Source organism: Coregonus lavaretus, assembly GCF_964263955.1.
Source record: "Coregonus lavaretus genome assembly, chromosome: 13".
NCBI lineage: Eukaryota > Metazoa > Chordata > Actinopteri > Salmoniformes > Salmonidae > Coregonus > Coregonus lavaretus.
Genome location: NC_140000.1, coordinates 39,123,526 through 39,267,704, shown reverse-complemented (window position 1 = coordinate 39,267,704; position 144,179 = coordinate 39,123,526). Strand labels below are relative to the sequence as shown.

The 144,179-nt window shown below is 44.3% G+C and overlaps 1 protein-coding gene across 1 annotated transcript; it reads right to left on the bottom strand.

Moving 5' to 3' along the window:
• Positions 1 to 36,394: 36,394 nt before the first annotated feature.
• LOC311140033 (metabotropic glutamate receptor 8-like) lies at positions 36,395 to 115,935 on the bottom strand (the record flags this gene model as incomplete). The annotated part of the gene is made up of 10 exons (XM_084175003.1): positions 36,395 to 37,161; positions 39,076 to 39,319; positions 69,117 to 70,052; positions 74,132 to 74,271; positions 89,228 to 89,278; positions 89,609 to 89,809; positions 114,041 to 114,178; positions 114,550 to 114,704; positions 114,914 to 115,049; positions 115,905 to 115,935. 10 exons carry the CDS (start codon positions 115,933 to 115,935, stop codon positions 37,112 to 37,114), a joined length of 2,082 nt encoding a protein of 693 aa, XP_084031129.1. The 3' UTR covers positions 36,395 to 37,111.
• Between the last annotated feature and the right edge of the window lie 28,244 nt (positions 115,936 to 144,179).

The following is a 144,179-nucleotide window of genomic DNA, read 5'->3' as shown; positions in this document are numbered from 1 at the left end:
AGGTAGATAAAGAACAAGATATCACAGTCATACTGTAGAAAGTAAGCCGTTTCTGTAACCGTTACTGAGAATGCTGTTCGGCAGGCTACTTGCAAACTTATTTTTTGTATTTAAAATACAATACTTTACAAAAGTATCATATTTTATTTTGATACATTGGTGTTTGGGATAATTTGTATTTGTAATTAATGCACATCCCTGGCTATGATCCACCGGGTCAGATCAGAAGGAGGTGTGGCTTAGTAGAGGTGTGGCTTTCAGATAGTTATTTTTGGCCACCGGTGAGAGTAAATGTCTTTCAGGCTCATCTGCTCTGTTGTATTGTCAACACATATTACAAATGAGCACTGACACTTCTATAGCCTTAATGTTGGAATAGGTACCACAGTGTAATAATAGTTGAATAATAATGCTATAATTGTTTTATCCAAGTATGTAATGTGAAAAAATATTGAAGGCACATTTAAATTTACAGTGTACACACTTAACATGATGAACAGGAATTACATTTACTCTCACGGGTGGCCAAAAATAACTAAAGCATTCCAGGTGAAGCTGGTTGAGAGAATGCCAAGCGTGTGCAAAGCTGTCATCAATGGAAAGGGTTGCTATTTGAAGAATCTCAAATATAAAATATATTTTTATTTGTTTAACACTTTTTTGGTTACTACATGATTCCGTATGTGTTATTTCATTGTTTTGATGTCTTCACTATTATTCTACAATGTAGAAAATAGTAAAAATAAAGAAAAACCCTTGAATGAGTAGGTGTCCTAAAACTTTTGACCGGTAGTGTATATCAATGTATTTAAAAATACATTTGTAAGTAGCCAGCTTAACAGCAACAATATTCTCAGTAATCATTAAATAAATATTTTACTTGCTATGACTGTGATATGTTGTTGTTTATCTACCTTAGTTGAATGCACTGTCACTCTGGATAAGAGCGTCTGCTAAATGACCAAATGTAAATGTAAATGTGAAAATGAACAACTGCAAAGCACATTGGGTATTGTCATTGGCCATATTTTGGGGTGGAGATCATTAGCGTAATACTCAGCATTGTTAATTTTTACAAATACTTTTATATTTAGTTAATTTAGTAGACACTCTTTTCACACCATACTGCCATCAGACTTTTGATACAAAGTAGGGTGAAAGGGAGCCACAAAATTGTGAACCGCTATAAAGAAATGGTATAGAAAAGTATTTCGTATTTTTTAAATACAAATTACACTTTTTAAAATAATTTTGTAACAACATACATTTGAGTGTGGTTCAGCCCAGTGTAATACAACATACAAAATACTCAGACGTAATTAAAATATGTATACCCATCTCTGACCGTAGCGCAATAACCCAGCATCAACAACCCAACCTGGCTCTGGAAATGGGTTGTTATGTGACCTAACCTCTGGGTCAAAATAACCCAACGTGTTCTGTCCAATATTTACCCAAATTGAGTTGGGTTTTTAACCCAGCATTTATTTTTGGGTGTACACATCAAAACTACACTGAACATTGAGTAAAAACATCAACTTTATGACATGGTTGTTACTCACAGATCATTGGCTAGATTTTTTATTTTACCTTTATTTAACTAGGCAAGCCAGTTAAGAACAAATTCTTATTTACAATGACGACCTACACCGGCCAAACCCAGACGACACTGGGCCAACTGTGCAGCGCCCTATGGAACTCCCAATCACGGCCGGTTGTGATACAGCCTGGACTCAAACCAGGGGGTCTGTAGTGACGCCTAAAGCACTGAGATGCAGTGCCTTAGACCGCTGCGCCACTCAGGAGATGGAATCATTTGATCCGGTCTGCTTTATTGCACATTGTTCAACATTAAATCCTGATCTAGTTATTAACAACTAAATGAGTTCAACGTTGTGATTACTTTGATCTTTTGGGTGTGGGTGTGCTGATGGGCATGTGTGTGTTTGAGTGTTCCACCTGTCAGTGCTCACTGACTGTTCTCTTTCGACCTCTATTTAATTGGACCTGTCCCTCAGCCTCCTCTCAATGTCCCCTCTAGGGTGGTCACTCACCTCTCAGCCACATGGCACTCTGCCCCCCGAACCCCCTCCCTGTCATAGGCCTCTGGCCCAGACCCAGACCTCCCACTGCCCCCCAGAGCTCTATAGAGCTCTCCCATCTTCAGTCGCTGCCATGACAGAACAGAGCCAGAAGGGACGTTTAAAAACAACTGCCAGAGTCCACAGAAAGGACAGCCATGCACCCTGTCACAGACTCAGAAATACACATACATATTCACACAAACATGCACATACACAGTGATTGAGAGTTAGAATGAGTGTGTGTGTGAGAGAGAGAGAACTGCCATCAGAGCCAAGCTTGCTTCTGCCTAGCATGCTTCTGAAGCGCTACAGATTGCGCACTGGAACATGTAAAGATAATTTCTGATTGAGCCAACATATGCAGTGTAGGGCTGTGCGGTATACCGTATTTTATGGTATACTGATATTGATGCACGGACCGGTTTGGGTTTTTACTTTACCTTCTATAACGGTATTTGAATGTTTGGTTTGTTAAATGTGATACGCAGTGTGTAACGTCCATTTTTATAGTTTACTTTGCTACTTGAGTCATCTCTCTCCGCTCTCTCTCTCCATGCCGCTTTCCACACAGAACTAGCCCTGCCCCCTGTCACTCGAAGAGCGCATTTGTTGTTCCTCGACCAAGAGACACTTCAGTCTGCATGGTCAATGTAGCACATGCAACAATGGTGATGCCAACAATGCTGTTTTCACTTTGCTTCTTAATATAAATCCACTAGCATTCTATTATTACACTATTAGTTTGTGTTTCTTACATCTGCAAACAGCTAGTTTGTATTTTCTTAGCAAGTTGGGCCTCAATCTTGTTAGCCGCTAATGCTTATCGCTAGTTAGCTGGCTAGCTAGTTAATAAATGTACTGAGTCAGAGCAAATGTAATTAGCTATATTGCCTGCTAATACCAGTGATGGTGTAGACCTAAATCAGCATGTTGTTTGAGCAACAGTATCTTCTCAATCAAAGAGGAATAGGCAAAACATGAATATGTTAGCTACACGAGGTAGCTAAGAGAAAACATTAAATGTAGCCAAAGATTATAGGGTCCCCTAGGAAATAGTTAACTACACTTTGGTTAATACGCTGTCACAATAACTCCTCTCTGGCATTTTCATTCATTGTAATGTCAAACCCCACTGTATTCAAAGTGCCCACTATTATATTCTAACTATAGAATTAGAATAATCGTTCCATTTCCATGATTCTAACAGTTCACCCAAGTGTTTTGCTCTAAATCACAAGTCAAATCGCAATTGCAACATTTGGTTAAAAATAAGACTTAGATTGCTTGCCCATATCATGAAGCAGTACATGGCAGTGTGGAAATAATCTCAAATGAGTGCAGGAAATTGATGAAATTGATGAAAATGCTGAAAATTAGTTGAATTGAACAGTATTAAAACAATCCGAATGGCAAAAGACCCATTGAAATCACTTAGAATGTATGTGTTGCCACCCTAGTGTCACGCTCTACTCATAAAGCAATTCAAAAACGTCAAATACCATCATACCGTCCAATTTTTTAAAACTACCATGATACAATATTTTGGCCATATCGCCCAGCCCTAATGCAGCGTTTATTGTGAATGCAGTCTCCTCTAACGCAGGAACATTGCCTTTACATTTCAATCACACTGTAATGCTGAACTTCTATGTTACGGATTTAAAAGAGCCCCTAGCTTCTGTCAAAATGTCAACAAGTTTGGAGGAAAATAATAACAGGTAAGTTGTTTACATCATATCTCCAAGTATATTGACACCACTGACAGCACTTGGTCAGTCAACATCCCTACACACTGGCTACATGCATTTCTATTCAATCACATAGTCTTTCCACTGTATTCACATGTCGTTGAGGGGAAAATACCTTATGCTATCAACCTAATCTGCCAAGTAACTCACCAAGGTGGAAAGAGAGAGGTTGTTCTGTGCAGAGAAGGCAGAGATAACTAAAAGCAGGATGTTCAATAATAATGGTCTCAGCAGAGAGTAATCCCTGGGATGGGATGGTGTTTTGTGAGTCTACAGCAGTAGTGGAGAGGAAACAGGTAGGTAGAGGCCCTCCCACTGGCTGGTGTGTCTCTATTTAGTCAGAAAGAGGGCAAATACTAGCCTGGTCCCAGATCTGTTTGTGCTGACTTGCTAATTCCTTTGGAACATAGCAATTGCTAGCCTCACAAGCCACACTGATCTCACGAGCCTACATAAATATACGCTTTTCCGTGTAACGCATATTTATGTAAGCTCGCGAGATCAGCAGGCTCGCGAGGCTAAGGAATTGCTATAAAGGAATATTTCCTTTGAAGTTTACAGATCTTCACAGTTCTTGGATCAGCTTTTCTAAAATGTCTTTCACCTTTATTTAACCAGGTAAGCAAGTTGAGAACAAGTTCTCATTTACAACTGCGACCTGGCAGCTTAACATCTCCAAATCCTAACCAATAGGGTGGAAAACACAAACAATTCTTAGATCAACCTCATCATTCTACTGAGTTGGTGGTTTAAACACAGGATGAAAGTGAGACTGACCTGGGTTGACCTGTCTCCATGAGCACCATACTGTAGCTCTCTGCCATGGCTCTGCTTTCTCTCTCTCTACTCTCTCACCTCCCAGCTGGATCATAATGAGAAGCCATTACCAGACTGATTACATTCAGACACAATGTGGTACTGTAGTTCACCAGAGGACAAAGGTCAGGTCTGATACCATTACACACACACACAAGCACAAGCGCACGCACACACACACACACACATAAACACGTGCACATACACACATGCACACACACACACACACACACACACACACACACACACACAGCTTCCTCTGGCACCCAGGGGAACGTTCTCAATCTAACCATTCTTGATGGACAGCAGCATTTCATTCTAAGAGGGTATTCAACTGGATAATAAAATGTACAGTAGGTCGTAAAAATAGATTCAAATAGATTCAGATAGATTCAGATAAATTCAGATGCATGATAACATTGTGTGGGTAATTAACTGAGTGCGGGACGTACAGTATGGTATGGCTATGTTCTAAGCCCTCAAGAGTTTTCCCTGGTTTATTTAATTATAGCCCTGACTGGAAATGGGTAAGGAGGGGATATGGTGAGCTGGAGGAGAGGAGAAAGAGATGGGAGGAGAGTTGGAGAAGTCGTGGCTACAAGCAGCTGGATAGGACGAGGTGACAGCAAAGAGCAACTTTAAACAGCTTCTTCCTCCATACAAGAAGATATTCAGCGTATGTGGAACCATGCAGGAATCAAACCCACAACTGTGGTGTTGCAAGTAGTAAAGTACCATGCTCCAACCTACTAATCCAATCAAATCACCCCTATAGAGTGTACAGTAGCAAGGATGTTTGATAAAAGATAGGGCCACACAAAGGCAGGATGTGGAGTCAGAAGTTAAGGGATTGTGTACATTAGGTTCTATATGATCCCTTAAAAGCCAGTATGAATACTTCTATACCATACTGTACCATGACAACATCCATGGGGTAAAACAGAGTTCAGACTGGTGTTGGTTAACCCTGTGTCACCATCCAGTTTCATGTGAGGTACATCTCCAACACACCAGAAAGAGATGGATGAAGAAGAAGGAGAAGTAGGAACAGAGAAAAGAGAGAGAGAGAGAGAGAGAGAGAGAGAGAGAGAGAGAGAGAGAGAGAGAGAGAGAGAGAGAGAGGGCGTGAGGGATGGAGTGACAGAGGCAGAGAAACAGAAAGAGAGGGATCATCACAAACTGAAGAAGACTACAGTGACAGAGTGACAGAGATAGCGAGATGAGCAGTCAGTCAGGCCTGTCAAACAATTAACGTCATGAGGAGAGAGAAAGTAGTGTACTAGTTGATATAGGGTGCCATTTGGGACAACCTAAGGTTCTACTATAATTGCTTATCTGTCACTACTGACCATCATCTCCCCTGAGGAACCAGATAGTTAGCAAATCTAATTAGTATTCTCATCCAGACCCTCTCAACCTTTTTACTATGTGTTTTTGGTTAATTGCTGATTTCACTATATCTGCCTGAGTAATGGCATTTCTAGACAAGTCCTAGGGAAGCTGGGTAATTTACATTGTAAATGGTCTGCCGGGGGTCGGGGAGGTGGGAAGGGTCACAGTGGCAGAGTTGACACAGAGGGTGTGGTGTATGTGTGTGTGTATGTGAGTCTGTGTGTGTGCATGTGTATTCAAGCATACATGCTTCTGTGCGTGCATACGTGCATGTGTATGTCATAAAAGGTGACATCACCGTAACCCTCCAACCCCCCACTCCCCTACCTCTCTAGTCTCAGACCTCCCTACCAGCTCAGCAGAGTCCCCAGCGGAGTTAGGGTCTCTTCATTACCACTCCACAGGCTAGCATCACCACTGGGACCTTCCACCAGGCCCTTAGTGTGACCTTAATTACACTGGAACTCCACACACACACACAAACATGCCGACACAACAGACAACCGAGCAGGAAGTGACCAAACCCTTGAAAAGGGTTGAATACAGTTTGACACTTCTCATCAACATCCCTGTTGTTTGTTAATAATATAGACAATTATTTACACTTACATTTTATTATGTTATTGCCGTCTAACGCCTACTGTAGCACATGCAGTTTGTCAGCTGAGTTTGTCATCGTCCCCATAGCCAAACTGAATTCTAGACATATTTAGAGGGTATTCAGCGTGTTAGAGTGTTTTCTGTTATGCTGCTACTCCTCAGCCTCACCATGCCTTACACGCCCACACACACACATACTACATTGATATTGAATACTGCATTGTTGGGGTTAGAGCTTGCAAGGCATTTCACTGTACTTGAGCATGTGACATTAAAACTTGAAACTTGAAACACAGACACGCACATGCGCACACACACACAGAGAAAAGTAATTTTCACGGCTCCCCCAGCTATGATGAGTAAGCCAGAGAAATCTTCCCCACGACCATCTACCATAGTCCCTAGAGGCAATGGGATCTTTCAAAAGGTAGCTAGCTCATCATGTGAATAGCCTACTGAGATTAGTTTAACTGGGGGGTAAATATGGCGGGTTCATATAATGGCAAATTGTATCACTGTCTCTATACCATGACGGCTATACTAAATTTATCTATTTACTGTATATCTATATATTATATATGTCTATTACATATTCTATCTATCTACCATATATTTATACTTTATCTGGAGTAGACGGTGGAAATGTCCATACAGTGCTGTAGATGGGGATATTATAATACTCTATATGTACATGTGTGCTGATAAGATAGGGTGAATAGTAGCCAAACAGATTGGACATACATGTTCCGTTTACTGTATATGGACACAAGCAATGCAGTGAGAGCCATTATTGGTGATAAGCTGGATGAAAAATACTTTTAGTCACTTTAGAATGGAGGTACTGCTGACCGAGATGACCGAAGGCAACGAAGAGGAAGGAAAACGGGACTCCAATCTAAATCTAGAAAGACAAGCTACACGATCTCCTCTTCCTAGTATCCAATCTAGACTGGAAAGACAAGCTACACGATCTCCTCCTAGTATCCAATCTAGACTGGAAAGACAAGCTACACGGTCTCCTCTTCCTAGTATCCAATCTAGACTGGAAAGACAAGCTACACGGTCTCCTCTTCCTAGTATCCAATCTAGACTGGAAAGACAAGCTACATGGTCTCCTCTTCCTAGTATCCAGATGGCTAATGTCCAATCTCTGGAAAATAAACTTTGTGAACTCAGATCAAGGCTTCAGTCACAGAAGGACATCAGGGAATACTGTGTCTTTGTTTTTACAGAAACATGGCTGAAGGACAGTACACTAGACTGCTATTCAACCAGACAGCTTTTCCAAATTTTCATATGGATCGAATGGTGGCTTCTGGTAAGAGTAAGGCGAAGTGTATGCTTCCTCATCAGCAATTCCTGGTGTACCGAAGTTCAAAACATCTCGAGCTCCTGTTCACCCAACCTGGAGTTTCTGATGCTAAAATGCAGACCCAACTATATGCCGAGGGAATTTCCCAGTCTTATTATCACAACTGTGTACATACCGCCACAAGAAAACATCAAGGCAGGACTCAGCAAACTGTACAAGAACATTCACCAACAAATATCCTCAGTCTTTATTGTCCTGGGAGATTTTAAGTTTAAAATAAATTCTTCCAAAATATCACCAACATGTTTCCTGCCCCACGAGAGGAAACAACGTGCTGGACCATGTGTATACAAACAGTCGTGACATGTAAAAAGCCTTCCCCCGCCCCCACTTCAGCCAATCAGATAATGTCTCTCTGGTCCTACACTGTAACAAATTGCTATACATTTACAGCAAAAAATGTAGCTATTTACAGTTATTTCTCCTCCCTTGGCCTTATGTTTCTGTTCTGTTCTCCTCAGGTTGAACCACATCCCACCCCATCACCCAGACAGATGTAAAGAACTTGGGAACCTCCCGTACACCAGGAAAATCACCCTATCCCAGGGATTTAGTCAGGAGTTTATTCAGCAGTGTGCAACATCACTATGTTTGAAGTAGATCCACACTTTATTCTCTATCATGCAGAATTGTCAGCTCATTGTAACATATGAAGCTTATTCTAAAATACAGACCTACTGCACTGTGTGAACGTTTTTGTTCCGGCCCAGCAAACACCATGATGAACTATTCATTGTCTACAATTTAGACCACAATTGGTTGAATGAGGTGTTAGTGAAAAGCTGGAACAAAAACATGTAAAAATGTGCCCTCATGTACTGAACAAGCTTTTGAATGTTAATCTCCTTGATGTGCCTCACTTGGGGATGCTAAAATGTTTATTCTAATCTACTAAACCATTTACTTTATGTTCGTATTCTTATCTTTTATTGTTTCTTATTGTTGCATTGTCGAGAATGAACCTGCAAGAAAGCATTTAATTGGACCATGTGCATCCTGTACATAAAACGTGACTTTTGTACAATGGACTGTGTTCTAAGGATTCATGCACAGATACAGGAAAACCAATAAAAGGGTTAATATTTATAAAAAATGACATGTTGTCTCCCCATGGTTCTGAGGCTTGGGCATCTGGGGGCTGCAGTTCAACTGTCTAATCCACCACAAGGACAGAAAGGCATTAATAATATTACAATGGTGTATTTTAATTTAATATGTTCCAGTTTGATATGCAAGCATATAATTAAAGGATGGATGAAGTCAGGATGAAGTAGTCTAGGCCTTCTAATCTAGTATTGCATCAAATCACCTATCAATTAGTTATCAATGCATAATGTGAATATAAATCCAAGCTATCTTGAACATCAGTGTCATTTAATAATATGCATGGGTATTAAATGAATTTATCACAATGCAAACCTGCTCATTGGAAATAAAACACCATCAGTCCTAATCAGTGGAGGGAAAAGTACTCAATTGTCATACTTGAGTAAAAGTAAAGATACCTTAATAGAAAATGACTCAAGTAAAAGTGAAAGTCACCCAGTAAAATACTACTTGAGTAAAAGACTTAAAGTATTTGGTTTTAAATATACTTAAGTATCAAAAGTAAATGTAATTGCTAAAATATACTTAAGTATCAAAAGTAAAAGTATAATCATTTGACATTTTTATGGATAGCCAGTGGAACACTTCAAAAATCTCTGAAGCTGGAGACTCTTATCTCCCTCACTAACTTTAAGCATCAGTTGTCAGAGCAGCTTACCGATGACTGCATCTGTACACAGCCCATCTGTAATTAGCCCACCCAACTACCTCATCCCCATATTGTTATTTATTTTGCTCATTTGCACCCCAGTATCTCTATTTGCACATCATCTTCTGCACATCTATCATTCCAGTGTTAATACTAAATTGTAATTATTTTGCACTATGGCCTATTTATTGCCTTACCTCAATAACTTACTACATTTGCACACACTGTATATAGATTTTCTATTGTGTTATTGACTGTACGTTGTGTTTATCCCATATGTAACTCTGTGTTGTTGATGTTTTTATCGCACTTCTTTGCTTTATCTTGGCCAGGTCGCAGTTGTAAATGAGAACTTGTTCTCAACTGGCTTACCTGGTTAAATAAAGGTGAAAAAAATTAAAAAATAAACACTCAGATATCATAAAAAATTAAGCATGTGTTTAGTGAGTCTGCCATATCAGAGGCAGTAGGGATGACCACTGATGTTCTCTTGATAAGTGAGTGAATTAGACCATTTTCCTGTCCTGCTAAGCATTCAAAATGTACCGAGTACTTTTGGGTTTCAGGGGAAATATAAGGAGTAAAAGTACATCATTTTCTTTAGGAATGTAGTGAAGTAAAAGTAAAAGTTGTCAAAAATATAAATAGTGAGGTAAAGTACAGATACCCAAAAAAACGACTTAAGTAGTACTTTAAAGTATTTTTACTTATGTACTTTACACCACTGGTCCTAATGCATTGCAATATTAGTTTTACAGTGAAAAAACACTATTCTGGCTATTTATCATTCTTAAGCAGTAAGCAAAATGCCTTATTTCGCTATTTCATTTTATTTTGCTTCAGTCTCTGTACAATGCATGAAAGCTTACCTGTAATATGTCCACAACAACATAGTAGCACACCAAGCAATATTCTGGTCGGTGTCAGCTTAATTCACTAACAGGTACTGAGAAAATCTATTCTGTTACTGTTATTCATATTCAATATTTCCATTCTGGGATGATTGTTCACTGAATTGCTAGCACTACATTGACGTTGCTAGCTAGCATAAAAACTAGCTTTGTTGACGCAGGCTGCGTGATGATGCAGTTTCCTGTTTAGGTTAGAGGTCACGTCGAAGTACGTTTCAAATTTAGCAGATTTTAAGTTCTCTGCATTCTCCCATACTAGAAGGTATGCTCTCTCAGGTGTTCTTGGAAGATCACCCTTGAAAGAACGTGAGAACGCAGAACGCAAATGCGCATTTCGGAACACAGCCAAAGTTCACAGACTGTGTATCACATCTTTAATATTGAAATATGTTGAGGTCTCTTTCTTGTCTTTAATTCTATTTCCTACCTTTTCATGATCACTCTCATTATGTTTGTACACATTTTGATTAGCGTTATTAAATGTTGATTGTATAAAGAACTTGTGTTTGTCTTGTTATTCTGGGAAAGAACTCCAACTGATTCTCAAAGAATTCATACCTTCAGATTAATAATATTGTAAATCATTTATAATCCAGGCCTTCTTAGAAGATCATTTTGTCAAAGAAAGGACTGGTGCCCCCTTAATAATTTCATAGTAGTAAGTGTACACACTCCCTTACATATACAATGAACTCTACACTTCCCTCTCTCTCTACCAGGCATATTAATGGATTACTATGGTTGTCTCCATTCTCTAACTTTAGTAACTGGAGCTTAACTAGAACCTCAAAAGTTAACTAACATATTAACATTTTCTTCTGTATAAAATACTCTGGGTTATTATCTCAATGACTTCAACTTGACTAGCTTATTAACATGTGCATAGAAAGCCCATGTCATTACTTCAATGGTAAGAGTGTGTGTTAAATGGTTGTTTAGACACTTAAAATGAGGCTGAGAATAGCAGTGTTAAAAAATCCTCCAGGCTTGACTCTATGTCAATTAGAAACATTTGACCTCTGACCTCTGAGTGGAACAGAGCAGAGATGTGACTGATATCATCCCTCCCACGCCACATCAGCCTCATCACACATTAATAGCATATCATGTATTACGTAAAATAAGACTTTTCAACATTTTCCTTTGTGTTTTCTTTTCCTGTATCTACGGATACGGTATGCACGCGGTGAATTTTGTTTTCACTCGGCTTACTGGCAATATGAAAGTGTGTTGCAACTACAAACTAATCTAGTTGTACACACACAGATCAGAACTGAGGCATCAGAGGGTATACCTACACCTCAAATCTTACATCCTCTCCTCTTCATCAGCTCTTCATATTGTGCCACATCTGTTTGATTCTGCACCAGTGAACAGAATAGTGATCTGTCTCCCTGGTAGCAGCAACAAACCAATTCAAATGGCATCCTATTCCCTATTTCATGCACTACTTTTGACCAGTTTTACTTTTGAGGGACACCGCTCTACGTTTGGGATGCAGCCCACATGTCAAATATTCAGCACTGCTCAGTGGTTTAATTTAGTGGCTGGAGGAGAATAATAATAATATGCCATTTAGCAGACGCTTTTATCCAAAGCGACTTACAGTCATGCGTGCATAAATGTTTGTGTATGGGTGGTCCCGGGGATCGAACCCACTACCTTGGCGTTACAAGCGCCGTGCTCTACCAGCTGAGCTACAGAGAAGAGGTAATAATGAGTGATTGCAGATTCATAAGATATACAGGGCCTGCTTATAAGGGGCTTGTATCAAAGGGTGCCTTCAAAATGCTCCCTTATAAAAGGTTGCAGCCTGCCTTCCTGTTTATGAGTAACCTCATCCCCAGGCTGTTGAGCACACAGGAGGAAGTGTCTAGTGTGCAATACTAGTTTGGGAGCTTGCCTGCCTCTATCCTTGCCTCCTTCCGTGTCTGCCTCATCCTGCCTCTCTACACTCTTAGAAGAAAAGGTGCTATCTAGAACCTAAAAGGGTTCTTTGGCTGTTCCCATAGGAGAACCCTATTAAGAACACTTTTTGGTTCCAGGCAGAAACGTTTTGCTTCCAGATAGAACCTTTTTGGGTTCAAAGTAGAACCCTTTCCAGAGAGGGTTCTACATGGAACCCAAAAGGGTTCTAACTGGAACCAAAAAGGGTTCTTCAAAGGGTTCTCCAATGGGGACAGCCGAATAACTATTTTATATAATATAATAATAATATGCCATTTAGCAGACGCTTTTATCCAAAGCGACTTACAGTCATGTGTGCATACATTTTTGTGTATGGGTGGTCCCGGGGATCGAACCCACTATCTTGGCGTTACAAGCGCCGTGCTCTACCAGCTGAGCTACAGAGGACCTGTATTGTAGAACCCTTTGTTTCTAAGAGTGTATCTCTCTCCCTCCTTCCCTGACTTATTGCCTCTTTCCCTCCTTCCCTCTCTCCCCAGATGTAGGTTAATAATGTCCCGGGGTGGGTAAGGCTGTGAATAACTGTGGTGAGACTGTGTGACTCATACATCACAGAGCAGGTCAGAGACACTGAGGATCTCTGAGGAACTACTTTGTTTACCTGCCAGCCATGACCCTGCACAGCAGGCACAGGACTGGCTGCTTCATAGGTCCCGAGCTTCCTACCTCCCTCAGTGGCACACAGCTGTCTGCCCAGTAGACCCATTTTACTAGAGTCCCAGAACGGTCTGTTTGCGACACAGGCCCGGAACTGTCTGACTCACAGGACCAGAGCCCAGAACTGTATAAACCTCATAGGCTCAGACCTGTCTGCCTGCCACTATAGGCTTATAACTCTGCCTCGGTCAAAGGCCCAGGACCTCCAGCTGCCTCAAAAGCCCAGAGGTTACTGCTGCCAAAACTGACCCAAACTTACCCAAAAGTGTATGCTTTATAGGCCCAGAACTATCTACCTCACTGGCCTAAAGCTGAGTTCCTGTCTAAGCAGAAGTGAGGAGGAGGACTCTATACAGAGAAGAAAGAGTGTGTGACTATATTATCTGACCTGTTTTTCTGGGGCAGAGCAAAAGATGGCCAAGTTAAAGTTCTATTCATTCATTTATTCATTTTCATTCAGTTTCAATCACTGAATGTGATGGAGAAAATTCCTCAACCCCTATCACACACCCACACACCCACACCCACACCCAGATACGGACACATTATGCCACAGCATGTGTCTATTCATCTGCCCCTGCAGTGATCGCCAAATATCATTTGGCCAGGCCTGGGGATATTGTGAAAAAGGAGAGCTTCGCCCAGGGCAGCACATCACAGCATTACTCACAGCTATGACAGGGAGGTGGCATGGGGCTGAACAAAAACACTATTCATCTACTGCTTACTGACCTGTGTGCTAAGGGGAGGAGGAAGAACACACACACATGTAGTCACACACACGCAAGCACACACACACACACACACACACACACACAAACACACACACCCCTCAGGTCCTTCAGTCAAGGGCATGTGACCCCAGCAGTCAGAATGAATGAGTGTTTGAGTCAGGCTGCTATGGGCACAAAATATACCCTCTCTGTGAAAATATCACATCTGCGGTGTTTGCATTACATTGGAGAAATTTAGCAAAAGCTCCTATCCAGAGGGAGTTGCAACAAGTGCACTCAACTAAAGTTTTCCTACAACAGGTTGGTGAGACAAAAGTGAAGACAGATGTTTCATGTGAGCTATCTGTATCTGTCAGCCACCATCATCATGAGTCACCCTAAACTTTGGCTGTGTCCCAAATGGCAAACTATTCCCTACAAACAGTAGTGCACTACTTTTGACCAGAGCACAATGGGCCCTCGTTAAAAGTAGCACACTATATGGAATAGGGTGCCATTTGGGACACAGACTTACTAATGGGGAGCTGTGCTGTACTATACTGATCTGTATAGCTCTACCACTATAATTGTCCAGATTCCCTCTACATGACAATCAAGGCTGAACTGCTGATACTGAACCACTGTCTGACACTGGAACGTCTCACAAGTTTACATGCCTTTGATTCTGCGTGCAAAGTGAACTCAGACAAGACTGTCCCAACGGAGCTAGAAAATGAGAGGTAGATGAAGAGAAGGCTTTGTGGGAACTGCAAAGTGCCTTCACAAGCACATGGACATGGACGCAAACATATGCACAACAAAAAAACACAGACACACACACACACACACACACACACACACAGCAGGGGATGTCAGACTTGGCAAATGTGTTTTCTCTGATGTCATCAAAGCCATAAGAACACTCTGAGGGAGATACAGGTAACTGCCAAAATAATGGAAATATTTTTGAGTAAATGAGGGATACAAAGTATATTGAAAGCTGGTGCTTCCACCAAGGTGTGGTTCCTGAGTTAATTAAACAATTAACATCCCATCATGCTTAGGGTCATGTAAAAATGCTGGGCAGGCCATTATTTTGACTGCCATGGCAATGCCTCCATACCAAGACAGTCGTGAGGAGGGTACGACAACACCTTTTCCCCCTCAGGAGACAGAAAAGATCTGGCATGGGTCCCCTGATCCTCAAAAAGTTGCATCACCGCCTGGTATGGCAACTGCTCTGTATCCGACCGTAAGGCGCTACAGAGGGTAGTGTGTACAGCCCAGTACATCACTGGGGCCAAGCTTCCTGCCATCCAGGACCTATAAACTAGGCGGTGTCAGAGGAAGGCTCAAAGAATTGTCAAAGACTCCAGTCACCCAAGTCTGTTCTCTCTGCTTCTGCACGGCAAGCGGTACCGGAGCGCCAAGTCTAGGTCCAAAAGGCACCTTAACAGCTTCTAACCCCAAGCCATGAGACTGCTGAACCAGTGATGCCAACTTAGCAATTTTGTTGCTAGATTTAGCAACATTTTATTCAAACAGCACCTTGCAACAATTTTAGCTAATTTTACAAATTAATTTGGAACTTTTAGCAACTTTTGAAAAGTGACTCAAACGCAAAAATGCACGCATTTTCCCTCTAAATGACACAAAAACGATTTTCTCTGTCACACACTCAGTCACAACACACGTGCCTGGCTGCAAAAGTGCATTGTGAGTGACGTCAGCAGCAGGCGCTCAGCTTGTGCACAGGCAGCAGCAGGACAGAAGCAATTTCAGCAAATTGCAAATCATTGTTGGCTGATTGCAGCAGCAGTAGTATGCGTTCGACGAGACAAACCCAATGAATATAGTTGGTCACGAATGTTTTGATCTTGAACAGAACTTATAACATCAATCAACATGTCTCAATCAAAATTGTACAGTCAGAAGTACAGAAAAGTGTGGGAGTCTATACCTAAATTGAAAGGGTGGCTAAAACCAGTAATTGGGGATGATTGTCGGGCATACAAAGCATATAAATCAATCAAAACCGTACAACCCCGCAACGCAGTCTACATTACCACAGTTGGTTAAGAAAGTGGATAACTGCAATAGCACAGAAGCTACTATGGCAATGACTATTGCGGAGCATTGTTCACTGCTAGCATGCTACCATTTAGGTATGGCTTGCAAAGCTGCCTTTTCAGATTCTGTGGCAGCAGCAAACTTCCAAATGCACCGCACCAAGTGCACAGAAATGATTAGGGGAGTACTGGCTCCTTATTTTCTCAAAAGGGTAACATCAGATGTGGGGGATGAGAAGTTCAGTCTCCTTTTGGATGAGTCCACTGATGTCAGTGTCTCGAAATACCTGGGTGTGGTGATTCGGTATTTCAGTGCTAAAAAAATAACTGTTGTGTCCACATTTCTCGGGCTGGTTGAATTGGAGGGGGGGCGATGCCAGATCAATAGCAAAGGCTGTAATTGAGTTTCTTGAGAAGTGTAACTTTAAAAAAGAGAATCTTCCGGGTATTGGCACTGATAATGTGTCCGTGATGACTGGGGTGCACAACGGGGTGCACAGGATTTTAAAGGACAGAAATTATTAAATATTAAAGCATTAGACCTATCACTAAAAGCTTCAGTCTTCGTAAATGATATCATCGGTAGGACTGGTGGAGTTACGTCGCACATGCAGCTAACTCTACCCAAAATTACAACCAAATAACTGCAGCATTACTGCAAAAATGGAAGAGGAAAGTGGAAGGGGGAAAAAGTAAGGAACTTGTCTGTCGACCTTGCATTAAAGAACATAATTGGTTAAAGAAAACTGTGATAAATAAAAAAGTATACCAGTTTCATTTAAGGACCAAAGGATTGACAGCCTTCCCATATGTACCGATCCCATGGCATAGTGTTTATGAACTGATACGAAAAACGACGCCGGATTCAAAACTTAGAATTCTTCAATTAAAATTATTATATAAAATTCTTGCTACCAATAGAATGTTATTTATATGGGGGATACAATCTTCCCAGCTCTGCAGATTTTGCTGCGAAGAGACAGAATCATTAGATCATTTGTTTTGGTACTGTCCATTTGTAGCTTGTTTTTGGACATAGGTCCAGGAATGGCTAAAGGATTGCAATATTTACCTGGAGCTAAACCTGCAGATAGCATTACTGGGTGATCTGAAAAGTCATAGTCAATCGATCAATAATATAATAATACTTTTAGCAAAAATGTTTATTTTCAATTTACAAACTGTAGAAACAATGAGAATAGAAAGGTTCAGAACTTTTGTAAAACATCACAGTACAGTTGAAAAATATATGGCGAATAGAAATCCAATATGGATGGTGTTAAAAGATAGATGGGTGGTGTTGAATGGAGTTGAAGGATGGGACTAATAACAACTAACAACAACTAATAACAAAAAGATAACTAATAATGTAAGCATACTGTGTCCATAATAAGTATATAGGTTATAGGTTGAGAGCTTTTGTGAAAGAGCACAGTTAGAAAGATATGGCATAAAGAAGCAAACCGGTAAGTAAAAAAAAATGTTTTTTAATGTGCATTGCCCAATTTGGTACTCATCTGCTGTGTGTGCCATTCTTTACAATTGGCTGTCAGTACAGCATCCAAAGAAACCATCCCTAGGAGTGTTGAGTACTTAATCAGGGAAACCTACAACTGGTTTTCAATTTCCCCAAAACGGCACGAGGCCTACAAAACAGTGTTTGCCACCATTAATTGTGGCCAGAAACCCCTGCAGATCAACAAAGTGTGTGCCACACGTTGGCTATTGATTGAGCCTGCGGTAACTCGTATATTGAGCCAGTGGGAAGAACTGAAACGCCACTTTGAGTTGACCAAGGCGAGTGAGCATTGCTACATGGCGGATGTGCTCCATGCCATGGACAGTTGAAGTCGGAGGTTTACATACACTTAGGTTGGAGTCATTAAAACTCCTTTTTCAACCACTCCACAAATTTCTTCTTAACAAACTATAGTTTTGGCAAGTCGGTTAGGACATCTACTTTGTGCCTGACACAAGTAATTTTACCTACAATTGTTTACAGACAGATTATTTCACTTATAATTTACTGTATCACAATTCCAGTGTGTCAGAAGTTTACATACACTAAGTTGACTGACCTGTTCTGTCTCCTTGAGATGAACGTACTTTGGTGCGAAAAGTGCAAATCAATCCCAGAACAACAGCAAAGGACCTTGTGAAGATGCTGGAGGAAACAGGTACAAAGTATCTATATCCACAGTAAAACGAGTCCTATATTGACATAACCTGAAAGGCCGCTCAGCAAGGAAGAAGTCACTGCTCCAAAACCTCCATAAAAAAGCCAGACTACAGTTTGCAAATGCACATGGGGACATATATTGTACTTTTTGGAGAAATGTCCTCTGGTCTGATGAAACAAAAATAGGACTGTTTGGCCATAATGACCATCGTTATGTTTGGAGGAAAATGGGGAACGCTTGCAAGCCGAAGAACACCATCCCAACCGTGAAGCACGGGGGTGGCAGCATCATGCTGTGGAGGTGCTTTGCTGCAGGAGGGTCTGGTGCACTTCACAAAATAGATGGCATCATGAGGAAGGAAAATTATGTGGATATATTGAAGCAACATCTCAAGACATCAGTCAGGAAGTTAAAGCTTGGTCGCAAATGGCTCTTCCAAATGGACAATGACCCCAAGCATACTTCCAAAGTTGTGGCAAAATGGCTTAAGGACAACAAAGTCAAGGTATTGGAGTGGCCATCACAAAGCCCTGACCGCAATCCTATAGAACATTTGTGGGCAGAACTGAAAAAGCGTGTGCGTGCAAGGAGGCCTACAAACCTGACTCAGTTTTACCAGCTCTGTCCGGAATGGGCCAAAATTCACCCAACTTATTGTGGGAAGCTTGTGGAAGGCTACCCGAAACGTTTGACCCAAGTTAAACAATCTAAAGGCAATGCTACCAAATACTAATTGAGTGTATGACCCACTGGAAATGTGAAAAGAAATAAAAGCTGAAATAAATCACTCTCAACTATGCACATTCTTAAAATAAAGTGGTGATCCTAACTGACCTATGACAGGGAATTATTACTATGATTAAATGTCAGGAATTGTGAAAAACTGAGTTTAAATGTGTTTGGCTAAGGTGTATGTAAACTTCCGACTTCAACTGTACATGGACAAGACCAACTCTGTCTACCTGACATTCTTGAAATCAATCCTGTCCGACGTACAAGTTGCAGTGAAGTAATTTGAGGGAGAGCAAACAGATCTTGTCAAGCTTTTGGACAATATGGTACACCTCTTAACATCAATTTGCTGCAGAGTAGTCAACCCTATGGCAAAAGTTGATGTCCTGAAGGATGCCATTGATGGACATCTCAGTCCATCACCATACCTTGGGTACCTTTTCGAGAGCACAGTGTACCAACTCAGTCTTGTGCCAGAGGACGAAAAGGTCATTCGGAGACAGTGCATCAACTACATTGTTGCTTTAAGCAAGCAAGGCAAGCAAGGCAAGCAAGGCTCCCAGACAACCTAGAAGCCTTGCGAAACATGGCCTTGTTCAGTGTTAAGGAAACACTAAAGCACAATAAAGGCACCACTGAAATTATTAAAGTAGCTGAGCTACTGGGGTACCAGTCCCAAACAATTGATAAAATTGTTTCCCAAAGTGGGCCTCAACTGAAAATACAGTCGAGTTTTGGAGTGAAGTGAATAACTACACAGATTTTAAGAACTGTGCAAAGCTGAACTCGCTGCCCTCTCCTCCCACACTCAAATGCGGAGGTTGAACAGCTGTTCAGCCAAATGGTGTGGTCAAGTCAAAGTTACGAAATAGAATGTCACTGCACACGCTCAACTCCATACTCCTGGTGCGGTATGGACTGAAGCTGGCTGGTGATACCTGTTACCAGCATAAGCTACCAAGTGAAGTTCTGCAGCAGTTTGGCACCACAGCGACATACAGCTTTAAGGCCACTCCATCCTCTTCTGCTGGTTCCAGCTCCGTGACAATGCAGTGGACAGTGAAGATGAAGAGGATTTCCTTGCCAATCTATAATTCATCATATTTACAGTACGTATGCAAGGAGTGGACTTTCTGGAACTGGCGGCGACACACAGCTGATGGTGGCAGTGTGCACCGCAGTGTGAGCGAGAACAGTGGCAATATCTGGAAGAAACCATTGAGCAGCTAGCCAGCCAAGCAGCACAACAACCTGGAGAGAGCAGGAGAGAGACGCCTAGCGCACACACCATTATTTGAATTAAGTTGGTTTTTCAATAAGATAGCATATATACCTTGTTATTAGCTTGTACCTATAATTGTTGATCAGTTGGGTAGCATGTTAACTAACTACCAATATACTGCTTAAAACTATAATTATTCAGAATGTGTAGGTTTACTAGTTAAAAAGAAAATAAATAAAATGTAATTGTTCAGTAATGTGTAATGTGTAATTGTTCAATAATGTAAGGTGTTGTGTTTAAAATTAAAATATCTGATCATATAAAATGTGTTGTGTTTATATTACTTTTACAAATAAAAATATGTGAAAGATATTTTGTCATATAGAAGCAAACCAGATGGACATCATGAAAATGATCGGAGAGGTTGCGTGTAGAGGAAGTTCAGGAGTAAAAACAAACAAAATATAATTATTGTAAAATTGACCGTGTACATAACATTTATATATTATGTATAAGCTGGAAGTAGAGCAATAAGCATTGTTGTTCACTAGTTTACTCCAATTAGGGAAGGGGTGGTGGGGTTGGAAAGTAATAAAGGGAAATATATTTTTGATATTTATATATGTATGTATTCATATGTATGTATATATACAGTGGGGAAAAAAAGTATTTAGTCAGCCACCAATTGTGCAAGTTCTCCCACTTAAAAAGATGAGAGAGGCCTGTAATGTTCATCATAGGTACACGTCAACTATGACAGACAAAATGAGAAAAAAAAATCCAGAATATCACATTGTAGGATTTTAAATGAATTTATTTGCAAATTATGGTGGTAAATAAGTATTTGGTCACCTACAAACAAGCAAGATTTCTGGCTCTCACAGACCTGTAACTTCTTCTTTAAGAGGCTCCTCTGTCCTCCACTCGTTACCTGTATTAATGGCACCTGTTTGAACTTGTTATCAGTATAAAAGACACCTGTCCACAACCTCAAACAGTCACATTCCAAACTCCACTATGGCCAAGACCAAAGAGCTGTCAAAGGACACCAGAAACAAAATTGTAGACCTGCACCAGGCTGGGAAGACTGAATCTGCAATAGGTAAGCAGCTTGGTTTGAAGAAATCAACTGTGGGAGCAATTATTAGGAAATGGAAGACATACAAGACCACTGATAATCTCCCTCGATCTGGGGCTCCACGCAAGATCTCACCCCGTGGGGTCAAAATGATCACAAGTACGGTGAGCAAAAATCCCAGAACCACACGGGGGGACCTAGTGAATGACCTGCAGAGAGCTGGGACCAAAGTAACAAAGCCTACCATCAGTAACACACTACGCCGCCAGGGACTCAAATCCTGCAGTGCAAGACGTGTCCCCCTGCTTAAGCCAGTACATGTCCAGGCCCGTCTGAAGTTTGCTAGAGTGCATTTGGATGATCCAGAAGAGGATTGGGTGAATGTCATATGGTCAGATGAAACCAAAATAGAACTTTTTGGTAAAAACTCAACTCGTCGTGTTTGGAGGACAAAGAATGCTGAGTTGCATCCAAAGAACACCATACCTACTGTGAAGCATGGGGGTGGAAACATCATACTTTGGGGCTGTTTTTCTGCAAAATACCAGCAACAGTGTGTGAAAACCTTGTGAAGACTTACAGAAAACGTTTGACCTGTGTCATTGCCAACAAAGTGTATATAACAAAGTATTGAGAAACTTTTGTTATTGACCAAATACTTATTTTCCACCATAACTTGCAAATAAATTCATTTAAAATCCTACAATGTGATATTCTGGATTTTTTTTTCTCATTTTGTCTGTCATAGTTGACGTGTACCTATGATGAACATTACAGGCCTCTCTCATTTTTTTAAGTGGGAGAACTTGCACAATTGGTGGCTGACTAAATACTTTTTTCCCCACTGTATATATATATATATATATATATATATATATATATATATATATATGTATGTATGTATGTGTGTATATACAGCTTTGGAAAAAATTAAGAGACCACTGCAAAAATATAAGTTTCTCTGGTTTTACTATTTATAGGTATGTGTTTGGGTGAAATTAACATTTCTGTTTTATTCTATAAACTACTGACAACATTTCTCCCAAATTCCAAATAAAAATATTGTCATTTAGAGCATTTATTTGCAGAAAATGAAAACTGGTCAAAATAACAAAAAAGATGCAGTGTTGTTAGACCTTGAATAATGCAATGAAAATAAGTTCATGTTCATTCTTAAACAACACAAAACAAATGTTTTAACTTAGGAAGAGTTCAGAAATCAATATTTGGTTGAATAACCCTGATTTTCAATCACAGCTTTCATGCGTCTTGGCATGCGGAAGCAAGTTTTCTTTCAGGACAACCTTGTACGTGGCTTGATTCATGCGTGCTTCACGAAGACAAATCTGCCCGATTCCAGCCTTGCTGAAGCACCCCCAGATCATCACCGATCCTCCACCAAATTTCACAGTGGGTGCGAGACACTGTGGCTTGTAGGCCTCTCCAGGTCTCCGTCTAACCATTAGACGACCAGGTGTCGGGCAAAGCTGAAAATTGGACTCATCAGAGAAGATGACCTTACTCCAGTCCTCTCCAATCCTTTTGGTCTATTGCAAACCTCAGCCTGGCTCTTCTTTGCTTCTCATTGATGAAGGGCTTTAATCTAGCTTTGCACAACTTTAGTTTCGAACCGTCCTCGCCGTGCACTTCACCCTTTGCCATTATTTTTGTAGGTCACTTGATGTCATCCTATGGTTGTTGAGTGACATTCAAATGAGTTGGCGGTCATCCCGGTCAGTAGAGAGTCGTTTTCGCCCTCTGCCGGTCGGTAGCTTTGTTGTCCCCAATGTCTGCTGCTTGACCTTGTTCTTATGAACCGCCGTCTTTGAAATTTTAAGGATGGAAGCATCCTGATGCTCACTGTATCCCTCTGCCAGTAAAGCCAGAATTGAACCCTTCTTTTCCTCACTCAAAACTTTCCTTTTCAACTCTTTTGGCATGGTCAATAGTTATTTTTTGATTAATATTACTTTTGAGGTACTACTAGCACTGTTTTTGCCATCCAGCTGGTCCTATTGCAAGAGGATAGTGATGAACATAGCAGTGGTTTTTATACTTTTCCTCGTTAAATAAGATTTGTTTCAGGTGATCACCAAATCAGTATCTAATTCAGTAGAATGAGGTGTGCCTGTGTTGGAATTCAACAGACACTGGAATGGAATGGCTGTCATTCATGTAGAGATGCTGATTTAAGAAAAATGTGCAGTGGTCTCTTAATTTTTTCCAGAGCTGAATATATATATATATATATATATATATATATATATATATATATGCCATTTAAATTACAGGTTGTAATGCAACAAAATAGGAAAAACGCCAAGGGGGATGAATACTTTTGCAAGGCACTGTATGTCGGCCTTCCACATCTGAATGGTTTGGCATACAATTAAATCAAATAGCTAACAACCCCCCCCCCCCCCCCCCACCCCACCCCCCCCCCCCCCCCCCCCCCACACCCAAAACAATCTCCCCCCAAAGGGTTACACTTTTAAGAATTAAGTAACTTGTCACTTCAAGGCAAAACTGTTCCTGTGCCATTAGACTGAATTGCCTTGAATTTTGGAAAGTGCATTTAAGCATTTCAAAGGGAATTTATTCTGAAATGCCAAAAGTTCAGCATGGAGGTTTTTTAGTGTCTGTCTTCAGAAATTATCTCATGTGACATTTTGGATCACTTAGGGACAACAGAAGGATCAAAAGAGAAATTAAGCTTCAGTACCTCTTCTCTGAAATATGATTAACTTAAAGAGATTCTCTGGTACTTTTGTATACTTTTTACCCAGTAGTTCTGAAAGTAGCACTCACGATCCAAAAGTGGTTGTTGTCCAAATATGTGCAGATATGTGCGCCACGTCATTGCTCTTTCTCTCTCTGCTGTGTCCACTGAGCCATTGGGCCCACCCTGCAACCTCATTGGATAACGCTGGGCAGGCTTCTTGATAGCTGTCACTCATATGCGAGGGTGTAAAGGTCATTGGCTAGAACTTGAATTGCTAGGGGGCTGGCCCACGTGGTGGGAAATGTAGGGAAAATGACGCTTCACAGCTTCAAGAAAACAGACGCTTTCAAACTAGGGATTTCATCGCTAATTGAGGTAAGAAATAAATTCTGCTCATAGATCATGCATGTATGAACAACACATTGACACATCCAGCCTAAAGCGGGAGGTTTATAAAATGCTTTCTTAGTTGCCAAAGTACCGGAGCATGTCTTTAATGCCCAGGCAACAGCTAGTCTTCCTGGGGTCAGACACATAACAAAAAATAAAGACACACTGTGGACAGCCACTTTATCTGCTGCAATCATTTCACAATAACAGGCTTCAGTATTGATTACACTTGAAGTCGGAAGTTTACATACACTTAGGTTGGAGTCATTAAAACTTGTTTTTCAACCACTCCACAAATTTCTTGTAACAAACTGTAGTTTTGGCAAGTCGGTTAGGACATCTACTTTGTGCATGACACAAGTCATTTTTCCAACAATTGTTTACAGACAGATTATTTCACTTGTAATTCACTGTATCACAATTACAGTGGGTCAGAAGTTGACTGTGCCTTTAAACAGCTAGGAAAATTCCAGAAAATGATTTCATGGCTTTAGAAGCTTCTGATAGGCTAATTTACATAATTTGAGTCAATTGGAGGTGTACCTGTGGATGTATTTCAAGGCCTACCCTCAAACTCAGTGTCTCTTTGCTTGACATCATGGGAAAATCTAAAGAAATCAGCCAAGACCTCAGAAAAACAATTGTAGACCTCCACAAGTCTGATTAATCCTTGGGAGCAATTTCCAAACGCCTGAAGGTACCACGTTCGTCTGTACAAACAATAGTATGCAAGTATAAACACCATGGGACCACGCAGCCGTCATACAGCTCAGGAAGGAGACGCGTTCTGTCTCCTAGAGATGAACATACTTTGGTGCGAAAAGTGCAAAACAATCCCAGAACAACAGCAAAGGACCTTGTGAAGATGCTGGAGGAAACAGGTACAAATGTATTTATATCCACAGTAAAACGAGTCCTATATCGACATAACCTGAAAGGCCGCTCAGCAAGGAAGAAGCCACTGCTCCAAAACCACCATAAAAAAGCCAGACTACGGTTTGCAACTGCACATGGGGACAAAGATCGTACTTTTTGGAGAAATGTCCTCTGGTCTGATGAAACAAAAATAGAACTATTTGGCCATAATGACCATCGTTATGTTTGGAGGAAAAAGGGGGTCCTTGCAAGCTGAAGAACACCATCCCAAACGTGAAGTATGGATGTGGCAGCATCATGCTGTGGGGGTGCTTTGCTGCAGGAGGGACAGGTGCACTTCACAAAATACAGTTGAAGTCACAACTTTACATGCACCTTAGCCAAATACATTTCAACTCAGTTTTTCACAATTCCTGACATTTTATCCTAGTAAACATTCCCTGTCTTAGGTCAGTTAGGATCACCACTTTATTTTAAGAATGTGAAATGTCATAATAATAGGAGAGATAATTATTTATTTCAGCTTTTATTTCTTTCATCACATTCCCAGTGGGTCAGAAGTGTATATGCACTCAATTAGTATTTGGTAGCATTGCCTATAAATTGTTTAACTTGGGTCAAACGTTTCAGGTAGTCTTAAACAAGCTTCCCAGAATAAGTTGGGTGAATTTTAGCCCATTTGGAACACCCATTTGCGACCAAGCTTTAACTTCCTGAATAATGTCTTGAGATGTTCCTTCAATATATCCACATATATTTCCTTCCTAATGATGCCATCTACAGTGACTTGCAAAAATATTCATCCCCTTTGGCATTTTTCCTATTTTGTTACATTGCAACCTGTAATTTAAAATAATTTTTATTTGAATTTCATGTAATGGACATACACAAAATAGTCCAAATTGGTGAAGTGAAATTAAAAAAATGACTTGTTTCAAAAAGTTCTAAAAAATAAATAAAGGAAAAGTGGTGCGTGCAAATGTATTCACCCCCTTTGCTATGAAGCCCGTAAATAAGATCTGGTGCAGCCAATTACCTTTAGAAGTCACATAATTAGTTAAATCAAGTCCACCTGTCTGAAATCTAAGTGTCACATGATCTCAGTATATATACACCTGTTCTGAAAGGCCCCAGAGTCTGCAACACCACTAAGCAAGGGGCACCATAGAGACCAAGGAGCTCTCCAAACAGGTCAGTGACAAAGTTGTGGAAAAGTACAGTTCAGGGTTGGGTTTAAAAAATATATCAGAAACTTTGAACATCCCAAGGAGCACCATTAAATCCATTATTAAAAAATGGAAAGAATATGGCACCACAACAAACCTGCCAAGAGAGGGCCGCCCACCAAAACTCACGGACCTGGCAAGGAGGGCATTAAAAAGAGAGGCAACAAAGAGACCAAAGATAACCCTGAAGGAGCTGCAAATCTCTGCAGCAGAGATTGGAGTATCTGTCCATAGGACCAATTTAAGCCGTACACTCCACAGAGCTGGGCTTTACGGAAGAGAGGCCAGAAAAGATCCATTGCTTAAAGAAAGAAATAAGCAAACATGTTTGGTGTTTGCCAAAAGCCATGTGGGAGACTCCCCAAACATCTGGAAGATGGTACTCTAGTCAGATGAGACTAAAATTGAGCTTTTTGGCCATCAAGGAAAACGCTATGTCTGGCGCAAACCTAACACCTCTCATCACCCCGAGAACACCATGTTTTTCATCGGCAGGGACTGGGAAACTGGTCAAAATTGAAGGGAAATTCTTGAGGGAAACCTGTTTCGGTCTTCCAGAGATTTGAGACAGGGACGGAGGTTCACCTTCCAGCAGAACAATGACCCTAAGCATACTGCTAAAGCAACACTTGAGTGGTTTAAGGGGAACATTTAAATGTCTTGGAATGGCCTAGTCAAAGCCCAGACCTCAATCCAAATGAGAACCTGTGGTATGACTTAAATATTGCTGTACACCAGCGGAACCCATCCAACGGAACCCATCCAAGGTATGAAAAATGTATGCACTCACTAACTGTAAGTCGCTCTGGATAAGAGCGTCTGCTAAATGACTAAAATGTAAAACTGTAAACTTGAAGGAGCTGGAGCAGTTTTGCCTTGAAGAATGGGCAAAAATCCCAGTGGCTAGATGTGCCAAGCTTATAGAGACATGCCCCAAGAGACTTGCAACTGTATTTGCTGCAAAAGGTGGCTCTACAAAGTATTGACTTTGGGGGGGTGAATATTTATGCACACTCAAGTTTTTTTTATTTTTTTGTCTTATTTGTTGTTTGTTTCACCCCAAAAAATAGTTTGCATCTTCAAAGTGGTAGGCATGTTGTGTAAATCAAATGATACAAACCCCCCCAAAATCAATTTTAATTCCAGGTTGTAAGGCAACAAATTAGGAAAAATGACAAGGGGGGTGAATACTTTCGCAAGCCACTGTACCTAGGCTCCTTTCCCCAACACCCTTCCCAAAACAGCCAAACTTAGAACCCTGCTGTGCCCCTGGTCCAAGGGCTATCCACAGCCTCGTCATAGACTCCTGCTACAGCCTCACAGCAGGTTCCTTCATTAAAATTTCACCACAAAGTGCATGAGTGCTGCCCAAAGCTCCTCGTTATGCTAACCACACCACTCCGGGCTGGCAGGCACAACCTGACATGACCAATAACTAACGCCAAGTCAGATGCCTGTTGGCACATTGTAAATGGGCCTTGAAAAGCCATCTTTCATTTCTGCCCGTTAAATGAAATGTCCCTGATTTTCTGCCATGGGCAGACAAGGTTTTATATGTAGAAAATTGCACCGTGCAAACCCGCGGGGGCTTCCATTTTGCGGTATCAAACGTCATTACAATAATGGACCTGAGCTTTTAAGGCAAATACCTGATAAAATGTTCTCCAAGAGGATAGGCTTTTGGCCTCTAGACCTGGGAGAACAGGCAGGTAACGTGTGTATGGGCAGACAGGGACACGCAAACACACAAAAGAGACACACATGCACATGCTTGCACGCACGCAGGTACACACACTCAGCCTCTCCAAAACAAACGTATCCATTCAAATTCAAACAACATCTATCAAAAAGTACCTGCCGCCCTGTGTTGGGCACAACCATGCATTTTAACTGGCAGCATTCAGGACTAAGTGAGCTGAGCCACAGTCACTGCGGTTTCCATTCTCTAGCTGGAGTGATAGAGAGTGGCGTTGGAGAGTGTGGCTGCCAGCCTGAGCCTAGCCAATTGATTGCTGTGAAATTCAAAGAGACACCTTATTTTTACCCAAGATCCTCTACTCTCTTTGGTTTTGGGTTTATAAGCGTCTGTGGTGTTCCTGCTCCTTAAGCCTGCAGCCAGGGCCCGCTTTAAGATCAATCATTTTGAATATCACAAGATGGGCGGCAGGTAGCTTAGTGGTTAAGAGCGTTGTGCCAGTAACCGAAAGGTTGCTGGTTCCAAGCCGACTAGGTGAAAAATCTGTCAATGTGCCCTTGAGCAAGGCACTTAACCCTAATTGCTCTGGATAAGAGTGTCTGCTAAATGACTAAGAAGGTCAAGATAAGTATCTTTAAACTCGCCAGTTGTGGTAATTTAATCAATCGAGCTTGACAACAGTTAATTCCTGTGTGTAAACTTGGCCTAAAGATTCCAATGATAATCACACTGTAGATTCAGTTCACAGAGCACAATGCAGCCAAAACAAACATCCCTGGAGTGGTATTTTAAGAACTGCTCAGTCTTTGAAGAGACTCTGTGGAGTCTGTGGGTAACATTTATTTTGAGAGGACTTGACCATGGCCCTGTAGCGCTGTTTAATTCATCAAAAAATATTAAAAGGAGGGAAGAGCCAGAGCAGCGGCACAGTGTGTCATTGTTCAGACACAAAGCGGCGTGACAAGGCTCTGACAGACTGCTGTATCACCCTTTGAATTAGTGCAATACTTAACAAGATCAAATGTCAGCTTCATTCCCCGAAATTAACTCTCTTTGGCACAGTCAATGAAACCAATTATGCTCAACGCCGAGACATGCCTTTTGAAATTAATATTTTGGGAAGGGGGAAAAGAGATGTTCCTCGATGTGCTGAACGTCTCACTTCAAATCAAAATCAGTTGGACTCACCCAGACAGCATCCTGACGTTCAGTCCAGTTGGACGAAGCACTCAACAATCCCCAGAGGAAGTCTCTCCTCTCCACTTTTTCTCTTCTCTTCTTTCTCTCTTCTCCTCCATTTCTTTTTTCTCCCAGGTAGAGGTTAGGCAGCCTGCTTTTAGTTGTTTTAGTGATTGTCAGATATACCTACATAGGTCATTGCAATACAACATTTACACAACATAAGTTTGTCTCAAGATATTCGCATGAAACTTCCAACAGATTATATTTTAATAATGTACAGTGTATCCTGAAAGAGAGCCTAAGGCACACAAACAGCCCTCAGAAACAGATGGTCTGTTATGATACACACGTAGTCGTTGTATTAGCTTTCTGATCCTAGTGGAGTCATGCTAGGCTCTTTGAACATCTTCATACCCAACACAGCAAAGGCTACATAACAAAGGCATGCTCAAAAACACCAGCCACCTTTTTTAATGAAATAACTTCCTTACACACAGTCGATATGACAAACCTAATTTATCAGACTAGCAGCTGGAAGGGAAGCAGGCTGCACGAAGCAGGCAGCAGGCAGGCATCCATATTGGTGCGGTGCAGGCTGCAAAACAGAAACAGGCGGTGTTGTGTTGCCCGTCTGCTGCACTAGGCTCCGTTCGTTCCGCTGTTAAACACACTAACGGTATTCTCTAACGGACGCTCCCTCATTAACGGGAGAACACACCGGAGCGATGCGGCGAGTGGCGGGGAGCAGCAGGGAACGGCGGGGAACGCTGACTGGCAGGTGTGACATTTCTGACAGCTCGCCGTCCGTCCCAGGTGTCTGTCCATTGCCGTCGACGACGTCTGAGCGGAACGGGCTGATCGGAACACAACACAGTCGTATGTTTATATAGTCTCACCGGAAGACCATGCAGGAATCAAATAACTGTAAATAACTAAAAGGGAAATATTGGGCATGAAAAGCATGTGTGGTGTTTGTTTTTTTCAATACTGGTGCCAGCGTGTGCCAGACGGTCACATCTGCAAACACACCTTCAGTATGTGTTTGTTTATTTGGTTTATATTCATTTCCCACAGTGAATTGTACCCTATTTAGTCTAAATGAAAAGGTAGACCAGTGTGTGCGTGTGTGTGTGTGCGTGCGTGCGTGTGTGTGTGGTTTACCAACCGGTAGCTTTGAGATTAAACCTGTTCTCCACTTCTACAGGCCTCTGGGGAGCCTCTGTTCTCAGGTCCTAAAACAATAGAGCTGCTATAGTACATTGGGCTGCAGGAATACACAAACAATGAAATATTCTGACTCACATTCCGGGTAAAATCTTATTATGGAAGGAAATATACAAAACACAGAAATAACCTCCCTTGAGGCCCTAGTGTGTGACTAACCTGAAAAACATTCCACCAAACTCAGATTACAACTATATCTCCTCAGGTTTTGGATGGGAGCAAACACTTGCAGACAGTCAGACAAGCAAACCATTGAAAAATCTGTTTGGAGAAAGTGACTTGAAAATGGAAGTGTTCAGACAGCCCTATCCACTGCTCCTGTTGATGTCTGTGCTGTATAGAAGAGGGTGTTTTAGGACAACAGAATGTCCATGACAGCAGAGAGAGAGAGAGAGAGAGAGAGAGAGAGAGAGAGAGAGAGAGAGAGAGAGAGAGAGAGAGAGAGAGAGAGAGAGAGAGAGAGAGAGAGAGAGAGAGAGAGAGAGAGAGAGAGAGAGAGAGAGAGAGAGAGAGAGAGAGAGACAGAGAGAGAGAGACAGAGAGAGAGACAGAGACAGAGCTGAGAAGATGAAAGGTCCAGTGTTGCCAACATCTGGTCAGGGTGTCATGGCAACCACATCCATAATCTGAGCTGAAATGTAGAATAATCTAGTGATCCATGCTACCCATCTCCATACACACGCACACACACACACACAAACAAACAAAACACACACACACAGAGAGTGGAGGACCATCTACCTGCTTCACCTCAAGAAACACACACACGCTCGAGTGCACACACAAACACGCACATACATGTGTGAGAGGATCCATAGAGAGAGAAGTCTCCTGGTGTTGTGTGTGTAATCTATCGTCCCTGACAGTGACAATGGTCTGTGTAACTGGTAATTGAATTAGCCTGCAGGTAAATAACTAGGATTACTGTCACTGCTACCCTATCAGAGGTAGCCCTGACCAGGGGTCCTGTCTGCTGCGGAGTTGCAGGTTTAGACCCCCAAGACCACTGCCAGGTTATAATACACCCTCTGATTTTCCTTTCAACCACCACTTCTTATCTGTCAGTATGCTAATGGTCAGACTTGAATGGGAAAGGCAAGACTGTATTTTTGCTATGCATTGGGCTGTAGAAGGAACGCATGAGAATAACATTGATCAACGGCAGACAGCGATCCTTTATTTATTCTATTGTAAAATGACTGCTGTTTGGCCCGCAAGCCGCTTCCCATTATACGTGTTGTAAATACAAATCATTGTGCTGTCCGTGGCCTATTATTTTCAGTGTTTTTCTTTTCATTTCATTGTAAAGGGAGGTTGGGCTCACACAAAGGGACATCAGTTAAACAAAGCCCTGACTTTTATTACTTTTAATCTGACATACAAAGCTTGTCTGTTGTTGTATATAGGAAAAGGTGTTGTTTTCTTCGTTCAGCTTTATCGATCTTTCCTCTCCAGTGAGAATGAATGTATTGATGCAGCGCACTGCTTTTCAGATCTCATGTATTGTTTAACATTTCGACATTTGGTGAAATGTAGCAGGCTAGTTCAGAAACATGAGGGATTCGGCCCTCACTGTCTACATTTAGACAGGCACACACACACTGGTGAACAGGCACACACACACTGCCTTCTCATCATCTACCCAGCTTGCGGATAGCTTCTCCACTAGTAGCTACTTCAGTATGGAAGACAACAGCCCTCGGTGGAGTGGTAGAGGTTTGTAACGCTGTAAGACCAGGAAAAATCTATGAAAGAAATGTGTTGTGCTCAAAACGGAAAGACTTCGTTTTGCTGTGTGTCAGGAAAAGTGATTTGCTGTATTGATGGTTTAATACAGAGAGCAAAGAAAAAGGAAAATCTGCCATCTTGGGTGTAGGGAAACATTGTAACACTCTGGCTCTATGGACGTTTATATTGAGCCAGGGTTGTTCATTTTCTTGTGTTTGGGTGTATTTCATTTGGTGGTGTGTGGTATGGGTGAGTTTCATTTTGTTTGTGTCATGTGGTGATTGGTCGATGACTCCCAATCGGAGGTAACGAGTGTCAGCTGTCGGCTCGTTATCTCTGATTGGGAGCCATATATATTCTGTGTGTTTTCACCTTTGTTTTGTGGGTTATTGTTTCTGTGTTGCTGTTAGTGTGTTTCAGTATTTTGAACTTCACGTATCGTCATTTGTTGTTTTCTTCGTGGTTGCTTTAATTAATAAAGTCATCATGTTCACTCGCAACGCTGCGCATTGGTCCGCTCCTTCAGACGATCGTGACAGAATAACCCACCACAAAAGGACCAAGCAGCGTAACAAGCGTGTCCAGGAGCCGAGGGTCTGGACATGGGAAGAGTTATTGGACGGAAAGGATCCTTGGGCACAACCGGGAGAATATCGCCTCCCTCGTGAAGAGCTGGAGGCAGCCAAAGCCGAGAGGAGGTGGTACGAGGAGGCAGCGCGAAGGCGAGGCTGGAAGCCCGTGGAAGAGAGGCAACCCCAAGAAATTTTTGGGGGGGGGCACATGGCTTGGGCAGCTGGGCAGCAGGAGGCTGCCACAGGGAGAAAAGGAGAGAAGGCTAACGGAGTACGGGAGCCATTGGCGAGTGGAAGGAGGGAAGTTGTTGTGGCACGGCATGAGAGACTGAAGTGTGTTCCCAGTCTGGTCCGGTCCGTTCTTGATCCCCAGTTAAGGCCAGTGGTGGGTGTTCCCGGTACGGACCGGTCTGTTCCTACTCCACGCACCAGGTCCACGATGTGCGTCGCCAGCCCGGCCCGGCCTGTTCCGGCCACTCGCACCAGGGATAAGGTGCGCGTCGCCAGCCCAGCCCGGCCTGTTCCTGCTCCACGCACGAATCCTACGGGGTGCGTTACCAGTCGGCCAGAGTCTGCCGTCTGCCCAACGGCGCCTGAACTGCCCGTCGGCCCTATGGCGTCTGAACTGCCCGTTTGCCAAGCGCTGCATAAGCCGCCCGTCTGTACTGAGCCTGCAAAGCCGTCCGTCTGCCATGAGCCTTCAGAGCCTTCCGCCAGACAGGAGCCGCTAGAGCCTTCCGCCAGACAGAATCATACATCTGCTATGGAATCAGCAGGAGCCGACGCAGCCCATACTAGACTGGAAGCTCGGGTTCGGGACCAGGAAGAGCAGCTCCTGCAGATGGGAGCCGCCCTGCTGGAGATGTTGACTGCAATCCGAGGCTGGGGTCCGCCTCCACCGCCAGTCTCCCAGCCAGCACCATCAGCCAGCTATGAGCAGCCAGATCCGTCAGCCAGCCATGAGCAGCCAGATCCGTCAGCCAGCCATGAGCAGCCAGACCCGTCAGCCAGCCGTGAGCAGCCAGACCTGTCAGCCAGCCATGAGCAGCCAGACCCGTCAGCCAGCCATGAGCAGCCAGATCCGTCAGCCAGCCATGAGCAGCCAGATCCGTCAGCCAGCCATGAGCAGCCAGATCCGTCAGCCAGCCATGAGCAGCCAGATCCGTCAGCCAGCCATGAGCAGCCAGACCCGTCAGCCAGCCATGAGCAGCCGGACCCGTCAGCCAGCCATGAGCAGCCGGATCCGTCAGCCAGCCATGAGCAGCCAGATCCGTCAGCCAGCCATGAGCAGCCAGATCCGTCAGCCAGCCATGAGCAGCCAGATCCGTCAGCCAGCCATGAGCAGCCAGATCCGTCAGCCAGCCATGAGCAGCCAGACCCGTCAGCCAGCCATGAGCAGCCAGACCCGTCAGCCAGCCATGAGCAGCCAGATCCGTCAGCCAGCCATGAGCAGCCAGATCCGTCAGCCAGCCATGAGCAGCCAGATCCGTCAGCCAGCCATGAGCAGCCAGATCCGTCAGCCAGCCATGAGCAGCCAGATCCGTCAGCCAGCCATGAGCAGCCAGATCCGTCAGCCAGCCATGAGCAGCCAGATCCGTCAGCCAGCCATGAGCAGCCAGATCCGTCAGCCAGCCATGAGCAGCCAGATCCGTCAGCCAGCCATGAGCAGCCAGATCCGTCGTCCAGCCGGGATCCGCCAGAGCCGTCCAGCCAGGATCCGCCAGAGCCGTCCAGCCAGGATCCGCCAGAGCCGTCCAGCCTGGATCCGCCAGAGCCGTCCCGTCAGGATCTGCCAGAGCCGTCCAGCCTGGATCCGCCAGAGCCGTCCCGCCAGGATCCGCCAGAGCCGTCCAGCCAGGATCCGCCAGAGCCGTCCAGCCAGGATCCGCCAGAGCCGTCCAGCCAGGATCCGCCAGAGCCGTCCAGCCAGGATCCGCCAGAGCCGTCTAGCCAGGATCCGCCAGAGCCGTCCAGCCAGGATCCGCCAGAGCCGTCCAGCAAGGATCCGCCAGAGCCGTCCAGCCAGGATCCGCCAGAGCCGTCCAGCCAGGGTCCGCCAGAGCCGTCCAGCCAGGATCCGCCAGAGCCGTCCAGCCTGGATCCGCCAGAGCCGTCCCGCCAGGATCCGCCAGAGCCGTCCAGCCTGGATCCGCCAGAGCCGTCCCGCCGGGATCCGCCAGAGCCGTCCAGCCGGGATCCGCCAGAGCCGTCCAGCCGGGATCCGCCAGAGCCGTCCAGCCGGGATCCGCCAGAGCCGTCCAGCCGGGATCCGCCAGAGCCGTCCAGCCGGGATCCGCCAGAGCCGTCCAGCCGGGATCCGACAGAGCCGACCAGCCGGGATCCGCCATTCAGCCTGGTACTGCCCCTTAGTCCGGTGCTGCCCCTTAGTCAGGTACTGTCCCTTAGCCCGGTGCTGCCCCGTAGTCCGGTACTGCCCCTTAGTCCGGTGCTGCCCCTTAGTCCGGTGCTGCCCTTTAGCCCGGTGCTGCCCCTTAGTCCGGTGCTGCCCCTGAGTCCGGTGCCGCCCCTTAGCCCGGTGCTGCCCCGTAGTCCGGTACTGCCCCTTAGCCCGGTGCTGCCCCTTAGTTCTGTACTGCCCTTTAGTCCGGTACTGCCCCGTAGTCCGGTGCTGCCCCTTGTCCCGGTGCTGCCCCTTATCCCGGTGCTGCCCCTTATCCCGGTGCTGCCCCTTAGGCCGATGCTGCCCCTTAGTCCGGGGTTGCCCCTTAGTCCAGGTGGGGTTAGGTGGAGGGTGGTCATTGGGAGGAGGCTACCAAAGCAGGTTGTGACTGTGGTGGGGTGGGGATCACGACCGGGGCCAGAGCCGCCACCATGGACAGACGCCCACCCAGACCCTCCCCTAGTCCTGATGTTGGTGCGCCCGGAGTTCGCACCTTTAGGGGGGGGTACTGTAACACTCTGGCTCTATGGACGTTTATATTGAGCCAGGGTTGTTCATTTTCTTGTGTTTGGGTGTATTTCATTTGGTGGTGTGTGGTATGGGTGAGTTTCATTTTGTTTGTGTCATGTGGTGATTGGTCGATGACTCCCAATCGGAGGTAACGAGTGTCAGCTGTCGGCTCGTTATCTCTGATTGGGAGCCATATATATTCTGTGTGTTTTCACCTTTGTTTTGTGGGTTATTGTTTCTGTGTTGCTGTTAGTGTGTTTCAGTATTTTGAACTTCACGTATCGTCATTTGTTGTTTTCTTCGTGGTTGCTTTAATTAATAAAGTCATCATGTTCACTCGCAACGCTGCGCATTGGTCCGCTCCTTCAGACGATCGTGACAAACATGTAGAGATTCAGATTGTCAGAAACAACCTTAGAGGGACAGGTGGGAGGGATGGGTACAGGACTGGGAATGTTACATGTCATTTAGTCTTTGTCCTCATAATTTAAAATCGATAAATATAGTAATTAACCAAAACATAAAATTGGTGTCTGCATTGTATCTTAAAAGCACAAGCAACAAATCTACACATTTGCAAAACATTCCTTTATTATAAATAAATCATTTGTATAAAAACTGGCATGCTTCAACCAGGGCATTTACAGATTCACAACCCTGGGCTACCCATCCAGTTAGCCGATCGATACAAGAGACAAACTTTCTGAGTATGCAAGGTCGCACGACAGCTGGGACAATAATTAAAAACTCTTCACAACCACAAAAATACTTACAAGTAGAATAACAATAAACATCATGGTCGATTCTCGTAGTTTCTTCTATTATCTCTTTTAATTATTTTTAATTTTTAAACTCTTTTAATGTATTTTTATCTCCCTTATGTATAACTTTTACACCGTTTTGTTTTGTTTTGTTTTTCTTATTTTTTCTTCCTTTTTTTCTCTGGACCATAGAGCCTGCAGAGATTTTTGAAGTCTCTTTTTTTTCACAGTTAGTTCAAAGTTCATGGCAGGACCGTTGTGCTGTGATTTGCAGGAAGAGAGCGAACGGAGCCCACTGATTGGTGGTTGATCTTTGTGGTCCCGCCTCTCTGGTGGTTGTAGGGTTGATGCTGTCAGAACAATATAAAATGTCTCATGCTTGGTTACCGGTGTCGGTGGGAGCTCCGTCTGTCTGTCCATCTATTTGTCCGTCAGTCCGTCATCTGTCTGTCTGAGTGACAGCTCTTCTCCTCAGCTGTTCTCGCCCCTGGGGACCCTCCCGCCACTCTGGTGCTGTTCAGATGTTCAGATGGCATGATTACTGTAGCTAACATATGTTGTCTTAGTTGATGAAGCTGCCAGAGGGGAAAAGAGGGGAAGAGAGGAGAATAAATATATCAGGGGATATATATTTCCTATTGACAGTAATATTAGTGCACACTAATGCGTCTGGGGTCTGAGGCTGTGTTTTGTCAAGTCCATTATGTTACACGTCCCCTGTAGCTGTTGGTTGTAAATGTCATTTGTTTTTAAGCGACCAGGGACCGCTGGCGCTGAGCTATTGTCAAGACGGTCCCATGTGCCCGCCTTGTTAAGGAGGATTTAAAAAAGAGACAATATGTCACACTGTAGGAATCAAAACTGTTCCAACAGTTTCTTCTTCACACAACACAAACCCTAGGCAGTTAGTATTAGAAAATAATGCCTCAGGCAGACTGTGGTTTGTGAAACTTAACTCTGTATGAGTCCAGACAGCAGTTTGTGCCAATGAGGGAATAGATGAGCAGTGACCCGTGCTATGTGTTGTGTTGTGTTGTGTGTGTGTGTGCATGCGTGTGTGATCACATGCATGTGTGTTATTGTGTGTTATTCTAGCCGACCAAACTGCTGACTGTGAGACTTCTGGGCATACAGGTCTGTAATGAAGAAATAGTTAAACCTGCTCCAGCTCAGAACACAGAACACAGTATATGAAGCCTAATTACTCCAAACATTCCAGAACCTTCTCAACCTCTCAGAACACCCAAATCAACTCTGTGATAAAATAAGTGTTTTAAACACCCACTGAAAATTCTGAATCTCCACTGGAGAAAGAAGAACAATTCCAGGTCGTAGTGTTGATGAGGCACGATTGGCTCCACACACAACAAAGCTTTGAAGTTTACGTAAGCTGCTCCACATAGTTAAGTTGAATGGGAAGCTCATGTTAACACTCTGTATGTGAAGCAAAGAATTGTGCTAAAAAAACAGGCACTCAAGCTGCTCTATCAAGAACATTGTTTACAGTTCAGACATTACATTTTCGCTATTGAAAGTACTGATATTTGAATGAGAGTCATATGAAAAAGGACCCAACCTACATTTACGTCATTTAGCAGACGCTCTTATCCAGAGCGACTTACAGTTAGTGGATACATAATATTTGTTTTATACTGGCCCCCCGTGGGAATCGAACCCACAAACCTGCCGTTGCAAACGCCATGCTCAACCAACATCCCTGCCAGCCATTCCCTCCCCTACCCTGGGCCAATTGTGCGCCGCCCCATGGGTCTCCTGGATTCGAACTAGGATCTCTAGAGGCACAGCTAGCACTGCGATGCAGTGCCTTAGACCACTGCGCCACTCGGGAGGACATGTAACTACTGTTATACTGTAGTTGTAGAGATTATCAAAAGGTTGTTTATATCAGTGTAGTTGTATAGATTATCAAAGTTGTGTGTTAGTGTAGATCTATGGATTAGTGTTTTTAAGTGTATAGATTATTCGTTATATTAGTGTAGATCAAGGATCATCAACTAGATTCAACTAGCCGCGGGCCGATTTTTTCTTGAGCGGATGGTCGCGGGGCCGGTACATAATTACAAATAATTTGTAGACTGCAAATTGACCGCAAGAAGCCTAAACAGATATAATATTTGACTAAAACATAACCATTTCAAACCTTGCTTACATTTGTATATGATCACGTGTCTACTATGCGTGGGAATACTTGGCAACAGATTTCTTAAAATAAAATCACTTGGATATGATTTCCTGGTATTTTGACAGTCTTTTATGTCCAACAATTAAAATTCAATTAACATTATTATTATTTTTTACTTGGGGGACCAAATAAAACCACCCGCGGGCCAAATTCAGCCCATGGGCCGTCAGTTGGGGAACCCTGGTGTAGATGTATTTATGCATACCATTAGTATAGATGTATACAGTATATCATTAGATATAGAAGTGTATTATGTATAGGTTAGTAAAGGTGTGTTCTTACTCACTGTTGGTCTCCATGCTCTCACACAGCTCCGTCTTGACCTCTCCATTGGGCCGGTCGCCTCCCTTCTGCAGCTTGCCTGACATGGTGGCGGCGGTGACGATGGCCTTGAAGCTGCGTTTACGCTTGGGGATGTTCTGCTCCGGGTGGAAGATGATGACGTAGACCTTGGGCATGTACAGCATCCCCAGAGAGACAGAGGCGCTGAGACTGAGGGAGATGGTCAGGGTGGTGGTCTGAATGTACATCTGGAGAGGGGAGAGGGGAGAGGGGGGGGAACGAGGGAGGGAGGGAGAAGAGAGAGCGAGAGAGTAGATGCATCAATATACTGTAACCATTCTACAAGTGAAATAGACATTCTGCTAGTGTTGCCCTTTTTCTAAAACTATACACTGGCAGAAACTAAACACTAACAACTGTACACCGACCAGACACTGATATAAACCATACGCTGACATAAACCATACGCTGATATAAACCATACGCTGACATAAACCATATGCTGACATAAACCATACGCTGACATAAACCATACGCTGACATAAACCATACGCTGATACAAACCATACGCTGATACAAACCATACGCTGATACAAACCATACGCTGATACAAACCATACGCTGATATAAACCATACGCTGATATAAACCATACGCTGATACAAACCATACACGGATATAAACCATACACTGGCTACTGTACTTTGTCAGAAATTATACTTGACAAAACCCCTATTGTATCGTATCACTGAGTGGAGGCTTCATCAGAAATAAACACAAACATGCGCAAGCACACACGCACGCACACACACAAACACACACACCCATCCACCATCGGAGAGATTCCTCTCAAAGCGCAGCCACTCATCTGTGTCCATCCCTGACTATAGTGTGGCGTAGGAATCCCAGCTAGCAGATGGCCAGTCACGCTTCTTCAGTCACAACAACACAACACAGCCCCGGCTAACCAGCGTAGCGTTCCGCTGAGGAGGCAAAGAAACCAGTGATCAACCACCCCACCCCCTCCCTCGCCAAGAGAGAACAGGCGTGAACAGATTACACATGTCGACAGTAATACCAAGTTACAATATATCCTCTCTAATGAGATAATCTGTAAAGAAGATGAGAGAAGGCTTAGACGTTGAAGTGTGTGTGTAGAGTGGTGGAAATTATCCAAACATTATGTTGAATATAAAAATAAACTACATTCATCAATCTGACTCTATTTTCATGTGAATGCTATAGGCCCATAATCATATCCAGTGGGTATAGCCAAGGTTGCGAGCCTTACGTCACCACTCTGAATAATATAAGATACACGTGTCTAGGTTTACCGTTATGCAAAGAGGCTAAGGGACAAGGAGCTAATATCTTGCAATCAATGTCCTACCATTTAATGATTGAGTTAACCTTAGATCAGAGATGCATAGCTGTCACGCCCTGGCTCTGGGGACTATTAAATGTTGAGCCAGGGTGTGGATTTTCCTTGTATAGTTTTCTATGTTTTTCGTTCTAGTTCGTGTATTTCTATGTTGGCCAGGGTGGTTCCCAATCAGAGACAGCTGTAGCTCGTTGTCTCTGATTGGGGACCATACTTATGCAGCCTGTTGGCACATGTTTATTGTGGGATCTTGTTCCGGAAGGTTTGTGTTCAACCCAGGACTTCACGTATCGTTTGTTTTGTTGTTTTGGTTCGTGTTGTGTACTGAAATAAAAGAATGTACGCATATCAGGCTGCGCCTTGGTCCGCTTCATCTAACGACGATCTTGACAGAAGATCCCACCTCGACTGGATCAAGCAGCGTGACGAGGAGAGAGGATGGACGTGGGAGGAGATGAGTGAGAGTCTGGCAAGAGGGATGGAGGCCATGTTCACGGGGGAGAGACAAGCCCCAAAAATGTTTAGGGGGGGGCTCACACTGTGGACGGCGAGGCAGCGGGAGGCCGCGATAGAGCGGTTCGGCAGGTTAGCAGAGGAGGCCGCCAGGTTACGGGGGCCACTGGTCACGAGGGAGAAGGAGAGTGTGGAGGCACGGCGAGAGGAACTGAGTAGGCAGCAGAGGGAGCGGAGGTTTATGAGGAAACCCAGTCCCGCTCCTCGCACCAAGCAAGTGGTGTGTGTCACCAGTCCGGTCCGGCCCGTTCCTGATTCCCGCACAAGGCCAGTGGTGTGTGTTCCCAGTACGGTCAGGCCCGTTCCTGCTCCCCGCACCAAGCCAATGGTGCGCGTCGCCAGCCCGGTCTGGCCTGTTCCTGCTCCCCGCACCAAGCCAATGGTGCGCGTCGTCAGCCCGGTCCGGCCTGTTCCTGCTCCCCGGACTAAGCAAATGGTGCGCGTCGCCAGCCCGGTCCGGCCTGTTCCTGCTCCCCGCACCAAGCCAATGGTGCGTGTCGTCAGCCCGGTCCGGCCTGTTCCTGCTCCCCGGACTAAGCAAATGGTGCGCGTCGCCAGCCCGGTCCGGCCTGTTCCTGCTCCCCGCACCAAGCCAATGGTGCGCATCGCCAGCCCGGTCCGGCCCGTTCCTACTCCCCGCACCAAGCCAATGGTGCGCGTCGTCAGCCCGGTCCGGCCCGTTCCTGCTCCCCGCACCAAGCCAGTGGTGCGCGTCGTCAGTCTGGCACGGTCCGTGCCTGGTCCGGCACCGGTCAGCTGCTCCACGCCGGAGCCAGAGCAATCAGCTCCACCGGTGTTCAGTCCAGCTCCGGCCAGCGGGGCCAGACCAGACCAGGGGCGCAACGGGGGGGTAGGGAGAGTGTGGTGGTGTGGATTTTCCTTGTTTAGTTTTCTATAATTTTCGTTCTAGTTCGTGTATTTCTATGTTGGCCAGGGTGGTTCCCAATCAGAGACAGCTGTAGCTCGTTGTCTCTGATTGGGGACCATACTTATGCAGCCTGTTGGCACATGTTTATTGTGGGATCTTGTTCCGGAAGGTTTGTGTTCAACCCAGGACTTCACGTATCGTTTGTTTTGGTTCGTGTTGTGTACTGAAATAAAATAATGTACGCATATCACGCTGCGCCTTGGTCCGCTTCATCTAACGATGATCTTGACAATAGCATAGAGACCAAGCATATATGCTATGTATATTGTGAATAACATTTACCATTAGACATTTCACCAAACAATAATTCAAGGAATATTACTCAGAAATGTGAGGACTATGGTTCGTATCCATTTAAAAGTAAGCAGAATTATTACAGTTACACCATAAGAATACAATTAACAGATGATACACACCAGAAATCTTCGCGATAAAAATAATACAAAATATCCTATGTCTTAACAGCATAGACATTTTACCACTATGACATACAAAACGTACATCAGGAGTTTGGTTTACCAATAACTACATTATCTAAATATTTTATTCTTCCAAGAGTGCCAACTCCCAGTATCTCCTATCGTCTCATTAACATCACTTTGCATGGCCCAAAACATTAAAACAAAAGGCATAACACTTCACACATTCTCTAGTCTAATCACCACACCTCAACACTGTATGATAAGTGCACACATCTGTGTCGCTCCTCTCTGAACTATCCGCCGTCAAGCGTACAGAATAACACAGTTTCTCTGTAACAATAAATCCATAGCACTTACAGTACAATGAAACATATCAAAATTCATAGCTCTTTATTAACTCTTGAAACAATGCGAACATGACAATTTTATTCACACAGTAACATTAATTTTGTCGATTCAAGTTTCATCAGTCTTCACCTCTCCTGGCTTCAGTGACCCTAGGACTTCTGTGGGATGTCTCTTCATTGAGATTGCCACAAGGTGTTTGACCCCTATGATAGCCAACAGATGGTCTGTCATTCAAACAATGCCATACATTGTGATCGAGTCATCACGCTGGGCCAGCAAGTTGCTAGAGGCATCTTCATCACTGGCCTTCATCATCGTTCACATTTGTTAATTCTCTCTATTTCCAACTATGTGTCTGTCTGTATGTATGTATGTGTGTGTGTGTGTGTGTGTGTGTGTGTGTGTGTGTGTGTGTGTGTGTGTGTGTGTGTGTGTGTGTGTGTGTGTGTGTGTGTGTGTGTGTGTGTGTGTGTGTGTGTGTGTGTGTGTGTGTGTGTGTGTGTGTGTGTGTGTGTGTGTTGTGTACATATGCATGCGTGTGTACAGTGTGCTCTGACAATGTACTAACGGTGTTGACTGGAACACATCTCTAGGCAGGCCTTGAGGCCTGTGTGACATGACTTCGGCATGGCAGCAGTATGAACTGTGTGTCAGTGTGTGTCAGCTAGCGTTAGCGTTATAAGTGTGAGTTAGCTAGCGGGCTAATATGATACTTCATTAGCCGTAACAGGATAGGTACTGTTTGGCATAGCACAGAGAATTTTCAACAAACCTTAACTTGCCGATACTATCTTTGTTAGGCCAAACATGTATCTTCTTAAATGCCCGTGTCCAGTTGGAGGTGGTTCGTTTGAATTGAGAAAATACTGTGTTATTAAAATAAATACATGTTTTGATTCATGAAGCAATCCAACAATCTGCACACTGACATCTTGTCTATTTCAAATCTTCTCTCATTGATTGAGACAGCTGAGTGTCATCATGACATGCTGCACTTTAGGGTAGACTCACCTGTCTCAATCAATGAGAGAAGATTTGAAATAGACAAGATGGCGGCATACACATTGTTGAATTACTTCATGGAGCAAAACATTTTCAAAATTCTAACGAACCACCTACAACTGGTCACAGACATTTTAAAAAATATATGTTTGGCGAATCGAGAACAAAGATAGTATCGAAAATTCTCTATGCTACACCAAACAGTACCTATCCTGTAACGCCTAATGGAGCATTATATTAGCCCGTTACAATCTGCTAGCTACAGGTAACTGCCAAAATAATGAAAACACTAAATGAGGGATACAAAGCAGGTGCTTCTACACAGGTGTGGTTCCTGAGTTAATTAAGCAATTAACATCCCATCATGCTTAGGGTCATGAATAAAAATGCTGGGCAGGCCAATATTTTGACTACCATGGCTATGCCCTCATAGGATGACAATGCCCCCATCCACAGGGCATGAGTGATCACTAAATGGTTTGATGAGCATAAAAATGATGTAAACCATATCCCATGGCCATCTCAGTCACCAGATCTCAACCCAGTTGAACACTTATGGGAAACCTGGAGCGGCGCCTGAGACAGCGTTTTCTACCACCATCAACAAAACACCAAATGATGGAATTTCTCATGGAAGAATGCTGTGAGGGTAGAATCTATGTGTGAGCAGCTCCTCAATGCCAGCTAGGTTTGACTCTTATAGCAGGTCACCCTGTTAACTAAGCTCTCTGTCCCTGTGACATCACTCTCCTCTCACATCAGCTCTGGAGAGTACATATCGTACCAACACAACAGCAGCTGCCTACAGGGAGAATAAGGCTAGAGAACACACCATTGGGCATTTATGCAGTAGGTGCTACTCATACAGACTAAGGTAGGGAAGAATCCTACCAAAAAACGACCACTTCATTCAAACTGTCACTGTCTCCCACCGACATCGGCGCATGACTAAGGGACATTTTGATTTAGAGCAATACTTTTGGTGCACTATATGTAGAGAATAGGCTGCCATTTGGGATTTGCCCCAATTCCCTCTTCATTGACTCATTAAATGCTTGTCCAACGACATGGACACTCAACTCCTAATATTTGATCTGAGTTTATCTTCACAACGGTCTGTGTTATCTACTTTAATAGGATATAGAGCAGCTACAGCTGTAGATTACAGCAGAAGGAGCCCTGGGTGAACGTGGGCAGAGAGAGCAGAGCACTGACAGGACGGTGTGCACATACAGAGAGAGATCTCCTCCGATGAGAATTGTTGTCAGAGAAAGAGAGAAAGAGAGGGGAAGGGAGCAGAGAAAGAGAGGGGAGGAGGGAGAGGGGAGAAAGATAGAGAAAGAGAGAAAGGAAAGGGGGAGTGATGGGGAGAATGAAAAAGACAGAGGTAGAAAGACAGTAAAAGAGGGAGAAAGAGAGAAAAAACTGAGACCAAGAAAGAAAAAAAAGAGCAAGAGAGGCATTCCTCAGAGCACTAAGCCCTCCATTATAAAAGCAGCAGCAGGTCTGGAGATAGCAGACTCCATTACACTCTGCTGAAAGCAGGGAGGATCCACCCAGCAGATGTTAGCTGTATAGCCACACACGCACGCACGCAAACACACACAAACACACAAACACACACACACACACACACACACACACATACTATCCCTCTCTCCCTCCCTCCCTCCCTCCCTCCCATCTCCCCTCCATCTCTCCCTTGCTGTGCAGGTATGGTAGGAGGAAATGGAAAATATGTGTTTTAGTGGGGCTGACCCGCTGTGAACTGTGTGTATATTTGCGGCCTCTACCAAAGTCACAGAGAAGAGGGTGATTAGCTCCACTCTGCTAGCCACCACTGCTCTCCATCCTATGGTATGTAGTTGTCTTTAGAGAAGTCAATAGACTAGGCTTTATGTTATTACCTCCATCCATAACCATCACTTAAACCCCTGTGTTGTTACTCTGCTGCTGCTGGGACTGACTGGGGTCATTCATCCATTTTCAGTTTTATAAGACAATAAAACACATATTTTATAAGGCCTTATTTTGAAGGCCTAGTTTTACCATAATACAGTGGCATGAAATGCATGGTTTACAGCCACATCAGGCCTGTAAGTCACATTATGCTGGCTTGCAAAGTGAAGCGAAATTCCCATTGGAATCCAGCCAGAGTGGGGATGTCCAACATTGTGAAGTTTTATTTACCAGCAACCTGCATTAAGAGTGACCAACAGGTTGGGAAGGCTAAGCTATGACACTACCTAAACCATCTAAACTAGAACAATCCTTTCAGTAATGGGTGCAATAAATCCAAGTAACAGATTGGATTAGTTTAGGAAAATGTATGTTATTTATATTTGAGTAGCATAAGGTTAATTAATGAATCAATGTACTTGCAAAAAGATATTGAAACAAACTATCAACCTGCAATACAGCATGCTGGGAAATATGATAATGAGAGACTTGGGTTTTTTACACCAATGGGGTTCTTCTACACCAATGAGTGTTAATTAAACACTTAGAGACTAGAAATGTTACACTGAAAAATCAACACTATGCAACACTGGCCAATTTTCTGTGCAACTACTATTGAGAGTTTCTTAATATGTGATGTAATTGAAATTCACTTTTTACACTACAGAAGCTGAACCCTCTACACATGGTAAGTGCATGGCATCTATTTGTGCAACCTCTGTCTAGATTCAGATGTCAATTACATCATATGACCATAAGATTATATCAACATCAACAATGAAGTGTATGTTTATACAGACACTAGGGTATAGAGGTTGTCTCAATTGTCTATAGTGTGTTCCCTTGGACAGTGTGTTAAGCTTCTCCATCACATGGCCATTACCATAAGGGGAGTGGGAGAAAGGGACTGTGCGTTTCAAGTGCACTAAGTCCCTATTGAACAACAGATTACTGTGCAGAAGGGCACTCCTCCTCAACACGTATTGTCCCTCATTAGGACGCCTACTTCTCCAGCCAGCCTGTTCAAGCTGTCAACAAAGGTCTGTGACACATGCATGCATACACACACATATGCACAGATGCACGTGCGCACAGACACACACACACGTATGCACACACACACTTCATTGCTCCCAGCTTCATCCAGCTTGTAGTGGTATTTCAGTGTTCTGTGTCAGTAGTAGTACTCTCCCTGGGGTTGTAATGCTACACACTCTATTAGTAAACCTGGTTGCTCTCAGGCCTGATTGATACAACAATACATTCACCATTACATGTGCTCTCACGCTACTATGCACAATCTGACATGTAATATTAAATATGTTGTCACGTACTGTTACATATGCTCTAACAATTAAATAGCCTATACTTTCACGTGTACTACTACATATGTACGTAAGCTGTCACATGTACTACTACAGTATATAATGTACACTCTCACATGTACTCATCATGACCAAAGCAATGGAGGGAGCCAAGAAATCTAAGCGCTCCAGACCATAGAATTACCAACATGGACAGCTGTAGTTGGCTACAACAAGCTCAAAGCACAGCGAGAGAGGAGATGTTGCATTAAGGAGATGTATTTTTCTCCTTGACTGAACTAAGTACAAAATATGTCCGCTCTGACCCCACAGCGCTGTGTGGGTGATATGATGAAGTGTTAGAGAGAGAGAGAGAGGTATGTCAAATCAATCAAATCTAATTTTATTTGTCACGTGCCGAATACAACATGTGTAGACTGTGATAGGGTTACTTACGAGCACTTTCCCAACAATGCAGAGTTAAAAAGTACGAACAATTTGCTAAATAAAAAAAGGAAATAGTAATAAAATAGTTTTTTACAATCACTTTGGCACAAATTTCAGAACCTTGACGTCATTTTTCAAAACTCTAAACACAAAACTCACAACCAATGATCAAAATGCACATTTTTCAAAACTCTAACACTTTTTTCAATTGCTTGGATACAATACACATAAAACTAAGATCATTTGTTCATTTAACAAAAATCACCTGTTCAATATGACACAACTTAACATCAAAGTACTACTATTTCAAAAGGCAATTCACACATTACATTTCAGATGAGTCAAAATGTCTATTCATTTCATTACAATTATCCAACTATCAATTGATACAACTGCTCAAAATGATAAGTAACTGTTGCATTACTCTTAATGCATAGTTGTATGGAAACAGACAAACAATATACAATATTCCATGTTTAGATCATGAAAGTTTCAAGATAACGAGATTCATTGTCACCAATTAGCGTGGAGCATGAACCAATTAGACTACATTATCTATGGATGTAATATTTCATCATCATTCTTTATCAGACATCGTTTCTATGGTCCCATGTGCCACCTTTTCAGACTATTTACAGTATTGACAGTACTGCACTGTATGGATGCAGGCCCTTGTAATTGCTTGTCCAATTCTGCCAACTCGTTACTGATGATTGAGTTCACATTGTGGAACGAGTATATAAAGAATTGATTGGGATCCACTTGCAACAACATAGCGATACGTACTGTAACATGGAGCCGGCAGGTGATCCAGGTCACAATAGAGGTCAAGCAGTGGTGGGAGGAAGACGAGGAAGACGTGTTGGTCAAAGGAATGGCAGGGGACAATCACCCCTTCTGAGAGGTGGTCGTGGGCCTCGTTTGAGAGGTGTGGGGGAACGTGGTAAAGGACAAGGCCACGGACCAAGACAGCAACAGCAAAGAGTGTCCAATGAAATCCGAGCAATAGTTGTAGACCATGTCATAAATTATGGCATGACAATGACTGAGGCGGCTACAATGATAAAACCAAACCTCAGAAGGTCAACCGTGGCCTCAATAATCAGAACGTTCCGCAATGAGAACCGGTAAGTCGTCAGCATGCACTAAACATGATGCTACTCTCAATTGTCAAATGACTGCATATCAATGTGTGACATAGAGTAGGTGATGTGACCAAGTGTCTTCTTACTGTAATGTTCCCTGTAGAATTGAGACTAGGCCAAATAGGGGAGGCAGAGGCAAAATTCTGACTGACCAACAAGAGCAGGCTGTGGTCGATTTGGTTCGGGCCAGAAATGATATTCGCCTTACAGAAATTTGCCAGCATATCTTGGACAATGAAGACATGTTTAACAATGTGGAATCCATAAGTTTGCCGACTATTGCACGCATGCTGAAAAGGCACCAGGTGGCTTTAAAACAACTATACCGTGTGCCTTTTGAAAGAAATGCAGACAGAGTGAAGCAAATGAGGACTGAGTATGTTCAGGTATGTTCAGTTTCTAGATGGCTGTTGTAATAAAATTCCCTAATAATTCTACATTGTACAGTAATCAGTAAATCTCTTTCCAAAATGTATTTTTAGAGGGTGATGGAGCTTGATGCTGATGACAACCATCACAAATTCATATATTTGGATGAGGCAGGCTTTAACCTGGCCAAGACAAGGAGGAGAGGTCGGAATTTCATTGGCCAGCGGGCAACCATTCAAGTACCTGGACAACGTGGGGCCAACATTACCATGTGTGCGGCTATATCAGAAGATGGTGTGGTGGGACGCAGACCTCGTATTGGATCATATAATGCAGCTCTCCTTGTAACCTTCCTTAATGAGCTCGATCAGATCTGTAGAGCTGATGGCGTGACCTATGTCATTGTGTGGGATAATGTCAGGTTCCACCATGCTCATATGGTGCAAGCATGGTTTCAGGCCCATGCACAATTTACCACCCTGTATTTACCCCCATACTCTCCTTTCCTTAACCCGATTGAGGAATTTTCTCCACATGGAGATGTAAGGTTTATGATGGGCGCCCTCATGAACAAGTCACTCTTCTCCAGGCCATGGATGACACATGTAATGACATCACGGTAGACCAGTGTCAGGCCTGGATTCGCCATGTCCGAAGGTTTTTTCCAAGATGTTTGGCTAATGAAAACATAAATAAAAAATAGGTCATTTAGCAGACGCTCTTATCCAGAGCAACTTACAGGAGCAATTAGGGTTAAGTGCCTTGCTCAAGGGCACATCGACAGATTTTTCACCTAGTCAGCTCGGGGATTAGAACCAGCGACCTTTCGGTTACTGGTACAACGCTCTTAACCACTAAGCTACCTGCCGCCCCATTGTGATGTATACATCCATTGTGATGTAGATGAGAACCTGTGGCCAAATCCACAAGACAGAGTTGATGAAAATGTAGAAGTACAGTAATCACTCCAATGTTTTGCTTTTTACAGTACAAGCAAGCAAGTTGAGGAACACTGTATTTGATGTTTTACAGTACTGTATTGTTTTTCATCAATATATTTCAGATTTTGTTCAATGATTCCACTGTGTCTGGAATATTCTCTCTACTACTGCAGTACTTTTACAGGGATGTATTTACATGTAGTACCATAATGAAACATGTATTACCTATTTTGTACTACAATATTTAATGATTGTACGAACAATGACACAGTTAAACTATCGGTTGCTTGTGTGTGGGTGATCTAAATTAACGTTTCATTGGTATTTCACAATAAATTTGTTTTTTGAACCAATGATTGTGCAAGTGCAAGATTTCTTTAAAGATATGAATGCACAATGCAATGTTTTGAACATTGGACAGCCTGTGTTACAAGTGATGACCGTTTTGAGTTTTGTGTCTAGAGTTTTGAAAAATGACGTCAAGGTTCTGAAATTAGTGCCAAAGTGATTGTAAAAACTGTAAATAACAATTACAAGGCTATATACAAGGAGTACCGGTACCGAGTCAATGTGCAAGGGTACGAGGTAGTTGAGGTAATTTAGTGAATATGCACATGTAGGTAGAGGTAAAGTGACTAGGCAATCAGGATACTGTAGATAATAAACAGAGTAGCAGTAGCGTATGTCAAGAGTGTGAAAGTGTGTGTGTGTGTGTGTGTGTGTGGGGCGTTAATATTAATGGGTGTGCTTTTTGTGTGTGTGACTGTATGTAGTGTGTGCGTGTGTGTGTGTGGGGCGTTAATATTAATGGGTGTGCTTTTTGTGTGTGTGTGTGTTGTAATGTCAGTGTAGTATGTGTGGGTAGAGATTTGGCACTCCGGTACCGCTTGCGTGCGGTAGCAGAGAGAACAGTCTATGGCTGGAGTCTTTGACAAATTTTAAGGCCTTCGTCTGACACCTCCTGGTATAGAGGTCCTGGATGGCAGGGAGCTCTGCCCCAGTGATATACTGGGCCGTACGCACTACCCATTGTAGCACCTTACGGTCGCATGCCAAGCAGTTGCCATACCAAGTGGTGATGCAGCCAGTCAAGATACTCTCAATGGTACAGCTGTATAACTTTCTGAGAATCTGAGGGCCCATGCCAAATGTGTGTGTGTGTCTGCGTTTGTGTGTGTGCGTTAGCTCTCTGGATGGCCGGACACACACACTAAATATTACATGCCCTCTAACCTGAGAGAGAGTGCCTGTCCAGTCTCACCACTCCCAGTGTGTGATGGGCTTTAAAAAAGCAGCATTTTTAATGCTCAATATTGCATTACTACATCACAGTTCAGGCACTACGGTTTGGGTTTGGAGCGAAGAATCTCAGGGAAGACAGGCACACTAAAGCGTGGTGCATTTCTGGAACTAAGCATTCCGCAGAATTATGAATTCCATTCCATCGCGCTCCAATTCCAAAACTCGTCCTTGACTTCTACGCTTAGCTGTGACAAGTGACCAACCAGATGACACGTGCTGTGCTCTCTCACCCCCCTCCTCTCTCTTTCTCTTTCTTTCTGCGCCTCTCTCTCACTGACCCCCCCCCCCTCCCCCGCACGCGTGCGCACACAGTGGTGGAAAAAGTACCCAATTGTCATACTTGAGTAAAAGTAAAGATACATTAATAGAAAATTACTCAAGTAAAAGTTAAAGTCACCCAGTAAAATACTACTTGAGTAAAAGTATAAAAGTATTTGGTTTTAAATATACTTAAGTATCAAAACTAAATGCCATTGCTAAAATATACTTAAGTATCAAAAGCAAAAGTAAAAGTACAAATCATTTCACATTCCTTTTATTAAGCAAACCAGGGGGCACTATTTTCTCGTATTTTTTTTAAATATATTAGATAGCCAGGGGCACACTCCAACACTTAGACATAATTTACAAACTAAGCATTTGTGTTTAGTGAGTCCGCCAGATCAGAGGCAGTAGGGATGACCAGGGATGTTCTCTTGATAAGTGAGTGAATTGGACCATATACCTGTCAAAATGTAACGAGTACTTTTGGGTGTCAGGGAAAATGTCTGGAGTAAAAAGTACATTATTTTCTTTAGGAATGTAGTGAAGTAAAAGTTGTCAAAAAATATAAATAGTAAAGTATAGTATAAATACCCCCAAAAAACGACTTATGTAATACTTTAAATATTTTTACTTAAGTACTTTACACCACTGCGCGCACATGTGAGCGCTCGTTGTCATTTACCATCCTAATGCTTCCCTGGTTCCAGTAATGAGTTTAGGCGTCCTTGGGATGGCCTGTCCTAAAAGGGCTTTTATGAGTAAGCTGGCTTTATTGAGCACCTGAGGATCCTAAACTTATTCAGACTGCCATTTGGAGTCACCTCCTCCTATCCCCCTCTCCCTCTCTCTCTCTCTCACCAGGGGACAAATCCTCTCTCAGTCAGTCTTAAAGTCTAATTACAAGATGTGGGAGGGACAGGGACAGTGGATGGGTCACAGCAGATAGTTAATTCAAGGCATCCTTCTTCTCCTCAATTAGAACTTTCTGTACAAGTGACAATTCCAGTTGGACTACTCCCGTATGACACCTTTGTTCCAAAACTATTGAATACATATGATGCCACCATGGAGTCAAAGGCAAAATTCCACATTATGTGGACAATAACGTTTTCTATTCAATTCTATGATCATAATGAGGATCATAATGAGGATCCGGGTTCCTTCCTAATGGTTAACAAGAACACAGCTTACTGGCGAACCAACAAAAATAATCCCTATAATAACAGTAATTGTAACAGAATCAATTGTTCATTAATTATAGTAATCAACGCATCTCCCTCAAGCCCACTATCTTCAAATCCAACAGTATTTCCTGTCGTTAAAGCTAATGTTAATCCTCTGATTGAGATAGCATTGATCTTGTCTAATGGACTCACTGGGTCTGCTCTCACTCCTTATGTAAGGAAAGCCTTCAACATTCAGTACAGGGTGAAAACAAGTCCAATCCCCAAGTTAAAACTCACACAACAACAAGTCATGGTAAACAAGCTAAGAGTTTTTCTCAAATCCGCTTAGCATCTTTAATTCAGCCTCATTTCATATTGCCTTCTAAATCAACATGATCTAATTATGAGTGGCTATATTTTGCTCAGTTGGCCTATTAACTAGATCTCTACCACAGGTTGTGGACACACGTCCCCAGACGACTCTGTGTGAGACAGAGTGACGTGACAGCACAATAAGTCTGGGCATGGCCGACGTTCGTTATAGTGTTTCTTGTCCTTTACTCTCACAGGTCTGACATTTGTGATGTGCTACACTGTGGTTCCAGTTCTGCTCTCTTTGTGCAGTTCTGATCTGTTCTGTTCTGTCTTGTCACAGCCGGATAGTGTAGCAGCATTGTCTCTCTGCTGCTGTCCCAGGTGTATCACTACATTATCAGTGTGATAGAAGTGAGGATGACATACATCTGTTTCTCTGAATCACATGACATTTTTTAACATTTTCGTCATTTAGCAGACGCTCTTATCCAGAGCGACTTACAAATTGGTGCATTCACCTTATGATAGCCAGTGGGACAACCACTTTACAATATGTTATTTTTTTCTCTCTTTGGGGTGGGGTAAGGGGGGGTGGAAGGATTACTTTATCCTATCCCAGGTATTCCTTAAAGAGGTGGGGTTTCAAGTGTCTCCGGAAGGTGGTGAGTGACTCCGCTGTCCTGGCGTCGTGAGGGAGCTTGTTCCACCATTGGGGTGCCAGAGCAGCTAACAGTTTTGACTGGGCTGAGCGGGAACTGTGCTTCCGCAGAGGTAGGGGGGCCAGCAGGCCAGAGGTGGATGAACGCAGGATGAACGCAGTACACACACACACACACACACACACAAACGACTCAGTAGTCCCCCAGCCATTAGGCAGGCTGATGGGCCTGATGGGTCTGGCACTGCCACCAGACATGCACACACACACACACGCACACACACACGCGCACACGCACACACACACACACACACACATCCACATACACACACCCACACACAAGGGGCCTGTTGCCAACGAACGCAGGTAGGACAAAAACTCTCTCACACCCTCCCCATAAACTCCCCATACTTTCACATACTCACCCACTCACCTCACATGTCACCATACACCTTCCACAAACTCTCACAGACCTAAAATTAGGGCAGGTGAGTCATAAAAAGTGCTAGGTCACTATATCCTCCTGTACAGTATCTTACTGGTAGCAGGAGCCAGAAGGCAGCATGCTGTACTGTGCTGTTACTGATCTGCCATGTCCTGTGATTTGACACACAAACACACACACACACACACACATACACACAAACACACTGATTTGACTCCTCCTGTAACTTCCCAGAATTATCCCTCTGAATCGTCCCAGTCATGCAGTCAGCCTCCGTAATGTGCTTGACATTTCCAATATGTCTCGTCTGCAGAATGAGTGAAAAGAACAATAACAACCGTTTTAGGGGAACATTCAGGAAATGTTCAAAAAAATGTATTCTGTTGTCAAAGTCGTTCAGTAAAGGCAATGTAAAATGAGTGCTCCCCATTGTTGCCTTAAAAGAGTTTGGGTTTCGTTCTCCCAATGTGAATGCGTGTCGTATATGCGTTTGTATGTTTTGTTTCGAGGGTGTGTGTGTGGGGGGTTTGTCCCCCATGGTGTAGTCTGCTGCATCTCTGTGTTTGATGGTGGGATCTGACACTGTCTCCTACTACTGAAGTTTGCGAGGAATGTTCCAAATCCCATCAGAATTGTTTAACTACTGTGCACAAAATATTCAGTTTAAAAAATGAATGGAGCTTTTTCAATGTGTTTCTGTACATGTGATCATACAATACAGAGAATTCCTAGATGCTGTATGAAAATGGCAGACATCATGATATCTACATCAAACAAAACTAGGCCGATAATGCCTAGCCTAGCGTGTGTTTGTGCATGATTAGTTGTGTCTGGACTGATACAGTACCCACAATAGTGCACAAACAGTACAACTACAGTAACCCAACAACAGAGTTGTGATGTTAGCTGAATCATCTCCATTCTGACCTAACCCCTGCTATCCTGTACAGTAAGCTTTCTGTGAGATCTCCCTAGAGCACTGGGCCTAAACTGCAGCTCCTGACTCTTTAACCTATCTCTCTCTCTCTCTCTCTCTCTCTCTCTCTAACTCTCTCTCTCTCTCTCTCTCTCTCTCTCTCTCTCTCTCTCTCTCTCTCTCTCTCTCTCTCTCTCTCTCTCTCTCAATTCAATTTCAATTCTCTCTCTCTCTCTCTCTCTCTCTCTCTCTCTCTCTCTCTCTCTCTCTCTCTCTCTCTCTCTCTCTCTCTCTCTCTCTCTCTCTCTCTCTCTCTCTCTCAATTCAATTTCAATTCTCTCTCTCTCTCTCTCTCTCTCTCTCTCTCTCTCTCTCTCTCTCTCTCTCTCTCTCTCTCTCTCTCTCTCTCTCTCTCTCTCTCTCTATCTCCACCACTCCTCTGAAGGATTAGCCTTTCCTCCCTGTTCTCTCGATCGCTCTCTGAGTCAGTCCTTCCGTCTCTCGTTCTCTCTATCCCCCCTTCATCCATCTCTGAATTCTCTATAGCTCTCTGATTCAGACCTTCTTTCACTCCTCCCTCTCATTGTTTTTATCCTTCCCTTCTTCCCTTTCCCCTATTCCACTCTTTTCCTCTCTGTCCCTCCCTCCCTCTCTACTCCCCTCCCTGTGAAGTCACTTCAGTGGCGTGCCATACAGAGCCTGTTGGTCCGGGCAGATTAGGCCAGTTTAAAGTTCGTATCCCCGGTAAGGTAATGACCTGCGTCTACGCGGGCCACGACCATTAATCCTTCAGCTGGACGATGAGTAACGGCCACCAGCCTCCGTAGTCACACTGAGCCACCAGTAATAATGTCCGGCACCATGTTCAGAGCAGCAGCGGGGGAAATGACAGGATGATATCAGCTCCATTCGGTCGCTGCAGGGGGGAGAGGTGGGGTCTGCTGGGGCTTATCAGAGCTAGCCTGGAGGGGGTTTCTGCCGGGGCTAGCCTGGTCACACTGTAGCTATTAGAGATAGCCTGGTCGAGAAGGGTATCGAGTGAGGGTGTAGTAGAATATCATCTTCCTCTCTAGCCTTAGGTCTGTGTCTGATCCTGAATACAGCCTCTCTCTCTCTCTCTCTCTCTCTCTCTCTCTCTCTTCTCTCTCTCTCTCTCTCTCTCTCTCTCTCTCTCTCTCCCTCTTCCCTCTCTCTCCCAACTGTACTACATCATTACTGACAAAGCTTTACCTCCAACCACCACTTTCCCGTCTCCGCCTCAGGCACCATGCAGTGAGCTTCATGTGAGCTGCGTTCAAAGCAGTATCATTTACAATTATGTAGAGTAGTGTTGCTGTTACAAAACATAAACTGGATTACACTCCAACATCCCAACGGGTACACCTAGAGAGTGAACACTGAAGATCTAAGGTTGATTCAATTTAGTCTAAGTGCTGTAGCCTCAACATCTAATTAAGTATAAATGCTATGCTACACAAGTGTCTATGTTGTAGGGAAACAGGCTGAATTCAATCAATGTGCACTGTAGGCCTACTGTTTATGTATATAATAATAATATGCCATTTAGCAGACACTTTTATCCAAAGCGACTTACAGTCATGTGCGCATACATTTTTACGTATGGGTGGTCCCAGGGATCGAACCCACTACCCTGGCGTTACAAGTGCCATGCTCTACCAATTGAGCTACAGAGGACCACAATATATATTTAGGATATTAAAGTGATTACCTGTAAAAACTGTTGATTTAAATTCCAGACAATCATAGTGCACTACTATGGGCACTGATCAAAAGTAGCAAGATATATAGTGTAAATCAGCTAGAAAGATGTGTCGGCATCGAGTAATTGTCTCTGGCCCCCTCCCAGTGATGAGCTCTACAGCAGAGTCTCACAACTCAATCGCTGGTTGAAAACTGTTTTCTGCCCCTCCCAAAAGACAGAATTTTCTTTCTGAGTCCTCTTTCTGGGACTCACCCACAAACAAGCCTGGCCTGCTGAGGAGTGACGGACTCCATCCTAGCTGGAGGGGTGCTCTCATATTATCTATGAGCACAGACAGGGCTCTAACTCCTCTAGCTCCACAATGAGATAGGTTGCAGGCCAGGCAGCAGGCTGTTAGCCAGCTTAGTGGAGTCTGCCACTAGCACAGTCAGTGTAGTCAGCTCATCTGTCCCCATTGAGACCGTGTCTGTACCTCCATTCCTGTCATTATTGAAAGAGATTGTGATATCTCACATCTCAAAATAGGGCTACTTAATGTTAGATCCCTCACTTCCAAGGCAGTTATTGTCAATGAACTAATCACTGATCATAATCTTGATGTGATTGGCCTGACTGAAACATGGCTTAAGCCTGATTAATTTACTGTGTTAAATGAGGCATCTCCTCCTGGTTACACTAGTCACCATATCCCCCGTGCTTCCCGTAAAGGCGGAGGTGTTGCTAACATTTTCGATAGCAAATTTCAATTTACCCACCAAAACATGACTGCGTTTTCGTCTTTTGAGCTTCTAGTCATGAAATCTATGCAGCCTACTCAATCACTTTTTATAGCTACTGTTTACAGGCCTCCTGGGCCATATACAGGGTTCCTCACTGAGTTCCCTGAATTCCTATCGCACCTTGTAGTCATGGCAGATAATATTCACATTTTTTGGTGACTTTATTATTCACATGGAAAAGTCCACAGACCCACTCCAAAAGGCTTTCGGAGCCATCATTGACTTTTTTGTCCAACATGTCTCCGAACCTACTCATTGCCACACTCATACCCTGGAACTAGTTTTGTCCCATGGAATACATATTGTGGATCTAAATGTTTTTCCTCATAATCCTGGACTATCGGACCAACATCTTATTACGGAATCGCAACAAATAATCTGCTCAGACCCCAACCAAGGATCATCAAAAGCTGTGCTATAAATTCTCAGACAACCCAAATATTCCTAGATGCCCTTCCAGACTCCCTCCACCTACCCAAGGACGTCAGAGTACAATCGGTTCACCACCTAACTGAGGATCTAAATGTAACCTTGCATAATACACTAGATGCAGTCGCACCCCTAAAAACAAAAAACATTTTTCACAAGAAATTTGCTCCCTGGTACACAGAAAATACCCGAGCCCTGAAGCAAGCTTCCAGAAAATTGGAACGGAAATGGCGCTCCGCCAAACTGGAAGTCTTTCAACTAGCTTGGAAAGACAGTACAGTGCAATATCGAAGAGCCCTCACTGCTGCTTGATCATCCTATTTGTCCCACCTAATTGAGGAGAATAAGAACAATCCAAAATGTATTTTTGATACTGTTGCAAAGCTAACTAAAAAGCAGCATTCAAACAAGAGAGGATAGCTTTCACTTCAGCAGTGATAAATTCATGAACTTCTTCGATGAAAAGATCATGATCATTAGAAAGCAAATTACGGACTCCTCTTTGAATCTGCGTATTTCTCCAAAGCTCAGTTGTCCTGAGTCTGCACAGAACTGCCAGGACCTAGGACCAATGGAGACACTCAAGTTATTTAATCATATATCTCTTGACACGTTCATGAAAATGGTAATGGCCTCTAAACCGTCAAGCTGCATACTGGAACCTATTCCAACTAAACTACTGAAAGAGCTACTTCCTGTGCTTGGTCCTCCTATATTGAACATAATAAAAGGCTTCCTATCCACCGGATGTGTACCAAACTCACTAAAAGTGGCAGTAATAAAGCCTCTCTTGAAAAAGCCCAACCTTGACCCGGAATTTTTTTTGAAAAAAACTATTGGCCTACATCGAATCTTCCATTCCTCTCAAACATTTTGAAAAAGCTGTTGCACAGCAACTCACTGCCTTCCTGAAGACAAATAATGTATACGAAACGCTTCAGTCTGGTTTTAGACCCCATCATAGCACTGAGACTGCACTCGTGAAGGTGGTAAATTACCTTTTAATGGCATTAGACCAAGGCTCTGTATCTGTCCTTGTGCTCGTAGACCTTAGTGCTGCTTTTGACACCATCGATCCCCACATTCTTTTGGAGAGATTAGAAACCCTAATTGGTCTACACGGACAAGTTCTTGCCTGGTTTAGATCTTATCTGTCGGAAAGATATCAGTTTGTCTCTGTGGATGGTTTGTCCTCTGACAAATCAATTGTACGTTTCGGAGTTACTCAAGATTCCGTTTTAGGATCACTATTGTTTTCACTATATATTCTACCTCTTGGGGATGTCATTCGGAAACACAATGTCAACTTTCACTGCTATGCGGACGACACACAGCTGTAAATTTAGATGAAACATGGTGAAGCCCCATAATTGCCTACCCTGGAAGCCTGTGTTTCAGACATAAGGAAGTGGATGGTGGCAAATGTTTTACTTTTAAACTCGGACAAAACAGAGATGTTAGGTCCCAAGAAACAAAGAGATCTGCTGTTGGATCTGACAATTAATCTTGATGGTTGTACAGTTGTCTCAAATAAAACTGTGAAGGACCTCTGCGTTATTCTGGTCCCGGATCTCTCTTTTGACGAACATATCAAGAATATTTCAAGGACAGCTATTTTCCATCTTCGTAACAATGCAAAAATCAGGATTATTTTGTCCAAAAATGATGCAGAAAAGATAATCCAGATTAGACTACTGCAATGCTCTACTCTCCGGCTACCCGGATAAAGCAATAAATAAACTTCAGTTAGTGCTAAACACGGCTGCTAGAATCCTGACTAGAACCAAAACATTTGATCATATTACTCCAGTGCAAGCCTCTCTACATTGGCGTCCTGTTAAGGCTAGGGCTGATTTAAAGGTTTTACTGCTAACCTACAAATTACATGGGCTTGCGCCTACCTAACTCTCCGATTTGGTCCTGCCGTACATACCTACACGTACACTACGGTCACAAGACGCAGGCCTCCTTATTGTCCCTAGAATTTCTAAGCAAACAGCTGGAGACAGGGCTTTCTCCTATAGAGCTCCATTTTTATGGAATGGTCTGCCTTACCATGTGAGAGACGCAGACTCAGTCTCGACCTTTAAGTCATTACTGAAGACTCATCTCTTCAGTAGGTCCTATGATTGAGTGAAATCTTGCCCAGGGGTGCGAAGGTGAACGGCAAAGCACTGGAGCGACGAACCACCCTTGCTGTCCCTGCCTGGCCGACACCCCTCTCTCCACTGGGATTCTCTGCCTCTGACCCTTTTACGGGGGCTGAGTCACTGGCTTACTAGTGCTCTTCCATGCCGTCCCTAGGAGGGGTGCGTCACTTAAGTTGGTTGAGTCACAGACATGATCTTCCTGTCCGGTTTTGCGCCCCCTCAAGCTTGTGCGGTGGAGGAGATTTACGTGGGCTATACTCAGCCTTGTCTCAGGGTAGTAAGTTGGTGGTCTGATAATATCCCTCTAGTGGTGTGGGGGCTGTGTTTTGGCAAAGTGGGTGGGTTTATATCCTACCTGGTTGGCCCTGTCCGGGGGTATCATCGGACGGGGCCACAGTGTCCCCCGACCCACCCCTGTCTCAGTCTCCAGTATCTATGCTGCAATAGTCTATGTGCCGGGGGGCTAGGGTCAGTCTGTTATATCTGGTGTAATTTTCCTGTCTTATCTGGTGTCCTGTGTGAATTTAAGTATGCTCCCTCCAATTCTCTCTCTCTCTCTTGCTCTCTCCCTCCCCTCCCGGAGAACCTGAGCCCTAGGATCATGCCTCAGGACTACCTGGCCTGATGACTCCTGGCTGTCCCCAGTCCACCTGGTCGTGCTGCTACTCCAGTTTCAACTGTTCTGCCTGCGGCTAGGGAACCCTGACCTATTCACCGGACCTGCTATTTTCGACTCTCTCTTTCTCTCTACCGCACCTGCTCTCTCGTCCTTGAATGCTCAGCTATGAAAAGCCAACTAACATTTACTCCTGAGGTACTGACCTGTTGCACCCTCTACAACCACTGATTATTATTTGACCCTGCTGGTCATCTATGAACGTTTGAACATCTTGAAGAACAATCTGGCCTTAAATGGCCATGTACTCTTATAATCTCCACCCGGCACAGCCAGAAGAGGACTGGCCACCCCTCAGAGCCTGGTTCCTCTGTCATGCTGATTGAGTTAGAATAACAGACTGGAAGCTTTCAAAAGAGGGTGGTTACCTGCAAGGAAACACGTGCCATCATAATTTCTTTGCACAAAAAGGGCTTCACAGGCAAGGATATTGCTGCTAGTAAGATTGCACCTAAATCAACCATTTATCGGATCATCAAGAACTTCAAGGAGAAAGGTTCAATTGTTGTGAAGAAGGCTTCAGGGCGCCCAAGAAAGTCCAGCAAGCACCAGGACCATCTCCTAAAGTTGATTCAGCTGCGGGATCGGGGCACCACCAGTGCAGAGCTTGCTCAGGAATGGCAGCAAGCAGGTGTGAGTGCATCTGCACGCACAGTGAGGCGAAGACTTTTGGAGGATGGCCTGGTGTCAAGAAGGGCAGCGAGGAAGCCACTTCTCTCCAGGAAAAACATCAGGGACAGACTGATATTCTGCAAAAGGTACAGGGATTGGACTGCTGAGGACTGGGGTAAAGTAATTTTCTCTGATTAATCCCCTTTCTGATTGTTTGGGACATCCGGAAAAAAGCTTGTCCGGAGAAGATAAGGTGAGTGCTACCATCAGTCCTGTGTCATGCCAACAGTAAAGCATCCTGAGACCATTCATGTGTGGGGTTGCTTCTCAGCCAAGGGAGTGGGCTCACTCACAATTTTGCCTAAGAACACAGCCATGAATAAAGAATGGTACCAACACATCCTCCGAGAGCAAATTCTCCCAACCATCCAAGAACAGTTTGGTGATGAACAATGCCTTTTCCAGCATGATGGAGCACCTTGCCATAAGGCAAAAGTGATAACTAAGTGGCTCGGGGAACAAAACATCGACATTTTGGGTCCATGGCCAGGAAACTCCCCAGTCCTTAATCCCATTGAGAACTTGTGGTCAATCCTCAAGAGGCGGGTGGACAAACAAAACCCCACAAATTCTGACAAACTCCAAGCATTGATTATGCAAGAATGGGGTGCCATCAGTCAGGATGTGGCCCAGAAGTTAATTGACAGCATGCCAGGGCGGATTGCAGTGGTCTTGAAAAAGAAGGGTCAACACTGCAAATATTGACTCTTTGCATAAACGTAATGTAATTGTCAATAAAAACCTTTGACATTTATGGAATGCTTGTAATTATACTTCAGTATACCATAGTAACATCTGACAAAAATATCTAAACACTGAAGCAGCAAACTTTGTGAAGACCAATACTTGTGTCATTCTCAAAACTTTTGACCACAACTGTAGGTTTCTTCCTAGGTTCCTGCCTTTCTAGGGAGTTTTTACTAGCCACCGTGCTTCTACATCTGCATTGCTTCCTGTTTGGGGTTTTAGACTGGGTTTCTGTATAGCACTTTGTGATATCTGCTGATGTAAAAAGGCCTTTATAAATCAATTTGATTGACAAGGAATACAGTGTCGGGACACAACCAGGATGTTTATGTTATGTGTGTGGGTAGAAGGCAGCTCATTTGATCTGGTCATAGATACTGTACATACGGAGCCATTATCAAAAGACCCACCTTCTGCCTTCATTGATTCTGGCCCCTGATACATACAGTGAGGGAAAAAAGTATTTGATCCCCTGCTGATTTTGTAAGTTTGCCCACTGGCAAAGACATGATCAGTCTATAATCTTAATGGTAGGTGTATTTGAACAGTGAGAGACAGAATAACAACAAAAAAATCCAGAAAACGCAATTCAAAAATGTTATAAATTGATTTGCATTTTAATGAGGGAAATAAGTATTTGACCCCTCTGCAAAACATGACTTAGTACTTGGTGGCAAAACCCTTGTTGGCAATCACAGAGGTCAGACGTTTCTTGTAGTTGGCCACCAGGTTTGCACACATCTCAGGAGGGATTTTGTTCCACTCCTCTTTGCAGATCTTCTCCAAGTCATTAAGGTTTCGAGGCTGACGTTTGGCAACTCGAACCTTCAGCTCCCTCCACAGATTTTCTATGGGATTAAGGTCTGGAGACTGGCTAGGCCACTCCAGGACCTTAATGTGCTTCTTCTTGAGCCGCTCCTTTGTTGCCTTGGCCGTGTGTTTTGGGTCATTGTCATGCTGGAATACCCATCCACAACCCATTTTCAATGCCCTGGCTGAGGGAAGGAGGTTCTCACCCAAGACTTGACGGTACATGGCCCCGTCCCTCGTCCCTTTGATGCAGTGAAGTTGTCCTGTCCCCTTAGCAGAAATACACCCCCAAAGCATAATGTTTCCACCTCGATGTTTGACGGTGGGGATGGTGTTCTTGGGGTCATAGGCAGCATTCCTCCTCCTCCAAACACAGCGAGTTGAGTTGATGCCAAAGAGCTCCATTTTGGTCTCATCTGACCACAACACTTTCACCCAGTTCTCCTCTGAATCATTCAGATGTTCATTGGCAAACTTCAGACGGGCATGTATATGTGTTTTCTTGAGCAAGGGGACGTTGCGGGCGCTGCAGGATTTCAGTCCTTCATGGTGTAGTGTGTAACCAATTGTTTTCTTGGTGACTATGGTCCCAGCTGCCTTGAGATCATTGACAAGATCCTCCCTTGTAGTTCTGGGCTGATTCCTCACTGTTCTCATGATCATTGCAACTCCACGAGGTGAGATCTTGCATGGAGCCCCAGGCTGAGGGAGATTGACAGTTATTTTGTGTTTCTTCCATTTGCGAATAATCGCACCAACTGTTGTCACCTTCTCACCAAGCTGCTAGGCAATGGTCTTGTAGCCCATTCCAGCCTTGTGTAGGTCTACAATCTTGTCCCTGACATCCTTGGAGAGCTCTTTGGTCTTGGCCATGGTGGAGAGTTTGGAATCTGATTGATTGATTGATTGCTTCTGTGGACAGGTGTCTTTTATACAGGTAACAAACTGAGATTTGGAGCACTGCCTTTAAGAGTGTGCTCCTAATCTCAGCTCGTTACCTGTATAAAAGACACCTGGGAGCCAGAAATCTTTCTGATTGAGAGGGGGTCAAATACTTATTTCCCTCATTAAAATGCAAATCAATTTATAACATTTTTGACATGCGTTTTTCTGGATTTTTTTGTTGTTATTCTGTCTCTCACTGTTCAAATAAACCTACCATTAAAATTATAGACTGATCATGTCTTTGTCAGTGGGCAAACGTACAAAATCAGCAGGGGATCAAATGCTTTTTTCCTTCACTGTACAGCCGTCTCCAGAGCTTTCCCAAATGACATCCTTTTCTCTATATAGTGCACTACTTTGACCAGGGCTCTATAGTGCAGTATATAGGTAATAGGGTGCCATTTGGGACGCATCCCAGGCCTCTCCAGCCATGATGATAAAGCAGTTTGACATTTACAATCAATACTGTAAGTCGTCTTTGAATATCAATGAGTGTAAAGTGTATCTATTATGGGTGCTAAACACACACAAACACAGACACACACGCCCGCACACACGCACACAGACATGCACATGCATGCACACACATGCACATAATCACACACACGCAGGAGGAATGTTGGATCAGGTAATGATTACTGGGAAAAGAGATTGTGTTTGGAGAACATGATTCAATACGGTCAATCTAAGCATCATAATAATGTTCTGTGCCTGGCCTGGGTGCATGTCTGTGTGTGTGTATGCGTGTGTATGATCATTTCGCTTAGTCTGTATCAAAACAACAGTCTTTGAATAACACTTCAACTTAATCAGCCTCCTCATTTTGACAAGCAGCATCTACATGTTCACTCATTGCAGATTCAAAACCCTATTTGTTCTCATACTTTCTATATTTCCCAACATCCACAAATAATTTCCCTCATTTCATTCAAATGTTTACCAGCCTTCCTCTATCATCACATGGCACAGCACAGTGACATGGAAGTGATTAACAGAATCACAGCTCTGACACTAATTGTTTTAGCTCTGTTTTACCTCTTATTCTTCAAGCGCCACATCCACACATTCACACACCACATCATTTATGCAGTGTGTGTGTGTGTGCAGAGATGGGCAGTATTTCTGTTACATGTATTTGAAATATGTATTTCAATTACTTCTGTGTATTTAGTAATTTGTATTACACTGTGCTGAATTACACTCCAATGTATTTTGTAACAAGATACCTTCCGAGAGCTGTAATTAGTATTTTCAAAATACAAAATATTTTTTTATAGCTGCTCACCATTTTGTGGCCCCTTTCACCCTGCATTGGTATTAGAAGTCTGATGGCACTATGGTGTGATAAGAGCGTCTGCTCATGAACTAAATATAAATGTACGTATATGTAAAAATGAACAATTGCAAAGCATGCTGAGCATTATTCAAATGAGCTCTGCCCCGAAATAGAGTCATTAATTAATACCCTGTGTGCTTTGCAATTCATTTTGGTTTGTTCATTTTCACATATACATTTACATTTGGTCATTTAACAGACACTCTTTTCCAGAGTGACTTACTATTTACAGTCAGTGCATTCAACTAAGGTAGATAAACAACAACACATCACAATCATAGCAAGTAAAAAAGTTTTGCCCTGGCTCTGGGGACTCTTATATGTTGAGCCAGGGTGTGGATTTTCTATGTGTCATTTTCTATGTTTTGTTCTAGTTCATGTATTTCTATGTTGGCGAGGGTGGTTCCCAATCAGAGGCAGCTGTTGCTTGTTGTCTCTGATTGGGGACCATACTTAGGCAGCCTGTTTGGCACTGTTCATTGTGGGATCTTGTTCTGACCCGGTTTGTTTTTAAGCTTACTTACATCCCAGGGTCCCAGAACGGTAAGGCCCTGTCCTGGCGGTATGACACAGAGGAGAGGTCCATTGAGCCCACTCCCATACTGCCGGAGTCTTGTCTGGTGGCACCGGTGGTGTGGGAGATCGATGCGGAAATCGAGCGGGCGTTACGCACCGACCCTACTCCTCCGGAGTGTCCAGTGGGGCGGACGTACGTGCCGTTCGAGATCCGTGATCGTCTCATATATTGGGCTCACACGTCACCCTCCTCTGGACATCCAGGTATTGGCCGGACAGTGCACTGCCTTAGTGTTAAGTACTGGTGGCCAACATTGGCTAGGGACGTGAGGGTTTATGTCTCCTCCTGCTCAGTGTGCGCTCAGTGTAAGGCGCCTAGACACCTGCCCAGGGGGAAGTTACAGCCCCTGCCCGTTCCACAACGGCCGTGGTCTCACCTCTCGGTAGACTTTGTCACTGACCTACCCCCCTCCCAGGGGAACACCACTATTCTGGTCGTTGTGGATCGGTTCTCTAAGGCCTGTCGTCTCATCCCAATGCCGGGTCTCCCTACTGCCCTACAGACCGCTGAGGCTTTGTTTACCCACGTCTTCCGGCACTACGTGGTTCCCGAGGATATAGTGTCCGATCGAGGTCCCCAATTCACCTCTAGAGTCTGGAGGGCGTTCATGGAATGTTTGGGGGTCTCGGTTAGCCTTACCTCGGGTTTTCAGCCTGAGAGTAATGGGCAGGTGGAGAGAGTGAACCAGGATGTGGGTAGGTTTCTGAGATCGTATTGCCAGGACCGGCAGGAGGAGTGGTCGGTGTATATCCCTTGGGCAGAGATTGCCCAGAACTCTCTTCGCCACTCCTCTACTAACCTGACCCCTTTCCAGTGTGTGTTAGGGTATCAGCCGGTTCTGGCACCATGGCATCAGAGCCAGATCGAGGCTCCTGCGGTGGTTGAGTGGTTTCGGCGCTCGGAGGAGACGTGGAATGCTGCACACGTCCATCTGCAGCGGGCTATCCGTAGACAGAAGATCCCACCTCGACTGGATCAAGCAGCGTGACGAGGAGAGAGGATGGACCTGGGAGGAGATGAGTGAGAGTCTGGCAAGAGGGATGGAGGCCATGAGCACGGGGGAGAGACAAGCCCCAAAAAAATTTAGGGGGGGGGCTCACGCCGTGGACGACGAGGCAGCAGGAGGCCGCGATAGAGCGGTTGAGCTGGTTAGCAGAGGAGGCCGCTAGGTTACGGGGGTCACTGGTCACGAGGGAGAAGGAGAGTGTGGAGGCACGGCGAGAGGAACTGAGTAGGCAGCAGAGGGAGCGGAGGTTTATGAGGAAACCCAGTCCCACTCCTCACACCAAGCAAGGGGTGTGTGTCACCAGTCCGGTCCGGCCCGTTCCTGATTCCCGCACAAGGCCAGTGGTGTGTGTTCCCAGTACGGTCAGGCCCGTTCCTGCTCCCCGCACTAAGCCTGTCGTGCGCGACGCCAGCCCGGTCCGGCCTGTTCCTGCTCCCTGCACCAAGCCAGTGGTGCGCGTCGTCAGCCCGGTCCGGCCCGTTCCTGCTCCCCGCACCAAGCCAGTGGTGCGCGTCGCCAGCCCGGTCCGGCCCGTTCCTGCTCCCCGCACCAAGCCAGTGGTGCGCGTCGTCAGCCCGGTCCGGCCCGTTCCTGCTCCCCGCACCAAGCCAGTGGTGCGCGTCGCCAGCCCGGTCCGGCCCGTTCCTGCTCCCCGCACCAAACCAGTGGTGCGCGTCGCCAGCCCGGTCCGGCCCGTTCCTGCACCCCGCACCAAGCCAGTGGTGCGCGTCGCCAGCCCGGTCCGGCCCGTTCCTGCTCCCCGCACCAAGCCAGTGGTGCGCGTCGCCAGCCCGGTCCGGCCCGTCCCTGCTCCCCGCACCAAGCCAGTGGTGCGCGTCGTCAGTCCGGCACGGTCCGTGCCTGTTCTACCGGTGTCTGGTCCGGCACCGGTCAGCTGCTCCACACCGGAGCCAAAGCAATCCGCTCCACCGATGTCCAGTCCAGCTCCGGCCAGCGGGGCCAGACCAGACCGGGGGCGCTGCGGGGGGGTAGGGAGAGAGTGGTGGTCACGCCCGGAGCCGGATCCGCCTCCGAGGCGGAATGCCCACCCGGTCCCTACCCTCTTGTGTTTGGTTGGCGCGGTCGCAGTCCGCGCCTTTGGGGGGGGGGGGTACTGTCACGCCCTTTCTATGTGTCATTTTCTATGTTTTGTTCTTGTTCATGTATTTCTATGTTGGCCAGGGTGGTTCCCAATCAGAGGCAGCTGTTGCTTGTTGTCTCTGATTGGGGACCATACTTAGGCAGACTGTTTGGCACTGTTCATTGTGGGATCTTGTTCCGTAAGGTTTGTTTTGGTGTATAACCTAGGACTTCACGTATTGTTTGTTGTTTTGTTTTGATCGTGTGTTAAGTACGTAATAAAGATGTACGGTTATCACGCTGCTCCTTGGTCCGCTTCATCTTATAACGATCGTGACATTCTGTTACTGAGAATGTTGTTGCTGTTCGGGCTGGTTGTGTGTGTTTTTGCCAGTGACATTAGTGCAAACGAAGTTGTGTTGTTTCTGATAACTATACCAACCAGAGTAATTGTGGAGCTGAACGTTCACCTCAACACAGCATTTGTTTACAGCCTAATTGGGGCATCCATACGAGTGTGTGTCAGCTGCCTGGCAACAGAGGGAGGAAAAATATAAGAGTGCAGTAAATGGGTGCTGGTATGACTCAGTGATGAGCTTTAATGAGGACCTCTCCCACTGTTTTACAGTGTCCCAGCTATTTTCCCTCTGTCTCTAAGATTGCGGAGGTGTTGCATCTGAAATATACCCTTGTCCAAACAGCAGTGGAAAATTCACTGAAATTCCACTGTGCAGAAAAGCTTTTCACATGACCTGGAAGTACAACTCTCCAAGTGCAGCCAACTCAAACCTGACCTCCAGCGCACAGCAGGTCAGAGGTTATACAGAGGTACTACCTTTTGTTTTGTCAAGCTTCCCAGATCCCTGCTGGGCTGAATATAACCTGCTAATCTATCGCCTAAAGCTGAGGTAAAAGGTAAGGCAATGTTCTCAAGTCACCCACACAAAAAGTGATAGACACACCGACACAAAGAGAGAGAGAGAGAGAGAGAGAGAGAGAGAGAGAGAGAGAGAGAGAGAGAGAGAGCGAGAGAGCGAGAGCGAGCCCTGTATATAAGCCTCTTGTTAAAGCCTTGGCTCTAGTCACTCAGATAGAAAATCCAGTCTTATTCACATGGGGAGGTGAGGCTTTAGACTTAAGCTATTATGATAGCTCATAGCTCCATTGTAAATCACTAGCTGACTGATGGAAAAGAGACCATTCATCCAAAATCATTCATTCATTAGAAACACACAGGCTCCACTTTTCTGCGCGTTTGTCTGTTTACTGTTATAAAAGCTGTTCCACTCACCCTCTCCGCCGACTGCGCTGTCCCGAAGAAGATCGGGATAAATGCCAGCCAGATTATGCAGGTAGTGTACATGGTAAATCCAATTGGCTTGGCCTCGTTGAAGGTCTCCGGCACTCCCCTGGTCTTGATGGCGTAAACAGTGCATGTGACCATCAGTAGGATGGAGTAGCCCAAGGAGCAGATCAGGGACAGGTCGGAGATGTCACACTTCAGCACGCCACGAGCCGCCGCCGGGTCCTGGGTCCGCTGCTCGCCGTAATCCACGAAGGTGTGCGGCGGGTCCACGGCGAACCACACAAACACCCCCAGGAGCTGCACCGAGATCAGGGAGAAGGTGATGACCAACTGGGAGGCGGGGGAGATGAACCGGGGGGCGCTGACGGACTTCTTCCCCTGCTCGAAGATGCGATGGATACGGTTGGTCTTGGTGAGGAGGGCCGCGTAGCTGAAGCACATCCCCAGACCCAGAAATATCCTCCGGAAGGAACACACGCCCACATCGGGCGCCGCGATCATCAGGAAGGTGATGGCATAACACAGGAAAATGCCCGTCAACAGCACGTAGCTCATCTCGCGGCCAGACGCCCTGACGATGGGTGTTTCGTTGTAGCGGACAAAGGTGACGACAACGAAGGTGGTGGTGATGATGCCTAGCATTGAGATGAAGACGGGGATGACGGCCCAGGGCGAGTGCCACTCCAGCTTGATGATGGGGATGTTCTGGCAGCCCGTTCGGTTGGCGTCGGGGCGCTGTTCGTAGGGGCACAGTTCACAGCTGAACTCGCTGGCCTGGAAGTGGTAGCCCTCGCAGCGCTCGCAGTGCCAGCAGCATGGCACACCCTTCACGATCTTCTTCCGCTCACCCATCCGGCAGGGCACGCTACACACAGACGCAGGGAGGGACGGGTCACCTGCCCGCCACTGCATGGCTTCTACCTGGGGTCATAAGGTCACAGGAAAGAGGAGAGACCAATCAGAGGACAGATAGGTTGGAACTCAATAATGGTTTTGGTTCTAGAATGTTTGTGATTCTAGACTGTTTCTGGCTAAGGAATGTGCTGACTAGAATAGTTTTGACTGTGTAATAGCCTTATTCAAAGCCTACTGTCGTTAAAATGTTTGTACCTGCATTAACATTTCCAAGTGCAACTCACAAAGTAATTAGCCAAAGCAGAACTTCTTATCATGTCCCTTGTGCTGCCTGCTAGGCATAAATCTAATAGCAATTAAACTGGTGTAATCAGAGCTGGCACAAATTGGCCATCTGCATCAGTCTGATGCAGTGTGTGTGTAATAAACTGTTTATAACACAGCCCAGGGTGATGGGAACGGAGCTCCTCTCTCTATCTCTGAACACGCACACAAAGTACTGATCCAGCAGAACTAGAGGAAACTGGCTGGCTGGGGATTCTGCTGAGAGCAGGAGAAATCTAGAACTAGAGTAAATTACCAATATTGGGTCAAACTACTCAGTCGTCAGAGGAGAAATGAAACCTGTCTGTATGTGTTGTTTCAGTTTTGTGTTTTATTTCCCTTTAGTACTATTATCTCGTCCAGTTTTTTGTGGTAAAGCGATAGCCGGCCATGCTTGAATTATGAACGCTCAAAAACACATTAAGCCTGGCCATGAACTTTTTGGCGTATAATTGATAATTATTACCTGATGAAAAAATACTTTAGGCCTCATTAAATGTATCCCATAAAGCATTATGAGCATGAAAGAAAAGCATGTCCAACGGCACAACTGAAGAAACAGTAACTTCCGCCACTTGGGTGAATCCTTTTTCAATTATTTGGATACCTATTTGTAACCTTGAATTCAAAACACTTGTTAAGGTGAAACAAAATGGATATGGAATAGGGCTATTCTGGCTCTAGTTCTCAGCAGCCAGCTGAGAGGGAATAGTATGCTGTTGCTGCCTCCCAGTCCAGCCAAGGTAAACAGATTGAAGAACAAAGAGAATGCACAAGTTCAGCATTTGAGCCTAACTTCCATTTTCCTCCCAGCCAAGTCTCCAGTCTACAAGTCTCCAGAGTCCAGCCAATATAGCTTCTACTGTCCAAACGTATTCGCTTATACCGGAAAGTCACACACACGCACACGGACACACGACCAGAGCAGAAGGTTTTAAGATCCCTCAGAAAGTACAGCCCAACCGTGCCCAACCCTGTCTGTTCTAGGAGTCTATCTGTGTGAGAACACGCTGCTCGTTTACCAAGTCATAACTCCTCCTGTGGCCTGTGTGTGTGTGTGTGTGTGTGTGTGTGTGTGTGTGTGTGTGTGTGTGTGTGTGTGTATCCATCCCTCCCTCCGGTGTTCCAGTGTTTATGTGTGTGTGTGTGTGTGGTGTGTGTGCATGTCTGTGTGTGTGTGTGTGTGTGTGTGTGGGGGGGGGGGGGGGGGGGGACCAGATGTCCCCACAAGAATAGTAAACAAACAAAAATTTGACCAACTGGGGACATTTTGTTGGTCCCCACAAGGTCAAATGCTATTTCTAAGGGGTTTAGGTTTAAGGTTAGAATTAGTGTTAGGGTTAGAATTAGGTTTAGGGTTAGGGTTAGGAGCTACGGATAGTTTTAGGGTTAGGGTTAGGAGCTAGGGTTAAGGTTAGGTTTTTGGGTTAAGGTTAGGGTTAGGGTAAGAGTACGGGTTAGGGTTAGGTTTAGGGTTAGGGGTTAGGGAAAATAGGATTTTGAATGGGACTGAATTGTGTGTCCCCACAAGGTTAGCTGTACAATACTGTGTGTGTGTGTGTATTTCAATCAGTAACAGCTGAAAAACAAGTAGCTGCTCTTTGAAAGTCCAGCACTGAGCAGTAACTGTATGCGTGCAGGAACACATCAACTACTCTGACATACAGTATGGTCATAGGACAAAAACCACTGGGAAGAGATGGGACCCAAACATGACACAAAAACAAGTTTTGGATGATAACGAACTAATACTCTCCCGAGTGGCGCAGTGTTCTAAGGCACTGCATCGCAGTGCTAGCTGTGCCACTAGAGATCCTGGTTCAAATCCAGGCTCTGTCGTAGCCGGCCGTGACCGGGAGACCCATGGGGCGGCGCGCAGTCGTCCAGGGTAGGGGAGGGAATGGCTGGCATGGATGTAACTCAGTTGATAGAGAATGGTGTTTGCAACGCCAGGGTTGTGGGTTTGATTCCCACAGGGGGTATGAAAAAAATAATAAGAGCGTCTGTTAAATGACTAAAATGTAATAAAAATCTTAATCTTGAATAAATGCTGATATCTATACAATTTGCCTGATCTCAGAGCTGTTTGTGCTATCATGTCAAGTCGTTGTCATACATAGCCGGGACCAGGCTATGTATGAATGCCTCTGAATGTGACACTATACGACAACACTAGATCACAAAAGATAGTATTGCTATTACAGTTGAAGTCGGAAGTTTACATACACTTAGGTTGGAGTCATTAAAACTCATTTTTCAATCACTCCACACATTTCTTGTTAACAAACTATAGTTTTGGCAAGTCGGTTAGGATATCTACTTTGTGCATGACACAAGTAATTTTTCCAACAATTGTTCCACTTATAATTCACTGTATCACAATTCCAGTGGGTCAGAAGTTTACATACACTAAGTTGACTGAGCCGTTAAACAGCTTGGAAAATTCCAGAAAATGATGTCATGGCTTTAGAAGCTTCTGATAGGCTAATTGACATCATTTGAGTCAATTGGAGGTGTACCTGTAGATGTATTTCAAGGCCTACCTTCAAACTCAGTGCCTCTTTGCTTGACATCATGGGAAAATCCAAAGAAATCAGCCAAGACCTCAGAAAAAAGATTGTAGAACTCCACAAGTCTGGTTCATCCTTGGGAGAAATTTCCAAACGCCTGAAGGTACCACGTTCATCTGCACAAACAATAGTACGCAAGTATAAACACCAAGGGAACACGCAGCCGTCATACCGCTCAGGAAGGAGACGCGTTCTGTCTCCTAGAGATGAATGTACTTTGGTGCAAAATGTGCAAATCAATCCCAGAACAACAGCAAAGGACCTTGTGAAGATGCTGGAGGAAATAGGTACAAAAGTATCTATATCCACAACAACATAACCTGAAAGGCCGCTCAGCAAGGAAGAAGCCACTGCTCCAAAACCGCCATAAAAAAGCCAGACTACGGTTTGCAAATGCACATGGGGACAAAGATCGTACTTTTTGGAGAAATGTCCTCTGGTCTGATGAAACAAAAATAGAACTGTTTGGCCATAATGACCATCGTTATGTTTGGAGGAAAAAGGGGAATGCTTGCAAGCCGAAGAACACCATCCCAACCGTGAAGCACGGGGGTGGCAGCATCATGCTGTGGGGGTGCTTTGCTGCAAGAGGGACTGGTGCACTTCACAAAATAGATGGCATCTTGAGGAAGGAAAATGATGTGGATATATTGAAGTAACATCTCAAGACCACAGTCAGGAAGTTAAAGCTTGGTCGCAAATGGGTCTTCCAAATGGACAATGACCCCAAGCATACTTCCAAAGTTGTGGCAAAATGGCTTAAGGACAACAAAGTAAAGCTTTTGGAGTGGCCATCACAAAGCCCTGACCTCAATCCTATAGAACATTTGTGGGCAGAACTGAAAAAGCATGTGCGAGCAAGGAGGCCTACAAACCTGACTCAGTTACACGAGCTCTGTCAGGAGGAATGGGCCAAAATTTACCCAACTTATTGTGGGAAGCTTGTGGAAGGCTACCTGAAACGTTTGACCCAAGTTAAACAATTTAAAGGCAATGCTACCAAATACTAATGAGTGTATGTAAACGTCTGACCCACTGGGAATGTGATTAAATAAATAAAAGCTGAAATAAATCATTCTCTCTACTATTATTCTGACATTTCACATTCTTAAAATAAAGTGGTGATCCTAACTGACCTAAGACAGGGACTTTTTGCTAGGATTAAATGTCAGGAATTGTGAAAATCTGAGTTTAAATGTATTTGGCTAAGGTGTATGTAAACTTCCGATTTCAACTGTATGTTAGTCTCACATTAAGGTGTAGTTTGTTGGTCCAGGTGCCTATGACCCTGTACTCTCTGGTGGAGCGGTTGGTGCTCTGGTACTGGAAGATGTCGTAGCGTCCGGGGGCGTCGCCGTTCTCATTAAACACCACTGGAGTACCGGCACTTCCTGGAAGACAGAGAAGGTGAAGAATTAATAAGATGACACACTGTATATCATTCATCACACAGAAAGCTAATTTACCATACTGTAAGATTGTACAATATCATTGTAGTTCTGCATTTTCACAGAAACACACGATTTGGTCAAACACAAAATATTTTTGTTCTAAGTACTGTATGTTGTAAGTATGGTATAAGGTCTGTTTCTTACAAAGTGGGAATCTTTTTCAGAAGTTCACTGTCACCCTAACGAGCCGGGCTCAGATTTCACACATATTAATTATGCAGAAATTGTGTGCGCGTGCATCCGTGCGTGTGTGTGAGCGTGTGTGTGCGTACGTAAACAACCTCTACCTCCCCGGGTGCAAAGTGTCACAGATTGGCTTGCTTTCTCCATCGATTATGCTAAACTCACAGCCCTCTCTCTCTCTCTCTCTCTCTCTCTCTCTCTCTCTCTCTCTCTCTCTCTCTCTCTCTCTCTCTCTCTCTCTCTCTCTCTCTCTCTCTCTCTCTCTCTCTCTCTCTCTGGTTCTTTCTCCTCTTATGAAGCGTTGAAATCCAATATTTCAGCATGGCAGCAGCGTGGGTGGAGAATCTGGCCATCAAAGCAGTAATGTAATTACAAATATACATCTTAAAAGAGCTGTTCATTACCAACATTCCTACAGAAAGCTGTTCGTCATGGCAACGGTGGATGTATCATATCTGATGGAACGAAAGGGAGAGTTGCCGGGAGAGACAAAGTGAGAAAGGGAGAGAGAGCGATACTAGGAGAATAAGAGAGAAAGGGAAAGTTGAGAGATCTCTATTTCAGAGGACTCTGGGTAAACCATTATCCCTCTATCTTTAATCTGCCTTCACACAGCCGCCTGGCCCGACGCTACTCACACACACAGACACGGACACGGACACAAACACACACAGCCCCGTCCGCCAAAATTCAAAGACACTAGACGCCGCCACTCGCCGCTTGCTCCTGTCTGCCTATCTGTTTGTCTGTCTCCTCCTGCCTTCCATAATTACAACAGAGAGAGAAGTGTCCAGACTGGTTGTTGACTCATTTGTCTAATTTTAGTCTTTGACAAAAATAAAATATATATCTGGCACCCAGGCTACAAGCTGTAATGGCTAGTAGTGCAACACAGCTCCCTATAAATCAGGAGTACACAGGGCGTCATTGGGCTTTGGTCCAAAGTAGTGCACTACATAGGGAATAGGGTGCTATGTGAGATGCTGCCGCAGTAACACACACACACACAAACACACACACACACAAACACGTGAGTCCACTAAGATAGCCCTCTGGTTGATGCTACAGAGAAGCAGAACACTAATTCTGAAACTCGTCAGTCTATTCTTGTTCTGAGAAATGAAGGCTATTCCATGCGAGAAATTGCTGACCTTCTAGGCAGAGTTGCAAAGAAAAAGCCATATCTCAGACTGGGCAAAAAAAAGAAAAGATTAAGATGGGCAGTCTGAGATATGGCTTTTTCTTTGCAACTCTGCCTAGAAGGTCAGCCTCCCGGAGTCGCCTCTTCACTGTTGACGTTGAGCCCGTTTTATTGCTTCTTTAATCAGCACAACAGTTTTCAGCTGTGCTAACATAATTGCAAAAGGGTTTTCTAATGACCAATTAGCCTTTTAAAATGATAAACTTGGATTAGCAAACACAACGTGCCATTGGAACACAGGACTGATGGTTGCTGATAATGGGCCTCTGTACCCCTATGTAGATATTCCATAGCCATTTACAACATTAACAATGTCTACACTGTATTTCTGATCAATTTGATGTTATTTTAATGGGCAACAAAATTGCTTTCCTTTCGAAAACAAGGACATTTCTAAGTGACCCCAAACTTTTGAACGGTAGTGTAAATGCACGCAAACGCACACAGACACACACAAACACATCTTCACACTCACGTCCTCTCCGGAAACAGCCTGTCCCAAACCATATTAGCTACTCTGATGACGATTACTGGATACAACCAAGCTGACTAATATAATTGTTCAGTATGTGCCTTATAAGGGCAATTCGACCACAGCAGTACAAGTCAGTGAAGCATGGTTCCTCAGCCATTTCTGAAAGTAGTAACATGGAGATATCGACATTTAAATTTCACAGTATTCTGCACCGTTAACCATGACCTTCACTGTGTCAGTATAAGCGACAACATTTAATCTTCTTTACCACAACATACACACACACACACACACACACACACACAACAAACCTCAAACTCACCCCTCAGTGAGTAGCCCTAATAACCATTGAACTGGACGAGCCCCCTCCCCCCAGAGGCCATTTAATCAACACACAGTCTTCAGCTAGGTCCCAGCCATGTAACTGGATAAGTAAGAGCACGCTGAGGTATTCCTTTCACTCAGCAGACACAAACAGTCAAAAACCGCCAACTGATCTGTCTAGTGGTGGGCTATGGTGAGATGAGACCAAGGCTCAGAGCTGAAGTAGGGAGTAGGGTATTTCAGATCGAAGACTGGTGCTTGAACCTGATCTCCTCCATTCAGACATTAGGGCTTATGTTTGGTCTGAGATGAGGTTGGCTTTCTGCTGTGTAGTTTGTGGGTAGAGAGAATGGATTCTAGGTAAGTTATACTCCTACTAAAAGGCAGGGAGACAAATCCCTGAAGATACAGTTGCAAGGCATAGGTCTAGGATCAGCTTACTTTCTTCTAATCCTAACCTAAACCACTAAGGGAGAAAGTCGAAACTGACCTAAGATCAGTATCTGCAGGCAACATCCTCCTAATCTGAGATATACACTGCATACCCTGCCAACAGCTCTTCCTTGTGGATCCCAGAGAGAGAGAGAGAGAGAGAGAGAGAGAGAGAGAGAGAGAGAGAGAGAGAGAGAGAGAGAGAGAGAGAGAGAGAGAGAGAGAGAGAGAGAGAGAGAGAGAGAGAGAGAGAGAGAGAGAGAGAGAGAGAGAGAGAGAGAGAGAGAGAGAGAGAGAGAGAGAGAGAGAGAGAGAGAGAGAGAGAGAGAGAGTTTTAAACTGGGTAAAATCTCTGATGGGGGAGAATACAGGAAAGGAGAGAGGGACCGGCTGAACGAGCGTTGGAGGCTTCAAAAGTCTCCCCACTCCCCATCGTGACAGAAACAGAGAACAGTGAGTGTTTTGATAGGCCTGATGCAGAAACCACCCTGCAACCCAGATTAATAAAACATAACATAGAGGAAGGAGCTGAGAGGAGGAGAGAGAGTGGCTGCCAGCACCCAGCAGTGTGAGCCATACATCTATACTCCTAATGGGGGAGACAACACACACACGCAAGTACGCACAGAAGCATGCACGTAGTCACACACACAAATACAAAAATGCACTAAGACACACACACAGGCCCCCAGTAATGAGGACACATCTTCTCTCCGTCCTTCTTTTCATTATTCCTCCTATCCCTCTATCCCTCCATCCCACACTAAACGGTTACCTCAGGGGAGGCTTTACCTGGCAGATGAGGTAACTCAAAAAAAAATATTTTAGTCATTTAGCAGACGCTCTTATCAAGAGCGACTTACAGTTAGTGAGCGCATACATTTTTCATACTGGCCACCCGTGGGAATCGAACCCACAACCCTGGCGTTGCATGCGCCATGCTCTACCAACTGAGCTACAGGAGGGGTTAAGACATCTGTGTGATAATAATAACTCAACTCCCTCCTGCACCTAAACATTTACAGTTGATCCTCCCTTTTTCTCCTTCCTCTCTCTTGTCCTTTATCTCTCTTTTATCTCCTCTCTTTCTCTTGTCTTCATATGTATCTCTTCTTTATCCCCCTCGCTCCCACCCCCCTCTTCTCTCCTATAAGACACATGCATTAGCCTAACAATTCACTTGATTATGATCCATTACTTAAATGCTTCTGGCATATAGAAGCCTTTCTTCGCTGTACCCTAACCCTCCATCCACCCTGCAGTAATCATGTGGGTAGCAGTTCCATACAGTTAATATGGTGAAGGTGTCACGCCCTGGCTCTGGGGACACTGTTATGTTGAGCCAGGGTGTGTAATTCTATGTATTCTATTGCTATGTTGGGAGTTCTAGTTTGTATTTCTATGTTGGCCTGAGTGACTCCCAATCAGAGGCAACGAGTGTCAGCTGGTTGTCTCTGATTGGGAGCCATATTTAAACTGTCTATCTTTCCCTTTGTGTTTGTGGTTTCTTGTTCTTATTTGGTTTGTGTTCAACCGTAGACATCACGTTATCGTCTGTTGTTTTGATCGTGTGATCATTCTCGAAATAAATATGTTCACCTTCAACGCTGCGCATTGGTCCTCCTCCTTAGACGATCGTGACAGAGGGATAACATCCACAGGGTTTATAATGAGATTAGTGCTTCTTGGCTCAACAAGGCAGCTGATTATAATGATTATTAAACTGCCAGAAACCCATGACACATAGTTTATCAGGATGTTGAAGCAGGAGCCAGAGCCAGCCTTTTGTTGTGTTTCACATTGGAAGGGAGCACAGAGGCTGTGTAGCCATTGGTAATGTGCCATTGGAGCTTAGAGGTGGGCGGGTGAGTTGGCTAATTAAATAATGGATCTAATGAAAAGATAGTGTTTTTTCTACTCTAAACTCAACGTCAAGAGTCCTCATGTCAACCTAAGATGTTTGGCCTCATGATCTCGGAATGCTTTAGGTACTTTAGATTGGCCAGTTGGTCTGAGATTTGATTTGATCATTCGTCCTTCTTTAGAAAAAGTGTCCTAGTTGGTCATTAGCAGTTCTTGCCTGCCTCTGGCAAGTTTCAAAACCATCCAAACCTTTAACTCTACTGCATCTCTAAGCCCTACTACCATTAGGCCAAGGGAAGACATTTCATCACAGAGTTATGATACACTGTAGCTGATGGGAAGAATCCACCTTTTTTGGAGGGGGTCCAAATTAAGTGGCCCTCAATCTGAACTTGACAAAAGCCTCCCGTTCCTGTTGACTTCTCCTCTTCCTCTCTTTCCTCTAAAGAGAATCTCTTTTGATTATCTTCCCCAGAACAGAGCAGAGCGAGGGAGGGAGGGAGGGAGGGAGGGAGGGAGGGAGGGAGAAAAAGGGGGGGAGAGGGTGAGAGAGAGAGAGAGAGAGAGAGAGAGAGAGAGAGAAGGAGGGAGAGCGAGCGAGAACGAGAGAGAGAGGAAAGAAAGAGGGGCAGGGAGTGAGGGAGGGAGTCCTAGAGCAGTATTGTTAGTGTGCATAATGAAAGAGAGAAGGCAGCAGCGCGTATCCAGGAGGCTAGAGAGACCAGCTGCCATAGCAGATATACCTCCTCTGTTCACTGACTTTAGCAGACACACACGAACACACAAAACAAAACTCTCATAGGCTGATGAGGCAATGCCGCATTTCTCAAGAAACCGACATGGCAGACAGACAAACTCCCTCCAAAACTCCTTTGTCTCCACTAAGGCTTAATGGACATGCTGATTTCATTACAGTGTGACTGTGGCAGAGGAGATAGAGAGATCTCTGCAGGTCCATAAACCTGGTGTTGTCAGTTAGTCTAATGCCAGCATTATATCCTACATTAGAGTGAATAAAATGATGCATGTACAATCACCGCCGCCACAGCATGGCTTAACGTTCTATTAATCCTCCAATAGCTATCTGATAGCTTCTGGTCATATGGGCTGAGGAAGTGTTCAGTGTGTGGCGGCCCGGCAGGCAAGATTTCTGGCTTATTGAATTTATCTCCAGGTATCAATTGCACTTTTAACGTTGTGAGTGGGGACGGCGGTAGGATACGCACGCACACACGCAGAGACACAGGCAGACAGAGGTACGGGGGGATCTTTTGTGGGAGCGGCAGCAGCAAATGAAGCGTCCACTCAGTTAAGTCTCAGTCTCATCAGTCTCCCTTGTCCAGCCATCCAGTGGCTCATCCACAGTTTGATGTTGTGTAATACTGTTAATATGGGGACAAAGCACAGAGAAGGAATAGGAGACTGGATATGCATGTCAGAACATGGGAAGACTTTAGTACTCTCTCTCTCTCTCTCTCTCTCTCTCTCTCTCTCTCTCTCTCTCTCTCAGAAATGATGTCTTCATGGTTCTGAACTAAACACACTGCTCGGTTATCCTGCAGACAATTAACATAATAACACTGAGATCAGGGGTGATGTGAAGCTCATTCTAGCTTATATATGAATACGATTGAGATTGTATTTTATTTGACCTACGGGTCATAAAAACCTTACACACATCACTGTATATCTCTCTTCTTACTCTCTCCATCCCCCTCTCTCCCTCTCTCTTCCCTCTAACTATATGTGTAGCTGTCATGCTAGGGTCAAGTTCATCATCTAGCCGTTATTCCTTGCTAATTAGCACGGGCTGGTTACCGTAGAGAAGGCGTCCATCTTGTCCTGAGCAGTCAGAGCTAGAGCAGCTAACCCTGTGGAGATGGGCTGTAATGAGATAGCTCTGTCTAGCATGGCCGTGTCCTCTCCTCACAGCTCTACACACACACACATACTGACTCCACGGTTCCACGGCTCAGGGCCTAATTGTTTTGGCTCCGCTGCCCTCTCCATAGAAGGGTAATGGAGAGCCTCGCGGAGGGTGGCCCCGACCAAGACCACAATATGGTCAAAATATAGGAGCTGGCACTAGCTCAATAAATAACTTTTTGGTAGAGTAGGAAAAAGTGGATATTGTTCTTTTTCTCTGCCCGAGTTCTTTGTCCAGCGTCCTGTGCTTTGTGGACGAGGATAAAATACTGTTATACAGGATGCTAAGATTGAGACACACTACACTGTGAATTTTCAGTTCCTGCGAACATAGCACTACTATGAGGGTTAGTAGATGGATCAATACAGTCAATATCCTCACCAGTGTTCTAAACTAGAAGTGCGAAGCAGTCCTTTGTGTACGTTTTTTTGTCTCCTCGCTAAACCGGTGTATTCTCACTCCACACTGTCAGGGACAGGGTAGTTAATAAAGGATCTTAACAACACATCAATGCCATTCAACCACACTCTACAGACATAGCTGGGAACAATAGAGATGATATTGGCTTGATGTTCAACACTGAACACCGATGAAAGCTCTCTGCTTGTATCACTATGACTCATTTGACAGATAACAATGAAGTGCAGAGGAGAAAATAGGAGGAAAAAAAACACACTTCCATCTCTCCAGCCGCCCATTGGAGATTTCTGGGAGATTTTCTGAAAAGTTCCATTGTCTAAAAGTTTTTTATTTTCTAAAAGTTTTTGCAGTTTTAGTTGAATGTATTTTGTCAAAGTTCTACCCCAGTGTGAAAGTGAAAGTACAGGCTGTAAGGTGTTTTATTCCTTCCCTCCCACGCACAGAACTACAATTAAGGTTTCTCCTAGACTGAAAAGGAGGGGACCTTGAACATGTTTTCAGGAATAAAAGGTAAGAGATGAACATTAATGGTGAAGAGTGAAGACTTTATCAAGCTATTCATTTGACCGCCGGAGGATTCATAGAGGACAATGGAGGTGACCTGGGTAGTGGGAGGCTTTATACAGTGAGGGAAACAATTATTTGATCCCCTGCTGATTTTGTACGTTTGCCCACTGACAAAGAAATGATCAGTCTATAATTTTAATGGTAGGTTTATTTGAACAGTGAGAGACAGAATAACAACAAAAAAATCCTGAAAAACGCATGTCAAAAATGTTATAAATTGATTTGCATTTTAATGAGGGAAATAAGTATTTGACCCCCTCTCAATCAGAAAGATTTCTGGCTCCCAGGTGTCTTTTATACAGGTAACGAGCTGAGATTAGGAGCACAATCTTAAAGGGAGTGCTCTTAATCTCAGTTTGTTACCTGTATAAAAGACACCTGTCCACAGAAGCAATCAATCAATCAGATTCCAAACTCTCCACCATGGCCAAGACCAAAGAGCTCTCCAAGGATGTCAGGGACAAGATTGTAGACCTACCCAAGGCTGGAATGGGCTACAAGACCATCGCCAAGCAGCTTGGTGAGAAGGTGACAACAGTTGGTGCGATTATTCGCAAATGGAAGAAACACAAAAGAACTGTCAATCTCCCTCGGCCTGGGGCTCCATGCAAGATCTCACCTCGTGGAGTTGCAATGATCACAAGAACGGTGAGGAATCAGCCCAGAACTACACGGGAGGATCTTGTCAATGATCTCAAGGCAGCTGGGACCATAGTCACCAAGAAAATAATTGGTAACACACTACGCCGTGAAGGACTGAAATCCTGCAGTGCCCGCAAGGTCCCCCTGCTCAAGAAAGCACATATACAAGGCCGTCTGAAGTTTGCCAATGAACATCTGAATGATTCAGAGGAGGCCTGGGTGAAAGTGTTGTGGTCAAATGAGACCAAAATCGAGCTCTTTGGCATCAACTCAACTCGCCGTGTTTGGAGGAGGAGGAATGCTGCCTATGACCCCAAGAACACCATCCCTACCGTCAAACCTGGAGGTGGAAACCTTATGCTTTGGGGGTGTTTTTCTGCTAAGGGGACAGGACAACTTCACCGCATCAAAGGGACGATGGATGGGGCCATGTACCGTCAAATCTTGGGTGAGAATCTCCTTCCCTCAGCCAGGGCATTGAAAATGGGTCGTGGATGGGTATTCCAGCATGACAATGACCCAAAACACACGGCCAAGCAACAAAGGAGTGGCTCAAGAAGAAGCACATTAAGGGAGTGGCCTAGCCAGTCTCCAGACCTTAATCCCATAGAAAATCTGTGGAGGGAGCTGAATGTTTGAGTTGCAAAACGTCAGCCTCGAAACCTTAATGACTTGGAGAAGATCTGCAAAGAGGAGTGGGACAAAATCCCTCCTGAGATATGTGCAAACCTGGTGGCCAACTACAAGAAACGTCTGACCTCTGTGATTGCCAACAAGGGTTTTGCCACCAAGTACTAAGTCATGTTTTGCAGAGGGGTCAAATACTTATTTCCCTCATTAAAATGCAAATCAATTTATAACATTTTTGACATGCGTTTTTCAGGATTTTTTTGTTGTTATTCTGTCTCTCACTGTTTAAATAAACCTACCATTAAAATTATAGACTGATCATTTCTTTGTCAGTGGGCAAACGTACAAAATCAGCAGGGGATCAAATACTTTTTTCCCTCACTGTATATCATGTCACACCACTGGGCTCTATTTAAACAAACCTAGCACAATGGTAAATCTAATCGCAGGTGGTAGCGCTATTGGTTCAGGGGTGTGTCAGAAATATTTTGGCTATTTTCACTATCACAATTATTGGCAGACCTGCTGGTTTTTGATGAGTAAACAAGTTGTGGGTGTGTTGAGGCTTGGCCCCTAACTGGCCAATCAGAACGTGCTCCATGGCAAAATATGTCGTTGTTTCAAGTTGTGTTTTTACTGTCTTTTATGTATTGCCTTGGAATCAATTCCAATTCCAATGTTAGTCTATTATAGTTTATTAAATGGATTACAGAAACGAAATAAAATGTAGACCTATCTTCGCTAAATACATTAACTGTGGTCCTCTGTAGCTCAGCTGGTAGAGCACGGCGCTTGTAACGCCAAGGTAGTGGGTTCGATCCCCGGGACCACCCATACACAAAAAAAAAATTATGCACGCATGACTGTAAGTCGCTTTGGATAAAAGCGTCTGCTAAATGGCATATTATTAACTTGAACCCATTTGCAGTCCACATTGTTCTAATTGCATACTGTAGCTTCAATAGCATTTACACTGATATAGGGGCCTACTGTAAATTGCATTATGGTAATATAAATTGCATTATAGTCAATAAGTTATAGTCAATTATAGTCAAATCAATTCGTTTCTGTAATCCATTTGCACTGCCCCCCCCCCCCCCCCACCCCATCCTTTTACGCTGCTGCTACTCTGTTAATTATTTATGCATAGTCACTTTAACTCTACCCACATGTACATATTACTTCAACTACCTCAACTAGCCGGTACCCCCGCACATGTATATATAGCCTCCCTACTGTTATTTTATTTTACTTCTGCTCTTTTTTTCTCAACACTTTTTTTGTTGTTGTTTTATTTTTACTTTTTTGTTAAAAATAAATGCACTGTTGGTTAAGGGCTGTAAGTAAGCATTTCACTGTAATGTCTGCACCTGTTGTATTCGGCGCATGTGGCCAATAAAATTTGATTTGATTTGATTTGATTTGAGGCCTAAACAGAGAACTAATAATTTTAATCAAATTCTAAATCAAATTAAACAACATGTTTTAAATTGTCAAATTTACAGACACCATAATTTCTCCCCGTGGGCATATAATATTAAAACAACGCAGATTATGGAGGGTTTTACGCACATCCAAACTTTTGACAGTAGCTGGACAAAGATCCAATAAATAGAAAGTTAGAATGTCTACTCACCGTTATACTCTCCCAAATAGGCCTATGTTTTATGAACATAATCGGAACCATTTTACAGAGCAGATCGCATTCACACATCAGAAGTTGCATTGCAAGCGCGCCACGGACGTTGTCACCATAAAACCAGGAAGGTGAATAATTCTAATAAGCAAATGTAAATTAAATGATATAATAAAATCGGCAGGATAAAAAAAACACTCATTGCTGTTGAACCAGCCTTCGTTATAGTAGGCCTAAGGGAGGGCTTGGGTTTTGAACATATGAAACAGAAAATAAGCCATTTTTACAGGAGAGATAACTTCTAAATACGAGGTTCACCGGTATTCACCGAGGTTCTCATCTCTCGTTTCATGATGGATATGGATACGTAGCTTACATCATGGAGGGGGTTTTACACACAACGCATAGATAAAAAGGGAATGTCAGCTCACTGTTTTACTCCTCTCAAACTTGCTATTTTAATAAAGCTTTGGTGATTAAGATTCATTTCCAAGCGGTCTCAGGAGCCAAACCCTTTATTGACTACTTCACGATTGCATTGGGCAGACAAAAAAAAGACTTAATTGAGAGGAGGGGAGGCTATGCTTGATTTTTAATCAAATAAATCGAAATGGGGAAAAACATGCTTTTTTGGTTTCTAAATACGAAGTATTCAGGCACCAAAAGCACATAAGGCTACTCTTGTTCCATGCGCATATGGGCAGTGTGCATCATAGCTGGATAGGCTGCGTTTCCGCTGTCTAAATTCATGCCATAACCAACTGCGTTACTGCTAAAACCAGCTGTTGGTTGGTCTTAAATATCCCTATCAGCACTGCCTGAAATTAGCACTTTGGATCATGTTTTTAAGGACACACCTAAAATATTTCCACCCCGCCCATTTCAGAGCAAGCTAGCTGATATAAGACATGTAAATTGCCGAACCTGGCGTTGGTGCTGGAAAATGCCAGTGTGGCAATTTTAATATGACGAAATTGCAAACTAACGTGCATTTGACACTAGCGCCGCGGTAACGCTAGCCGGAAATAGAGCCCTATGTGTCACTCTGTGTTGGCACGTTGGTTGCATTGGACATGTGTAATGTCCCTGTCCAGGAGCAGACCTGGGACATGTGTGGCTTCCTGTAACACACTCTGGAGGCAGCATATAAAGTGGACTACTAGGTTGCATCCCAAATTGAACCCTATTCCCTATATAGTGCACTACTTTTGACCAGGGCCTGTAGGGGCACTACATAGGGAATATTGTGTCATTTGGGACGTTGCCCTAGATTATCATATTCATCAGAGCAGAAGTGGTGGGACACACTGGTCCTCAAAAGCTACAGGGTTGCCGATGTGCGTTATTTCCTATGAGAGACTGATTAAGACATAAAGATGTCTTTTGATATCTGTCCTACAAAGTCTACAAAGACTTGTTGTGGCAATTTTTCTACATTTACTTCAGCTGCTCATTGAAAACGGAGTCACAATAGCCCAACAGCAACTGAAATAAGATTTTCTCTGCCAATAACAGTCCCTAAATGTGTTACTTTACAGAGTGTTGTCACCAATGTTGTTGGTAGGCAACAACAGAACAGGACATTCTAGATAAAATAACTAGATGAGTTGAGATGATGAAAGAGACAGTAGTCTGTTTGATATCTTGCTTGCATTCTGAGTCAATCCCTCCATGGTGATGACTGATGATGGACCAGGATGAAAAAGAGAGAGAAACGGAAAAGAGCAACAAAAACAGGGAAAACATCATCAACATTGAGCCAAATCTGAAGTATCATGTTTTTGGTCAAAGAAAATAGGAAATATCTGCAGCATGCCTAGACATATGAATAAAACTATGCAAACTCATCTAGTGGCCTCTAGACAGAATCAAGTGATAACACAACGTCTGAAGTGGGCTGCTTAATAAGTCAGTGATTGACATGAGACAAAGCATACGTCCTAAATGACACCCTATTCCCTAAATAGTGCACTACTTTATAGGGAATGCACTATATAGGGAATAGGAATGTGCCATTTGGGGCACAACCAGAATGTCCTTTAGACCACTGTGGAGACAATAGAGGGTGTGGAGACTCAAGCTGAACAGAACAGAAGAAGAGGTATCAGATGCAGTCTGCACGGTGTAGCGTGTGATTGCTGCTACAGGCACTGTTCCTTATTGTCTTTCTTCCCCTGGATCTGCAATGCACCACCATCTGCGTGTGTGTATGAGAGGGAAAACAAGAGAGATATGGAGGGAGAGGGGAGAAGTGGAGAGATGGAGGGAGGGAGAGACAGATGGAGAGAGAGAAGTAGGGGAGAAAAGGAGAGAGAAAATAGAGGGAGAATGAGAGATAATGAGAAGATAAAGGAGAGAGAGGGAATGGGAAAGAGAGACAGAGGGGAGGAGAGGGAGGAAGGGAGGGATAGAGCTAGGAATGTGCTCTCTCCATCAGCATGAGTTTCTGTCAGAGTCAGAGAGCACATCGATAACACCTGAACACTGTAGGGAAGGAGAGATATACACACACACACACACACGCACACACACACACACACACTGGGGGTCAGTGGAGGGGTCATCCAAGTGTCCAATCTCATGCTGCTGAGAAAGGTTAGATCCTCTGGCAGGGTTCCATGGGGAAAGATCGTTAATAAGTGCACCGGCCAGTGTGTGTGTGTGTGTATGTGTGTGTGTGTGTGTGTGTGTGTGTGTGTGTGTGTGTGTGTGTGTGTGTGTGTGTGTGTGTGTGTGTGTATGTGTCTGCATGAGATATCTCCACACCTGGTGTGTGTTTTCCCTAGATCGTTCTGAAACCTCACTACTGAATTAGGCTCTTCCTCTCCGTCAAGACAAAAGGCGCTGGATTGATTTTCCACCTGTGTCGGTAAGCAGGGGGATTGGGCCTATCAGCTCAGCACAGCTCCTCTAAGTTGCACTTGATTGGTATGGATCCCTGGTCCCTGCTGCGGCCATGTCAAGGGCACTGTGGATGGTCCGACTCAATGCCCTCCTAACGGGTGCAGATGAGCTGTATACTAAACTACAACAAGGAATAGAAGTGTTCTCTACTGACATACACTGACTTAAACTCTCTTGTCTTGCCGTCTCTTGCTCGCTAGCTCGCTCACGAACGCACACACACACACACACACACACAGTCTGTAACTTTATCCAATAACAGCCCTAACCTTGCTATGCCAGACATGATGTACTATAAGAGCCTGTAGCTGAAGAACACAATACAACATAAGTCTACAACATCATCAACATCAGTCCCCAGCAGAAAACACATTCACTCCTCTGGCGTCATTATTATTAACCTCCTGTTGAACTCCAGAGGGGCAGAAATCGATACCAACACAACATGTTGCTTCTCCGTGTAGTCAGCTTGAAAGCATCACGTCAAGTATTCCCAGGCCTGTAGAAGACTAGATACTAGATGTAAACAACATCAACAGCCCTACGGCAATTTATCTTGTGCCTCTCGGCATTGAAAAACCAGCAGCAGTCAAAAGACAGAAGATTTACTGATCTCTAGTAAGTAGTCTGGTAAAGTGTAGTTTGTCAGGCCTGCTCTCTGCTTCATGCCCTTCTACATTCATCTCAATCAAGTGGGCAGTGACATTTTGCTCTATTAAGGGAGGTTACTGTCTTAAATGGTGGTGAAGTACTATGTGACCAGTGTCTTTAGGATTCAACAGGGCTAGAATGGCCATAGTAGGACTTGAACCTGCAACCTTGTGTTTATCAGCCCAATACCTTAGCTATCACTGCCAAGAGGTCCAAACCCTCGGCGATAAGTTGCAGGTGCTGTACTAGCTATGGATGATACAGTATTTACAATGCCATGTGAATTTTGCTTAAGCCACTGGAGTGTAAAGTGTTGTTCAGTGTTTGTGAGTGGACGACACTGCCACTGTATGAATACATTTATTACCTAATGTTCTTACAGTCTTAAAACTGCCTTGTGGGCTAATTTTTCATTTTAGAGAGGAATTATCATGCAGTATTTCTAATACAGGCAAGACTCGCTGATCGATCAACACAAATTATGCAAATCACAGGAGTTGAATGGAACATAACAAACGAATATGCGGCGAGATAAATAAATATAACCATAACAAAAAGAAGCAGAAAGTACATATTCAAATGAACTGTCTAATGTTATTTAGTGGGAGATGTATCAATTGTTTTTGCCCACTTATGCTCTTCGGAGGCCGAGAGGGACAAAACAGTCAAATAAGCACAACACTCATGAAAACAAGTTTAAAGTATTACTGAGTCTCAAGTCAAGCTCCAAGTTGCTTACCATCTGCAGCAAGCACAAAGCGTTGTAAACTATGTTAGGAGAAGTGGATGGATATTCCATGGCACCACTAGTTAAAAAGCTGAACTACATAACATATAGAATATTATGTACACATAATAATGTACAGAATAGATTAATGGAGTATGGCCATTAGCAGGTGAAGGAAGCAGGATAAGTTAGGATAATTAGTTGAGAAATATGAAGAGAGCAGTAGTATTAGTATTAGTAGTATTATCCCTTTCACTGAGAGCCAGTAAAGGGAACTATCACTGAGAGGGAATAGCATGTGTAACCCTACGCACTCTGTGGGAGGACTGCTCTCAGAGAGGATGGATCATGGCTCATGGAGGACACTAGGGGGAAACAAGATGGGGCAAAACGTAAATCATTTCACTAACTACCTCATGAATTACAGTAACCCTGTAATCAAAGCTTAATGAATGTTCAAGATGTCCTTTGATTGGAGGGGGAGAAAGAAAAAGGAGTCATGGATAGGGTGGGTATGATGAGGGAGTGGTGTGTGACTCGAAGTTGAAGTTGATGTTGTGTATGTGGCTGAGCAGTGTGTGTGTGTGTGTGTGTGTGTGTGTGTGTGTGTGTGTGTGTGTGTGTGTGTGTGTGTGTGTGTGTGTGTGTGTGAGAGTGTGCGTGTGTGTGTGTGTGTGCATCCTTGCTCCACTCACCATTAAAGTTGACAGCTCTGATGTGGCTGAGTAGTTCCTTGCCGTCGATGTTGGCCATCTTTGGGCACAGGCCTGGGTATCCATAGCAGAGTTCCCGGTGCATTCGGTGTAGGGCATGGGCCATAGCATACACAGCATCCATCACAAACTGCACCTTCCCCTCCTGCTCGTAGCTTGAGTCCCGACCAACCTTCTCCAGACCTGGGAGAGTGGAGAGAGACAGACGGACAGTCAGCTACACTGTGGAGGGAAATATCCAAGTGTCTATTTGGCAAAGATGCAAAATGTATAACATTACATTATAATGGCATTTTCGTGAAAAAAACACTGACCTTGGTCCCACTGCTTTCACACAAACACAAACATCTGTCGGTACTGGGCATGTTGTTTTATTCAGTTGAGCACACACACAGTGACACACACAAACTAACACACACACACACACACACACACTGACACACGCGAGCACACAAGTGCACACTCACTTTCTTTCTAATGCAGTTGAATATGTGCTTATGTAACTGATAGCATCATTAGCATAATTAGCTAATAAAGAGGCGAAAGCACAAACTCCTAATTGATTATGATGCCTTTCTACCATTTTCATCAAAGTTATTAAAGTGGAACTGCAACAGAAAATGGAAAAAGGGTTGATTTTCAGAAGCAACTAATTTGTATTGAATTCTTTCAGCTTTTTACTCAGCTTTTTACTCACTACAAGCCTTCAGGGAAAGAAAAACTAAAAAATTGTAAATAAAAAACATGCCCGGGCTAGCTTCCACTGTCACGGTTTCGGCCGAGGCTGCTCCTTCTCCTTGTTCGGGCAGGCTTCGGCGGTTGTCGTCTCCGGAGTACTAGCTGCCACCGTTCTATGTTTCTATGTTTGATTGGTTTTGTCTGTTTTGTTACACCTGTTCCTTGGTAGTGTTCATTATGCGTCCTATTTAGTTCTCTTGAGTTTGGTCAGGTGTTGTGTGTAATTGTTCGATGTCACGTGTTGTGTTAGTTCGTTGTTCTGTTCTCTCTGTAATATTTTGTTAGAGAGAGTCCCGCACTTTGTGCGCCTTTATTTTTTGTACTTTACCTTTGTGCGTAAAGTTCGCCTGTTGCCTGTTGCCGTGGTTGACTTGTTCTTTGGACTTCACTAAAGACGTCTGTTCGAAACCTCTGTGTGTCCCGCGTGTGATTCTACGCTACCTCTACACTCAACTGTCGTATATGATGAATGTTGGTCGTCCTTGCTGATGAACAAAAGGGAGTCTGCTCATACTGAACATTGATCATAAGGTTTATTCAGATCACAAGCTTCAGCATGAGTAACAGGTGACATGACACCCGGAGAGCAGTGTCCTCCAATTCTAATGTCTGCTCTAACGTCTCATCGTTTAACCCCTATTTATAAACACTGATGCCCCCTCTTCTGGCCAATCACCAGTCTCCCCTGTCTACAACCCACCTCCTGTCTGTGATATGTGGTATTACACCTAAAACATTCCCTCTTGATACTACCATAAACAACATTCTATTTCTTCATGAAAAACATTTAACAAAGACATAATCTTCAGATACCATACAACCCTGACATAATTACACACCATTACAATGGAATCAGCAGGAGCAACCGCACCCACGGAGATCATCGAGGAGCGCCTTCGTGGACAGGAGGACAGGATTAACCAAATCGGGCACGCTCTGGACAGAGTTATGAACACCCTCCATCGATGGGAGACCAGCGGGGTACCCACACCCCCACCTACCACACCATCACCATCGGTCAGCCCGCCTGTCCAACTTACGGAACCCAGTGGGATTCGGCTCTCGCTCCCGAGGGCGTACGACGGCACCGCTGCTGGGTGTCAGGGGTTCCTGTTGCAAGTTGAACTCTACCTCGCCACCGTACACCCGGCGCCCTCGGGACACGAGAGCGTTTCCGCCCTCATCTCCTGTCTCACCGGCAAGGCGTTGGAGTGGGCCAACGCCGAATGGAGGAGAATAGACGCCGCAACTATCACCTATGCGGAGTCCCCCCGCCGCTTCCGTGCAGTGTTTGACCATCCACCAGAGGGGAAGACGGCGGGGGAGCGTCTATTCTACCTCCGGCAGGGGATGAGGAGCGCGCAGGGTTTTGCACTGGAGTTCCGGACTCTAGCGGCAGATGCAGGGTGGAATGAGCGGGCTCTCATAGATCACTTCCGCTGCAGCCTCCGGGAGGACGTCCGTAGAGAGTTGGCGTGCAGGGATACCACGCTTTCGTTTGACCAATTGGTTGACATGGCCATTCGGCTGGACACCCTGCTCGCCACCCGCGGGCGTCCCGGGTGGGGGTCGCCCATTCCACCCTCCAGCACCTCCGAGCCGAGCCCTATGGAGCTCGGAGGTGCTGGCGCTAGAGAACGGAGGAGAAGGAGCCCAAGGGGGGCCGTCCCCTGCACCAACTGTGGCCGTGGAGGGCACACCGCGGCTAGGTGCTGGGGAGTGTCTCATGGTGGAAGAGAAGGCAGGCCACACATTGGGGAGTCCTCCCAGGTGAGTAGGCGCCCCACTTACCCAGAGCTTTCTGTCGTACACATAACCATACCTGTTTGTTTTCCACAGGTTGCACCTCGTTCCCAGCATAAGGCGCTAGTAGATTCAGGCGCAGCTGGGAATTTTGTAGATCGCAAATTCTGTGTAGAGTTAGGGATCCCTCTCCTTCCGGTAAATAATCCTTTCCCTGTACATGCCCTAGATAGCCGTCAGTTAGGATCCGGTTGATTAGGGAGGTCACAGTGCCACTTAGGATGGAGACGCAGGGGGGTCATGAGGAGACGATTCAGCTCTATCTGATCGACTCTCCTGCGTATCCGGTGGTGCTGGGGCTTCCCTGGTTGATTACACATGATCCTACTATTTCGTGGCGAGAGAGGGCTCTTAAGGGGTGGTCTGCCCAGTGTGAGGGGCTATGTCTGGGTGTTTCCGTAGGGGCGACCTCGGTGGAGAGTCCGAACCAAATGCCCGCAATGCACATTCCCCCCGAGTATGAGGATTTGGCACTTGTGTTTAGCAAGACGAGAGCGGCGCGATTGCCGCCTCATAGACAGGGGGATTGTGCGATAGACCTCCAGGCAGGAGCTGCGCTCCCGCGGAGCCATGTGTATCCTTTGTCACAAGAGGAGAAGAGGGCGATGGAGACATACATTGCCGAGTCTCTGAGACAGGGATACATACGGCCCTCCACTTCACCCGTGTCCTCGAGCTTCTTTTTTTTGAAGAAAAAGGATGGAGGTTTGCGCCCGTGTATTGATTACCGCGGTCTCAATCAGATTACTGTGAAATATAGTTATCCACTCCCTCTGATTGCGACTATGACGGAGTCATTACACGGTGCGCGGTTCTTCACAAAATTGGACCTCAGGAGCGCATATAACTTGGTGCGCATTAGAGAGGGCGATGAATGGAAGACAGCATTTCGTACTACCTCCAGTCATTACGAGTATCTCGTTATGCCATACGGGTTAATGAATGCTCCATCAGTCTTCCAATCCTTTGTAGATGAGATTTTCCGGGACATGCAGGGGCAGGGAGTAGTAGTGTACATAGACGATATTCTGGTGTACAGTTCTACCCGAGCCGAGCATGTAGCCCTGGTGCGCCGAGTGTTGAGGAGGCTGTTGGAGCATGACCTGTATGTCAAGGCAGAGAAATGTCTGTTCTTCCAGGAGTCGGTCTCCTTTTTGGGATATCAGTTGTCTGCGTCAGGGGTGAAGATGGAGGTTGACCGTGTGTCAGCCGTGCGTAATTGGCAAACCCCAACCACGGTTAAAGAGGTGCAGCAGTTCTTGGGTTTTGCGAATTACTACCGGAGGTTTATCCGGGGTTTTGGACAGGTGGCAGCTCCCATAACGTCCCTTCTGAAGGGGGGTCCGGTGCGCTTGCGGTGGTCAGCTGAGGCGGACAGGGCTTTTGGGAGACTGAAGGACCTGTTTACCTCGGCTCCGGTGCTGGCGCACCCGGATCCCGCTTTACCATTCCAAGTGGAGGTGGACGCGTCTGAAGCCGGTATCGGGGCCGTTCTCTAGCAATGGTCCGGCACACCACCTAAACTCCACCCCTGTGCTTTTTATTCGAAAAAGCTCAGTCCGGCGGAGCGTAATTATGACGTAGGGGACAGGGAGCTGTTAGCCGTGGTACAAGCCCTAAAGGTGTGGAGGCATTGGCTTGAGGGGGCTCAACACCCTTTTCTCATTTTGACTGACCACCGTAACCTGGAATACATTCGGGCAGCTAGGAGACTGAATCCTCGCCAGGCTCGGTGGACTATGTTTCTAGCCCGGTTCGTGTTTAAGATCACTTACATCCCTGGGTCCCAGAACGGGAAGGCAGATGCCCTGTCTCGGCGGTATGACACGGAGGAGAGGTCCGTCGAGCCCACTCCCATACTACCTAAGTCTTGTCTGGTGGCACCGGTGGTATGGGAGGTCGATACGGAGATCGAGCGGGCGTTACGCACCGACCCTAGCCCTCCACAGTGTCCGGTGGGTCGGACGTACGTCCCGCTCGAGGTCCGGGATCAACTCATTTATTGGGCTCACATTTCACCCTCCTCTGGGCATCCAGGTATTGGCCGGACAGTGCACTGCCTTAGCACAAAGTACTGGTGGCCAACGTTAGCCAGGGATGTGAGGATTTATGTCTCCTCCTGCTCGGTGTGTGCCCAGTGTAAGGCGCCCAGACACTTGCCCAGGGGTAAGTTACAACCCCTGCCCGTTCCACAACGACCCTGGTCTCACCTCTCGGTGGATTTTGTTACAGACCTTCCCCCCTCACAGGGGAATACCACCATCCTGGTCATTATGGATCGGTTCTCGAAGGCCTGTCGTCTCCTTCCCATGCCGGGTCTTCCTACTGCCCTACAGACCGCTGAGGCTCTATTTACCCACGTCTTCCAGCATTACGGGGTACCCGAGGATATAGTGTCTGATCGAGGCCCCCAGTTTACCTCCAGAGTCTGGAGAGCGTTTATGGAACGGTTGGGGGTTTCGGTGAGCCTTACCTCGGGTAACCACCCGGAGAGTAATGGGCAGGTCGAACGTGTCAACCAGGATGTGGGTAGGTTTCTGAGGTCGTATTGCCAGGGCCGGCCGGAGGAGTGGGCGAGATATGTTCCCTGGGCCGAGATGGCACAGAACTCTCTCCGCCACTCCTCCACTAAACTAACCCCTTTCCAGTGTGTGTTAGGGTACCAGCCGGTTCTGGCACCTTGGCATGAGAGCCAGATCGAGGCCCCTGCGGTGGATGAGTGGGTGTGGTGCTCGGAGGAGACGTGGAACGCTGCACACATCCATCTGCAGCGAGCCATCCGTCGACATAAGACGAGCGCCGATCTCCACCGCAGTGAGGGGCCAGTGTACGCACCTGGAGATCGAGTCTGGCTCTCGACCAGAAACCTGCCCCTCCGCCTGCCCTGCCGGAAGCTGGGTCGGCGGTTTGTGGGGCCTTTTAAGGTCCTGAGGAGATTGAACGAGGTGTGTTACAGGTTACAACTGCCCATTGATTACAAGAATATTAACCCCTTGTTCCATGTGTCTCTCCTCAGGCCGGTGGTAGCTGGTCCACTCCAGGTCTATGAGATAGAAGAGACTCCTCCGCCCCCGTTGGACATCGATGGGGCTCCGGCGTACACTGTTCGGTCCATCCTAGATTCGAGACGCCGGATGGGGGGTCTCCAATATCTCGTGGAGTGGGAGGGGTACGGCCCGGAGGAGCGGTGCTGGGTGCCGAGGAGGGACATCCTAGACCCGTTTCTTCTGACCGAGTTCCATCGTGGTCATCCCACGCGCCCTGCTCCGCGTCTTCCTGGTCGTCCCCGAGGCCGGGGTCGGCGCACGGCTGGATCCGCGCGTCAAGGGGGGGGGGTACTGTCACGGTTTCGGCCGAGGCTGCTCCTTCTCCTTGTTCGAGCAGGCTTCGGCGGTCGTCGTCTCCGGAGTACTAGCTGCCACCGTTCTATGTTTCTATGTTTGATTGGTTTTGTCTGTTTTGTTACACCTGTTCCTTGTTAGTATTCATTATGCGTCCTATTTAGTTCTCTTGAGTTTGGTCAGGTGTTGTGTGTAATTGTTCGATGTCACGTGTTGTGTTAGTTCGTTGTTCTGTTCTCTCTGTAATATTTTGTTAGAGAGAGTCCCGCACTTTGTGCGCCTTTATTTTTTGTACTTTACCTTTGTGCGTAAAGTTCGCCTGTTGCCTGTTGCCGTGGTTGACTTGTTCTTTGGACTTCACTAAAGACGTCTGTTCGAAACCTCTGTGTGTCCTGCGTGTGATTCTACGCTACCTCTACACTCAACCCTGACATCCACACAGCAGGCAAGTCTCACGTGAAGGTGATGCATTAGTAGGAGCAGGACGGACACGCACACACACACACACACACACGCACACACCTGGTTATTCCCTGTGAAGGATACGGACCGAGCTACAATAACAGGGGATGGAGGCTGACTTCACAAGACACCAAACAACTAAGAAGGACTTTGTGGGAGACATCATAGAAATCAGTCCCAATAATTAAAAGCCAATCCAATCGACAGAAGTAATGCTGCCCACAAGGTCCGGAGCAATCCACTCCTTCACTAGGTAATCCCACCAGTCATAGGCACTGACTAATGGGGGACTGACTCATCTTATCCCAAATAGGCTCTGTGAGCTTATCCTATCAAAGAGAGCTCCCAGTGCCTTGAGCTTATAACATGAATAAAGAAGCAGTCCTCTGACATAACCCAGGCCAGTGAACAAACACTGGGGACAGGCGCTGAGCCATCCGACTCAATCTGAATCCCATCCTGGCATTGACTTGACACACTGGAGAGATAGCTACTGTATCACTACTAAGCCCCAGACACACAGCATAAACCCTACAGTCACACACACACACACACATACACATACACACACACACACACACACACACACACACACACACAGCAGGCTTACGGTCCAGCCAACCATATAATCACCCTGTTGAGCTCCTCATAAAGAAAATGGCATCCATCTCAACTCAGTCCCCAGATAAGACTACATGGGGTGCATCCTATTCCCTATATAGTGTACCTTAGGTCTCTGGTCAAAAGTAGTGCACTATATAAACGGAATAGGGTGACATTTCAGACGCAGGCATGGAGGACTAGATACCTTCTGCATTCCCTCTACTGGCTGACAGAGGAGGGTTGGTGCAGCTACTGTCATTACAGAAAACAATGCTGTTATATTTCCTTCAATTGCATCATTACAGTTTATTCCCTCCCTAGCTGACTGGCTGGCAATGTGAGGTGCAGCAGTTGTCATGTTTATGCTCTGTCTGTCCCTGTCTGAACCAGCCATGTGACACACAGGAGATCCAACCCTGTCATACACACGTATGCACGCATGCACACACGTACATACACACACATCCACACACTCTCTCTCTATCTCTCTCTCTCTCACACACACTGCAGCCATCCCCTTTCCCATCACAATCACTGTCAGCTCAGACGTTGGCAGCCTCAGCCCTGCTAAATTAAATTTGCCCGTTCTGCTGTGCTTTAATAATCTGGGAGAACACAGGCGGAAGGCAGGGAGAATTTGCATAGCTCATTGTGACTGTGTAATAATAAGCCTGGCTGTAGAGGCAGATATTTGTTCTCTTACACACATTCACACACACACACACACACACACACACACACACACACACAAAGAAGCGTGCACACAGTCACGCACACACACTTAAACAGCAAGCTAGCAGTTACCATTGTGCTAGTCATTCCAGTCATTGTGCTAATGCTACTTCCTTCAAACTGGACGCAGAGACATAACAATGGTATCCACAAGTTTATCTGACCCTGGGGAAGTAGATAAATGGCTTCATTGCCAAAATCCTGAAGCATCCCTTTAACTCTGCAAACCTGTGGCTATCACACCACCAAGCAGGGAGTCTCAGACCTGCAGTGCTGTGAGATGTGGGTCCATATAGAAAAGACATGCATCCAAACAATCTATCTGGTCTGTCATCAGCAACCAATCAAAGGTGATGTCTTTATAAGTGAAGCAGCTCAACCTGTATTCAATACAATGCTGCCACCAACACTCTTCACTGCAAGCATTGCGCGCGCATAGACAAGATGGCGTATTGAATAGACAGCGGTACAAATCACCTAAAAACATAATATTCAAAATCAGTAAGTTAGACTAAATATTAGCATTTAATATATTCGCAGTTAATACAATTAAATCTGTATAATAACATAAAACAAATCATAAGGCTAGAGAAATATATCGACAAATATTACAACAACACGCAACACTCAAACATGTTGGAAGATAAACGAGGAGAACCAATCTCCAAGAGAAAACGCGACTCGTCGACAGATACAGATGATATATGCTTTTCACCACTGGGTCTGGTAAGTGTGGAAAGTGACCTGTTGATGTCGATAAATGACAAAATGGGCATACTAGAGTTGGTCAGTAAGGATGTAAAGGAGTTGAAAGCTAGTCTTGAAATGAGTGACGAAAAAAGCTGCGATAATGGAGAAAGAAACCAAAAAATTAAAAGTGACAGTCACTAAGATGGAAACGGACGTTAGGGAACTTAAAACCTTCTGAGAGAAGCCTTACTAGACATCCAAACTAGATCAATGAGAGAAAATCTAGTACTTACGGGTATTCAGGAAAAAGAGGGAGAAGTAACTGAGAATATTGTGAAGGACTTCTTTCATACAGTGCTTCAAATCCCACTCGAGGCTGTCGATAAAATCCAACTCGAACGTGTACACCGTTTCGGACAAAGAGGACAGAAATACGAGCATCCAATCGTTGCCAAATGTGCTTTTTTTAAGGATAAAGCAATGGTTAAAAGCCTAGGTAAAAGACTTGCTGGCATGAAAATAGGCATGAATGATCAGTTTCCGAGGGAGATTGCAGAAAGGCGCAAAGTTCTGTACCCAATCTTCAAGGAAAATAGATTAAAAGGGAAACGTGTTGCACTCGTTGTTGATAAACTGTATATTGACAACCAAATGTTCCATGGCTATTCTGAAAGTTCTAATAGAGGAGTCGAATAATGGAACACCCAATACTAGCCATGATAGGGATTGTAATATTAAAGAACATGTATAGTATTTTATAAAAGGATAAGACGATATAACAAGAAAAGATAACAAGCATAATAATACATCTTCAAATACAACTAATTTGTTTTGGCGGACGGTTGTTGTGGTTGGTCCTGTGTTCTCCCTGGCGTCCTTTCCCCCTTGCGGCAGGTGTGGGATGCAGGCGCGCACGTGCGCTTGCGCGCTCGGCCCTTATCCTCCGCAATCAGCCATGTGGTCTGCGGTTTTGTGTTTGGAAAAGTCTGGCGTTAAGTGAGTGAGAGGGGAAATGGTTGCATATCCCAGAACCAACGGGTGTCTATGAGCAGGGGTTGTGAGAGAGAGCTTTCAATTTTGTGTAGATGAAGGATATACATTTTTAAATATAATATACATCTAATCTATTTTTTTATTGTCCTATCATGATGGAACGATCCCCAACCCTATATCCTGGACACCCACCTGAGCGACCCATACACCAAAGAGAAGTTCCCATCTGTTTTATGGACCTGCTGTGAATTGCCTATATGCAGCCTAAACAGAGAAATAAATGCGGTCAGAGACCTACTTGAGCAGCACCGCCCCCTCAAGATTCTGAGCCTGCCTGGCAGGGTTGGTCCTACAAAGCCAGAGCCCCCGATGGGGGAGCATAATATACAAGGAAATTCTCAAAGCTGCTAATGAGAACCTTGACGACCTTGTACCTAGCCGGTGGGGATTCCGGTGGGGTACCCCCACCCAGGTAGTGGCAGTGCTGGCAACACTGGCTGCAGTATCCCATGGGGAGGGGGTCACACTCGGACAATCAGAGAGGGGGCTTACTATTGTGGCCCAAGTGGCACAAAATAATCAAAGGTATGACTGCACAGAGATGCTTGGGAAAATGGTTACAACGGGGGACCAGAGTGTTTGTGTCTCAGGTGAAGAGGGTGGATCTGATCTCCATCACCTAGGACTTAACATAGATTAAATAGATTAATCAAATCTCACATTGTTGTTCACTTTTGCTCAATCTTGCATGCTTCCTCAAACGGCTGTAACTGTATATGCATTCGTAAGTCAGGTCCTTTCTTGAGTTGGCTCTGGGATGTATCAACCAACCATTGAGCATCTGATCTTGTGGCTGGTTGTGGGGGGGGGGGTTGAGTGTGTGAGTGTTTGTGTGAGTTTGTGTCCCGCATCTGTTGGGTATTGGGTTGAATCACAGTGGTTGTTTGTTGAAGTGGTAGTTGCTTGTTAAAAATGTAATGTAATACAATGGCAATTCGGGTTATAGGTTAAAATCCTACGCATGAACTGCCGACATTATTACGCACATTAATTGATAATGATGGAGAATAAGATATGCAAGATATTTGAATATATATTTTTTAAATAGCTATATAAATATATTGAGGTGAGAGCATTGGAAATGCTTTTGGTGGTTGACCTGCATCTGTTTTGTGGGTGGCACTATGTGATGTTTTCGATGGATGGGTCCTGGCCCCTCGGGGGCATAGGGATCCGGGGGGACAGGGGTGGTATGCTGATCACTGGGATGACGGCCCAACTTGGGATGGGGAGGGGTTTTAGAGGGGGAATTAGTGGAGAACAATTGGAGGGTTATTTAGTAACATTGCAAATATCATGGTATAGCTATATGGACACTCAATCACTATGGTATTTTCTATTGGTAAATTTACAAACATATATAATGACAAATAGATTTGAAACTTGTATCTCATTATGGTATGTGGTGAAATAAGTATAGCCAGTTATAATTGTAATGGCTTAGCAGATAATAACAAAAGAAGAACAATATTTACATGGCTCAAAGAGAAGGAATATAATATCTATTGTTTACAGGAAACCCATTCAACAATTCTAGATGAAGTTGCGTGGAAAAAGGAATGGGGGGGGGGGGGGGGGGGGGGGGGGGCAAATATAATTCTCCCATGGCTAAGAAACTCAAAAGGGGTGATGACATTAATTAACAGTAATTTCGATCCGAATGTGCAAATTGTCCAAACAGATACGCAAGGTAGATGGATTATTTTAAATATGTTATTGGACCATAAACAAATATGGCTCATTAACCTTTAAGGACCAAATAATGATGATCCACACTTCTTTGAAAATATATATAATAAATGATTGACCTTGCAAGCAATTCAAGACTCTATTATTATGGTGGGAGATTATAATACCATTTTAAATAGCTCAATGGACCGTAAAGGAAATCACACTACATACAATCACCCTCATGCTCTTAAGGAAATCGTGAATGTCATGGATACATTAGAACTAGTAGATATATGGAGGCTTAAATATCCTGATCTAGTGAGATATACATGGCGGAGACTCAATCAAGCTAGTCGTCTTGACTTCTTTCTTATGTCATTCTCATTGGCACCAAAAGTTTAAAAAGTGTTGATAGGGGACAGAATGCGGTCAGACCATCATATAATTGGCATATACATTACTCTTACTGAATTTCCACATGGGCGAGGATATTGGAAATTTAATCAAAGCCTATTGGATGATAACTTGTTTTTAACTAGGACAGAGGAATTTGTAACTGATTTTTTCCGACATAACATAGGTACAGCAAATCCCCTTATTGTATGGGACACCTTTAAATGTGCCTTTAGAGACCATTTCAATTCAGTACTCATCTCGAAAACAAAAGCAATTTAGGTCAAAAGAGTCCACACTAACAAAGGAAATAGAAGTTATAACAGAACAGATAGATATCAATGAAAACTGTAACATAGAGGCTCAGAATAAATTAGAGGAAAAACAAAAATAAATATATTATATATTATAAAAAATTAAGCAAACTGGATGGAATATGGGGAAAAATGCACCAAATTATTTTTTAATCTTCAACATAGGAATGGTACCAAAAATAATTTCTTGAAACTGGTTACAAATGACGGAGTAACCCATGATTCACCAAATTATATTTTGAAGGAGGAAACAAAGTACTTTAAGCATATGTTTTTGTTTCAGTCGCCTCCATCTCCTCTAACTGAAGCAAATTGTAAAGATGTATTCTCTATTGATAATGTAAAATGAACAGCCATACAGAAAGACTCGTGTGAATGTGAAATTACAGAGGAGGAACTTCTGGATGCAATTAAAGACTTTAAGTCCGGGAAAACTCCAGGGTTGGATGGCATACCAGTCAAGGTATACCAAACCTTTTTTGATATACTCAGAGGACCGTTATTAGCATGTTTTAATCACTCCTATGTAAATGGTAGATTATCAGACACTCAAGAAGAAGGTCTGATTTAATTATTACTGAAACAGGATACAAGTGGAAAATATAAAGATCCAGTCCATTAAAAAAATTGCCGGCCCCTTACACTTCAGTGTTGTAATGCAAAAATTCTAGCAAAATGTATAGCGCATAGAATTAAAAAGGTATTGTTGGACATTGGATCTCTGCATGTGCAGTGTACATGTACATATTACCTCAACTACCTCAACTAGCCGGTGCCCCCGCACATTGACTCTGCAACGGTACCCCCCTATATATATAGCCTCCCTACTGTCACTTTATTTTACTTCTGCTCTTTTTTTTCTCAACACTTTTTTTGTTGTTGTTTTATTTTTACTTTTTTTTGTTAAAAATAAATGCACTGTTGGTTAAGGGCTGTAAGTAAGCATTTCACTGTAATGTCTGCACCTGTTGTATTCGGCGCATGTGACCAATAAAATTTGATTTGATTTGATTTGATTATTCCTTCTAATCAGACAGGTTTTTTACATGGGCGATACATTGGAGATAATATAAGGCAAGTACTGGAAACAATAGAACACTATGGAAAATGTGGGAAACCAGGCCTACTATTGATAGCAGACTTCGAAAAGGCATTTGATAAAGTATGACTGGGGTTCATATATAAATGCCTGGAGCATTTCAATTTTGGACAATCTCTTATAAATTGGGTTAAAATCATGTATAGTAACCCTAGGTGTAAAATAGTAAATAATGGCTATTTCTCAGAAAGTTTTAAACTGTCAAGAGGAGTGAAACAAGGTTGTCCACTATCGGCATATCTGTTTATTATTGCCATCGAGATGTTAGCTATTAAAATCAGATCCGAAAATAATATCAAGGGATTGTAAATCCAGGGCTTAAAAACAAAGGTGTCATTGTACGCTGATGATTCATGTTTTCTTTAAAATCCACAACTTGAATCCCTCCACAGCTTCATAGAGGATCTAGATACATTTTCGAACCACTCTGGATTACAACCAAATTATGATAAATGTACTATATTACGTATTGAATCACTAAAAAATACAATTTTTACATTACCTTGTAGTTTACAAATAAAATGGTCTGATGGTGATGTGGATATACTCGGAATACATATCCCAAATGAAATAATTGATCTCACTCCAATACATTTTAATAGAAAGTTAGCAAAAATAGATAAGATCTTGCTACCATGGAAAGGTAAATACCTGTCAATTTGTGGAAAAATCACCCTGATTAACTCTTTAGTATTATCCCAGTTTACCTATTTGCTTATGGTCTTGCCTACGACTAGCGATCAGTTTTTGAAATTATATGAGAAAAAAATATTCCATTTTATTTGGAACGGCAAGCCAGACAAAATTAAACGGGCCTATTTATATAATGAATACGTATTCGGAGGACAGAAATTATTAAATATTAAAGCATTAGACCTATCACTAAAAGCTTCAGTCATACAACAATTATACTTAAATCCGAACTGGTTCTCTAGCAAACTAGTAAGATTGTCTCACCCAATGTTCAAGAAGGGACTTTTTCCCTTTATTCAGATTACAACTCCTCACTTTCAGGTATTTGAAAAGGAAATAATCTCCCAATTATCACTATTTCTAAAACAAGCCATAGAAAGTTGGTTGCAATTTCAATTTATTCCTCCAGAAATGACAGAACAAATATTGCAACAAATATTGTGGTTAAACTCAAATATACTAACTGATAAAAAACATAATTTTTTGAGAAAATGTTTAAAAAAGGTATAATCTTCGTAAATGATATTATCGGTAGGAATGGTGGAGTTATGTCGCACATGCAGCTAACAAAAACATATGGAAATATCTGCTTTACCCAAAATGACAACCAAATAATTGCAGAATTACGGCAAAAATGGAAGAGGAAAGTGGAAGGAGGAAAAAGTAAGGAACTTGTCTGTCGGCCTTGCATTAAAGAACATAATTGGTTAAAGAAAATTGTGATAAATAAAAAAGTTTACCAGTTTCATTTAAGGACCAAAAGATTGACAGCCTTCCCATATAGATTGCAAAATAGTTGGGAAGAGATTTTTGACGTACCGATTCCATGACATAGTGTTTATGAACTGATACGCAAAACGACGCCGGATTCAAAACTTTGAATTTTTCAATTTAATTGATTATATACATTTTTGCTACCAATATAATGTTATTTGTATGGGGGATACAATCTTCCCAGCTCTGCAGATTTGGCTGTGAAGGGACAGAATCATTAGATCAATTGTTTTGGTACTGTCCATTTGTACCTTGTTTCTGGACACAGGTCCAGGAATGGCTGAAGGATTGCAATATTTGCATGGAGCTGACCCTGCAGATAGCACTACTGGGTGATCTGAAAAGTCATAGTCAATCGATCAATAATAAAATAATACTTTTAGCAAAAATGTTTATTTTCAATTCACAAACTGTAGAAACAATGAGAATAGAAAGGTTCAGAACTTTTGTAAAACATTACAGTACAGTTGAAAAATATATGGCAAATAGAAATCCAATATGGATGGTGTTAAGAGATAGATGGGAGGTGTTGAATGGAGCTGAAGGATGGGACTAATAACTACATTTACATTTACATTTTCGTCATTTAGCAGACGCTCTTATCCAGAGCGACTTACAAATTGCAACTACGACTAATAACAACAAGATAACTAGTGTAAGACATGCTGTGTCCATAATAAGTATATAGGTTATATATTGTGAGCTTTTGTGAAAGAGCACAGTTAGAAAGATATGGCATATAGAAGCATACCAGATGGACATCATGAAAATGATCGGAGGAAGTTCAGGAGTAAAAACAAACAAAATATAATTATTGACTGTGTCCATAAAATGTATATAGTATGTATAAGCATGAAGTAGAGGCCTAAGCATTGTTGTTCACTAGTTTACTTCAATTAGGGAAAGGATTGTGGGGTTGGAAAGTAATAAAGGGAAATATTTATATTTTTAAAGGATATGTATGTATATATATATGTATATGCGTATATGTATGTATGTGCATGTATGTATATATATATATATATATATATATATATATATATATATATGCGAGAGAGAAAAAAATAAAAAAACATATGGGGGATTGGAAGTGATGCAGACAATTACATTGATGGAAGTTACAATCTATCTGCAATATTAAAGCTGATCTACCCCCTAAAAATATATATATATATAAAATACAATAAAATAAAACACTCTTCACTGCAAAAGCAACCATCAGTACCACGAAGCAAACAGTACAGGACAGGATTGACTTACTTCAGGGCCAAATTCAGAGTAGGCGTGCTGATCTAGGATCAGTTCTGCCATTTAGATCATAGATCAGCAGGACTCCTTCTCTGAGACGCTTCCCCTTCCAGGTCTCAGAGAAGGTGATGTCACTTAAGACAAGGTTACCTCACCTTTATCAACATCATGCACTGAAAAACACCAATGCTGCATATTTTTTACAAGACATAGATTACCTACACACCCACACCCATATCAGGACATAAATCACTCACACACACACATATAGAAAAACACTGCACATGCAGAGATCCAATAGTCTGAGTGGATTGACAGGCTAATGCCAGTATGGTAATATGCTAAATGCTGTGATTTATCTGTAGGGAACAATATGTCACCTTAAGTAGTGATTGATGGCAACATGGCTGACAGACGACCTAATGATTCGAACAAGCTTCTCAATTAAACGTCAATTAGGATTGCAAATTCAATCACCCCCGCCCCCCCCCCCTCTCTCTCTCTCTCTCTCTGACAACTCTCTCTCTCTCTGACAACTCTCTATTTCTCTCTCTCTTCCTCTCGCTCTGTCTATTTCTTTCTCTGTCTTCACAGCACCGAGCCTTTCCATTTCTCTTTCTGTTCAACACAGGGCACTTTCCCCACTTTATAAAGATGAAAATCAAATACATTATTAAAAAGGGAAAGTATTTTATAATAATTACAAAAAAAAACACCACACGTTTTGATTCAGATGGTGATGAATATATTAGCATAAAGGCATGAGATGAACACAGTATTCATTTATCACACACATCCTGAACATGTCAGGATCCTGCTGACAAGATGAGAGAACATGCCCAGGGTACTACTCCCATTCACAGATGTACATGCACACAAACACACACACACACACACACACACACACACACACACACACACACACACACACACACACACACACACACACACACACACACACACACACACACACACACACACACACACACACACACGCTGTACAGACACAAACACGCTCTCTCACACACACATAGGCACACAAATGTATGCACAAACATAATGCCTTCATAAATGCTTACACATATACATGGGCGCACTGACTGACACACGTTGACTATGATAATGTGCTGTACATCTCCAGCCATAAACCATCATCTGCTCCTATTTCGCCTGACGCACACACATAAAACTCCACTGCATTAATGAACAAGCTCCAACTCACAGCCACAACTCTTCTCCAACATCTTCTCGCTTTCCCTTAAAAAATAAAGCGCCTATCCGCCAAGACAGACGATAATCAATAGGCCAAAATATACAGATAGTGACAACAGTGATCTTGAGCCAAGCATTAAACCATGGTATGAGCATTCTTCATCACATTCAACACCAGTAAAGACAGCATAAACCCGACTCTTAAGATCTCATCAGAGGGAGAATATGTCCCTGTGACTGGAGCTAGGGTTTAGTCTAGTGTTGGAAGAGAAAGAGAATTCATGACTTAGACATTACCAGTGACAAAGTAAATTCATATTTTAAATGCTCAACATACTGATCATCTCCTCTTCTACCCCTCACTCCAACTCTCCTCTCCTTTACCTCACGTCCAAACAGAGGATTTGCAGAAGACAGAAAGAGAGAGAGAGAGAAAGAGAGAGAGACAGCGAGAAGCAGGAACGTTAAGAGAAAGAGAGAAAGAGAGAAAGAGGAAAGAGAGTGGAGGAGAGGAGAGAGAGGGGGAGGAGGACGTTACCACCGGAGAGAAATGCTATTGTTAAAAGTAAGCTGGACCGTGAAATCGTATTACTGGACAACGGTTGTTCTCCCTCACTCATGTCACAGGCACAAGTGGGCTGTATTTGTGTGAATGTGTGTGTGTGTGTGTGTGTGTGTGTGTGTGTGTGTGTGTGTGTGTTTGAGCGCACCTGAGACTCTGACATCAATCTAACAGGTACAAGCCCAGTGGAGCAGCCAGGCGGAGACACACACACAGGTGTGCAGCCAAGCCAGGTCCTCTGTGGGCTGCCAGTTGTCCCCGTTGTGACTAATGAAGCTGTGTTTAGTTTAATGAAGATCAGGCAGGTCACATGGTGCGAGCACAGCTGCTCACCTGGAGAGAACTGGCAGGATCCTCTCTTTCTCTCTCTCTCTCTCTCTCTCTCTCTCTCTCTCTCTCTCTCTCTCTCTCTCTCTCTCTCTCTCTCTCTCTCTCTCTCTCTCTCTCTCTCTCTCTCTCTCTCTCTCTCTCTCTCTCTCTCTCTCTCTCTCTCTCTCTCTCTCTCTCACTCTCACTCTCTCTCTCTCACTCTTCTCTCTCTTGCTCTGTTCTTACAGTCTCTTTCTCCCTCATTCTCTGCCACTCTTTCAGTTATATCTCTCAAAGGTGTGTGTGTGTCAGCAGCAGTAGAGCAGCCAGGCTGATAGGAGTGTGGTGTTGGTGGCAGAAGTGGTCTCCTAGTATAGAAGCATTATTCAGAGGTAACACTGATGGATGTCCTGCTGAACACACTGTGATGGCCCTGCTTGCTGCAGTCAGCTCTGCTCCCCATCTATAACGAGAGCAACGTACACACACACATGCACACACGCATATAAGAGCGCACACACACACACATGCACGCATGCATGTGTACACACAGACACACACACTCACTGCCTGCTACAAAAAGAAGTGGTCTGCCATCTGTGACTAAGCAAACACAAGCACAACTCGAGTGAGAAAGAGTTTAAACCAGAGCCCCAGGTAATCCATTGAGGGTATTTGTCTTGAGTTGAGATACAGTATGGGCTGGCAGATGTGATCATTGGACTAAATGAGGAGAAGGAGTAGGCCGAAACGGAGCCTGGGTCTCAATTAGAAAGCCCTAGCAGATGGCAGGGTGACTGTGAGAGCGAAAGAACACTGATGATCCTCTTCTCATAACTTGCTGGTTCAAGGATTGTTTATTATCCTACAAACAGGGGCTTAATGGAGAACTGTGGCAGTGCTGCTGTCCACACAAACACCCACTGAGAGGTAAGGGTGCTTTATCCTTCAGCCAAACAGAGGTGTACCAACAAATATGTTCCCTTTCTATCCGTCTATCAACCTTTCCTGCCCCCTAATTCTAGGTTGTTTGTTCGTGCAAGCGTGCTTGCTTATGTGCTGCCTGGCTGCCTGCCTGTGTTCTCCCTCCCTCCCTCCCTCCCTGCCTGTCTGCCTGCCTGTGTTCTCCCTCCCTCCCTCCCTGCCTGGCTGTCTGCCTGTGTTCTCTCTCCCTCCCTCCCTGCCTGTCTGCCTGCCTGTATCTCCTCCCTCCCTGCTTGTCTGCCTGCCTGTGTTCTCCCTCCCTCCATCCCTCCCTGCCTGTCTGTGTTCTCCCTCCCTCCCTCCCTGCCTGTTCTCCCTCCCTCCCTGCCTGTCTGCCTGCCTGTGTTCTCCCTCCCTCTCTGCCTGGCTGTCCTGCGCCCTAATTCCAGCGTGTGGACCTCTGCTTCATTGCCTCTGTCAGAGCCAATCCCGTTTACCGGTGAGCGGATTCGTTTAGGCCCCTGTGAGGAAATCACCCCGCGCAGCAACAACTGGGTGATAAATTGAGGGATCAGGCAGCTTTAGCTCTCAGACTGCTGACGGCTCCATCCTTCAGACCATCACACACACACAGGAATAAAGAAAAGAAGATGTTACTCCCCAGTGCTTCTGTGAGCAGTGTTTTGATATAGAATCAACCACTCTAAAAGAGACTTGTGTTCCCTCTGTTATCAGCCAAGACTCTGATGAACTTCCAGGACATTTCAGGCAGAGATTCTCAACATGGTGTGTGTGTGTGTGTGTGCGTGTGTGTACGTTGTAAATACAAGTGTTGATTGAGGTCTATAGGGTTGTGTCAGAGGGTGATACTCATTAGCTCACTGTATTCATGTATTCTCAGCAGAAAGACAAGAGAGGGGTGGAGAGGGCTCACACGCACACACACACACACACACACTCTGCTAGCTGTCACGACAATGACCCCAAACAGCAGGATCGAGCCGAGGCAGCTGATTGGTTTCCGTGTTGATGTTGCGAAGGTCATGAACTCTCGCACTAGAAATTAATCGACTCTGACACTCCACGCCACTACAGGGCTCTCCATAAACAGACACACCAGGGACAGTCACCAGAGCACTGGCCCCTATCTACCTTTGGCTGAGCGCCTACTACAGTGGCTTCAAAATGAGAGGACAGCGAGCGAGTGAGAGAGAGAGAGAGAGAGAGAGAGAGAGAGAGAGAGAGAGAGAGAGAGAGAGAGAGAGAGAGAGAGAGAGAGAGAGAGAGAGAGAGAGAGAGAGAGAGAGAGGGCATGTTCCAGCTTTATACACAAGCTCAAAGAGAACCACCTGGATTAAAAGTGTTGCACTAAACAAACAAGCACACACAGTCATACTGATGTCAAGAGGTGCTGCTGACTCAGCTGTTTGTGTATGATTTTCCTGCAGCCTGCGACAGGTGCAGATAAAACTGCTCACACAGCTTACTGTTTAAAACTCTATCCCCTACACACACACACACACACACACACACACACACACACACACACACACACACAAACACACTGGCTACAATAACACAGCACATAACCATTCAGCCCGATACACGCTACAAACACTAAAACAACCTATTCCCCATATAGAGGGGAGGAGGGAGAGTGAGGGATAGACATAAAGGATAAAGAAAGAGAAAAAGAAAGAGAGAGAGAGCAGAGAGAGATAGATAAAGAGAGAGAGGAGAGAGAGAGATACTTAAAGAGAGAGAGAGGCTATACTTAAACTCTTTAACATCTTCCCCAATACTTGGAACCAAGGACTGATCACCCCAATCCACAAAAGTGGAGACAAATTTGACCCCAATAACTACTGTGGGATATGCGTCAACAGCAACCTTGGGAAAATCCTCTGCATTATCATTAACAGCAGACTCGTACATGTCCCTACTGAAAACAATGTACTGAGCAAATGTCAAATTGGCTTTTTACCATATTACCGTACGACAGACCACGTATTCACCCTGCACACCCTAATTGACAAACAAAGAAACCAAAACAAAGGCAAAGTCTTCTCATGTTTTGTTGATTTCAAAAAAGCTTTTGACTCAATTTGGCATGAGGGTCTGCTATACAAATTGATGGAAAGTGGTGTTGGGGGAAAAACATACGACATTATAAAATCCATGTACACAAACAACAAGTGTGCAGTAAAAATTGGCAAAAAACACACACATTTCTTTCCACAGGGCCGTGGGGTGAGACAGGGATGCATCTTAAGCCCCACCCTCTTCAACATATATATCAACGAATTGGAGAGGGGACTAGAACAGTCTGCAGCATTCGGCCTCACCCTACTAGAATCTGAAGTCAAATGTCTACTGTTTGCTGATGATCTGGTGCTTCTGTCCCCAACCAAGGAGGGCCTACAGCAGCACCTAGATCTTCTGCACAGATTCTGTCAGACCTGGGCCTTGACAGTAAATCTCAGTAACACAAAAATAATGGTGTTCCACAAAAGGTCCAGTTGCCAGGACCACAAATACAAATTCCATCTAGACACCGTTGCCCTAGAGCACACAAAAAACTATACATACCTCGGTCTAAACATCAGCGCCACAGGTAACTTCCACAAAGCTGTGAACAATCTGAGAGCCAAGGCAAGAAGGGCCTTCTATCTATGCCATCAAAAGGAACATAAAATTCGTCACACCAATTAGGATCTGGCTAAAAATACTTGAATCAGTTATAGGACCCATTGCCCTTTATGGTTGTGAGGTCTGGGGTCTGCTCACCAACGAATAATTCACAAAATGGGACAACACCAAATTTAGACTCTGCATGCAGAATTCTGTAAAAATATCCTCCATGTACAACATAAAACACCAAATAATGCATGCAGAGCAGAATTAGGCCGATACCCACTAATTATCAAAATCCAGAAAAGAGCTGTTAAATTCTACATCCACCTAAAAGGAAGTGATTCCCAAACCTTCCATAACAAAGTAATAACCTACAGAGAGATTAACCTGGAGAAGAGTCCCCTAAGCAAGCTGGTCCTGGGGCTCTGTTCACAAACACAAACAGACCCCACAGAGCCCCAGGACAGCAACAAAATTAGACCCATCCAAATCATGAGAAAACAAAAAGATAATTACTAGACACATTGGGAAGAATTAACAAAAAAACAGAGCAAACTAGAATGCTATTTGGCCCTAAACAGAGAGTACACAGTGGCAGAATACCTGACCACTGTGACTGACCCAAACTTAAGGAAAGCTTTGACTATGTACAGACTCAGTGAGCATAGCCTTGCTATTGAGAAAGGCAGTCGTAGGCAGACCTGGCTTTCAAGAGAAGACAGGCTATGTGTACACTGCCCACAAAATGAGGTGGAAACTGAGCTGCACTTCCTAACCTCCTGCCAAATTTATGACCATATTAGAGACACATATTTCTCTCAGATTACACAGATCCACAAAGAATTCGAAAACAAACCCAATTTTGATAAACTCCCATATCTATTGGGTGAAATACCACAGTGTGCCATCACAGTAAGCAAGATTTGTGACCTGTTGCCACAAGAAAAGGGCAACAAGTGAAGAACAAAAACCATTGTAAATATAATCCATATTTATGTTTATTTATTTTCCCTTTTGTACTTTTAACTATTTGCACATCATATGACATTTGAAATGTCTTTATTCTTTTGGAACTTTTGTGACCTCACTCTAAGTCATTGCTATTTTTTACCAGTGGTTTCTCCTCAGAGGAAGATAAAACGATACTAAATATATTCACGTCATCAAATAATTGATTAAAACACATTGTTTTGCAATGAAGGTCTACAGTAGCCCCAACAGCAGTCTCTGGGGTAGCACCATGGTGTAGCCGGAGGACAGCTAGCTTCCGTCCTCCTCTGGGTATATTGACTTCAATACAAAACCTAGGTGGCTCAAGGTTCTCACACACTTCCATAGACTTACACAGTAATTAAAAACTTCCGGAGGATGTCCTTCAATCTATCAGAGCTCTTGCAGCACGAACTGACATGTTGTCCACCCAATCAAGGATCAGAAATTGAATCTCGTACCGAACGCATAAGCTACAGCTAGCTATCACTGCAGTGCATAAAATGTGGTGAGTAGTTGACTCAAAGAGAGAGGAAGACAATAGTTCAAAAATGAAGGACAAGCAAGAGAGAGAGAGAGAGAGAGAGAGAGAGAGAGAGAGAGAGAGAGAGAGAGAGAATTCGTCATTTTTTTCACTTTCACTTACTTAGCTAGCAAATGCAGCTAGCTAGTTCAGTCTACTCAAAGTCCCGGCTCAAACAGAGGGATGCTATGTTAGCTAGTTGGCTATGACTATCCAACACAACACTGGAACTCTTCCAAGTCATGGTAAGCTTTTGGTTTTACTAATTTATTGCCACCGGGGCCCGCCGGTGTAACTGCTAAACTGCTTGATTGTAGCGGATTTGTTTACTAACTCGTTAGTTCTATTAGCTACGTTGACTATGACGTTACTTTAGCTAATATGGTGACAACGATGTAGGCTGTGTGTAGTGGTTATGGTTTGGCTTGGAACGTTTTTTTTGCCTGGTCACATACAGCTGATGTGTTTTGCATTGAAGTCCACAAGCGAAGGGAAAAGGTGAGAGGAAGAGAGCGCATAGATGCAAGAAGGAATACAACGTGGCTGCTATGAAAGTGAACTGTGTTTATGCGTAATCAGGGGTACTTTCTGCCATTTCTGTTTCTTAAACGGAAGCAAACGGAACAAAATGGGGATAAACATAACAGAATTTGTTCAATAGAAACTCTTGTTTGCAACTGTTGGACTAACGATTACACGGTAGATCAGCTAGATGCAGGCAAGAGTGTGCAAGGCGGTATTGAGTGTGTCACTGTCTGTCACCTCAAATTTTTCTCTCGACCTGTGTGCACCTACGTTGTAAACTTTCATTCATAGGCTAGGTTGTAGCAACCTCATGATGGGAATAGGGCAAATTTGAGTATCATGTAGTAGCCTAAACCTAGCGATGTTACATTGAGCTGGGTGAATGGAATATGAATGACAGTCATGCAATATGCTGTAATAGAAATAAAGCCATGCTCATGAAAAAAAATTACCGTCCTCCCTCATCTTAAACAGCACCGACTGCCACAGTTCTTCACCACATGTATAAGTGGACCTTCAGGACACAGGGCTAGCGAGCTGTGATGGAGTCAGACACTGGAAAACCTCCAAATGTCGTTTGGAACCAAAATATCAGCTGTGTTTCGACACACACCGATACACACATTGTCACTGATACACACACACCATTCTACAAGCCCACACTGCACAGACTGTGTGAACACACACTGTCACACACTATTTCACACACAGTTATACACACCAACAAACACTGTTCTACAAGCCCAAACTGCACAGACTGTGTACACACACTGTCACACACAGTTCTCTCCAGACTCATCCATGCAGGACCAGCCAAGGGGCTCTACTGTACTCTACATATCATTTCATGTTATTTGCACAGAGCTCTGAGCACACAGAGGGTGTTCATATAGAACAAACCATTCTCCTTAGAGAGTAAAGCTATCATGCTCAATGACGTGTGAACAGAGTTAATATTAAGTAGTCTGTCTAAGGATGATTATAGGGCATTAACTCTTCTGCCAGCCTACATTACCCATACTCCTCTGCTTTACTACTATTTCTGGCCTACACTACCCACCCTTCACCACTGTACTGAGCCAATACCCATCCTCCTGTGCTCCAGTGCCATATTATCTTACCTGTGCATTTCTTGGGGCTTCCGGGGCGCTTGCCATGCATCCCCAGCTTGCAGCCGAAGTTCTCCTCCCAGAACTCAGCGAACCACACGTTCCTTCTGTTGTTGGACAGAGAGCGGCTCCGGAAGTAACGGTCAAATGCTGTGGGGGAGATGGGGAGGAAGGAAGACAGGAAGGGGGACATGACAGAGGAGAGGAAGGAGGAGGAAGGAGAGGAGAGGAGAGGAGAGGAGAGGAGAGGAGAGGAGAGGAGAGGAGAGGAGAGGAGAGGAGAGGAGAGGAGAGGAGAGGAGAGGAGAGGAGAGGAGAGGAGAGGAGAGGAGAGGAGAGGAGAGGAGAGGAGAGGAGAAGAGAGGAGAGGGGGGTAGAGGAGGGGTCAGTGAGTGACATAACATGTAAATACAGACCTGTAAACATCTGGTATGATGTGATGTCAACCTTGTTGAGGGTATACTGTGTCTTTAACTCTTTCCCCTCAAAACACTATCATCTAAAATGGCTTCTGTCTGTACCGTCCACGGAGGCTCGTTTGGGCAGGATGGTAACAGCTCCCTCAGCCACCAGCTCCTGGCCAATCACAGGAGAGATTTTGGAGCCCCAGCTGTCTGACCCCACCCACAGGAAGTGACCAGTCTGGTTGTTGTGCTTGGCCGCATCCAGGATACGCCTGAGAGAGGGATAGAAAGAGAGAGAAAGGGGGTAGGGAGAGGGGGAAGGAGAAAGAGGAAGGGAGAGAGAAAGAGTCAGGACTAGAGTCACGACCGACACTTGGTATATCGGGGTATAAGGGTACAGGGGTGTGTATGTAGTGGTGTAGGGATAGGCTATAGAGGTATAGGTGTAGTTGTGTGTTTTTTGGGGGGCTGTACAAAATACCGTATGTCGTCCTCGTTGGCGAACATAATGACAGCCCTGGCGTTGGACGTCTCCAGCAGACGCATGATGATCTTATCAAACTCCCCTGGCTTAGGTTCACGTGGGATCTTCAGAGACTGGGCTATACACACCCCACCTAGAGGGAGAGAGGGAGAGAGAGAGGGAAAGAGAGAGAGAGAGAAAAAGAAGGAGAATATATTAGTATCTGAATCATCCTCATCAATATGAGTACATTGTAAACAGCATTGTGACTCCCACTGCTGTGAAAGAGAAAGACAAAGAGAGCTATTAGTGTTGTTGGTCACATCCCTAATCCTGAAGTGGAAGCCTGTTGCCTTCTCGCCAGCGCACAGAACCAGGATTTATACAAACACAGCATGACAGGACATATTGGAGCGGACACACACACACACAGCCATATATAATATTTAATGTTGCTGTTAATAACTTGAAACGTGATATGGGGGAGTGTGTGTGTGTGTGTGTGTGTGTGTGTGTGTGTGTGTTGGAGTCTCCTCAGCCAGTCTCATTAAGTTCCAGGCCATTAAATTAACATCTGTAGTGTCTGCGGAGCTCTGTATTACTGTACTTAATCAGAGCAGCGTTCTCTCCACTCACACACACACACACACACACAAAATCCTGTAGAAAAAGACTAATTAGCACCAAATGAATGCCCTCTCTAGAATAATGGCTGGTGTGAGACACCCTCCAACAGGCCTGCTTCTGTTCTGTTGCTCCTCACTGCAGTCGGTCTCATAATAGGGCTACGCAATGTGTTGTACTGGGGATTGATAGGTCATTAATAACTGTCCCATAGAGGAGAAAGGTTCCCAAATACAGACAAAGCATCTGCCTCACCACTGTGCTATTAAAGTTGTATCTTCCATGTCAATTTATTTGACCCTTCAACCAACAATTTTGACAACATATTCAAAATACCATGTATCCATTTTTTGTCATTCATGTCAGTCACTGGGCTGTTTGTCACCTTCAAACCCATCTCTCAACTCATCTCTCATGTGAACTAACCATAGTCATTACACTCTGAATAAACAGAGCCTCGATCACAATTCAATTAACATTAATTTCATAGTGGTTTCTCACATTCACACTCTCAAAGCCTGGTCCCGATTTCCAAAAACTGAAAAATTGCTCTTTCATGTGCCGAAAAACTGTTTATCAAAGAAAAACAAATTATTATGCACCCAGAGTTAACTTTCAAACGCTTCATTTTTTTATGGATGGTACTTGTTATCATCAACAGGTAGGGACCAGTGTGAGTATGTTTTCTACAAACACACAAACCCCATCGCTTACAGAGAACCCAGCATTGCAGAACATCTCAGAGAAAGAGAGAGAGAGAAAGAGAAAGAGAAAGAGAAAGAGAAAGAGAAAGAGAAAGAGAAAGAGAAAGAGAAAGAGAAAAGAGAAGAGAAAGAGAGAGTGAGAGAAAGAGAAAGAGAAAGAGAAAGAGAAAGAGAAAGAGAAAGAGAAAGAGAAAGAGAAAGAGAAAGAGAAAGAGAAAGAGAAAGAGAAAGAGAGAGAGAGATGGCTATGGATGGCTCTGAGTGTATTGTAGTGCACCCTTGTGGTGACACCAGCTCCACTACAGCAGCCTAGCGGTCAGTACACCTGCCCTACAGACACACAGCTCCAAGAGAAAACCACTAACAAGCTACTGAGTAAAGCAATTCAGGAACATGTTTCACAGTGGGAGTTTGTGTAGAAGTTAATATAATAATAATAAATAATATAATATGCCATTTAGCAGACGCTTTTATCCAAAGCGACTTACAGTCATGCGTGCATACATTTTTGTGTATGGGTGGTCCCGGGGATCGAACCCACTACCTTGGCGTTACAAGCGCCGTGCTCTACCAGCTGAGCTACAGAGGACCACAGAGGACCAAGTTAAGGCAGTAAACACACATACCTAGGATAATCTCACCCCAGTGGGAGTTACAGTAATTAATTTACATTTAAGTCATTTAGCAGATGCTCTTATCCAGAGCGACTTACAGTTAGTGAGTACATTTATTTTTTTTATTAAAAATTTTTCATACTGGCCCCCCGTGGGAATCGAACCCACAACCCTGGCATTGCAAGTGCCATGCTCTACCAACTGAGCTACACAGGGCCCATTGAAACATACTCTGTAGGCCTGCTACTCCAACAGTGGCCTACTTCTCTGCATTTACTCTTTAATCATTTGATTATCAGTGCTTTATGAAACATGACGTGTCGAAGTCCATCTGACCTCCCGTGATCAGGAAGATACTGTAGCTAGAGCCTTTATCAGGGTGTGTAAAGTGCTTATATTCATTGATAATTATATCCAGCTTGTTTCCACATTATCCAGCTGGACCACATTATCTCTTCCCAGGATAATGAACTCTCTCTCCCAATGAGTTTTTTTTTCCTGTTTCATTACCCCACTAACATATTGAATTATGAACGCTGACAAGATCGCTGTTCTCTCTGCCTCTTCTCTATACTCCTTCTTGTCTTTCATCTCCCGCTGCTCTCTCTCCTCCAACGTTTCTCAGTCTTTCCCCATTAAAACCCACTCCTGCAGCAGTAGAGGACCTGTGTGTGTGTGTGTGTGTGTGTGTGTGTGTGTGTGTGTGTGTGTGTGTGTGTGTGTGTGTGTGTGTGTGTGTATGTATGTGTGTGTGTGTGTGTGTGTGTGTGTTCTTCCTGCTGTGACATCACTAGGAGTGCTCCTACCTGCTGGGAGGCCTGACTTCAAACAGCTCCTCCCCTATCACCTGACAGGGTTTCCCTCCCGCTAAGTAGAATGGATAATAAGTTTAGCTTCAAAGCGCTAGCTGTCATGGTGACGGGGCATTTCTGTGTGGTGTGAGCGTGTGTGTGTGGAGGAGAGAGGCACGAGCTGTGCTGCTGATAAATCATTCATTACGAAACATCTCACTACAAACCTCGAGCACTTCTCATTTCTCTCTCAGCCTGAATGTGGGCACCTCCACAATCACACTGACACACACACACACCTCCACACACACACACACACACACACACACACACAAACACTCAGCATGATGGGTCTGTGCCACTGCAAGCTCTCTCGGACCTCCTCAGTATGGCTGAAGCTTCCCACCACATCTACCGACACACATGCACACACACTCACACAAACACACATGCTGCAGTCACAGATTTACAAAGAATACATTCAGAGAAGCACGCACCTGCATAAGTCCACCCACACACACTCAATTAGGAAAGCTGTCTATGTAGCCCACTCATCTTCAGCTGACATATAGCCAAGGATAATAAAACATGTTCTTTTGCCAGACATCTAACAGCAACTAAGAGCATCCAACGTCAAACACACATCCATCACACACACATCAAACAAACATCATACACACACATACATCAGACTTTCATTAACATGAAACGTCTGCAGCAGACAGACAGACAGATAGAGAGCATCATGTACTTGATGAGGTATGAAACCATGTAATGTACAGACAGACATCCATGTAGAACCAACCCCCCAAACATCTCCCTATAACTAGACTATTCATATATCCAGGCCTGATGTTGATACATAAATCTGGTAACTTTCCCAAAATTCCCAGGTTTTCCAGAAATCCTGGTTGGAGGACTCTGTATTCTCTCCCGAGTCCTGGAATTGTGCAACCCTATCCAGGCCTCAAGATTCACAGAACTGCTGAGTTTATTCTCCAGGGAGATCGTTTAAGATTGAAGACGAAATTGGACGTCTATCCAGTCCTGAGGACGTCGGGAAATGCCTTCAAAACCAGACGCTAGGGGCAACAGTGAGCGCTATTACCATCAAACAGGCTTGGGTTTTACTAACATGTTGTGAATAAGGGGTGGTTGGATAGATGTAATCCCATGGCTCTGGATCAGAAGGTTGTGTGTTCGATCCCAGTTGTGGACACTGTTTTTTTATGTATATATATATATATATTTTTATTTTATTTTTATTTACCTTATCCCAAACCTTAACCCTTAACTTAACCATTCAGAATGAGTGTCTAAACTTGATGTTTTAACCAATGGTTTATATATACACTAGATGACTGATAAGGGGCGCTGTGTTGAAGCCACCGTGCCTCCATCTTGGCACTCCCCCACCGTTGTAAAACATATTTTGGAAGCTATAGAAATGCATTTATTAATGTCTACATTCTTGCCACATTTATTCTATTACATACACCTTAATGCATACCTTTAAATTATATTATGTGAGCTAAACATACAAATGAAAAAAAAAATATGAATGTTACACTACAACCCAAAAATACTTAAATACATGTAATTTTGTCCTTGAAACGTTTAATTGAAATACTGTAGAATTCCATTCATTCCTATGGAGGACTGCTCCTACTGGGGAGTGCCAGTATGGCCGACCGGTGGCTTCCAAGCCTCTCAATGGCCAATACATACAGTAGCATCAGCAATCCAGGGTTTATATACATCATTGGTTTTAACCCTATCCCAAACCTTAACCCTTTGGAATGAGTGCCTAAATTTAACCCTTAACTTTGTAAATTGACGTTTAGAGAAATAGAACAATACAGAGCAGCAGGCGCAACAAAAACACTTTGAAATTTGATGTTAGGAGCACGTGGATGAATGTCTAATTTTGCAGTGTGACTTTGACAGCTTGTTGTTTTTCTCTGCCTGGTAGTTAATTGATTCTATGACAGTGTTAAAATGGTAGCAGCTGCATTTCCTCTCTCTCCCACACACACACATCTCAACACATACACACACACACATCAACACATACACACACACGCAAACACATCCACACAAACACACACACGGATAGAAACACACAAAGACAAACACAGACACAGACACACACACACACACACACACATACACACAAACATCAACACACATACACACACAAACAAGGCAGCTGAGTATCCTCTCTCTCCCACACACACACAAACATCTTTAACGCAGCTCTAAACACTCACATTGGTTTATAAAAGGATAAAAGTTTACTTCCACACCACACTTAGCTACAAGCCCTGGGGTGAGGAACATGGGCCTTTGAAGTAGCTGGTGCAATTGGTGTGTGTGTGTGTGCGTTTGGCATGCGTGCCAAACAGGAAATCTCCTTCTCTCTTCATATCTCTCTCTTTCTCTCTCACGTCGGAGTGCATGCTGGGAGTGAGTCGTGAAGCAGGAGTGATTGTGAGAGCGACTGGAATTATTTTCACTCTATTGGGTTTCGCTGTGTATATATATATATATTGATTAGTTTAGTTGTTTTAAGGTTATCTTGTCTAACTATCATTAAGCACGTATAGGGGTGGTGGTATATTTGAGGTTGTTTTTCTCGAGGGCACAACCAGCGGGTGGGGCAGGTTGCAATGGCAACTCGCGGTGGTTTGGAGTTTGAAAAACGTTGTCGGCGGCATGGAGTATAGATTCTTGCTGCGGCAGAGTGTTCAGTGGAAGAATGTAACTTAGCAGTGGGTGCTATCATTGGGTATGATAGCATAAAATCAGCCTCAAGGATGAATAGCGCTGTAGTGATATTCTTAGATTCCATTGAAAAGGTGAATACAATAGTTGAGTGTGGTGTTGTGTTGCGGGGGACACAGACGTCGGTATTTCCTCTTATGAATCCGGCGAAGAATGTGCCACCATTTGTTAGAGATGAAGTGTTGGAGCGAGAGTTATCTCGTCATGGTCAACTTGTATCTACAATAAAGAAGGTTCTTTTTGGATGCAAATCTCCTTTGCTGAAACATGTCGTGTCTCATAGGAGACAAATGCATATGATTTTAAAGAAGGACACTGACGAACTGAATTTAGCGTTCAGTTTTAAGATTGATAGATTTGGTTATGTCTTCTACGCTTCTCCTGAATCAATGAAATGCTTTGGCTGTGGAAGAATGGGGCATTTAGTACGTTATTGTCCCGAGACCGAGCGCGCAGAGCCCGGTAGCAGCTCTAGTGCTGGTGCAGCTAATGCACCACCGTGAAGGGATGAACATGCTAAGGGGTTAGGGGAAGGGAGAAGGTGGGCAGATGTGGTTGGAAAAGTAGGAAAGGAAAGCAGTGTGGCTACGGGGGCAATTGTGGTAGATCAGAACAAAGAGGGAGGGGAAACAGTCGGTGAGATTGTGACTGCGGTCGCTGAGGTGGTGCTGGAAAATTAAATTGGAGGTCAAGAGGAGATTGAAATAATGGAAAAGGAAGCAGCTGTTTTCAAAGTACCGAGGAGTAAGAGGAAGAATTTAAGGGGTGGTGAAGGGGGGGGGGGGGGGGCGGGGGGACAGTGGCGTGTAGTCAAAAAAACTCAAAAAGTGGGGGTGTGGCCATCTTGTTCTCAAAAGCGTTTTTGCCTTTGTCATATGAGGTTGAAGAGGTAGTTGAGGGGAGGCTGGAATTATGTAAGGGAGGTTTTAAGTATCTTGGAGTGTAGCTAGGAGATGAGGGAACAATGGAAAAAAATTGGATTGGGGTGGTTGAAATGGTGGAAGGGAGGATGAGGAGATGGCGTTGGTTGTTATCTTGTATATCATATAGGGGGCGCACTATTATAGTTAACAATGTGGTTGCCTCTGCACTGTGGCATCGGTTATCAGCTTTAGAGCCACCATCTGGCCTTCTGGCTAAGATACAGGCGATTATTGTAGATTTATTTTGGGATAAATATCATTGGGTTCCACAAAGTGTTTTGTATTTGTCAAAAGAGGAGGGGGGACAAGGTCTTGTACATCTTGCTAGAAGGGCTGCTGCTTTCCGGTTTCAGTTTATTCAAAGATTGCTTTATGGACCGGAAAATGTGGTTTGGAGAGGGGATTAGGTTTAAAGAAGGCTTTATTTTTGGTTGATAGTAGCCAGATTTCTAGGGAGGGAGTACCTCTGTTTTACAGAGGCCTTCTTAGGGTGTGGAGCATAATGAAGGTGTCCAGACGCACTTCAGCGGAGTCAGTACATTGGTTGTTGGAGGAACCTCTGGTGTATGGGGAAAGACTGGATTGTACAACTGCAGCTGTTCCACATTTCTCCAAGATTCTGGTGAAGGGCAAAATCATCACCTTAAAACAGTTAATGGCCATGGCTGGGCCCACCTTAATGGATGGAAGATGGGTGGCTGAACATTTGGGGGTGAGGTCGGAAAGGATTGTCGGACAACTGCTGGGAAGCTGCAGGAAGGCTCTGTCAGCAGAAGAGTGGGGTATGCTTAATAGTCACAAGAAGAAGGTACAAGATGAAAACGTCTAATTTCCAAGACTAGGGATTACACCCAATATCCCAGTCAGAAAGAAAGCCGTTATTACTGGATTTGAGTGGGTTGGAAGAGGTGGGTTTGGATGAGGTGAATGGGAAATACTTATATAGGGGTGTTGAATAAAGATACATTGAAAAATAGAAAAGACACTCCATGGAGGGTAAAATTTGGCATTGATGACAGGATGGAGAGCACAGCTTTTGTATCTGTTATTGACTCAGATGTTGGAGATGGATGTCCTTTTTGTAATATAAGAGAAACCATCTTTCACTGTTTTATGGAGTGTGAGAGGATAAAGCCTCTCTTGGAAATGCTGGTGTCACGGTTTCGGCCGAGGCTGCCTCTCTCCCTTGTTCGGGCAGGCTTCGGCGTTCGTTGTCTCCGGAATACTAGCTGCCACCGTTGTATGTTTCATGTTCGTTTGCTTTTGTCTGTTTGTTGTCACACCTGTTCTCGTTTAGTGTAATTAGTGTCCTATAAGTTTCTCGTTGTGTTTGTCTAGTGTTGTGTGTTATTGATTTTGGTCTGTCGTGTGTAGGACTTCATGTTGTAATTTCGCTCGGTTGAGCTTCCCTCCACTGCGTTGGAGTATTACGCACCTGTTTTGTGCGCTTTTGTTTGTTCGCCTTCGTGTGTATTTTCGCCTTCGGGCAAGAGTAGTCTTATTTCCTTGTTTGGAGATTACTAAAGTCTGTTGGACTATCCTTCGGTGTCCTGCGTTTGATTCCACCACTGCACCCACCTACAGCACGCGTGACAGAATAACACACCATGAATGGAATCAGCAGGAGCCGCAGCAGCCCAGGCGACGCTGGAGGACAGGGTCCGGGAACAAGGTGACCAGATCCTGCAGATGGGGACCGCACTGCAGGAGGTGATCACCACCATCCGAGGCTGGGGGACGCCTCCACTGCCACCCTCCCTGCCAGCACCATCGGCCAGTCAGCCTGTTCCCGCACCGGAACCCTGAGGAGTCCGACTCTCGCTCCCAAGGGCTTACGATGGGACCGCGGCCGGGTGCCAGGGTTTCCTTCTCCAGGTGGAGCTGTACCTGGCCACCGTGCACCCGGCGCCCTCGGGACATGAGAGCGTGTCCGCCTTGATCTCCTGCCTGTCCGGGAAGGCGTTGGAATGGGCCAACGCGGAGTGGAGGAGGATCGACGCAGACACCATAACCTACGACGTATTCTCCCGCCGCTTCAGGGCGGTGTTTGACCATCCCCCGGAGGGGAAAGCGGCGGGGGAGCGTCTGGTCTTCCTCCGGCAGGGGAGGAGGAGTGCTCAGGAGTTCACCCTCGAATTCCGTACTCTAGCGGCAGATGCAGGGTGGAATGATCGGGCTCTCGTCGATCACTACAGATGTAGTCTACGAGAGGACGTCCGTCGGGAGCTGGCCTGTAGGGACACCAGCCTCACGTTCGACCAGTTGGTCGACATGTCCATCAGGCTGGATAACCTGCTAGCTACCCGCGGACATCCCGAGGGGGGTCCGTCCATTTCACCCTCCAGCGCCTCCGAGCCGTGCCCCATGGAGCTCGGGGGCGCTGGCGCTAGAGAGAGGAGGGGTCGGCTTACTAGGGGGTCCATCCCCTGCACCAACTGTGGTCGGGGAGGACACACCGCGGCTAGGTGCTGGGGATGGCCTCCTAGGGGAGAGGACGACAGGTCCCGCACTGGGGATTCCTTCCAGGTGAGTAGGCGCCCCACTCACCCAGAGCTCTCTGTTGCACATTTCTGTATACCTGTAAGTTTTCCACAGGTAGCACCTCATTCCCAGCATAAGGCGCTGGTAGATTCAGGCGCGGCTGGGAATTTTATTGATAAGAAGTTTTGTTTAGCTTTAGGGATTCCCCTTCTTCCTGTTGATGTCCCTTTCCCCGTTCATGCCCTAGATAGCCGTCCGTTGGGTGCGGGCTTGATCAGGGAGGTCACTGCGCCACTTAGGATGTGTGCGCAGGGGGGTCATCAGGGGATGATTCAGCTATTTCTGATTGATTCTCCTGCGTATCCGGTGGTGCTGGGCATGCCCTGGTTGAGTACCCATAACCCATCTATTTCGTGGCAGGAGAGGGCTCTGATGGAGTGGTCTGCCCAGTGTGTGGGTAGATGTTTAGGCGTTTCCGTAGGGGCTACCTTGGTGGAGAGTCCAAACCAGGTGCCCGCATTGCACGTTCCCCCTGAGTATGGGGATTTGGCTATTGCGTTTAGTAAGTCGAGGGTGACGCAGTTGCCGCCCCATAGGCAGGGAGATTGTGTGATAGACCTCCAGGCAGGAGCTGCGCTCCCACGGAGCCATGTGTATCCTCTGTCTCAGGAGGAGAAGAAAGCTATGGAGACTTACATAGACGAATCTCTGAGACAAGGATACATACGGCCTTCCACTTCCCCTGCGTCCTCGAGTTTCTTTTTTGTGAAGAAGGATGGTGGGTTGCGCCCGTGCATCGATTACCGTGGTCTCAATCAGATCACGGTGAAGTACAGTTATCCACTCCCGCTGATTGCGACCATGACTGAGTCCTTGCATGGGGCGCGTTTCTTCACTAAATTAGATCTCAGGAGCGCGTACAACTTGGTGCGCATCAGGGAGGGCGATGAATGGAAGACAGCCTTTAGTACCACCTCGGGCCATTACGAGTATCTTGTCATGCCATACGGGTTGATGAACGCTCCGTCAGTTTTCCAATCATTCGTGGATGAGATCTTCAGGGACATGCAGGGGCAGGGGGTCGTGGTGTACATAGATGACATTCTCGTGTACTCGCCTACCCGTGTCGAGCATGTGGCCCTGGTGCGCAGAGTGTTGCGGAGGCTGGTGGAGCACGACCTGTATGTTAAGGCAGAGAAGTGTCTGTTTTTCCAGGAGTCGGCCTCCTTTTTGGGGTATCAGTTGTCTGCGTCAGGGGTGAAGATGGAGGTAGACCGGGTGTCAGCCGTGCGTAATTGGCAAACACCAACCACTGTGAAGGAGGTGCAGCAGTTTTTGGGGTTTGCGAATTACTACCGGAGGTTTATCCGGGGTTTTGGACAGGTGGCAGCTCCCATCACGTCTTTCTTGAAGGGGGGCCCAGTGCGTCTGCAGTGGTCTGCCGAGGCGGACAGGGCGTTTGGTAGGCTGAAGGACCTGTTTACCTCGGCTCCAGTGCTGGCGCATCCGGATCCCTCTTTACCATTTCAGGTAGAGGTGGACGCGTCTGAGGCCGGTATTGGAGCCGTGCTTTCACAACGGTCAGGCGCGCCACCTAAACTCCGCCCCTGTGCCTTCTATTCCAAGAAGCTCAGTCCCCGAGGCCGGAGTCGGCGCATGTCTGGAGCCGCGCGTCAAGGGGGGGGTACTGTCACGGTTTCGGCCGAGGCTGCCTCTCTCCCTTGTTCGGGCAGGCTTCGGCGTTCGTTGTCTCCGGAATACTAGCTGCCACCGTTGTATGTTTCATGTTCGTTTGCTTTTGTCTGTTTGTTGTCACACCTGTTCTCGTTTAGTGTAATTAGTGTCCTATAAGTTTCTCGTTGTGTTTGTCTAGTGTTGTGTGTTATTGATTTTGGTCTGTCGTGTGTAGGACTTCATGTTGTAATTTCGCTCGGTTGAGCTTCCCTCCACTGCGTTGGAGTATTACGCACCTGTTTTGTGCGCTTTTGTTTGTTCGCCTTCGTGCGTATTTTCGCCTTCGGGCAAGAGTAGTCTTATTTCCTTGTTTGGAGATTACTAAAGTCTGTTGGACTATCCTTCGGTGTCCTGCGTTTGATTCCACCACTGCACCCACCTACAGCACGCGTGACAGCTGGAGTCTTTGTTTAAAGCTATAGGGGAGATTTTCAAGAACACTGTTTTTATTTTGGGGTTTCAATATAGTAAGCAACAGAAAATAAAATGTCTACTGTTAAATTTTATTTTGGGACAAGCTAAGATGTCAATTTTTATGAGTAGGAAACATAAGATAGACACGGGATATGGGCAGGATGTAAGATGTGTTTTTAAAGGATTAGTGAAAGCGAGAATACAAGTGAATTTTGAGTTCTTCTCGGTTGTAAAAGATCTCTCATTGTTTGAGGAGAAGTGGGCTTATGAAGGAGCGGTTTGTTTTGTGGAGGAGGGGAAACTATTTTTTGTTGATGAAATGAGTTGAATGTACAGTATATGTATGCTTTTTCGTATTTTAATTTATTTTTTTTTTTAAATATTTAGGACTGACATTTGTTGTTTCATTTCTGAAAAGGCAGTGTGCCATTATTTGTGTTAACACTTGAGTATAAAATAAAGGTTTTATAAAAACTCAAACTCTCTCTCTCCCTGTCCCTCTCTCTCTCTCTCCTTCTCTCAGACAATAGGTCTGTGTGTCTAGGGAGGACTGTGGAGTCTTGTCTTCATCAGAGAACTCTGGCAGTCTGGCTGATGTCAGCACCTTTCTGTGTGCTGTGAGGAGAGGTGAGGAGGTAGAGGAAAGTGGGTGGGGGAGAAGGGGTAGAGGAGGAGAAGGGAAGAGAGGTGGAGAGGGAGTGTGGTGGAGAGGGGAAGAAGAGGGAGAGAGGGTGAGAGACTGGAGAGCAGGAGAAGGGAGAGGTACAGAGAGAACAGAGGAGATTAAACTCCTGGCACATAGCAGGATACTAGACACCACCCAGAGACCGAGACAGTGCAATGTTACTGCATCTATAGGAAGCCTTGATGCCAATAGGGCTTTCAATCCTCAGACCATGTTATCAATAGTTCTGATCGGTCAGATCAATCTCCCTCTGATCCCCTGGCCAAGGAGTGAGGGGGAAATAGAGAGGATCTAGGATGTCAGGTGTTGAGTGGGGGGATATATGCAGTATTTTGGAGTCCAGTCACACCTGAAGGGCTGAGGTGCCGAGGTGCTGAAGGTCATCCACAAGCCTGGGTTTAGACAGTTTTCCTTTCCTCTTCATCCCTCTCTCTTTTTCTCCCCATCTTTGCCACCTAGATGGATTCATCCCCCGGTGAATAGGAGGGATTTCTAGCTACAGCAGGCAAGGAGGTCAAATTCCCATCACCTCTGCCTGCTTATTGTCATGAGTCTTGTCTTGGAGGAAGAACTGATCAATTTCCCCTAGATGGGCCAGCTGCAAAGTCAAAATTGGCTATATTGTAAAAATTCATGAAAACAAAAATGTGCTTTTTGGTCTTAATTTAAGGTTAGGGTTAGGCATTAGGGTTAGCAGTGTGGTTAAGGCTAGGGTTAAGGTTAGGGTTAGGTTTCAAATCAGATTTTATGACTTTGTGGCTGTGACAGCTAGTGACCACTCCGCAGAGCTGCCTCAAAGGATTAATGACAAAAAAAAGCTAAGCTGCGCTTCAGACAAGCCCACAAAGCATAACCCAGCGTTAGAAACAGCTGCTCTTTCTCTGACATAGTCTGGTCAGGTGAATCCTGGTGAAAGCTATGATCCCCTATTGATGTCACTTGTTAAATCACTTCAATCAGTGTAGATGAAGGGGAGGAGACAGGTTAAAGACACGGATTGTGTATGTGTGCCATTCAGAGGGTGAATGGGCAAGACAAACGTTTTAAGTGCCCCTGAACGGGGTATGGTAGTAGGTGCCAGGCAAACTGGTTTGAGTGTGTCAAAAACTGCAACGCTGCTGGGGTTTTCATGGTCAACAGTTTCCCGTGTGTATCAAGAATGGTCCACCACCCAAAGGACATCCAGCCAACTTGATACAACTGTGGGAAGCATTGGAGTCAACATGGGCCAGCATCCCTGTTGAATGCTTTCGACACCTTGTAGAGTCCATGCTCCGACGAATTGAGGCTGTTCTGAGGGCAAAAGGGAGTGCCACTCAATCATAGGAAGATATTCCTAATGTTTTGTACACCCATTGTACACGCTAACACTCTTACACACATACACAGAGGAAAGGAGTGGGGAGGAGAACCCAGGTCAGTCTGGGTGAAAAAGATTACTGTCTGTCCGCTCTGAATCTGAAAGATCAGTAGACATATTACAGCTCTGCTCTACTTCCTACAGTTGGCTTTACAGCTGGCTAGAGCAGATTATCCTGACCTGTAGCATTAGCTATGGCTTTAATATCAGATACACAGCCATACTATCACACACACACAGAGACACACACAAACACACATACAGAGAGACACACACACTCCTATCAGACAGAACACCCATCACGCTCAGATCCACGGATGAAATGGGATCTTGGGATGAGATAGCGCCGTCCTCTCTCCCTCTCCCTCTACCTCTCTCTCTCTTTCAATCTCGTCTCTCTTTCCGCTCTCTTTCTCCCCTCTCTCTCTTTCTCACTTCCTTCACCTCCCCTCAACTCACCCCACCACCCCAAGCCAAGCCACAGCCCTCGCCTCCTGCCTTTCCGGTGAGGCAGGAGGAGGCGAGGAACGATTGAGAGGAACCCACCACAATCTGAGAGACACCATTATCGACCATCAACTCCCACACACACTGGGAAAGATAAACATAACATCACTGTAACAACACATTATCACCAACACACAGTGACTGACTGGAAAATACAAGCCGGCAATATGGAAATATAAATAAAAAACATTATTTGTCTCTATTAAAATCTCTGCATGTCTCTCTCCCAAAGCAGAGCAGAGAAGAGTGAGAGGTGGCTGTATGCCATTTGAATGGAGATGGAGGCACTGCCTATTGTCACTGATAACATCACTGTGATTACTGCAAACATGCTGCTGAATAGCATCGTAAAGAACCAGCCCAGTGAATCCATTATGGACGTCGCTAAAAGCGCTACGCTACGTTCACCTGCTACACGCTACTATTGTGTGTTATGCTAATGTAGCACTAGCGAGATTGATGGGGTGTTAACATTGTATGGACTATTCAAATATTGATATTTTGGTTGTGCATGGACTCTTTCTCCATTGTGGAGGGAGATGGAGGGAGAGGGGAGGGGAGGTAAATGGATTCATTCATTATGCCATTTTGAATCTTAACCTCAAATGACCTTATCTGACGCTGGATAGAGTACATTTGGTGAAACACCTTGGACTGGAAATATTACAATTGACTTATTTGAACTGCCAAGGTTAAGAGACATAGGAGGGAGAGAGTGGAAGGAGAGGGGGCAGAAAAGAGTGGGAGGAGAGAGGAGAGGGAGAGGGAGAACGTTTATTCACTGAAGAAATCAAATGCATCATCCAAATAGTTAGTTATTCTAATCTATACTGTCGATGCATGCTGAGTATGGAAGCATCAATGCATCCCGCTGTTCCAACACCTCCTCTGATCTTCCCTCCTCCCTCTTTTTCTCTCATCCTTTTCTCTGTCTCTCTCTCTCTGTCTCTGTGTGTGTCCTCTCTCTGTGCCAGGTGCTCTCCATTGTACATTACCCTCCATGCACTTGTCAACTAACACATGTGAAGCTGCTTGGCACACACACACACACAATGGGATGTGTGTTTGCCAGACGATATTTGAACAGAGGCCTCTCTGTTTGGTAAAGCGAGAGAGGGAGAGAGATGGATGGAGAGAAAGAGTGAGCGAACATGGAACGGCCAAACATGGTAGAGCTAAATGACCTCTGTAGAGAGTATTGGCATTTGGTTTAGCTTTAATAAGGTCAAAGTCAGAGGCAGTGAAAGGAGTGAGAGAGGATGGAGTAGTAGAATACCCTGAGAGGAGAGAGAGATGAGGGAGTAGGGGAATACTCTGACTGATGTCCTCACAGATAGACAAGAGCCCTCCCTGTGGCTTTAGCCAAATCCTCTGACTATCACTGACACATACTGTACAGTATGTTTGTCATGGCATGACAACGGCGGTCAGAGGAGATAGAATAGAATAGATCTGAAACTTTTTGCCAACTCTTCCAACTGTCACTGTTCATGCCAAACATACAGTCAGGTCCACAATTATTGGAACCCTTGATAAAGATTAACAAAAATAAATAATACAAATACTGAGCTACATTGCAAAATGTAGCTTTCTAACCACATAACCAACATTTTGTAATGGCCATATCAGTCTCCGGAGTTGAACCCCATTGAAAACCTGTGTTTTTAATTGAAGAGGGCAGTCCATAAGCGGAGACGAAGGCTATCAAGGAATGTGTTCTCCAATCTCATAAAACATTTTAGAAAAAGGCTCAGTGTCGTTAACCTCGCAAGGGGAGGGTGCTAGAGTATTGAAAACAGGGGTGCCAATAATTTTGACCTCTATCTTTTAGAGATTTTTTTTTTTTTTTTATCTCTTTCTCTGAGGAAATGTATTAGTATTAAATTAAATTAAACATTTGGGGGGCATACAATATACCTCAGTATTTGTATTATTTATTTTATACAGTCTTTTGTTGCTCATCTTTATCAACGGTGCCAATATACAGTATAAATATATTTTTTGGGGTCACCTGACTGTACATAATCCCTCTGTTAGCCACTACTGCAGCACGGCTGATTCTAGATCTGTGCCTTAGGGCAATGTTTAACAGTTTTAGCATCACTCCGGTCATTTCTTTCCCAATTTAGACCAGCCCACTGGAGATGGACTGGCCCACTTGGCATTTGCCTGAACTGGCCTATAACCAGTCCATTTCTGCATCTTCCCCAGTGGTTATGGTAAGGGATAGGGGAGGGGAATCTAATCTGATCCTAAATCTGTGCCTTGGGGCAACGTTTATTACAAGCCCTGCCCAGTAATTTCTCTGTGGGGATTTTTCTCTACTGTGATGCAGTGTGATACATGTGCATTATGCTGAACTCTGATCTTAGGGCGAGAAGGCTGTTACAGAGGATGCCTTCCAAATGGCACCCTATTCCCTATATAGTGCACTACTTTTGACCAGGGCTCATAGGGCCTGGTCAATAGTAGTGCACTACAGTATAAAGGGAATAGGGTGCCATTTGCGACACAACCAGAGAATGCTCCTATGTGGTCCTCTAATTTCAGGTCCAATGATATCCCATAAAAACCCATTATATCTCTCCCCTCTCTCCATCACTCCCTCCATCGCTCCCACCATCGCTCCCTCCATCCCCCAGAGCCTTGAGGCCAGGCACTAATGAAATCTCACAGAGCCTTATCCTGTTGATTAAACCTATCAGAAAGGGACAGGAAATACTGCAGAGAGCGAACAGCAGAACATGGTTCTACAGAGCATTGTCAACTCAACACCACCTCAATGACGTTCTCTCTCTCTCTCTCTCTCTCTCTCTCTCTCTCTCTCTCTCTCTCTCTCTCTCCTTTCCCTTTCTCTCTTTCACACTCTCTCATACCTCCCCTCTATCTCTACTTTTACCTGTCTGCCCCTCTCTTTCACTCCCTCTCTCACTCTCTTTCTTGCTCTCCCTCTCGCTCTCTCTCCCTCTAATTCCCTCTCTTCCTTCTCGCCTGTCTACCTGCTCCATGTCAGTATAGGCAGCATCTCATGAGGGAATGTTGTAATAACGTTTCAGTAATGTAATTCTGACAACAGATGTGCACAACATAGACAAGATGAAGTGATGGCACATAATAACTGAGTAATGGCAAACAAGTTCAACAACAATGTCAATTGTGAATTAAGATAAACTCTGACTTATTACCAGTCAATTGGATGATGTCATGAATTATGGAACTGTATATGGAATTTTGGAACTGTAAGTATGGAGGTATATGGAAGCATATGGAATCTGTCAGTCATACCATAACCCGGAGTCATAGGAGAGCCATTCCCAAAAGGACGATTTACTTTCCATTACATTTACATTACCACCCTTTGAGCTATGTGGCAGTGTGACATGTCATCTGCATATACTGTCATACAGAGCCATTTCTTATTAAATCATCCTGATGAGAGGAGCCTGCAGGCAATCTTAGTGGACACCTGTGGGGTCCTTCACTGAGCAGGGTGGGCAGAGAGAAGTCAAAGACAGTACAGTATGAAGATAGGCTAAAACTGCTTGTCCAATAGAAATCCCCGATCACACTTGCAGGTGATATCATGGCGACGTTGGCTAGCTAAGCTCATGCGCAGAAAAACGTCATCGGGTCTAACGGTCGTCTCGCGCCGAACTGCACATTTGCAGGCCACTAAATCAAAGGCATTCCTTCGATATAAAGTTGTTTTTGACAAAAATGCTAACCAAGATGACGTTGAATGTTCCTGTGTGGCCTAGTTACAGTTTTTACTTAAATCGGCTTGAAAATCTATGGCAAGACTTGTGGCTGTCTAGCAATGATCAATAACAAACTTGATAGAGCTTGAAGAATTTGAAAAATAATAATGTGCAAAAAGTTTACAATCCAGGTGTGCAAAGCTCTTAGAGACCTACCCAGAAAGACTCACAACTGTAATCGCTGCCAAACGTAATTCTAACATGTATTGACTCAGGGGTGTGAATACTTACATACATTTGATGTTTCTTTATTTCATTTTCAATAAATTTGCTAACATTTCCAAAAACATGTTTTCACTTTGTCATTATTGTATTGTATGTAAATGGGTGAGATTTTTATTTATTTAATCTAGGCTGTAACACAACAGAATGTGGAATAAGTGAAGGGGTATGAATACTTTCTGAAGGCACTGTAAGTACAGATAGGAAGACAAAGTGGTGAAGGGCAGAGACTGCCAGCCCGTGTCGAGGGAGCATATGTTGTCCAGAGGAAGGAGCTTAGACCACTACACCAGACTCCAGCACACTGATAGTATTTTTCTATTAGATTCTTGTATATGAAATCATATAAGACACAATCCAAATTGAGATCCTGAGTGTATATATTATCATAAAATGTAATTATTTACTAGTCATAAATAGTCAAAATCATGTTTTTCATGAAATTAGATGATATTTGGATGAAACCAGATCAAAGTATGATGACCAAAGTATGAACAATGACTGCTGCTTCTACATTGATTAAGTTTGATCATAAAGTTACTGGTCCCCTCCCCATGTCAACCACTTGGATTCAGGAGGCCGGATTATTAAGGGGATATGGTGACATCATCCTAACTCTCACTTAAATACACCAATGGTAACATGATATTCTCTTAACTAATTTAAATAAGTACCGCCTTGTAACCAACATCGGAGAAGGCATGCTTTGCAGAGGGGTGTGGTTTATATAGCTAGATAGCTACTCTACTGGTGCCAAAATGTGGCTGTAGGGTGTCAGCAAATAATTAAAATGTTACTCTATTAATCTATGGCAAAGATACTTATATGTTTCCCCTTTCATCTGTGTCTGGTGTTAGCTAGTTACTGGCTAGCTAGGGCTTCAGCTAGCAATAGGGGGGAACGGTTGTTCAAAGCTCTGAAGCAGTTGTCATGTCAACACATCCGTCAGTGCTGCTGTGAACCACATCACAAGAAACGTGCTAAATGGGAGATCTATAAAAATCATTAATGCAATTTCAATGTTGTTTGGGTTGCTTTGAGTATCACCAAATCTGCTTGAGATAATTTTACTGGGCACTGCTCACTGCATCCAAGTTGCTTGACATAGGTGTTTCAAAGAGCTGTCAGTCAAGAAGAGCTCATGAATATAAGCTCCCCGCCCACTCAGCCTGTCTTTTCAAACTTCCTGGTGGCTAGCCACAAGAGAAAACGTACTTTTTCTCAAATTTGTAGCATTTTTATCGAAATAAAATATTTTTGGTGATATTTTAGTCGCTCAAAAGGCTATTTTACATGGGAATCAGAATGACTGATCAAGAACTCATAATTAAATATGATTGATAACACTTAGGATCTCACTAGGTGAAGTCCATAGGACCAAAAATGAATGCAACAAGCATGTCTCTGTCACTAACAAATCCAGTCATGGGTGGTAACTCTACAATTCACTCAAAAGGCAAGGCACTCTGGAAAAAAGGCAAATATAGCATTACACTAAGCAGTTTGTTAATTCAACACTGTTCAGTGTCTATACGGGTCCACACTTTCAGTGTTAATTAAATGTAATACCATAAAGAGCCAGCTGTTTGTTTTCTCTCGTTACCTGGCCCTCCCAGTCATCAGAGTAATGACATCACAGTTGGCTGTTCTCTGCTACCTGAGACACACCACAGTCCCCAACGCATACACACACACACCAGCCCAAACAAACACACACAGACACACAGCCCCCTCATATCCGCATGCAAGCACCACTGATGACTCTGATGGTCTCTCAGTGTCGATGTGCTGTAAGGGCTGCTGGCTGGCTCTACTAAATAACATTTACAGGCCCCCTGGTAAAGATCAGTTTCACTGTAATCTTCCCCCTCCCCGCCCATCTGTACAGCTCTACAGTCATCTACTCTCTCATTCTCACGTTCTCTCTGGCCCTCTTCCTCGCTTTCTCTCTCTCTCTTTTGCAAACACACACAAACACACAATCACAAACACACACACACACACAGCCAGCCCCTCCAGCTCTAGTCTTTATCAGGCATTCCCATAGCCGCTTGGTGTCCCTTATTATCTCTTATCTTAATAAGGTTGTGTTCTCTCTAATGTGAAGGAGCGTACCACCCAGCTAATGGTGTCTATACACGTAATACAGCTACTGCTTAATCTGAACACTGTCACCTCTGTCTTAAAGGGGATGGTCAGACTAACACCCATAGCGATAGATAAAGGACTCATCTTTGTATCTGTGCCCTTATAGTGTCTGTGACAGCATGAGCAGCGCCATTGAAGTAGTCAATTTTCTTCTTCACGATTGGCTGATCCCTCCTGATGACCCAGTTGGACATGACTCCAACAGGGTCACAAGGAGGGATCAGCCAATGAAGTTGTAAGTACCACCCAGTTGACTACATTAAAATGGTGGAAGCCCTCAATGGCGCTACCCATGCAAATATGGACTTTTGGCCACTAGAGGCCTCTATCATTCTCTATGCTATCACCTCTGTTCTAAAGGGAATGTTCAGAATCACGTCTGTCTTAAAGGGGATGTTCAGACCATCACATCTGTCTTAATGTATATGTTCAGATTATGGTCATGTTCCCCTGCTCAGACGTCGCATGCATCAACCAATAGTTGCGTGCCATATCATTGACTGTGTCATCGACTGACAAATTGCTATAACAAATTATGTGATTAGCTGATACGTAAAATACCTATTGATTGTAAACCCCAAGGCATTTTTAACTCAAATACTTCTAGTAAGTTGAACTCAAAGTCAATGAAAAGTCATTATTATTTAAAATGTTTATGTGGCACTGACTCAAAACTAAATGAGAAGTCATACCAACTAAATTCCAATAGGAATTACACATCATTTTGCAAGCCAGCATAATGTGACTTCTGGTAAATTTCCCAGGTTTTCCAGAAACCCTGGTTGGAAGATTCAGGGAAATTTTTCAACCAAGATTTCTTTTAAATCTGGGTATTTTCGGGTTAGTTACTGGAATTTTGCAACTCTACTTGCAGGCCTGACGTCGCCTGTAAACTATGAGTTTTAGGCCACTGTATAAGGCCTTATTATATATGAAAGTTTTGAGTATTAGTATAATGATAGCATTCACCTAGCAACTCACTTGGTGAAGACCACAGGACTGAAAATGAGTGAATTCAACAACCATGTCTCTGTTACTAACAAATACAGTCACAGGCAGTAACTCTACAATTCACTGGAAAAGGCAAGGTACACTGGGAAATTATATTGGTGGCGTGGCTTAGTGGGGGCATTAATAAAAAATGTCAAGCTGATACAACTCAAATCTGGACCCCCTACAGGGTCACAGTGAATCTATCAGTTTGAGTTATGACTACAAAATCACTTTAAGTAACTGTACTCAGATATATTTAGTGCAACAGGTTTCCTCAAAAGTTTTGAGTAATGACAGCACATTGGGGTTTACAGTGAGGGCAGGGGACATTGCTGTCATGGGCCAATCAAGTACGTAAACGTATGTCTCATGTCTCAACCACGCTCTGCTCTCTCTGAGCTCTAGGCTAAAGCCAATACAGAGGAAGACAGAACGCTTATGAACTGTTGCTTTTTGAGTGTAGTTAACTAACTGGTTTGTATTTTCTGATTATATTTGAGTTAAGGTTAATTGATCAAATTGAGGTAATCAGTTTCCTAAATGTTTTTAAGTAAACTTACAGTTACATTTGAGTAATAGTAAATTATAGTTTCTAAGTAAGATGGACTTCGCTAAACTCAAACATTTCAAGTACTGCAACTTGTACTTATTAAGTGACTGACTTAAAAATATTATGTTGTGTTCCTTCACCATATAGATTTAATTTAACTAGTGTTTTATATGTATAGAGAAATCAAAATAACTAAGTTGATTACATGAAAAATGTAAGTATACCTTACTCAAAAAACTGCATTTGTATTACTCATATTTACAGTAGGTAGTACTGCTCACTTCAGCTATTGCATTTTCTTAACTTAATATTTTTTTGTTAATCAGTTTCGTCAATATTTTTGAGTAGCCAGATCTTATCCTGTTTTACAGTGCAGGCGTCGTAAGATCTGGCAGGCGTCAGCAACATCTGGGCAGAGGAACTAACCCTATCACATCTTTCCTAAAGGGGATGTTCAGGCTATCACCTCTGTCATAAACGCCCAGTGAAGTCAAAAGCGTGAGTATACAAAATATTAGGAACACCTTCCTAATATTGAGTGCACCCCCTTTTGCCCTCAGAACAGCCTCAATTCGTCGGGGCATGGACTACAAGGTGTCGAAAGCATTCTACAGGGATGCTGGCGCATGTTGACTCTAATACTTCCCACAGTTGTGTTAAGTTGGCTGGATGTCCTTTGGGTGGTGGACCATTCTTGATACACACAGGAAACTGTTGAGCGTGAAAGACCTAGCAGTGTTGCAGTTCTTGACACACTCAAACCGGTGCGCCTGGCACCTACTACCATACCTCGTTCAAAGGCACTTCAATTTGTTGTCTTTCCCATTCACCCTCTAATTGGCACACATACACAATCCATGTCTCAATTGTCTGAAGGCTTAAAAATCCTTCTTTAACCTGTCTCCTCCCCTTCATCATACACTGATTGAAGTGGATTTAGCAGGTGACATCAATATGGGATCATAGCTTTCACCTGGATTCACCTGGTCAGTCTATGTCATTTTCCTAATGTTTTGTACACTCAGTGTATATTACCACACTATGAGGTTGGAATAATACAGTACTGTGAAATTGTGAAAATGATGACAATGCCCTTTTAGTGTAAGAGCTGTTTGAAAAGGCTGTCTAAAATTTTAGCCTGTTTTGGTGGGATGGAGTTTTGGCCTGCCTGGTGACATCACCAGCCTGGAAATTAGTTATAAACCAATAAGAAAGAGAGTTCCAAACCTTTCTGCCAATAACAGCTAGTTTTCAGTTTTCCCCTCCCCACTCAGACCACGCCCAGACAGTTCAAGCAAACTTCTTGCTCTTTGCTAAGAAGCTATTTTTGTCTCTTTTTGACCATTTTAAATGAAAACAATCACAGTAAGGTACTTAAATGTTACCCAGAAATTATTTGATATTGAGATAATAATGGATGCATTGGACCTTTAAAGTGGATGCTCAGACTGTTGCCTCTGTCTTAAAGGGGATGTTCAGATTCTCTGGTCCCCTGCTCAAAGTCTCTGGTCCCCTGGTCAAGCGTTGCATGCATCAACCAATCGACTGTGTCGTCGACTGACCAATTGCTATAATGTATGATGTGGTTAGCTGATACTTAAAATACCTATCCAGGCGTTGTAAGATCTGGCATGTGTCAGCAACACTTGGACAGAGGAACTTGCCTACTAGCAACTCTGTCTTAAAGGAGCTGTTCAGACTATCACCTCTGTCTTAAAGGAGATGTTAACAATATCCACTTCTAGGCGAGGTTCACACACACACACCCATATTTCTGGGTAGACGTTGCCCTCAGGCACATATCAGCTTACTTTCTCCAACACCTAGCCTATGTGTCATTCATACTGTATGTTGCTGTGATCAAAAGAAGTGGACCAGACCAAATCTGAACCAATCATAGACGTCTATGTTTCACAAGTTTGAACATCACATTACATTACAGCACAGTGCAATATGATATACTTTATTGTCCATTTACATGGAAATTATTTTTGTCACATCTGCATTCAAATACAAACACAACACATTACATGCAGTATGGAAAAACTGGAAAGTGAATACATACGTCACACGTTTACATTTTCACATATTCAAAGTCTCTGCGTCCTACTGTCGGACCGTGTATTGGGCCTGGATCTGTCCTATGTCCCACTGTTCAGCAGCCCGATGGCTGATGGAATGAAACTTGCCTTGCTCTTATTCTTACTGAAAAGTGGGACCCTTAATCTCCTTCCGGAAAGCAGCAGCTCACAACATTGGGCAAGATTGTGTGTGGGGTCCTCCATGATGTAGTAGAGCACTGCTTTTCGACGTCCATGGATGTCCAGTGTCAGTCGGTGCTCAGTAGGTGAGGATGCTTGTTACAGTAAATGGAAAGAAGGTAGATGGTAGGTGTCATGGTAGATATCAGTAAGAGCCAGGAGAGGTGACATTAACTGGAGAGAGAGGGGTTGTGCAGACGGTTTTCACAGTCTTGGTTTGACCACCAGATGACAGAAAGAGAAAGAAAACCATATGAGCTGAACATAACAGGATTCCAGTGGAAGTGAGGACAGTAGCAGGAGACCCTATGAGCTGAACATAACAGGATGCCAGTGGAAGGGAGGACAGTAGCAGGAGACCCTATGAGCTGAACATAACAGGATGCCAGTGGAAGGGAGGACAGTAGCAGGAGACCCTATGAGCTGAACGTAACAGGATGCCATTGGAAGGGAGGACAGTAGCAGGTGACCCAACTGTGGTTTGTGACTACTATGATTTCCCATTGTAGCCAATTCAATTACAGTAATTACCGATTTGGTAATAGGATTTCAAGCTTTAATCACTTAATAATTCATAAACAAACTTGATATCAGTAAAAACACTATAACTAATTCGTAGATCTACCTTTACTTGTTACTTCTGTGAACTTTCATCATCCTCTCTCATGAGGGAGAGAAATTAGAAAATATCTTAAAGATATGTGGGGTTTTGGTAATGGAATTGCAAGGCAGAAGGCAATGTTCTTAAACATACAGAAGGCAAATCATTTCTCCAAAACTAAATATGTGTTGATACAGTGCCTTGCAAAAGTATCCATCCCCTTGACGTTTTTCCTATTTTGTTGCATTACGACCTGTAATTTAAATGGATTTTTATTTGGATTTCATGTAATGGACATACACAAAATAGTCCAAATTGGTGAAGTGAAATGAAAAAAATGACTTGTTTCAAAAAATAATAAAAAATAAATAATGGAAAAGTGGTGCGTGCATATGTATTCACCCCCTTTGCTATGAAGCCCCTAAATAAGATCTGGTGCAACCAATTACCTTCAGAAGTCACATAATTAGTTAAATCAAGTCCACCTGTGTGCAATCTAAGTGTCACATGATCTGTCACATGATCTCAGTATATATACACCTGTTCTGAAAGGCCCCAGAGTCTGCAACACCACTAAGCAAGCGGCACCACCAAGCAAGCGGCACCATGAAGACCAAGGAGCTCTCCAAACAGGTCACGGACAAAGTTGTGGAGAAGTACAGATCAGGGTTGGGTTATAAAAAAATATTCTAAACTTTGAACATCCCACGGAGCACCATTAAATCTATTATACATTTTTTTATAGAATATGGCACCACAACAAACCTGCCAAGAGAGGGCCGCCCACCAAAACTCACGGACCAGGCAAGGAGGGCATTAATCAGAGAGGCAACAAAGAGACCAAAGATAACCCTGAAGGAGCTGCAAAGCTCCACAGCGGAGATTGGAGTATCTGTCCATAGGACCACTTTAAGCTGTACACTCCACAGAGCTGGGCTTTACGGAAGAGTGGCCAGAAAAAAGCCATTGCTTGAAGAAAAAAATAAGCGTTCACCAAAGGTCATATGAGAGACTCCCCAAACATATGGAAGAAGGTACTCTGGTCAGATGAGACTCAAATGTAGCTTTTTGGCCATCAAGGAAAACGCTATGTCTGGCGCAAACCCAACACCTCTCATCACCCCGAGAACACCATCCCCACAGTGAAGCATGGTGGTGGCAGCATCATGCTGTGAGGATGTTTTTCATCGGCAGAGACTGGGAAACTGGTCAGAATTGAAGAAATTATGTTTCAGTGTTCCAGAGATTTCAGACTGGGACAGAGGTTCACCTTCCAGTAGGACAATGACCCTAAGCATACTGCTAAAGCAACACTCGAGTGGTTTAAGGGGAAACATTTAAACGTCTTGGAATGGCCTAGTCAAAGCCCAAACCTCAATCCAATTGAGAATCTGTGGTATGACTTAAAGATTGCTGTACAACTGCGGAACCCATCCAACTTGAAGGAGCTGGAGCAGTTTTGCCTTGAAGAATGGGCAAAAATCCCAGTGGCTAGATGTGCCAAGCTTATAGAGACGTTCCCCAAGAGACTTGCAGCTGTAATTGCTGAAAAAGGTGGCTCTACAAAGTATTGACTTTGGGGGGGTGGTGAATAGTTATGCACGCTCAAGTTTTCTGTTTTTTTTTGGTCTCATTTCTTGTTTGTTTCACACAAAAAAAATATTTTGCATCTTCAAAGTGGTAGGCATGTTGTGTAAATCAAATGATACAAATCCATTTTAATTCCAGGTTGTAAGGCAACAAAATAGGAAAAATGCCAAGGGGGGTGAAGACTTTCGCAAGCCACTTTATTTATTGGCAGGGGTCTTTACTTCAACATTATTGTGTTTTTATGTATTTCTAATACCTTTTAAGTATATGTACTGTATATATGCCTTAATTTAACTTTTATCTTTCATTTGACACCCAATTTGACACACATGCTTCTTCGAACTTGTTGGTGCTCATGGGTCCTTTTACATGGAAATGCCCAGTAATGCAGTAGTCAGTCATCCTGGCTAGACAGAGAGGACAAGAGTCTGAAACAGCAGCTCCCATCAGACACAGGACCTGGTGGTTGATTTAATATGTACATCCATCTCTACCCTTTACCTCGCACACAGACACACACGTTGCACACAAACACACAGACACACACACACACTGACCTCTGGGCTACAGTCCCATTCCTTCCCTCCCACCCTCTCTCCCTCCCTCCAAGGCCCTGCCAGCTCAGGACTGATACATATTGACTCTTTATTAAACAGTCAGATTGATTAATGGTGATCAATGCAGTCTCCATGGGCCTCCCTCCCAATCGCTTCTTTACAGGCAGCCATTTTGCATGAATGTAAACAACCCACTAAACGTTACGACCCATGATCCATAACAGCCATGAAACCTGACGAGGGGACAGAGATTCCTCCTCTCCCGCCTTCTGTCTTTCCCTCCTCACCCCCCTCCTTACTAACATAGCCCCTAAACAAGGGATAATTAAAAAGTGTCAGGCTTAACGATCGGAGTGAGGGAAACGACAATTCCCAGTCGAAAATAGAGTCCGGACTCCGGACCAATACATAATAACAACACAATCACAGCACACACTTTGAAATACCAATTTTCTCATTACAAAGACGCACTTACTTGGTGGGGTAATCTTCTTTTTACAACATTCCCGATGTTTCACACTGTTTTTTTAGCTAGCCCGGCTAACCCGCCATCCCCTGCCATAAAGAAAGAGCTCTGATATCTCATATTGGGTTTATTTAATTTCCTGTGAGGCAGGTTTTCAACGAGCCCGGCAGGAGCAGTAAGAGCTGAGAGGAATTGAGATAAACAGAAATACAGTAGGAGGAACTGAGGCTGCATGCCTCCCCTCTCACTGCCTGATCTGACAAAGCTGTGTAGAAACAACGTTTAAATTAAAACTAGAAACAGCGGAAGCCATTACTGTTGGGACTCTATCGTGTTGAGTGACAAACTAAAGGCCGTTCTGTAGATAGACGTACTCTGTTCATTTGTGTGTCTTCCTTCCTGTCTTCCTACACATGTTTTTAAACCACATAATTCTCCTGCCTCTCTTATATTCCTTTGCCTTTCAGTCTCTTTCTATCCCCTCATCTTTGGCAGTGTGGCCATAAGAGAGAGGTAGAAGGACAGAGAGAAGGAGAAATCAAGAGGGAGAGAGAGAGTAGTGAAATAGAGGGGGAAAAGAAGGGATGGAGAGCCTGAGGAAAGAGAGAGAGAAAGAGAGAGAAGGATGTGTAGGGACAGAGAGAGGAGAGAGAAGGAAATGAGAAAGCGGGACAAGGAAGGATTTCCAGCAGCACGTTCCCAGAATGTAGATGTCCATGTCCCAGGTCATGAATATGCAGCAGAAACAGGGACTGCTGCAGCCCACCAGGGCTTTACCCTCCTAGCCCCTCGGATCTCCCCTGGCTGAGCCTCCTTGAGCCCCCCTATAATCCCCTCGTATGTGTGTGTGTGTGTGTGTGTGTATGTGTGTGTGTGCGTGTGTGTGTGTGTGTGTGTGTGTGTGTGTGTGTGTGTGTGTGTGTGTGTGTGTGTGTGTGTGTGTGTGTGTGTGTGTGTGTGTGTGTGTGTGTGTGTGTGTGTGTGTGTGTGTGTGTGTGTGTGTGTGTGTGTGTGTGTGTGTGTGTGCATGCATGCGTGTCTGTCTAGAGTAACCAGTGAGTAGTGCAGAGCAGGGTAGATCAGAGGAAGCAGGGTGTGATTCAGGAGCATAAGAGATGCTAATGAGGAGAGGCGACCATCATTAGCCATGCTAGCTTTCTGAGCTAAATTAGCCAGCTCCCCTGCCTCACAGCCACAAAGCCAATTTAGCTTTCCCTAACTCTGCTCTCTTACCCTCTCCCCTCTCTCTCCCTCTCCCATCTTCCTGCCTCTCACTCACCACTCTCCCTTCCTGTGTGTGTGTGTGCCAGTATGTGTTCCAGTGTGTGCCAGTATGTGTTCCAGTGTGTGTGCCAGTGTGATAACTCACCCTTTCTAAGTAGTGTGTGTCTGTGTCCATCCCATCCAGACACAACAAGCTCCATTTGGCTCACAGAGAAAATCACAAGTAAATCAAAGCATTCCAAACACAACAGCAATAGGCCACATGGCTCTAAAGCTAGCCAGGCCCATGTACACACACACACCTGCCATTTTGTACCAAATGATTGTAATGTCTGCCACGTTAAATGCACTCCCTAATGGAACCCTCGTCTGTGTGTTGTTGATGATTCATCCCAACTGTCAACTATAGACACACACACGTTTGCCACTTTTTGTTTTAATCATGGTTTCAATCCAAAAAGCACCACATAAACTCTCACTTATACTGAGAGTGCACCAATTTGCTTGTTTTTGATACACACACACACACACACATACACTTACTTGGCCACCCAGCACCGCTCAGGCATTGTTGCACCTGCCTGAACAAAAACAGCACTCAGAATATCTACAGGATTCCATTTCCTGATCACATCTGGATGTTTTTATCTTATTAATTAATTAGTGAAATAATAATTTACGCTGTGAAAGAATAGAGCAGCACAATGGTGGTTAATGACTGGTTCAAAGACAGCGCTGGTAGCAGGGCCTTTACCCTTGTCTCTAATTGACAGTACTCTCTGCTAGGTTATTAACAGGAACTATACACAATGCCTGCATCCCAAATGGCACCCTGTTCCCTATATAGTGCACTACTTCCCTATATAGTGCACTAAGGCGCCATTGGGTATGTATACTCACGAGTGCTGAAAGTGAGGATAGCATTGTGAATGCTCCCGGACCTCAATTATGTATTCTATAAAGGACCGTCTGAAAGGAGCTTTGGAGAGATGATTAGGGTAAGCGTACATAAGCCCATGTACCAATTAAGCCCCCACTTCCATCTTTGGATTCAAATTAAAAACTGAAAAACAAACATCTTCTGCAGTTTAATGTTTCAACTAATTCAACTAAATCAGATGTTTTATTATTAAGTTAGTTCCCACAACTGGCCAATTTCAAACCTGCAAAAATGTTTGGTGTTGAGGCTACCCTCAGATATTTTTTGTACCTCCTCAGATATATACTGATATATGCACATGATAGCATATTTCACTATTTATTGCCAATTGAAAATGTAGGTTTTTCATGCTA